Genomic DNA, 144179 nt, shown 5'->3' with positions numbered 1-144179 from the left:
GAAAATACTATCTAAACTCATCAAAAAGCTTTGACGTGTAGAGATGTGCCACTCGAATGAACTTCACGGACCTGGCAATGGGGTTGGGAGTTTAGACTAGAATGGCTGAGAGCTTTAGGATACCTGCAAGAGCTGGTTGCCGTAGTGACAGACCCACAAGAATGACTGGTAAGAGTCTAAAGGCTATTGGCCCAGAAGTGAGACTGGAAAGAGCACATTTGAGTATGGGAGCGGGGTAAGTGAGAGAACCGACTACATAGCCTGAAAGTGGCAGGATGGCCTGGGAAATAATCTGCCGATTCTGGGAGATCTTGAGATAAAACTGAGAAGCGACCCATGGGACTTGAACAGGACACATCAGAATATGGAACAGCTTGGTTGATAGCGGCGAAGCAAGTAGACCAGGAATATCCAGAGTTCAGCTAAGAAAAACCTAAAACTTGAGCTACGAAAAGGATCACCTGCTGGAATAGCGACTGCCAGACCATTTAAATCCTCTGGATTGTTCTGAACTGAGCTACCGGAATGAAATATGAATCATCAACCACTATACATTGCGCATGTGGAAAATACCTATAAATCGAATGCTTTAAAAAAAAAAAACACCACATCTTGCATCGAGACTAAACCAGTTCTATTTAAGGTTGCTTTGATAAGTAGTGAATGGACACGAGCAAAATTTTTTTTTTTTTTTTTTTTTTTTTTTTTTTAGAAAATGATTGGACAATGCCCTCGTCAACAAGAATTTAAGGCTGATTAATAATTAGCAGAAGCGCTGGACAGACTCAACCGAACTGAAGAGGAATTATTAGTTGACTTCATGTTACGTTAGCAAGCCACTCTACTACACGTATTGCATCGCAACAGGGTAAAAGTCCACAATTAGGTGAATGACAATTTATGCCTCATGCCGCAGTATGAGAAGGCCAGCCGAGACGCGAACCCCTGCTCCAGACAAGATTAGCTGATTGAATTGACTGTTTAGGTCATGATAAGGAGTAAATTTAAAATATGCCAATTGTAAAAAACTTGCCATGTCTTTATTGGAAAGCCTAATTATAGTTCTCAGATTAATAACTTATTCTGTCCTGTTAACCTTTATGTTACCTGTAGATAAAGTAGATTGTTTGCAGAGATCTTTTGAACTGCTCTTTGTGTGGGAAATCATCAGGAGAAGTTCCAGCTTTCACACTGATCTGTGAAAAGCCTTGAAACAGCAGGAGTCCAGGCCAGTAGAGGAGAAGCTCTGCTCCCACTTGTTTAGATAAAGGTGACAGTTTGAGCTTGATCTTGAAAACAAATTGCAGGGAGTGTCTAACTCTAAAGAGGATCGGAGACAACTCCTGGTTGGATGAGCAAAGCTATGCCTTATTAGAATAAAAAGTCTAGAATACGCCTTTACTATAAAACTTTGTACACAGCAGTAACTACTCGGATTTGCTCTTGTAATTCTCCAAAGACGTCTAAGCACGTCTTTGCTTCTTTCTTCCTTCTTCCATTTGACTCAGGTAAATTAATGCATGTCTCTGTTCTGCAGTTCTGTTGTAATTTCATGTGCGTCTTCTTTGGATTAAACTCTAATTCTGAGATGTCTACACTCGTTTTCTGTGTGATTTAACTCAGCCGCCAGGAGAACCTGGGATCCGTGAGAAGATGATGGAGCCAGAGTTTTTCCAAAATTACAACCTAAAATCTTCAACAGGCAGAGTTAATCAACGTAGCTGAACATACACAACGACAATGGTCACGGGCGTCTTGTTAACAAGCTTAAGGGGTTGTATTGAAATTAGTCATAACTAAGCTAACATCACCTGCATCCAGCGGCATTACTCTACTCGGTCGGTTAAATTACGCAAAGTATTGACGTTATACTAGCGGCTCCTACGCCGTTGGCGACTGGTGTGAACGTCTCCGGGCTTAAGTTGCGTTTGAAATAGATGATATGTTAACAGCGCATAAAAACTGTTTTAATTGCAGAACAAGGTTGCAGAGAACGCGATAAGGGAGATGGAGGAAACTCCGGTACCAAATCGATGCAGGAATATAAAAGAGTTGGCCATGTAGGTAAAATACGGGGCTTGCAGAACAGCTGGGACACAACTGAAGTGTCCGCCCGTGCTGCCGGGCCTGGGTAGCATAAATTATAATACAGCTCAGACAACAAAGAATACTGCGCTGACTAGCGACGAATAACTAATGTGAAGCAGATAGATAACTGCGGTGACCAAACGACCAGTTAAAGATGGGCTGCACTGCTCGCAGTTGAGTGCACATGCATCTGCTATTCATACGATAGACATCCCTCCAAGGCAGACTGGATTCTGACATACGCCTTGCAGCTCTTACGCAACAGCTGGTCACCTGCTGAACCAATGTTATGTTTAAAGGCGCCTCGGAGAAACAGGTGACGATGGTTTAACTAAGTCAATGTTCGGATAAAAGTCCTTGAACATTAGAACCTGAGTGGCGCATGTATATACGGCCAAAGTGTTCGGGAGGGGATAAACTAATGAAAAGTGTCTGCGTTACGAAGTATTGAGAGACTCGAATGAGACATGAGAATGCTACGTCTTACCCTGGTAGCCTGAAACAGGCGTAGTGAGGGAAAACCAGAGAGGTGTTGCTAAGCGGGCTGACAGCGACCATGCAGGAGAGGGAAATAGTAGGCATGCTGATCCTTAGCGTGGCACTGGTGTGAAGGCGCTGAGGTGAAGACGACGGTGCGGGTTGAAAACAGTGGGATCACGTGTTTGAAATCATCGAGGAATCTCTTGCATCTGAGGAGCATCCCGACAGCCTGAGACGGGCGTAGAGGGGGAAATCCGGAAAGGTGCTGACCATGACGACATGCGGAAGTGAGAGAAGCTTGGCGGGCGAAGGAAGAAGCCTTTTGCTGCTTCCATCAGATCCTCCCTTTTGATTCTGTCGTTTTTCTTTACGTGGCATCTTTAAACAGGCTGTTCCCTCCACGTAGAGCTCCGCAGTTAGCTACCTTGTCTCACGACTGTGCGGGAGGTAATCCGTCGTGCATCACGGGCCAAAGGGGTCAAAGTAAACAAGGTGACCGGAGGGCTTATGTTTTTCCGGAGGTGGATCGTGGAGTAAGTGAAATTCTAGACAGGTGAGAGATAGGCGGGAGAAGCTGCTTGAAATGATCGAGGCTGGGGCCGGGAGAAATCTCTTGCATCCGGGGAGCGTCTGAGGGGAAAAAGAAGGGACCAACGCAGGATGCGAGGTCGAAGGACGGGGAATCACGAAGCTGTGGAGGAGCTGAGACGTGCAGATGAACGGATTGAACGCAGCTGGGAAGCGTCTGACGGTTCTTCTTCTTCTATTTGAATTTTAATGGCGGTTGGCAAGAAACTTTAGGTATGCATTACCGCCACCAACTGGTAAGGAGTGTGGACCACATGACAAAAAAAAAAAAAAAAAAAAAAAAAAAAAAAAAAAAAAAAATAAATAAATATTACTATATCCTATTAAACAACTTACACTGTTTTAAGAAATAAAATAAGGCCTCATATCCTCTACTTCCTGAATCTTTCTGTAATAAATCAACAATATCAAATTTCATTTTCATGCTACTAAGGTTTCTAATTAAGTTATTTCTTTGCATCAAATAATTCCTACAACTGAAAATAACATGTTCCAATGTCTCATCTTCCCCACAGTCACATTTCCCTGTCTGATGTTTCCCTATTAGAAATAATGATCTATTTAGTCCAGTATGTCCGATTCTAAACCGTGAAATAATTATCTCTTCTCTTCTTATTCTTTCTGTTCTTCTCATTTGACCAATATTCTTTTGAATTTTATATAACCACCTTCCTTTCTTTTCTTCATCCCATAACTTTTGCCACCTCTCTCTTGTTTTTTTTTTAATTGTACCCTTTATTTCTGTTATACTAAAACTAACATTAATATCTATCTTCACCCGGTTAGTACTCTCTTTGGCCATTCTGTCTGCCATTTCATTACCCTTAATCCCGTGATGTGCTGGAACCCAAACAAAATTTACTGTTAGCCCCATCATATTGATTCTGTAAAGTGTTTGTTGTATTTCAATTAATATATCTGGTCTACTATCTGATTTATTATTTTGCAAACTAAATAATGAAGAACTAGAATCTGAACAAATAATTGATTTTAATGGTCTTACCTCTTCCACCCACTGAACTGCTAAAAGTAAAGCAAGCATTTCTCCTGTATACACTGAGACTCCATCACTGATCCTTTTTCCTACTTTAATCTGAAACTGTGGTACAATAAATGCTATCCCTACCTTATTAGCTGTATTTTTTGATGCATCTGTGTAGATTTGTACATAGTTACAATATTCATTTAAGTATTCTTGTATTATATTACTATTCATATTGCTAAATTTATCTTTATTGCTCTTTTCTAAGACGGAAAAATCAACCTCAGTATCATGAATTAACCAAGGTGGAACTGCAGATAGTGGAACTGCCTGACATATATCTAACTGATTTAAATTAATTTCATTAACTTTAGAGTTTATTATCCATCCAAAGCTCTTTAATTGTTTCTTTGAATTTTCCCAGCCATGTTTAAGTACCTCTAATGTTGGATGATCCTGACTTTGTCCCTGTAAGTTTGACCAATAATTTAAGGATAATTGATCCCTTCTAAGTTTAAGAGGCATTTCTCCCATTTCAACCTGTAATGCTGCTGTTGAAGATGTTTTAAAAGCACCGGTACATAATCTTAATGCCTGATGTTGAATAATATTTAACTTATGGAGGTTTGAATCTGCTGCTGAATTATAACTTATACATCCATAATCCAAGACTGACCTAATTAACCCAGTATAAATTGCTTTTAATGATTTTCTATCAGCTCCCCACTCAGTTCCAACTAAACATCTCATTATATTTAATACTTTCCTACACTTATCTACTATTTTCTTAATATGCACTCCCCATGTCATTCTTTCATCAAACCACATTCCAAGAAATTTAAATTGTTTAACCCTTTCTAAATCCTGTCCATATAATTTTAATTTAATTTTTCCATCAACTCTTTTCCTTGTAAAAAACATAATTTTAGTTTTCTCTACAGAAAGTTTAAAACCCCATTTATACGACCATTTTTCTACAGCTAAAATTGCTCCCTGAAGTTTTTTAACAATAAATTCTAAATTTCTTCCTCTTTTCCACATTGCTCCATCATCAGCAAAAAGTGAAAATCCCATTCCACCCTCTACTTCTTTAAACATATCATTAACTACCACTGAAAACAATAACGGACTTACTATACTACCCTGTGGTGTCCCATTTTCTATATTCATACTCTCAGAATAGTCCTTCCCTATCCTCACTTGTATTTGTCTTCCTTCTAGAAAATTTTTGATCCATCTAAACATATGACCATTTATACCCATTCTTCTCATTTTAATTAATAACCCTTCCCTCCACATCATATCATATGCTCGCTCAATATCAAAAAATATTGCCACAACACTCTCTTTATTCACTTGAGCCTTTCTAATCTCATGTTCTAAACATAAAATTGGATCCATTGTACTTCTCCCTCTTCTGAAACCACTCTGATAAGATGATATAAGTCCCTTCTTTTCCATATAATATATTAATCTTTCATTTATCAATCTCTCCATTATCTTACATAAGTTGGATGTTAACGCTATTGGCCGATAATTTTCTGGTTTGGATTCATCTTTTCCTGGTTTTCGAATTGGAATAATCACTGCTTCCTTCCAACTTTTTGGTAATTCTCCATCCTCCCATATCCTGTTGTACATTTCTAATAAAATATTTTTAGAAGACTCACTTAAATTACTAACCATAACATAACAAATTTGATCTTTTCCTGGAGCTGATAGCTTACATTTTTTGAGTGCCATATTTAATTCATTTATTGTAAAATACATATTCAATGGATCATTTGTATCTTCCATTTGTTGCAATAAATTCTTGTTCTCCAATATTGTCTTTTGCCTTCCTTTTTTCCCCTCTTCACTAATATTTTCAGAACTATGGATTTTAACAAAAGTATTTACTAACATTTTTGCTTTTTCTATATCAGTAACTGCTGTTATTTCTCCATCATTTAGTATTGGATATCCACTTATTCTCTTAATCCCATTCATCCTTTTAATTATTGCCCAGACCTTAGAAATATCTGTCTCCTTCCCTATTGAATTACAAAAACTCCTCCAATAATCTCTTTTTGCATTTTTAATAATCCTTCTTACATTTGCTTGCAATTTCTTGTATTCATTCAGATTCTGAAAATTATGATTTCTTTTTAATACTTTGAATGCTTTATTTCGTTTTTTTATAACTTTAGTACATTCTGATGTCCACCAGGGCACCAACCTTCTGTCTCTTCTCCTGCCTTCCTTCCTTATAGCCTGATCAGCTGCTTCAAGTATGGCATTACTTATAAAAGAATTTAAATCATCAATACTACTATTCATGTCTACTTTTAACATTTTTATTTCACTACTTTTCCTAAATTTTCCCCAGTCCGCAGACCTAAAAGACCACTTCTTTATCCCTTTTATACAATACCTCTCTATATTTAGCTTTACTTCCATCCTAATAGGATAATGGTCACTTCCTATAGTTGTTTTATTTAAAACTTGCCATAAACAAACCCCTGCTAAACAATTTGAAACTAATGTTAAGTCAACTGCTGACTCTGTGTTATCTCTAAAATTAATTCTAGTCCCACTTCCATCATTTAAACAGACCAAATTTTTAACATCCATTATTTCTTCTATTATATCCCCATTTTGATCATTATGATGACTCCACAAAGAGCTATGCCCATTAAAGTCCCCACACCAAATAACTTTACCCTCTAGAAATACCCCAATTTCCTCCATTAAATCTAATGATAGTCTTTTACATGGATTATAAAAGTTGATTATTTTAAATCGTCCATTTACTGTCCAAATTTCAGTAATGATATATTCTAACTCTCTTCCTTTAGCTAATAATCTAAACTGAATTCCTTGTTTAATAAATGTAATACACCCTCCTCCAGATCCCCCCTCTCTGTCTCTTCTAATGCTTTCATATCCTTTTATAACAAAATCAAGATTTGGTTTAAGCCATGTTTCTTGAATACATATAATATCTAAATCATCTTTATACTCTCTAATAAATCCTTTAAATTCCTGTCCATTTGCAATAAGGCTTCTAGCGTTCCATTGTAGGATGATCAGTTTTTATCTTCCTGTCCTTCGACCTTTCCTTCTGCCCCTAACCTCGTATTTATGTGTTCCCAAGATATGTCCTTAATACCAAAAAACCTCTCTGCCCCTTTCACAATTATTTTGATTTTTTCTGTTTTGTGCTTAACTTGATCTGTACAATTAATTACATATGCAATGAACAATAGAATTTTTTCAACTGTTAACCCAGTTTCAGTTCCACTCGGTCTCTGTTCTGTTGTTGGGTTTGGTTGAACTTTCCTTATAACTTCCTTAGGTTTCACTCTTTTAACAGCTTCAGCATAACTTATATTATTAGTAGCTTTGACTTGTTCGATTTCCATTGCTTTCCTTCTGACTTCACATCCTCCATAAGTCACCCTATGTTGCCCTCCACAATTACAACACTTATCCTTCCCATTTTTACATTCATCATAATTATGCTCTCCTCCACACTTTGGACATCTTTGTTTTCCCCTACATGCAGCTGCAATGTGTCCATATCTCTGACATTTATAACACCTGAGAGGAGGAGGGATATATGGCCTTACAGGGAAGCACATACACCCGACTCTTACCCTTTCAGGAAGAACTTGTGTTTGAAACTCCAACATTACTGAGAGACTTTCCACCCTTTCACCTTCCACTGTTCTCATCAATCTTTTGATTTTACTTACTTCACCTCCATTAATACTGTGTCTAAGTTTTTCTAGATCTTCACCAACTGGGATACCTGTGATCACTCCTCTTACCACTTTACCCTCTCCCAAAATCTTTATCTCAGTAATCAGTTTTTTACAAATACTGTGGGCGTTCATCACCTTGTTTTTCTGTTCTTCATTCCTCACTGTGATCAACAGATTCCCATCTCTAAGAGTCTTAGCAAGTGTCAGATCTCCAAACTTCTTTTTTAATTCTCTTGACAGAGCTAACGGACTAAGTTGTATCCCTTCATCCTCCTTCCTAAACTTTATGATCAACTTAGTTTCCTGCCCAACAATCCTCTTGCAACCTGCATTATTTTCATCTGAACTATTTTCTTCTAGACTCCGTTTGCTACTACTTTGTGTCTCCACCAACCTTTCTTCCTTTCTACTTCGTTCTCTTCCTGATCCTCTACTACCACGTACTGGAGTCCAGTCACCAAAATCCATTTCATCGTCTCCCTCATCCTCAACTTGAGTCGCCATAGCAGTCCAGTCACAAACCAGTTTATGCCAACCGCCAAGATCAGCTGTTTCTGTATCAATTCTGCTCTGTCAACTCCGCGATCCACCTTCGTTAGCCTGCCCCCGAGCTTAGCAGTTAGCACCGCCCGAGCACGCGTCTGACGGTTTGGGTGTGGATCCTCTTATGAAGAGCCTGATTGCTGATTGAACGTGCAGGGTGAGGTCCAGGCTGAGGACGGGGATGAGCATGACGTCAATGGGTGAACGGAGGGGGCGGAGTCTTCCAGCTTGAACCTCTGCTAAAGCTCCATTTGAATAGGAGTTGGATTGAACATTAATTGTTTTATACAAGAGCCAAGTAAATGTGGCGGTCTTCAACGTGGAAGTAGAAGGAGATGTCACTTTTTACTCCAAATAGACCACACCACAGCAGATATAGAGAAAAAGAGGCCTGAGAATAAAACCAAGTGTACTCACATAGAAAATCTTCAATATCAACACTGAAGTTTTCTTCTGCTTGACCACTGATCCCAATCCAATGCGCGAGATGAAGGATATAGGTGATGTGGTCAGCAGAATTAATTGTTGAACTCATATCTACTAGCATGGGGGAAATAAAGCTTCTAGAGCCTAAAAGGATACCGTTCAAAATGATTGTCTCAGTGCTTATGTATAACAGATGTATAAAACTGGGTTGGAAGACCTCGGAAATGCCATTTTTCTTCTGACACCTCCCTGCATCCAAAGGCTGAATTAAGAAAGATCAGGGAATGAGTAATTCTTCCCTGAAATGAAAAGGAAATTTAGGATAAAAACTAAATGAACACAAATGATTCTTGCTGTTGAGATTTTGAAGGCTTTTGATTTGCAAGATGATGATTTCACAGGGAGGTGTGAAAGCTCAAGGACCACAATAAGCCTTTTCATGGCTAGGGTATGCTCTAACTTGAAAATCTCAGATGTGCAGAAATTGTTGGCTCCTTTATATCAGGACAGAAGGTAACAATGTTTACTCCAGCTGTCAGATTAAAGCTTATCAAATAATCTTTATTTTTCTTCTTTTCTTATTTTTAAATCTGAAGATTAAAGTTTTTTTTAGTGCATTTTGTGTTTTATTGTGATGTTCATTTATGAAGTCATATAAAATACTCTATTAAAAGAAGCACTGAATAGAAAAAAAACATCCTTTGGTTTCTAATATGCAGTTAGATCAACACAATCCAACACACTTTGAGCCTGTATGGAGCAGTTGAACATATGTTGGAATGGACGAGTCTTGGATTTTCTTTTTCCCTCAATGTCTTGGTCCCCCATGCCTTATTTACCTCAACAGGTGGAGTTTGTGAGACTCTGGGAGAAACAAAAAAAAAAAAAAACATTTTTTTCCCTCTCAGATGGGGAGACAAGTTTCGCAGCTGTGTGAGAGTGTTTACAAGTTAACACTTGGGGAGAGGGGAATGTCATGATTCTCAGATTCTAAGACTGTTAAATTCAGATTCTTGGAATGAATGATCCAGTTGTTAATTTTACATATTAAGGTTATTCATGCCAGATATTATGGATAAATGCCAAGAGATTTTGTTTTGCTCATTTGAGTTCCGAGACTTTCTTTGCAATGATACTTTTCAGTTCCATCTGCAGTTCTTTTGGATATGTTTTTTTTTTTTTTTTTTTACTAGCTTTGTACATTTAGAGTAGGACGTAATCATAATTTCTCACCATTACAACTTGAAAACAAAAGAAGAAAAGCAAATCAGACAAAAGGCTATTGGAAAAAATCTCCGAGGCTCTGAGGTTCCCCTGAAGTTCAGTTAAATCCGTCATCAAGAAATGGTAGAGATATGGCACTTGTGTGAATCTGCCTAGATCAGACCGTCCTCACAAACTATGTAACCGCAAGAAGAAGACTAGTGAGAGAAGCCACATTACATCTATGACTACACTGAAGGAGCTACAAACATCAGCGAGAGAATCTACATACAACAACTGTTGCCCAAGTTCTTCATCTGGCAAAGCTTGTGGCAATTAGAAAACCACTGTTGAAGAAAACTCCATTGTTAAGTGGAAGGAAGTTGTTTGGTCAGAGGAGACCAAAATGGAGATTTTTAGGCCATAAAACAAGATGCTGTTTGGTGAACATCAACACACAAACACCATACCCACTGTGAAGCACAGTGGTGGCAGGATCATGCAGTGATGATTCTTCTCAGCAGCAAGTCCTGGAAGGGTTGCAAAATAAAAAACAGCAAAACATAATTCAGATTTTTATAATATTGATACCAAATAAAGTCACAAAGACTTGCGCACTGAAATGCATTTAAAGACATGAACAAATATGGAGGGTCAAGCAAGCATGGATTCTAAAAAAAAATCTATTTCTTTTGTTAAGAGCAGGGTGATAAATTGTTCAGGCTGTTTTCCCACTGTTCAGCAGGAGTACAAATGTTTTTTGCAGAAACCCCAAGCTTACAGTGTTTATGCCTGGAAGTCTATTGCGTGTGGTTCAGTTTTGTGTTCAGGGAATTGTAGCTCTTTTTTTTTTGGACACCGCATATTGATCTTATGATTCATCTTTTGTTCCAAACAATGAGCTGTTTGGTCTTGTTATAAGATTACACCGTGGAGGAAATATCTGAAAACCACAGTGAGCTGGCCAGTAGCAACAGGGAGACAAAATACCGGTACTCTCTCTTTAACGGCCTGCGTGGAGTTTCAATTCATAGTCAATCTTGATATCACATTTGATTTCTATGTAGGAATATCTTTTAGGCTGCAGATTAAACTGAGATACAGACAACTAAGACAACATTGACAAAGTGCAGAGTTGAAAGTACTGTGTTGAAATATTCAGATGGTCTTTGGTTCAAAGACCTCCAGTTATTCGCTGTCTAAACAGAAAAATAGCCCAGTTTTAATGTTTTCTTCAACAGAAAAGAAAAGATTTATACTATTAATGATGAATATGAGTCATTCTCATATTAATCAGTGATTTCATTCATTTTTACCTTTCGCTCACAATCTCTTCTCCTTCTTGAGCCTTGAGTTGTCCTGTGTTGTCAGCAATTCTGGTTTTAAGTTTATTTTTTGTCATTCTTCAAAAAATAAACTTCTTCTGCATTGTATTGTTGGAGAACCAAAACACAAGAGCTGCTGGATAAACAAAAGTGAACATTAGTATTGGAAGTCATACCAAAAATGCCTCAAAGTATTGTTGAGTATGCGCAAAGGGGAAACATGAAGATCTGGAGCCAATAGAAAAGAAACGAGATGAGAGACTGAGAACTTCCAACCCAGCAAACAGTGTTTATATCAACTGGCTTAGGATGATGTGGGTGCTGATAGATTTGGATGTATTTCCACTGTGTAAGTACAATAAACAAGCAGTTTTAATTGATTTGTTGCATAATCAATCATTCAGTCAGTAATAGAGTCTGCTTTATGAGCATTTCACTTTTAGAAAGTCTTTTTTTAAATGTAATTGATACTCATTACCATGGCCATTTTTCACCCAGATAGTTTTAAAAGACTTGTGGGCCACTTGAAGTTTGACTTATGAGAAACCTAATACTGACTGAGCTTTAGAAAGACTATAAATAAAGGTTAAATGGGTGAAAACCTGCAATATAAAACAATACAAGTTCAAAGTACATTCTCATGTTGTCCCAGCTGGTTAAACAGTGCTTTTAGAATGGCCCTTTTAGTACACACCTTGAATATTATGTCTTTGTATCTATCTCTTTATACACATATGGAAATTTACTGAAAATAAATAAAAAAAGTACACTACTTCACTAATACAAGCAGCAATTAGGAAACACCTGGTGGAACCACACATCTGCTCACCTTGTCATACAAAATATTTCTCAGTCCAACACCCCTAAGAATGTTTGTAAATGGCTTAATAGAGATGAAATGCATAAGACAAAGGGTTAGAAAGAGCCGGAGCTTCTTAAAGAAACAAATGCCTAATTTCAAGGTGTCAAATCAGGAAGTCACATTTCTTTTAAGTCAAAGGAAGGCACAAAGCCCTCCTAATCATGAGCCAAGATGGAAGCCTGGAGGTGATTTTTTTCATTTTATTAAAATAAAGCAATAGGTAAATGTATTTTCAACCTTAATCCAGGTGCCAACAAATTCTGGAATTACCAGGAGCTGAAGGTCTATTACTTCTCTCCAGCTGATTAGCAAACCACCTTATCCGGTTGTATGGGAACAGTCCAAAGGCATTTGGAGTGTGTGGGAGACTGAGTCATGTTTTAGTAAAGGTTCCAACTACAAGACCACACGGCAGAAAACTGAAGAAAAGACAAAGCCGAACTCTAAACTGCCATGTGCTGGAACAGCACTCCCTTATAATTTTTAAACTTTTTCATCATTCTGGCATTTTGGAAATAATTGAAAATTTTAAGAAACTCACAACAAAAACACGAGTGTGAATAAAAATAAGAATTAATCATAAGCATCAGTTTAGAGCATTTTCATAATGCCCTAATAATCGCTTCAATGGAAGAAATATGTTTCTCCCTTAGGTTGATGAGTCATTTACTATCTGATGTTAAAGGCTGGCAAGAAAAAGAAAGTGAGTCATGTCAGTGAAAACAAAAGGAACAAGCAGTGTTACACAACCACTTTGTTACAGAGATATTAGAAACTGTTTCCATCTATCCATCCATTATCTTACATGCTTATCCCTAGTGAGGTCACCAGGGGCGCTGGTGCCGATCTCTAGTAGTCAATAGGCGAGAGGTGAGGTACACTATGGACAGGTTGCCAGTCCATTGCAGGGCAACACAGACAGGACAAACAATCATGCAATCATGCATAGGTACACCTATGGAGAATTTAGAGAGACCAATCAACTTGACTGACATGTTTTGGGACTGTGAGAAGAAGCCAGAGCACATGGACAGAACCCATTCATGCACAGGGAGAAGATCCAAACTCCATGCAGAAAGACCCTGGGCCAGGATTCGAACCAAGGACCTTCCTGCTGCAAGGCAACAATACTACCAACTGTGCATCCTTGAAGAAAATTTTTATTTGCTAAAACTTTTTGATACATCAAATGTAAACGACAAATTGTACAATGCATACGAAATTTTCACCAAGGGGAATGCTGGACGTCTTCATTGACACAAGTATATTACTGAGAGGCAGTCCAATGAAACACAAAGCAAATGTGTGTTCTATAATTGTAAGTGCACCACTGTCTTTGTACAGTGGTGAATGTGGATACAGTACACCGTACTGTAAAATCTCTTGTAGAGACCTTTAAGGTGCAGAAAAACGTGAAAGTCTGCAGCTGCTGACCTTAGGATCAGCACAGATTTCATGACTTTGTTTTAAGCTTACACATCCTAAAAGCTGGTGTCAACAGGTCTTCAGAGTTTTAAACCAAATCATGAAATCTGACTAACCAGAACCACAGGTTGCAAATTTTTGGAGACGTTTGGAAATATTAGATCTTGAGGGTTTGCAGGGAACCACTTTAATATGTTTCAAATAAATTGATATTAAGCTGCTTTGGATATGGCTCTCATTTTTCCAGCCTTCTATTAAATCTTTGTTCTGACAAATTTTGGATGCATTTCAGTGTTTCACGGGCATTAAGCTGTTAACAGAGCCACGCGCTTAACAATGAGTCTGGTCCATTTGACCAAAAAGACAATGGTTAAAAAAGCTAAGGAGATAGTTCCAGGAATCATTTCTGACAGGAATGGTGTTGTGGGTCTATGTGGGACGACACAGCATGAGGTCTTGGCCAAAGGAAACACATGGCAGGCCAGTAAGTGAACACATGTCCTCTGTTTTCCAAGGCTGTGACTAGTTTTCTCCCTCACTCCTCTTTGCACTTTCCACCGCAATTGTTTAAGCTGGAAATCTGGTCCGCATGCCTGAGAAACTACCTCAAACTGATCAGTGGAAACTGTTCTCTCTTCCAATTCCTTAGAAAATTATTCATACTATTTTAATGTTGTACACTTTGTCATTCTGCAAACACACACTTTGCTGCCAAAAAAAAAACAAAACAAAAGGTTAAATTCTGGTCCAATGTGACTCATATTCTTTCACTTGTTTGCAATATGTCCCTGTATGGCTTGTGACAAATTGAAGCTAAATTCCTGGGGGCATTTAATTTGAATAAAATGCCACTCTCTTGTAAAAGCCAGATTAATTGGAGGTTACAAATGATAGTAATCTTTTCAAGAAATTCTCACATGTGAACTAAAGATGACTTCGGTTTGTCCAGACCAGGGGTGTCAAACTCAATTTCACCGAGGGCCACTTCAGCATATTGACCACCCTCAAACGGCCACATTGACGGTACAAATCAGGAGTGCATCCCTGCTAAAACACCCCAGACAAAACGTTGACTTCCCTCATTCAGTTCTGTAGAGGTTTATCATGAGTCAATGGTCCAGGTGTGTTAGAGAAGGAATGCATCTAAAGCTGCAGATGGTAGCTCTGGGAAACTAGACTTGGGCACCCCTAGCATAAATGTATAAAAATACAATGTTAAAAATAAATTAAACACCTCATATTGTAAAATAACTGATTTTATGTATTGAAGTTTTAAATATTACATTTGAGTTTCCATGGATGTAAAATTACTACTCAGTTTAAAAATTACAATATTTAAATCATTGTTTAAAGGTAATCAAACATATAATAAAAACAAGTCACATGGGCAGACAACATAGACTTTACACAAAGATTTAGTCTCAGAGGCAACTGAAATCAATTAATTAAAAAAATCCTTTCTGAATATTATCTCTTGGTCTCTGAACTAAATGCGTCTTTCTGACCGGGAGCTGACGGCGTGTTGAAGAGTGATGGACCGGACGCTTTGGAGCGTCTGGTTAGGAAAGGCATTCAAAACCTTTTGTTTAAATGGCGCATTTTAAATTCAAGTCTCCATTACAGACCAGAGAAAACTAAAGAGAATGCAATGTTGTGTTAATCCATTTGAGGAGCCAGCAGTTTATCTTGAGGAAATAAATGACGATGAAAAAGTTAATTAGACTGTAACATGCGCAGTCCGCTGCTCAACCACTGCGGACGCGGCTCCGCCGCTGCGAAGAATTAGACACCACTGGGAGTAACTCATCCAGCGGATTTAACAAATGGAGACTTCTGGGTTCACGTTACCCAGCAGAGCGGCGCTCTGGAGGAGCTGCAGACGTAACATCTGTCCGTTTCGGAGAAGAGAAACCACGCAAAAAAATAAAATTTAATTAAATTAAAATATTATGTATGTTGTTTTGAAAAACAGAATATAAGCAATTTGTCAAATCTTCAGTGGTAAGATCATGTAAGTTCTTCTTAAATCCATGGAAACTCAGCAGTTTGTAAGGTAGGATAGCTCATCAGGTTAGAGTGCAGTGCTGGTAATGCTGAGGTCATCGGTTCAATCCCCATACTGGTTGATTCATGTCTAAGGTCCTTCAGACAACCAACACTTGCAAATAAATAAGGGTTCAGAAATAAATTCAACACTTTAACATAAAAAAATGGTGCAAAAATAAAATGAACACTTCAAAATTAAAAATGGTTCAAAAATAAAATTACTGTTTGTCTGTTCAGTCTATAAACTAAGCCTGGGATCAAAACATTTTTTGAAGCCATTTCGCCTTTGGTTGCACGTTAAATTCAAGTCTCCATTACAGACCAGAGAAAACTAAAGAGAATGCAACGTTGTGTTAATCCATTTGAGGAGCCGGCAGTTTATCTGGAGCCTTGGTGCATGTTACCCAGGAGAGCGGCGCTCTGGAACAGCGCTGCAGACGTAACAGAAGCGAAACCACGCAAAAAAAAAAAAAAAAAATAAAAAATCCTGGTTAAAAGTTCACACTGGGCCGCACAGGGTAAAACACTCAACTGACTGATGAATTAGCGCAGATTTTTCTGCAAATGGGGACCAGGAGGAAGTGCGTTCAGACCCCAGGGGGTGAAGTGATGGTAATTTAAGTGAAGTCGATTAATTTTATTAAGTTTTTGGGGTGGTTTTTGTCACTACGAGAAAAAGATACATTTATCTGCTTAATCTGTGATGGGATCTGGATTCACGGTGAATATTAACTAAACCGCATAAAATGCGACTAAATAGCCGATTTTAATATGATTGTAATTTCACGGATAAAAATAGTACATGACCGATTTTTATTTTTATTTTTTTAAATGTTGTCGGTCAAGATAACGGATACCAAAAAAAAAGTCTAGCGCGACCTCCCGCCCTGACACCAACTCACATACATCTTCATTCACAGTCTTACTTGTAAATCATTTTTTCTTTTCTTGAACGTTTTGATGTTAGCTTGTCCATGTCTCAGTTTTATTCGCTGGGAAAATCAATAAGCAGCTTGAGGTGACTCTGCTTCTCTCTAGTGGCGAAAAGTCGTAATTGTTGGCTGGTAACAATCGGAATGCATTATCGGAGATGTAGTTTGTAGTCAATTCGTGCTCAAAACCTATTTTAAGTCAATCATCGCCCGGCCTATAAAATGCTGGGGGGTAGGCACATAAAATGACATGGCGGGCCACATGTGACCCGCGGGCCTTGAGTTTGACACATGTGGTCTAGACTCACCTGGTGCCTACTGACTGTTGGCACCAGTTAGACAGTTTACATTGACAGTCACATCTTGATGGGTTTCCAAATGTGCCTTACTCTTTCTATTTTTGGAAGATAGATTGAGAAAGGGCTCCATGAAATATCAATTCCACGCAGGATTTTATTTAGTGTTATCAGAGTAAGAATCAGAGCTGAAGAGAAATGCAGACATTTTAGATCCTTATTTGTAAAACTGTTGAAAATAATGCACCATTGCCCTTCGCAAATATTCTGTCACATCAAATCAAAGTATAATAGAAGGAATTTTGTAGCTGTGATGTGGCAAAATATGAACACCCTGAAGGAATATGGGTGCTTCTTTGTAAGGCACTAGTGTTAAACGTCACACTGTTGGTTTCTGCCAATATCTTGTATTGAAAACCATAAAGAAGTAGCTGTGGTAGAAGGAGAATAGTTCAGATCTTTTGGATGACTTCTCCCATGTCTTGTTTTAATACACAATTGATACAAAGTATAAAACTTACATGGCAGGATCTCAAACACTGAACCACTGGCCTTTATTTAAGCCCAAGCATATCATGAATCATGTTACTCTAATGCTTTTACTGAAAACAGTTTTTCAATTCAAGGAAGGTTGTTATGAGTCTAGCCAAAACATAAAGTAGATGGTTTCTTTGAGTTAGAACAATTTATATGGGTTATGAGCTAATGTCTAAAGCTGGTTTTAGGATTTAGATGACTAGAAAAAAAGCATATCATCACACACCATTGCTTTTATTTCAATATTAATCACACTCTTTATGATTCCTCCCCTGTCATACCATAACATTGCTGTGTATTAATGTATTTTTGAAAACTGATTCTGTTTCACAATAGTTTTAATACATGTTCTAACAACCACCACCAACCACATAGGTTGTGGTTGGTGGTGGTGAGAATGAACACTGACGACCCATGTAGTGATGAAGAAGATGATGAATTTAATAAAGAAAAGATTAGCACACAGCTAAATGCCGGTAGCAACTGAAAGACAGAGGACTGAAAACAAGAGCTGAACCAACACAGGACTTTACAGTTCGACTGTGGTGGCAAGCAGACAAATGACGTATGACATACGACATTAGACGAGGATCTGACGAGGAACACAGACAACAGGTGGGACTGTCCATTGTAGCTACTGCAGTAGCAGTACGAAGTTTTCAGTCTAATAGCTGACGTGTAGTTTTTGCAAACACTTGTCTGTAGAAGGTAAAAAAAAAAAAAAGTAAATAGGTTTGTGTGTGTTTGCTTACACTGTTGCAACTTCTGGAAAAAAAAAACCACAATGTATTATGTGTAATGAAATATTCACAGAAAAAATGGGACTGTTTCAAACAGGCTGAAATCTTACTTTGAAAAAACTCACATCTTAAAAATACTGGCATTTAAGAAGGTGAAGCAATAACTTTTTTACACTTATAGTTGTTTGAGGGAATATTAAGTGGAGGGTTAGGTTTGAGCATGTCTGTCCTCTGTTTAACAACTGGGTCAGATCTCACTGAGAGCCTGATGTTCTGTTGCCAGAGGCAGCTGGAAATGCAGTCTTTTCCCTTATCCAAACTTCACAACTGTCTGCACAGTGAAATCACTGTTTCGACCTCACTTTCATCAAAATCTGCTCTTCTCATGTCTCGCCCATGTCTACTTGAAGTGATGATTTATGAGACTGCTACGAGATCAAGCATATAAAGGAGTTTTCTTGCACTGTGAACTGATTTACAGTTCCGGTAATTCATGCAGATTTTGTCTGAAGACTAAAGACCCCATGCTTGTTCAAAAGAAAACTGCTCCAAACACTTAAGGCTGAATAAATGTAACGAAGCTGTAGCTACAAGGGACACATTTTTATAAATATTTTCCTTTTATATGCTTTTGACTGTCTCTTTAAAATAATTTTTCTGAATTTCACCTGGAAATGTTTATATCTACAATAAATTTACATTACAGCTTGATAAAATATATAAATTCATACCTACAACTTTGCAGTACAACCTCCAACAGCTTTGGGTGTGCACTTCTTCTCCTTGGGTGATGCTTGTCACAGCCAAACATCTGTATTGGATTTAATTTGATTTAGCACTACTTTAAGGTTACTTTCAAGTTCCTGCACTTACAAAAATTTCTGGCAAAGAAAAATGTATCAGAGTGACTGATTGACTTTTGTGCTTGTTCGAGCTCATCCCAGTGACCTGTTCAAACATGCGTTTTCACTCCTTGCACCCTGAAAACACATCCATCTGAGCATACTGATAAACAATTCAAAAGTCAATGTGCAGTATATCTGCTAAAACTTTACTGTAATCAAAAGACAATTACTGTAATCACTTTTTGAAAATAAACAGTAAGCCATTATTTTGGTCTTAGTAAGTTCTCTGAAGGTAGAAGGTGAAGTAAAAGCACATAAGGATAATGAATTGCTTCACAGTAGCATACAATCGAAGTTGCCTAGTGAATGAACTGAACTTATATTGGAGTCGTTGAAACCCTTAGCCTAGTAACTCCTAAGTATTAATAAGTAACCAACTTTTCAAAGTTTGCCAACTAAAGGAAAGTAGAAGACCCCATTTAAAGGCACATCAGTATTTATGGATTCACCTTCTGGTGGATTTTTCTGTGGGACGTTATTCCAAATTATTTGCAGAAAATGTATCTTATTCATGGATTATTTAGAAGAGCGTGTCTGAAATATTTGGAATGGAAGAGTAGTTGTGGGAGAAGAAAAACATTTAATATTTCTGATTATGCTAACGTTCATATAAATCTAATAAGGAAAGACAAAAAAAATATTTTGGCATTTAATAATGGAGAAACTAAGTATCTCCACATGCTCATGGAACAAAGAACTCAACACAATAAGACTACTCAGTTGTGCAGTTCCATAAAATACATGTCACGACATCCAGTTCAAGAGAGACTTCATTTGATGAGAAAATTAAAACCTGAATTCTAGAAAACTGTAAAATTAGTCATATTAGTCTACCCTGCTGCAGAATGATGGTCACACTGGAACGAAGTGAGACGCAGATAAAGATAAAAACTGTGAGGTACAGTTTTTGGTTTTAGTTGTTCAGTCTCAGGTTCAACAATGTTTGGTGCCAAAGAAATGAAATAAACATTCTGTTTGAATTGACTCCATAACCAGGTTATTCCAGCAAAAGATGTCTTTCTTCTCCAATGCTGTGAGTATATTCCAAGATAACTATGCTGGGATTCATCAGCATCAGCTTGAGAAAGAGTTGTTGAGGGACCCATGAAACATCGTTTTCACGTAAGTAGTGGCCACAACACAGTCCAGATGTTAACCCCAGTGGGTATCCTTGCCATAAGCAGGAGTAAACTTGAGGCAGTGGTTTGACTATATTATAAACACATGGTTGCAGAGTACATTTAATAGGCAAAGAAAAATGATACTGAGAAAGCTGACTAAAATGATATAATCCGTAATACATGCAGATGAGCTCCAATAGGATCGTACAGAGTTTGATTTTGAAGGGTTGGGAATTAAATAGTTCCTTTTTATTTAATAAACAAACAAGTTAAAAAAAATGCTTGACTGAAAGAACATCATGTTGAAATATCAAAGCAACACCTAAAGACAGCCAAGAAGTTGAAGCTTGGACACAAGTGGATATTCCAAAATAGACGACCCCAAGCAACAAGTCAAACTGGTTGCAGAATGTCTTAAGGACCATAAAGTTAACATGTTTGAGTGGCCACCACAAGACCCTGGTATCCCATGAAAATCTTTTGGTCAGAGCTGAATGTGTGTACGAGTAAGGTGACCTAAAAATCTGTCTCAGTTACAACAGTTCTGTCTGGAGGAACAGGTTAAGTTTCCAACAAAGCATTGTGAAAGGTTTATGAAGGACACTCAAGAAGACGTTTGACCTAAGTCAAAAAGTTCAGAAGAAATTCTGCCTATAGGGGTTTATAAAAATATATCGACAAAGATTATCTTGCCCACCATTTAAGCATATAGCAAAAAAAAAAAAAATAAATAAATAAAAAACTTTTGGTAATCCCAACTGAACTAAAGTAAAGTTTGGTCAGATTTAAAATGTGAACATCTGGTTTCAGCTTGAAAAGCATGTGCAATACCTTACCTTTTATTAAGGATAGGAATGATTAATTTGCTTTTGTTCATTATAAATCTGCCTTTGAGAAATGTGAACAGAGAGTTTAACACATTATTCTTAAAAATGAAAAAAAAAGAAGCATGAAGTACAAAAGAGATACTCCACATGAACAAATAGGTGTGTTGACATTCTTTGTTCGCTAGATATCACTGTGATGTTGCTCCAACAATCTCTACAAAAAAGAAATAAAGAAATGGGTTTTGGCACCACTGCTGGGGAGGCTCAGGCCACTGTCTTGTTAAAAGTTGGCAACCTTGAGAGTCACTGTCAAAACAAATGTTCCACAAAGCCACAATGATTCTTTGCTGTAAAAATAATTGGGAGCATAGTTTGAATTTCGACTCGGAGCAAAACCGATGATACAACAAAAATAGTAACATTTTTATACAAGTTTTATCTTCAGAGTTCTGTTGTTTTAAAAGTTCTGATACAGATTCAGGGCCGTAGTTATCATCAGACTATGCATATTCCCAGTTTAACATCTTAGTGTTTCTCCTCTGTTCTTTGCTGTGGTGACAGATTTTGCAGATAAGAATTGGCTCAGTGTAAAATTTAATAAGGATACCTCACATAGCCCTTCTGAAGTGGGAGCATGAATTACTGCAGGTGATTATGACACTGCTGATGGAGCTTGTCAAGTTGCAAAATACAACTCCGAAATGAAAAACACACGTTCTCACAAAGATTTCAACACACCCAGTAACAACAAATGTGGAACAGTAAAACTCAAATGCTCAGCGAAATGTTCACGTTCCCAGCAGTGTCTTTTTCGCCTTCCAATATGTCATATGAACTCAGTGATACTCGATTAGCATTCCAGCTTTCATCTTTTTGTTGCCAGAAAACTCCTCCAAGGTTTCTGTACGAGCAGGAGCTGGCTCGGACTCGGAAATTCAACCTGCAGATGGCTGTGTTTAGGGTAAAGCAAGCAAGCTCATTTTATGGCTGCATGAAACTTTCAAGGTTACAGAATACAAAAGTAAAAAAAGCATGTTTTACGTTTAATAGGAAAAAAGCAACAATTTTACTATACATCTGTTTCATATGTGTTCTTGTGTTTTTTTTGGCACAGTGCTCTGACATTGAGCAGTACAACATGCTGTGGTAATGAGCTTCGTTAGCTTTGTAAACAGGTCTGTCATATAAACATTACCTCTACTGCAACAAAGCTTAGCAGGTCATGAACAGTGTCACACTGTCACACAACCAGTTGTGGTACTTCTATCACACGGGTTGAAGGATTTCTGCCATGTGCAGAAGTTTTAAGAAGGAGTATGTTTTATGTGACTATATCTGTGTGGTTTGCTCTACAGCTGCTAAGTTGTTTTACAAGCTAGATGTAGGAGATTTTATGTCTAAGTAGAAAAAAAAATGCTTCAAGAATTTCTAGAGCAAAACATCCAGAGCTTTTTAAAAGCAAACAAACCCAATAAGTTATTTCACATTTTGTCATCTTATATCCATAAACTAACCTGGATTTAATGATGTTCTCTAACAACCATTTGAAGCCTTCACAAAACAGCTGGGACTATATTACCAAGTGGTGAAGTAAACTTACTCATTAGGCAACTTACAGTGGCAGAGTGACGTATTTGTCAGATTTTAATGGTTAGCGGAGAATAAAAATATGTTGCATCAAAGTGTGTCACAAGGCATGAAGGCATTCTTTAAATGTTCAATAGAAATACAGATCAATAGATCAACTTGATTAAATGATTAAAGTGTTAAAACCAACTGCTACCATGACAAACACGGCTAGGCATTTACTCATGCTTAGAGTGGCACCTTACGGTCAACAGGTGTCCAAAAGAAATTTAGATTTACCAAACACGTCAGCAATTTCTTTATTGCTTCTTAAATATGTTCAGTCAGTATTCTTCTTCATGATAAAATTATGAAAAAGCATAATTTTATTCTGAATATATATTTAAATTAAAATATAGCATTTTTTCCCCTTTGCGCTCTTGGTGTTTAAAGTTGTAAATCATAAATTTAAATCCAGTTTGGGACAGTAAAGTCTGAGTGAGTGCTTGTGACTCTACTGTACCACAAAAGGAATAAAGTGTTTACATGAGAAAATATTATTTTACATTATCAGATCAATTCAATTTTATAAGGTGAAAGCTGTGAGTCATTAAAAAGTCATTGCTACATTAGATATTCCCCAGAGAGCCAGATTTAACTCAGACAGAGGAAGAGGTGTTTGCTAAAAAGCCAGTAAATCTGCAAGGGTGAGAGTGTAACAAATCCAACCATATGGCTTGCTATTGGTTTCTGCAGATGTTGACTTGTGGCTCTTCCATCTGCAACATTACTCATAGTGACGGAGTGTGTACAATGAGGAAGCCAAACAAATGAAGTCTGATTAGGTCCAGTTAGCACAGGCCTTTAGGGTCATGTCTTCCTTCCGCAATAAATTATAATTTCATCCAAAAGAACCAAGCCCTCTGAATGACCACAAAGGAAAGGTGGGAATGTGGGATATTAAAATACGACTTTGGAATTTTTTTCAGTTTGCTCCGGCGGATTCTGAACAAACCGCATATTTTCAGATTTGATTTTGTTGTTTCTTCGCTTCTGTCCTTCCCAGGGAAAATGTTGTACTGTGATTGATGTCTTTGATTATACTAGTGTCGTATTAGCTATCTCCTTTACATCTCACCTTGAGAATTAGTCTTAATATAGATTTTTTAATGTTTTGTGTCAGCAGGATAAGTCACTGAATGTCAAAATGTCCCCTGGGAGATGGGCGTTTTTGTAGTCTGAGTAAGCATGGATAATTTGGATAAGGCATCAGAAATGGGACTCATGACAAGGCTCTAAAGCGTGAGTGTTCATGATGTCCACTGTACATGTAAAAAATCTGAGACAACGGTCACACAAGGACACTAAACTGTTTTTATAGAGTTAAGCTTTACTCAAAACTTAGATAAAGAAATATTCTCACTCAATACAATAAATAAGTTAGAATAGGTGTCACACAAGACTAATATGTCAGCTTAATAGAACCTTAAAGGTTGTCAGATTAATAACTAGCTTAAAGAAGGTGTTTAACATACTTTCGTTAAGACCACATCTTTTCATCAAAATGTTTTTTTTTTATTGAACTGATGTAATGAGCTCATCCTCAATGTCATATTTTATTAGCTGTCAGCAGAAAATTAAAATTAACAGAGAATTGCTTGAAAACATTTGTGAAAAATTAATCAAGACTTTTTAGTAAATTAAGTTATTGAAATATAGAATTTTTAAAATAAAATAATAATTGAATATGAATTTATGCCAGATGACAATGGCGGACGACTGTAATGACTAAAATGAAAACAAACTCATCTCATACGGTTTTAAAGACAATGATATTACATGTGTTTTCAAACAGACTTAAAAATGCAATAGCATGTCCAAACTAAAAATCTGTTATGCATTTTCTTCTTTACAGTATCTCAGAAAAAGGTGATATTAGACAGCCAGTTCTATCATTTTTGGTGAAGTTCTATAATCTGCAGCCTGCATGTTTAAAATTTATATATTCTACTAAATGTTAAAAAAAAGCCATTAAAACAATGAGCTAACTTTACAATATCTAACCTCCATCAACACAAGACCATGCTCTCTAATTCAAGTTATCTCAGTGTTGAGTCTGGTACTGTTATTAGATGCATTGACCTCATCTCTATCTGAGATGTATGAGGACATTTTACAGTCTATTTGTTGCAATCAGACTGTACAGTTGCAACAGCAAAAGTGACTATATTAATACAAGACATCACACAAATTGCAAAAATGAAGACTCAAGTCATTTTTCACTTTCAGGAACAGTGAAAATATCTAAGTAAAAAAAAAAAAAAAAGATTTGTTGGCATCCACCCCCGACTACCCAAGAAAAATAAACATTGACATTATGTCAGAGTTTCACTTATATGACTATACAGCACCTGCAGAGGTAGAATATACATCGTTTTGGCCTGTGGCCAGATGGCAGCTCACTGCAGCACTGACAGGGCGCAGTAATGGAGCAGGTGAGGAAACTGTGTTAAGTAACAAACTGGGTCCATTTGTAATGTTGCTGCACAAAGCAAAAAGACAAGGGAGTCTGTGATTTTGGATGAGACTGCGGAATAAACCGTAGCATGAAAACTGGCTGGAATCAGATCCTTTGTGGTTTAGTTCACCTGGCAGTGAAAAAGTGGCACTGTTGACATCACTAGGGCCGCATGTTATTCTGTAAATGTTTTCAAATGAGTTTCCTGTAAATGAGACTGTATGATATAAGGCTGCTGAAAAAACAGTGGAACATCTGTTCATGTTGTTTTACCTGATGTGATGGTGCTGATGGTGGGGTAAGTTTATTTTGCACTTAATGCACTGTATGTTCAGCCTGGGATGTTTCATAGCAAGCCCAGAGAGAATGCACAAGGGTTGTCAGTCATCCACTTTTAGTGGAAGCCAAAACCACTGATGTGGATTAACTCAAAGTTTCTAAGATGTAGCCCATTCAAGAAAACTGTCATGGGGAAGAGACAGGAAAAACAGCGAAATGGAGAAGACATAGACTTGCTTTATGTGGGGTTTGTGGGATGATGTCTGATTATTTTATCTGCACAGTGGGAAGCAGTGCAGGAACCTGCATAAATGCACCAGGCCTTTGACAGTTAACAATGCAGACTGACAGCTGGATGGTGGCTGGTTCAAGTCTTACCTGAGGCCTTTCTCTGCTGACTTTGTGTGTTCTTCCTACGCTTGCCTGGATTTTCTTCAGGCAGATACGGTTTTCTCCCAATTTCCAAAACACGTGTCAATTGATTTATCTTTCAATATTGTTAGGCTCTGTGATGGACAGGCAACCTGTCATGAATGTGCCTGATTTCTTTCCTTCTTGACAATGCATAGTTGAATATGATTGACCTGCAAACTCACAAAACCCCAGGTTTACTAAAATAGTTTGCTCTCACTACTAAATTGCCACCTCACTTAAAAAACAGAGTTGTATTTCTTTAAAAACATAGCATTCATGCTGCAACCAGTGAAAGTGAAAGCCAGTTTATACTTGTTGTTTTTCTGCTGTTTTGGAGGTCCTAATGAGCAGTGCCAGACAGCCTAACTCAGAGCAGACAGTCAGTTCTCTGAGGATTTTAAAGCTGGTTCCCTCTGGGGCACCCTCTCCATTTTGTTTAGTTTTGGTTTTGCACAAATCAGCACCACAAAAGGCATTAAGACACACATCCATCTTCTGACACACAAATGAACGTATGTGTAAGCATTGTTATACATAAGCAAAATAAACAGAAAAGTGGAGCATAGCTCAGACAGACAGATAAAATAGTAGAGATCTTATGCGGCCCTGTTGGTGTCCCATACAGTGTTGACTATGAAAGGAAAAGTTTGAAATTATAATGGACAGCTTGTTGTGAAACTGCCCAAGCAAGCAGCTGTTAGGACCGTGTAATGTCTGTGTAGTTTGGTCCACTTCCAAAAGTGCAATGTACTTCTCATCAGAAGTTCTAATATTAACCACTGTTGTATGCCAAGCCAAGCTAGAAGTACAGTTTTTTTCCATGGCTATGCATGCTAAATTGTTGTACATTTTCACTGGTCTTCTTGAATCTCATATCTCTAATAAGTGGTTGTGTTTCTGCCTTGTTTTTTGGATATAAAGCTATCGCTCCAGCAACATCTTCCTGTGCATTTCACATTGCAATACACGCTATTTTCTGGTCCTGTTGAAAAATTTCAACACTCGTAGAGTACGGATAGAGGACTGAACTTACATTGTTGAAAAGTATGAAATGTACGCCCTTCAGTGTCCAACATGCAGGCTGTATAACATGCGACACATCAAAAGCAACACATGCACTAAACATAACAAAAACTGATGTCCTACTTTATCCACATCAAGACTCATGCAAACCAGATCTTTGGATACACCAGCATGCAAGATGTTACTATAAGTGTAGTGTCATAGAAGCTCTAAACACATGCATTTACTTCTGAATATCTTCTTTTTGTTGTTTCTTGCAGCTTGCTGTCTTTGCCATCAGGGAACCATCTACTTTATTAGCAATGTTGATGCATTTTTCTTAAATGTGGCTTATCTCAGCATGGACAAGATAACTGGGGCCACTCCTTAGTCTGCTCTGTGTCTATGAAAGAGTCAGATATGTCAATCTCTGCCTTTAAGCAAGTCATTTCCTTTGGAAAACTCTGATTCATCCCTCTCCAAGTATGTGATCACTGAAAGATCAGAAGTTTAACGCTGAGCTGTGTAACTCTCTGTAAAGATTATAAATGTAAAAAGAAAGGTAAAATCACAATGTGGATTGAATTTCATAGCTTCATAGTTTCATAGTTGTGTGAGAACTTCTTGCTACTGCCTGAAAAATGTTTGACAAAGACCACATACATATATTCCCTTCTCATGTAACGTGTAACATATGGAGTCTGATTAGAAACTGGTGTTGTTATATCCAGAGGTGGAATGTGAGATTCAATCTGAGTGCAAAACAAATGTTTAAATGTTATTCACATCTAAAAAGTAATGTTACCAGGTTCTGATAAAGTACAGACTGCAGTGGGGGTGAGGTAACAAAGGTTTCTCTGTGGCCCGGGGATGGAGTTTCAGCTTAAAGGAAGTGGGATTTCACTGTGGGGACATGCAGAGGACGGCCTGTCCTGTTTAAATTTCTCAGTCAGACCTTCTGTTGAAGAACTCAGCATTCTAACTTTCCAGAATTTGAAGATAGTCTGTGGATGCAATCAAGCAAACAAACACATTTTCAAGTATAATAACGTATTATGTCATTTACTAAACTTTACCACAACACTTTAAATTGTACCAATAAAACTGAAGACACATCAGTAACATTGTTCGTCATTTAATTTTGCTTCAGTGGGTGCAGATTGAGGATTTTCTAAACTTTTTTCCCCACTTTTACTTCAATGCACATAAGATACAAAGTTTATTAATTTAATGAATACAGAAGTAATTTATATATGAATTCTGTATTCACTTGTACATGAATACAGAATTCATGTATAAACTCAAAATTAATTAAGATACAATATCAAAGACAAAACTCCAGAGAGCAAAAAAAAATCACTACAGGAAAATATATGTAGTGTCCCCCAATATTATTACAGTGAGCTAAACATTTATTTTTTTCTGATGTGGCTGACCACATATGCCACATTTAATGATGATGTAACTTAAACTCCAAAGTAAGTTAGGGTTCAATAACTTAAATGACTCGATTTAATTTCCTTTGTGATCATTTATGAGACAAGAAATAAATTACGTAGTACTTTTAAAGAAGAAAGATAAATTTTTTCAAATGATGGCTCATGGAATGGTATTATGATATCTCTAAAGGAAAATCTGAAAGTAAAGTTTTACACTAACAGCCATGTGACAAAGATAAAGGAAATGAATGTTGCATGGCCCCTCAGAGATGTGATTTGAACTCTCCAGTTCATTCATTGCTTTCAAAGTTTGTCAAGAGAATAATGTCATTTTTGAGAAGTTCAAGAATCTTTTCAAGCATATTTAAGCACAATGAAAGAACTGCTGATTGCACAACCATCAGTTATAATCACAGTAAGAAGTCAAAATACATTTCACCACTCTTATTTTTTTTGTTAGCAGTAACAACAACAATAAAACAATCACGACTTGTATTTTCTTTCACTCAGCACTAAATTATCTTTATTGAAGGCTGTGTCGATGTCAAAGCAGGCAGACTGTACACTAAGCGGGTTTCTGTAACAAGTTCCATATGTATTTTTTTCACTTTAGGTTATCTGTCACATACATTGATATATATAAAACATCTGTTTATATGTCATTCATGAAATTATGTACATGACCTCAGCCTGATATTTGATCCAAAAATTATGTCAATATTTGGTCCAGAACCTACACTGAATCAGATCTGTTCCTTCTCTTGTAATTGTTGCAAATGAACAATAAAAGTAACTTGGTTTAAAACATTTTCTAAAACTAAATTTAGTTTGCATCATGTTAAAACATGTTTCTTCACTGCCAGAGAAGCTACGAATAAGTCTTGGGGAGGGGTTGTCATCCATCTGAAATCTGGACGACAATTTCAGATGGATGACATCTGAAATTATCATTAGATGTCATCTATCTGATGATGGAACCCAAATATATAAAAATATTTGGGTTATGTTTTCATCTCAACTTACTGGGAAGCAAAGATGGGGGAAAGGATCATAGACAAAAACATATGGAAGTCAAATTTTTACCAGTTTATTTGAAAAGAGTTAATTTTTTTAAAGCTGAAAGACGGAGTTTTGTTTGTTCGATGTGACCCTCAGTTAATCAGTGTTGTCCTGGACAAAAACCCTTAAATCTTAGAGAAATGAGGGGTAAGAAAAGGACATATGGTCAGTGTCTTTACCTTGCCAAGAGAGACTTGGAATGTTTAAAAGTTTACGATCAGTTTATAATGTTGATGGCCCTCATTGCTAAGGAAACACACCAGGAACTGAGTAGATGAAGACCATGGAAGGTCACTGTGGTTGTAAAACAAACTGAAATGCTTTAGTCTCATTATGCTGCTAAGTACATTGGTAAACAACATTCAAATATAGAACATGATCCTTCATTTCTTTGTTGTCTAGCAATTAATGTTATACTACTTAAACTAGAACTATTTTAACCTCACAATAGATCATACCTTACAAAGTTTTTTGTAATAAAAGACTATGTACATGACTGAAAATATAAGACTCAGGATGAATGAGCTGCAGTGGTACTTTCATAAAATACTTGGTCTTGGTTAAGTATATCAGGACAGATTAAATTAGGTCAAGGGGCTAACACAGCCTATGGATAGCAGAACAGTCCTCCAGACATGGCAAAAGCCAAGAAATGAGGCGTTCCTCTGATTCTTCTTCTTTTAAAGTCATTTGCGCTTGGCAGCCATGTCTCACCAGATCAGTGGGTTAATTAAGATTGAATTGTTGCTATGTATTTTGGAGTTGTCTGTTATGTTAAACACATATAAGTTTGGGTGTATGTAACAATAAAAGTCTACATCTTAAGGAAAATTTAAAACAATGGAATTTAATGTCCTTCCCATAAAAGTGGTCCATTTCTTACTGAAACCGGTTAGCACAGAAGATAGGTGCACCATCAGATAAGCTGACATTATGTTTATTTTAGGGCTTCATTCAACAGCTGCATGATCTTGCTAAAAGGCACATGACAACACCAGTGACACAGACAGAGCCTGTGGACACAGACTGCATAGCAGGAGAACCTTTTTGGCAAGTGTGAACCTGTTTCCTCCCGTTGTGAAGATGGAAAAAGATACAAACGATATGGGCTCTGTTCGACACTGGAGTTCCTTTTTTTTTTTTTCTTAAATCAAACATAAATTTCATTTTAAAAATATGCAGTGGTGTCAAAAACATTTTATCCTGAAAACATTTATCTTTTCAATTCTGACACTGAAAATGACAATTTTAGTAGTTTTCGTGTGCAGAAGAAAGAGGGAAATAGTCGATATTTCCTTTTTTTAAACTCAGCTGTTTTTCAGGCACTTATATACATATAAATATATACACATTTATGGTATATATTTGGTATTTCATTAAAAGTTAACAAAAAATCTTTTTGCATAAATATATTATGTTAGACCATTGACAACTGTTGCTTATAAACATAGCGTATATACGCTAAGTTAGTGGGTGTGGCTTTCATTCAGGTGCCCTCAATAGTCCAGAAATTATGGTATATCAATGTTTACAGGTTTTAAAGTAGCAAAAGCAATTTATTGAGAAATCTCTTACCCAACTTTATGTGTCAGGTGCCACGGGCCACGTGTAACTCATTTACTTGGTAAGGGGCTTATCTCTTTTATGGGTATTTGAACTCAAAGCTCTCCTGAAAGACTGTCAGTCTGCTGGGTCTTCTGATAACATGGGTAAGTGACAATCATTAGGATTATTATAATGTTGGTGATGATACTTCATATTTTCTTTACTGTATGAATATTTGCAAATGTAAAAAGATTGAGTGTTTTCTCTTATCCATTTTAGGAGTCACGCCTTTGCACAATGTGGGTGGAATATTTGTATTCCTCAGCTCGTTTCTAATTTTCCTTACTCCAAACTGTAATGCGGGAAATATTTTGGTGTATCCTCTGGATGGCAGCCACTGGATCACTATGGAAATTCTGCTAGAAGAACTTCATGCCAGGGGTCACAACATCAGTGTGATCAGAGGCTCCAACAGCTGGTATATCCCAGAAAAATCTCCCCTCTACACATCCATCACAGTTGAAATGGACAGAGACGTAAAGGATTTCTTTGGGGAGTTCATACAAGACCAAATGAGGGTATGTGAAATAAATGTGTTTTCCTGTGTGTTTTTTCATCTGTACATCAAAGGGCTATTTATTTTTTCTTTTTTTTTAGGTGCACCAAGAAGGGCCTTCACTGCTTACATTTTTAAAGCTCACAAAAAACTTTTTGTCCTTCATTGCTCAGGCTCATACCCTGTGGTGTGATGCTGCATCACAAATCTTTGAAAATCCAAAGTTGATAAAAAGCTTAATAGAATCACAGTATGATCTGGTTCTTACTGATCCAGGAATAGGACCAGGCGTTGTGTTAGCTAAATATCTTAAACTGCCGTTGGTTCTCAACGTTCGCTGGATTACCAGTGGAGAAGGTCACTTTGTGCTGGCTCCCTCACCGCTCTCTTATATCCCAGTGATTCCAGGATCTGGATTAACAGACAAAATGGATTTCATCCAGAGAATTAAGAATATTTTTTTCTATAGCCTGATTTGGTTCCAGGAGACATTCATAGTAGGGGGTCAATATGAAGCTATGTGTGATAAATACATTGAGGGTGGATGCAACATTGTCTCACTGCTTCAAGATGCTGATATTTGGCTGTTCAGGTCAGATTTTGTCTTTGATTTTCCTCGGCCAACAATGCCAAATGTTGTCTACATTGGAGGGTTCCAGTGTAAACCTGCACAGCCTCTACCAGCGGACCTGGAGGAGTTTGTTCAGAGTGCTGGGGAGCATGGAGTCATCATCATGACTCTGGGAACTTTGGTTAACGCCTTTCCAGAAGAGGTCGTGAATGAAATTGCCAGTGTCTTTGCTAAGATGCCCCAAAAGGTAAAACATTCTCTTGAATTCTTCTTTGAAACTTTTCATATTATGACAAAACTTTGGGATATCGGTAAATGTTTTTCAATAGTTTTTCAATAGTCTAAGAATACTGCTAAATATGTAAAGCAAGGAAAAGAATGATCATAGTCTTCAATGTTTTTTTCTGAACTTAGTACCAAATGTCAGTGACAATCCAAGCAATCCACACATGAAAATAAATGACACATAGTAAGCATTTAACACATGATAACAATGCACCAATGAAGCCCCAGAAAGCAAAAAGCTGATGAAATCTGCCACTATTTATTCTGCCATCAGTGCCAAATATTATCATTTGGCTTAGTCTGTTGACCTATGAAAACGGTTTTGTATTAACAAAGAGTTGGAAAGAGTATATCATAAGGGTCAAATGCAAAGTGTCAAATCTTGGTTACAGCTAAGGACACTCAGAGAAAGAAACCAAAAGTTTTCCATATTTGAGTCAATCACTCAAAATTAATATACCAATAGAATGAAGATCACAGGACATAGAAAACGGCTCCACAAATGATAAGATTAGAAGATGCAGAAGGCTGGGTCTAAATCGTAACTTTATTCAACTTGTTCCTCCATACAGGAAACAATTTAATGGAATCATTTATTATTTAATAAATTATTGTGGGTGTCTTCAAATATTATTTCCTGTATAATAATACCTTTTTCCATGTAATGGATGAATTAATCCTGATTTTTGTAAACTTGGATTGCTACCAATGTCTGGTTTGAATTTCATGTCAGTTTTAGAACAAACTGGTAAAAAAAAAAGTCAATTTGAGCATGTAGTCTGATAAAAGTGAAGAAAGGGAGTACTTCTGAATAACCTTTAACAAACTCAGCCAAAGCACAACAACACAATGATTTTAGAAGACAACTACTGTTCAAGTTAAAAAATGCAAATAATAAATATATTTTTTTGATTTGTCAATTTTGATTTAGGTGATTTGGAAGCACAGAGGGAAGCGTCCCTCTACTCTGGGCAACAACACTCTAATGATGGACTGGATGCCACAGAAAGATCTACTTGGCCACCCACAAACAAAAGCCTTCATAGCTCACGGAGGAACAAATGGAGTCCAGGAAGCCATTTACTATGGGGTCCCTGTGCTTGGCATACCCTTGTTCTTTGACCAGTATGACAACCTTCTACGTCTACAGAAAAGAGGAGCAGCAAAGATTATTCAGCTCCATGAAGTTAATGGTCACAGCTTTGAGAAAGGTATTAGAGAAGTGCTGTATAAAGATAGCTACAGGCAGAATATTCAGAGACTGTCACGTTTACACCGAGATCAGCCAATGCCACCCATGGATCAGGCCACGTTCTGGATAGAGTATGTGATACGCCACAGAGGGGCTCCTCACCTGCGCACAGAGGCTCACAGGATGCCGTGGTACTCATACCATTGCTTAGATGTACTACTCTTTTTGATAACTTCTGTAGCTGTGGTCCTCTACTCTGTTTTTGCTGTAATTAGATTTCTGTTCTGCAGAAGAAGACGGAATCGAAAACTGAAACAAAATTGACTTAAAATATTGATTAAATTGAATTATTTGCCTTTGTAAAGTGTAATCATGATTTAAATGTATATTCTGCAGTGATCTATGGAAGAATTCGTATCCCTTAAAGTTACATGTTTTACAAAGCACCAATTTGAATATATTAAATTAGGATTTAGTTAGTGATTCCTTTTTCAAGTAAATATTTGAAAAGTGTGGTATTTCTTTTCATTGCTCCAGAATGAAGTCACTATTTTGTTGTGTGAAATTACAATTGTACATTTTTTGTAGGATGCCTCTACTAGATGTGTACATCCTAAAGATGTGTTATATCTCCACTATTTTTGCCCATTCTTTTAGGTAACATAGTTCAACTGTTGTCATAGACGATAAACAATACCTGTAAAGATAAATATTCAGGTTTTACAATATATTTTTTAAATAATTGTGGTCCGGACTTTGACTAGGTCATTCTAACATGTTGATATGGTCAGATTTGTAGGGAGGTTGCCCTACTGACAACGATTCAAGCTGAGCTGCGAATCCTTCAAGCTCCTCCAGAGTTACCATGGATATTTTAGAGACTTCTCTGATAAATACTCCACTCTACCACCTGTTTGTTTAAGGAGACTTTAATATTACAAATTTACAGTTGTACCATACTCTTTCCATGGATTAAACAATACTATGTAAGGAAAATACATTAATGTGAATAAACTAAAGAAATATGAATACTCCCCAAAAGCCCTGTAGTTTCAGTTACAGTCAGTTGCAACAGTGTAAAAAGACTGGAATAAAAGTTTGTATTTAGAAGTAACACCATTCTAGAATCTGTCATTTACTGACAGCACACCATCATACAGCACAATATTTTGAATTTTGGAAATTCAGTAGGAGTTACATAATGGATGTTTTCGATATTTGGCATGCTGATATCATTTCAGAGATTAATCTAAACAGTTTTCTCTAAAAAAATAAAACTGTTACTTTTAGGAGATTTGTTAGGAAAATGTTTAATGGTTCCAATTTTAACAGTGAATATCCTTTAACTTAAAGTGAAAAAAGCACAAAGTCATAGAAGACAGCTAAATGGAAAATACTAATATTTTTTCTTCAAATTACACAATTATTTTATTTTAGTGAATATAAGAAAAGATTTTTATTTTTATTTCAGTAATTTAATTAAATTCTTGTTTTCCGTGGGCAGCTTTGTCACATTAGACCTTGTACTTCATTTCAATTTGGTGTTTCATCATATTTAGTTTAAATATTGTTTACCTATTATTAATGTTATTTTTGTGCTTGCTATAGATCTCTCTCAAATGTAAGAGCCCAGCTGTTTCACATTCAGTTGATTACTCTAACCTATCAATTTTTCCACAAATTCAAATTCAGAAATACTTTTTTGATCCTAAAGGGAAATTAATACTTTACATTACCATCCTTAATATTTATACTCTTGTTTGTCCCATTGCCATCATGTCTCCTGTGTTTTCTGCAGTGTAACTTTCAGTGTTTTGTTAAGCCTGTTTTCCTTGTTTCTCATTAAATATTCTACTTCAGTGTGATTTTGTCTACCTCCTGCTAAAGATCCTCCACTACTTCATTAAAGGGTTCTTGCCTTTTACATTAAATGCAACAAAGGTTGCAGGTATGCACCAAAGTTATTCTTTATCCTAATGGAAGTGAAGATTGAAGAACTTGACATTTCCTAAATAAACTCTCTATCACATACTGAAAGAAGTTGGCACATGAGAGAGAAGCTTCATCATTTTCACTTTGAGTTGTGCATTTATTTTGTAGGACATCATCTGTGAGCTGCAGGATCATGCTGCAACAGGCAGAGATGATCATTTCCACCTTCAGGGAAATGTCAACAACTCTATGACATATGTGCCCCCACCACCTCTAGTCCCTAATGCACACACACACACACACACACGCACACACCCCCCCCCCCCCCACACACACACACACACACAACAGGGTACTTAGTCTGTAACCACAAAGAGAATTTTGTTTTTGTTTTTTTAGCAAGTGTAGACATGAGAGGTGCTCTTTTTGACACTTACTTCTATTTGTCTGATAAAAATTATAGACTTGTAGTGCACGATGTTTAATAATAAAACCAATTTTAAACATAAATCTAACACTGCATGCTGTAAGTTTACATTTTCAAATTGTCTATCATCCAAAAGTCCTTGTTTCCCCCCTTATATTCTGTTTTCAATTATGAACACAAAAACATATTGTAAAGTTTTAAGTATTAAATTCTAGGGTGTAAAACTAAATTTTGGTTTGGTTTCCAATACCAATAAACAGGCTTTAGTACAGTATGTTAATTTAATTTCGAATAATTTAAAGCAGCTTCTTGCAGTGTGTGTGTACTACTTGTAACTCATTTACCTTGTGACGGTTTTTATCTCTTTTATTGGTGTTTGTACTCAAAGGTCTTCTACAGGAGATGGACAGTCAGTCTGCTTGCAAGTCGGGCTAATATTAACTTACTTCAATATGGGTGAGTAAATGTCACTATGATAATTGTCTTGTGTTAGGGGTTTTATTCACTTTCTTTTTGTGGTGTGAAATTATGCATTTTCAATAAGATGTGATATAACCTATTGCCATACCTATTCAGTTTGTAATAAATACATAAATATTTGAGTTTCTGCTTATACATTTCCTGAAAACTCACAGAGGAATGTTTCTTATGCATTTTAGGAGCGGGTGGATTTTTAGTAGTCTTCAACTTGTTTCAGATTTTCTTCATATTGCACTGCGACGCAGGGAATATTTTGGTGTATCCTCTAGATGGCAGCCACTGGATCAATATGAAGATCCTGTTAGAAGAACTGCATGCCAGGGGTCACAACATCAGTGTGATCAGGGGTTCCAGCAGCTGGTATATCCCAGAAAAATCCCCCCTCTACACATCCATCACAGTTGAAATGGACAGAGATGTAAAGGACTTCTTTGCTGAGTTTATACAATACCAACTGCGGGTATGTGATTATAAATGTATGTGTTGGATCCAATGTGCGGTTTTGTACTAATTATACAGAAAGTTATTAAAGTTTTATTCATTTTTATTTCAGGTACACCGAGAAGGGTCCTCACTGATAACGTTCTTCAAGCTCACAAAGAAGTTTATGTCCTTTGTTTCTGTGGGCCACACCCTGTGGTGTGATGCGGCATCAAAGATCTTGGATAATCCAAAGTTGATAAAAAGCTTAATAGAATCACATTATGATCTGGTTCTTACTGATCCAGGAATAGGACCAGGCGTTGTGTTAGCTAAATATCTTAAACTGCCATTAGTCCTCAATGTTCGCTGGATTACCAGTGGAGAAGGTCACTTTGTGCTGGCTCCCTCACCGCTCTCTTATATCCCAGTGATCCCAGGACCCGGTCTAACAGACAAAATGGATTTCATCCAGAGAATCCAAAACATTTTTTTCTATAGTATCATATTATTCCAGCAGAAATTTGTGGTGGGACCTATTTATGATGCTATGTGTGATAAATACATTGAGGGTGGATGCAACATTGTCTCACTGCTTCAAGATGCTGATATTTGGCTGTTCAGGTCAGATTTTGTTTTTGATTTTCCTCGGCCAACAATGCCAAATGTTGTCTACATTGGAGGGTTCCAGTGTAAACCTGCAGAGCCTCTACCAGCGGACCTGGAGGAGTTTGTTCAAAGTGCTGGGGAGCATGGAGTCATCATCATGACTCTGGGAACTTTGGTTAATGCCTTACCAGAAGATGTTGTGAATGAGATTGCCAGTGTCTTTGCTAAGATGCCCCAAAAGGTACATTCACTTTCTCTATGTAACATTTCTAATTATCACATCTTAATATTATTGTTTCATTCATTAGTCCTAAATATGATGCTTCTCATTTGGCAATTAAAGAGCCATGAAGTGGTATAAGCTGAAAAACGAAGACAGAATTGTATCAATTGTGATCTAAATGATAAATGGAGTGGACTGAATTATTGTGGAGATTTTATTGTTTATTCTTTGTGGTCACTCAGCGTTAACAACACTACTGCCACAGTTACATAGACATCCATGAATCATTGGGGTTTCCCAGGGGCACATCGTACAGAAGACGTGATGAGCAAATGTCACAATGAAACCCACAACAATTCAAAACAATGTCTCTCCCCCTTGATCCATTTTCATTGTAGTGATTCTAAACAAAAACCTTGAAGAGCAACTTCAGAGTTCAAATGGCGTAGCGGTAATTTATGATGGTACAAAGTCTCCTTAACCAATAGATGATTGGTTGCTGATATGTGTTGCTGATCAGCAACATCTATTGTAGATAAAACCCTTTTCATAGTAACAATTCAAAGCTAAGCCAGATGGGTAGGAGTATGATTTACCTTTGTGTCTGCCCAGTTCCTAGTTGGTAGCTCAAAATGCCCTGTGGGAATTATCATGGGCACTCCAATTTTCAGATCTTTCTGAACTGACAGATTGTGAAACAACAGGAGACCCAGCAAGGAATCTGCAATCTGCTCCTGAACATGTACTGACATGAAACCCCTCCTGCTGAATTAATAATCACACTGAATAAAACTAGCATATCTCTTTAGAAAATAGATATTATTTTGTAGTATATGAATATAAATTTGTTTCAACAGTCCAAACAGTATTCTTAAAAAAAAAGCATTTACACTCCAATGAACCTGCCAGATTGAAATGTGGTGAAATAATTTCACCACACTTGATATGAGTATCTGCAGATACTCATATCAAGGATTGTGGTAAAAACAAACAAAAATATGATCTCAAAGGGATTTTAGAATCAATTTTAGAAGATAACTGCTGTTCAAGTTAAAATATAAATAGTAAATATTTACATATGTTTTTGATTTGTCCATTTTGAATCAGGTGATTTGGAAGCACAGAGGGAAGCATCCCTCTACTCTGGGCAACAACACTCTAATGATGGACTGGATGCCACAGAAAGATCTACTTGGCCACCCACAAACAAAAGTCTTCATAGCTCATGGAGGAACAAATGGAGTCCAGGAAGCCATTTACTTTGGAGTCCCTGTGCTTGGCATACCCTTGTTCTTTGACCAGTATGACAACCTTCTACGTCTACAGAAAAGAGGAGCAGCAAAGATTATTCAGCTCCATGAAGTTAATGGTCACAGCTTTGAGAGAGCTGTTGAGGAAGTGCTCCATAAAGACAGCTACAAGGAAAGTATTCAGAGACTGTCACGTTTACACCGAGATCAGCCAATGCCACCCATGGATCAGGCCACGTTCTGGATAGAGTATGTGATACGCCACAGAGGGGCTCCTCACCTGCGCACAGAGGCTCACAGGATGCCGTGGTACTCATACCATTGCTTAGATGTACTACTCTTTTTGATGACTTCTGTAGGTGTGGTCCTCTACTCTGTTTTTGCTGTAATTAGATTTCTATTTTGCAAAAGAAAGAACAGAAAATATAAACAAAGCTGATTTGCATTAAAGTTATTTGTCTGTGGTTTTGGGTTCATAGTTGTCCCTGTGTCATGTTTTGTTTCTCTAGGTTATTTTCCATTTCTGTTTAGATTGTCATCTTTCACTTAAATTAGATTAATTTTGATTCAATTACTCTCTTACCTTGTTCTCACGCCTGGTCTTGTCTTTATTCATTGTTATTCTAGTCTCCTTTGTCTTCTGTTCTAGCCTTGATCATCATTTTCCCTATGCATCAGTCCTGTTATGTTCTAGCAGAGCAGGTTTTGTTATCCTTTAGATGTCAGGTTTTATTTCCTGTCAGCTTTTATTCTTGTAGTCTCTCTAGTCTGCTTCTCCTGTTCAGTTCCCCAGCTCAGTATTATCCCTGTTAATTTAGATCAGTAATCCTCTTCACCTGTCTCGCGTTTTTTTAGGTTCTAGTCTTACCTTTGCGTGGTGCAGGATTCTTGTGCATTTTTATGTCTGTTAGTTGAGTAAACACTCATGTCCATGTCAAGTTTTTAAGTTTAAATAAATTTTCACTGTGCCATGTTGCTGTTTGCATTTTGGCTCTTCCCTATCTGCGCCTTCCCCAATCCTGACAATAACATCACAAAGTGTAAAAGTGCTTATCCAATGAAAACCAGCTCAGCATTAATTTAGCCTTTTTCTTAAGGGACGTTTTATACATTTCAAATCACATATTTCCATCTTCTGCACAATCAAGTAACTATGTTAGCTTCAGTTGGTATGAAAATGATGTACATATAACTTAAAATTAATTTGACTCTGGATATCAACTTGACACCTTGAAATTGGACTCCGTTTCTTTAAGAAGCTCCACTTTCTAACACTCCTTCTTCAAAACGTCATCAAAACAATGCTCCTCCATGATGCCGTTTACAGTCAATCTTAGGAGCGATGGGCTAAGGAGTAGTTTGTATGATAATCTCAGCAGATGCAGAGCTCCACCAGGTGTTTGATAACTGTTGCTGCCCCTAGTTTGGAGGAGCTGTTCGGAGGAGGTGTGCTCTGTGGACAGAAAGCTCGACAGCAAACTGCAGCACCAAGAGTGGAGTTTTGGGTAAATAGACAACACTTTGTATGAGCAAGTGTTTGGCACCCCCAAATGGCAGTCTTTGGAGAACCAAGGATTTCTCAAACACGCATGAACTCTCCAGTGTATTCAATATAATCAATGATTAATCACACTATTTGAAGTCTGGTTTAAAATAACTCCCTGGTTCAGCTATGAAATGATTGTTTCTTTCTTCCGACATGCACTTCTTTCTTTTGTGCACTTCTGCATCTGAAGCTTAATCTTACATAACTCACTCTAATACTCTTATGAAAGAGGTCATTGATTCACTATGATGAAACCACTGTTCTTGCTTAACTGCAATGTACTGTGCGTGCCTTATTTACTAGTGAAAGAGCAGATCGTCTCTGAAGCTGGAGTTTGAACTCAAATACCTACTGGTTTATCTTGAACAAGCTGTCAGTGTGGGTACTCAGGACGGTCATAGTCTTTACCAACATTAGGTAAGTAAATTAAGAAACCATCTGAAACTGGAAACTGAGTGTATTATAACTTTTGTTGTTCTAGTCATTTTAAACTAATTTTAGCTGTAATCTTTTGTCCGGACTTGATTTGTATCTGTACTAATGAAATACATTTATTTCTGTTCGGGACATTGTAGAATCCATGGCTCTGACTCGTTTCTCCGGTATAGTCATATTGTCCTTACACCTAATCCTGTTGACATCACACTGCGATGGGGGAAACATATTGGTGTTCCCTGTGGATGGCAGCCACTGGATTAATATGAAAATACTACTGGAAGAACTTCATACCAGAGGACACAACATCAGTGTGATCAGGTCAACTACCAGCTGGTACATTCCAGAAAAATCCCCCCTCTACACATCCATCACCATTGAAATGGATGAAGGTTTAGAGAACTTTTTTGACATATATCTACAGGAGCATATGAGGGTATGTGTTTATATATATACTGCATGTAAAAGCCTGTCCTACTAAGGCAGTGTTTCCCAACCCTGGTCCTTTATGCACACTGCCCTGCATGATTTAGACGCTCCCCTGCTCCAAACACACATGATTTCAATTGATGACTGATTAATAAGCTTTTGTTGAACTGCAGTCATCTGAATCAGGTGTCTTAAATCAGGGAAACATCTAAGACATGCAGGGCAATGTGCCTCGAGGACCAGGGTTGGGAAATACAATGCTAAGATAATGTGATATAAAGAAATAAAAGCTTGATCAATCATTTCGGAGCTTTCTGGTTTTACCGTGAAATGCATCTTGTGCAGTTTAACTGAATAACAAACATATGATGAAGGAGGAGAAAAATCAAATATTCCACAATTACTGATATGCTGAACTGTCTTTTGGTCCAGTTTCATGTTGGTGAAAGTCTGTCAGCATCTCCTGTCTTGACTTGGTAGTATTTGCCAAGCCAAGTTGCCAATATTTACAAATGTTCTCCAAATCTACCAGATTATCAAAGGTATCCCCTGTTCACAGCCCTTTGTGTGGGCCCTCATGGGTTTTTATCAGGTCAAGGTCTGGATCTGTTGAAGATCATTCTAAGAAAAACTGTTCATGGTTTTATCCACCTTCAGATAAATCTAACGCCGTCTGAAGAGAAATGTGACCACAGACCATGATGTAGACACCATCTTTTCACTGCGGGTTTATGATGTTTTCATTATGCACAGTATGTTTGCGGTGATCTTTCTTTTGGAATAGTGACTGAAAGCCCATGTTAGGTTTCATCTGATTATAACAAAATATTCCACAAGACCGAGATAATTTTTTGCAAACCAAGATGTTTTCTTTTAAAGAGAAATATTATTTTAGTCTTACTCATTCGCTAAGATGCATTAAAAATACTAGAGACTGTCGTCACATTTAACATTCCAACACTAAACAGACATGTCTGCTCACTCTAATCTTGCAATAAGGTTTTTGGACCTTTCTGATAACTTTCCATATATTTTTAAAATTAATTATCAAGTCAAGATTAACTTTATTCCAAGGCAAAATTTGTTTTGCAGCCAACAAAGAACAAATGTAAACGAAAGTACAAATATGACCGACTGATATACAAAAATAACCATGTAATACATATCAATCAGCATACAGAATTTATGAAGAAACATTCAGCATCATTAATCTTGTTTTTCTACCTCTATTTCAACCAATACTTATGCATCCTTTAGGCTTCGCAACCTCCCTGCAAACTAAATTTCTTTAGTTAAGAAATTTAAATAAAAAAGTGTCAAGAAAATCCTACTTGGACACCTGAATTTGTCAATTCAGGTATCAATGCAGACGATCTGAAAGTTAGTTTTTTCAGATTTTCTATAATTAATGCAAGATACGTACAAAAATAGACAGAATGCTCCAATTAAATTAAATGATGGTTACAACACATTAAAAGCACATGGGGATTGCAGATGTTGGCTATTACGTTGTTGCAAGTATATATTTTTAATTTTTCACTCTAGATTAGCTTGTTTTTTATTTAAATTGCAGAGGATATAATGTGCCATGTTAACTGCCCAGGTCCCTCTTGAAAATGAGATCTAGATTTCAATGGGGTTTACCTGGTTAAATAAAGGAAATAAAAAAAATGGTTGAAATGTTTTAATGGTTAGATCCTTTGTTTTATCATCACAATATTTATTTCACATGAATCTTGCATTTGAATTGGCAAATCTAAACGTTTTGTTCTTAAATGTGTTTCATGAAGTCATGCTTTTAACCACGTTTTTCTGTTTCACAATTTTCTTTAGGCACAGCGAGAAGGGGCTTCACTTTTAACTTTCTTGAAGCTTGTTAGCAGAATCACTTTTCGGGCACAGCGTTCAACGTGACACCATGAGACTCACTCGGTTTGGCTTTCGTGTTGTTCCCCCTTTGTTTGAAGGACACACCCTTTATTGTACACGAGTGTCTTCAATTAGACAAGTCACGTGATGTGACACAATAATTCAATAATGATAAAAACAACAACAAATGAGAGCACAAAACATTCATAATGTCAACACCCCCACTTGCTCACATTTGGGTAACTTCCTCTGACTCTTAATATTTCAACCAAAATACATTCATGATACACCAAACATAAACATTCCATACTTCCCTAACTTAATCTTTGTTGTTGGTTTAGTTAGTACATCTGCAACCATTTCATTGGTTGGACAGTACTCTAGAAAAACTTTTCCTTCATTTACGACTGATCTGACAAAATGATATTTAATATCAATATGTTTACATCTTTGTCTATATACAGGATTTTTGGCTAAGGATATGGTACCCTGATTGTCTTCATAAATCTTAGCTAAATAATCCAGACCATCCATGTTGAACAACAGTTGTTTCAAGTATAAGCATTCCTGTACAGTAGCAGCTAATGCCATGTACTCTGCTTCACATGTAGATAGAGCTACTGTAGGCTGTCTTTTGGTCTTCCATGAGACTAACGGACCATCTTTATTTAGACTCATACAGTAACCTGTTGTACTTCTTCGATCTGATACATCACCTGCCCAATCAGCATCACTGTATGCATATATAAGGTTATCACAGGCACCCTTTTTAAAACATAGTTCCTTATCTTGTGTACCTTTTAGATACCTGAAAACATGCTTTACAGTATTCCACTGCTCTGCGGTTGGGTTTGCAAAGTACTGTGCCAGTTTACTTACTACATAGCTTAAATCTGGTCTTGTACATGTTGACAAATAGATTAAGCTTCCTACTGCCTCCCTGTATTTTCTGACATCACTCATTACTTCAGCATTATCAGCGTAGTTGAGTTTCTGCTCACAAGGAATAGTTCGTGGCTTACAGTTCTGCATGTCAAACTTTTCCAATATTTTCCTCACATACTTCGACTGTGACATTTTAATACTGTCAGCATCTTTCTCAAAGTCAATGCCAAGAAAATGTGTCAACTTTCCTAAGTCCTTCATCCTAAATCTGGATGCAAGTTTCTCTTTTACATCTCTAAGGATATTCATATCACTGGCAGCAATAATCAAATCATCGACCCATATAATGATGAACACAGTTTCAGTATCGGTGATCTTTGTGTAAGCACAATGATCAGCAGGGTTTTGAACAAACTTGATTTCACATAGGTAGTCATGCAACATTTTGTTCCAGTTTCTGCCCGACTGTTTAAGTCCATAAAGAGATTTTTGCAGTTTATACACCAGTCTTTCATTTTCTTGAGATTCCTTCTTGTAGCCCTCTGGTTGTTCAATATAAAGTTCACATTCGATTGGAGCATGTAAATATGCTGTCTTTACATCCATCTGGTGAACAAACATGTTCTCCTGTGCCACCTTTTGCATCAACACTCTGATGCTCGTCATGCTAGCAGTTGGTGAAAAGGTTTCATCATAGTTCATACCTTTCTTTTGACTGAATCCTTTAGCAACATATCTAGCCTTATATTTGTCTGATCCATCACTATTCTTTTTGATTGTATACACCCATTTACCCCCCACTACACCTTTACCCTCAGGTAAATTGGTCAGGGAAAAAGTAACATTGTCCCTTAATGACTGCATTTCCTCATCCATTGCTGTAACCCACTCTTTTGCATTCACAGATGTTACAGCTTCTTTGTAGGTTTGAGGTACTCCACTTATCAGTCTGTAACAATAATCAATGTTGGCTATCTGCTCTTCATCATCAATGCTACATACATAGTCATCCAAATAACCTGGTTTCCTTTTTTCTCTGACAGGGTATCGCCTCTCAGGTTCTTCATGTTTTGTTGTGTGACTGGTACTCGCCATTGGTTCCTCTGTGCTCAGTTTATGGTCAGAAACATTTACTGGATCAGCTTCTGAAGTTTTGGTTGCTCTCGGACTAATTCTAATCATATCATCATCGTCCAAAGTTACATCCGTCTCATTTTTCTCTCTGGATACAAATTCCACAAGCCTGTGTTTCTGGATTTTCCTGCTGTTTGGATAGTAGACCATATAGGCTGGACTGTTCTTGTCATACCCTATAAAAATGCCTTTTTCACACCTTGAATCCAGCTTCCCTTTCTCTTGTTTGTAAGTGTAACAAACGCATCCAAACTTGTGCATCCTAGAAATGTTAGGCTGTCTGCCTGTCAACATGAAGTAAGGCGTTTGCTGTGTGCGATTATTATAACATCTGTTTCGCACTACAGCAGCTGTCTGAACTGCATATGGCCATAACATTCTTGGTAACTCACCATCGATTAACATACATCTAGCCATGTCAAATAAAGTTCTCCAGTTTCGTTCTGCCGTACCATTTTGATGTGGAGAATATGGTGCTGAGGTCTCGTGTCTGATACCATTTCTGCTCAGTAATGCCTGATACTCTTTTCCTGTGAATTCAGTACCATTGTCTGACCTCATACATTTAATCTTTCCATGTGGAGCCATGTCGGCAATAAACTTTTCAGTAGCTTGTACTGTGTCACTCTTGTTTTTCAAAAAGTATACAAAGACTGCACTGGAATAATCATCTGTGAAGGATAATGCATATCTGTGACCAACTTTGGATATTGGGTCTATAGGTCCTGCTAAATCTGTGTGGACCATTGCTAGTGGTCCTTTAGCTCTTGCATCTGGCTCCCTGTTCCTAGTTTGAACAAATTTTCCTTTTGTGCAGACTTCGCAATATGGCATTGGTTCACCTCTCCCTTTAATTTCCATGCCATGAACAACATTTTCTAGCTTCAGTACATCTCTGTAATTGCAATGTCCAAGAATCTCATGCCAACTTTGTAAGTCATAACATTTTTTACACTGATCACCACATTCACTGTCCATCATTTGTAAGTAATACAATTTGTTACATACGTGAATGGGGAACTTGGTATCGTCTCTGAGAAGAACGTTCTTTCCTTCTTTGAAGATCACCGTTGCTCCGCTGGATGTTGCAGCTTTCACTGAGAAGATGTCTTGCGGATATGAAGGGATGTATAATGCGTTCCTCAGCACCGTTTTAAGACGTCGACCTCTCCTGTCAATCAAAAACACTTCCGCGTCTCCTCGTTGCTTAGCAACCCCAAAACACCTGGATCCATCAGCCAATTCCACGCAGTGCGTCTCGGCCTGGAAACTTTCATCAAGCTTCCGAAACTTCTTGATGTCGGTGATTATGTGCGACGTCGCACCAGCGTCCACCATCAGACCTCTCCTCTTGATGTCGTCCACTCGCATGTCAGCGTCGCTCACCCGGAAAGCAAACTCTTTGTCGCCGCCCGTCTCTTCGGCTACTTTCCGTGCGTTGTCCCGTTGTTTTCTCCGTCTGCAGGTTGCGTTGCTGTGATTGTTATTCTTACAGTAACTGCACCACTGCTTCCGCTGGCAGGTTCTGCTTATGTGGCCTTTCGTCCCACATTTAAAGCACACGATCTCAGAACTTCCTGCTCCAAGATCATTTGCACTTCTTGGTGCCCACTTCGTACCAGAATGTGTTTTAGCTTTCATCACATTGTCCTCAGATACTGTGGCACGCATATTTTCAATGTCCTCAAAACTTCTGAGTTTAGTCTTAAACTCTGCAAAAGTCAACGTAGCACCATCTTCGCTTTGAGTGATATAAATAGCAAATGGCCTAAATGTCTCTGGAAGTCCTTTCAGGACCATGGCGATCAGAAGTCCGTCGCTCAGCTCCTCACCTGCACTTCTTAAAGCGGTGATCGCTGTCTCAGCTCTGATGATGTACTCGGTAACCGACTCACAGGGTGATTTCTGCAGTGACGTCAGCTCAGTATACAGGTTAATCACTCTGGGCTTTCCTTTACCGGCGTAATGGGCCCGCAGGATTCCAAGCGCCGCACGTCCATCGTCTGCCGCGTCATGCATGATAAGTGATAGACTCTTGTCATCCAAAAACTGAATGAGCTCTGCATAAGCCTCAGCGTTTTTCTTCGCGTCTTCCTCTTCATCGTCATCATCGGAGGGGCTTGTCAAAATTGTCTGTTTCAGCCCTTGCAATCGAAGATGTCCTAAAAACTTTGTTTCCCATAGTTCGTAATTTTTCTCGTCTCCATCAAAGAGAAGTCTTGACCAGCGGCTGTGTGCCATGTCTTTTTCTCTTCTGTTCATTTCCCTTGTTTACTTACACAACAGATGTTCACCGTCTGTTGGGACATTCACTCGTTTCTTCATTGATCCTGGGCCCATAACCTGTTAGCAGAATCACTTTTCGGGCACAGCGTTCAACGTGACACCATGAGACTCACTCGGTTTGGCTTTCGTGTTGTTCCCCCTTTGTTTGAAGGACACACCCTTTATTGTACACGAGTGTCTTCAATTAGACAAGTCACGTGATGTGACACAATAATTCAATAATGATAAAAACAACAACAAATGAGAGCACAAAACATTCATAATGTCAACAAAGCTTACCAAGGATTTCCTTTCTATGATTACTCAAGCCCATTTGATATGGTGTAATGCTACAATTCAGATTTTTCAGAATCCGATTTTGGTCAAAAACCTAAAAGAGTCCCAATATGATTTGGTTCTTGCTGATCCAGCCATGGGTCCAGGGCCCGTGTTAGCTAAATATCTTGAACTGCCGTTAGTCCTTAATGTTCGCTGGATTACAAGTGGAGAAGGTCACTTTATTTTGGCACCTTCACCCCTCTCTTACATCCCAGTGCCTGGATCTGGCTTAACCGACAAAATGGATTTTATCCAGAGGGTGAAAAACTTTTTTTTCTACAGTATCATAAAATTCCAGGAAAAGTTTCTTGTGGGACCTATCTATGATAATATGTGCAATAAATACATTGAGGGTGGGTGTGACATTGTCTCACTGCTTCAAGGTGCTGACATTTGGCTGTTCAGGTCAGATTTCGTTTTTGAGTTTCCTCGGCCAACGATGCCAAATGTTGTCTACATTGGAGGGTTCCAGTGTAAACCTGCGCAGCCTCTACCAGCGGACCTGGAGGAGTTTGTTCAGAGTGCTGGGGAGCATGGAGTCATCATCATGACTCTGGGAACTTTGGTCAATGCTTTACCCAAAGAGGTTGCGGATGAAATTGCCAGTGTTTTTGCCAAGATGCACCAAAAGGTAAAAAAAAATTATCTTTTTCATATTTAGGTTTTGAGTTGTTTTAGGATCAGGTCATGGAAAATGTCCATAAAAACAGACACCAGTTATTAAATAATAAATTCTTCTGATCAAGTTTGAGTGTGAAGTTTCATACAGAGATTTATAACAGTGAGGAGGAGGAAATCAAGAGAAATGCTATATGAGAGCATTGTTTTGGAGATCAGGAAAACTAGCTCCTACCCAATAATTTAAACGCTTTCTGTTGTAATTCAGCACGATGATGAATGACCATTTTGCCAAAAAAAATACAAATTCTATATTCCTTCTGCATTAACTTATACTTTTTCTCCAGTTCTAATAAGAATTGCTGCACTGTTTTGCACAGGCAATTGTTAGCATGTCCTATCCAACAACTGTGTCACCACACCGGTTTAAAAACTAACTTGCATTTTATTTTTAAATTATGTAGTGGTCATCTCTCTATTTTCCAGACTCCCATCAATGTTGTGCTTGTGAAGATCTAATCCTTCAGTTATCCAGCTGCCAGCTCCTTCAGTTTTCTACTGAGAAAACTTCTATTAGACTCTATATCTCCATTTACATGTAGATTTCCCTCTCCAATGTCACAACTAATAACTTTACAAGTCGTTGATAAGGAGAAAGTTAAAATCCTCCATTTGTGGTCTTACACACTAAGACCACAGTGGCATTTGAGCACTCTCAAGTTTGTTTGGCTCTGACAGAGAAAATGTTTTGTCCTAACAGCATTTACGGATTGGAGAGGATCTATAGCCATCAGTAGACATTTTGTCCTGCCAGAAAATACTTACAGTAAAAGCTACTCTTAAAGAAAGTTCTGTCTTACAAGATCAAATTCATGCTCACAAACAATAACTGTGAGGAACTCATTGGTCTGTCCTCCTTACCTATTTATTCCCACAAATCTCCCCACTCTTGTCTGTATAGAAGATATTCATAGGGAATTACTCATGCCATCTTTTTCTACAGTCACATTTGCATTTGTTGTATTTTATTATTATTTTTTTATACCCTGAAATGTCATATGTACAACAATTAGACATTGGAAACCCAGAAAACATTAAGTACCATCATCCATATGGTGCTCCCTTCCTGGGTATTCCAGACATGGAATATGTTGTGTTGTAAAAAGAAAAAGACATTTGAAATTACTTTGCTGTTTTCAAAAGAAATGGAATGGCTGATTTCCAAACAATATTAACAGGTTTTATATTTCTTTATATTTGCCCTGAAGATTACAGCATTACCCATGCTACACTTGTACAGTATTGTGCAAATTTTGGCCTTCACTGAACATTTACATTGTGTGTGCCTTTTATCAGGTGATTTGGAGGCACAAAGGGGATCATCCCTCTACTTTGGGCAACAACACTCTAATAGTGGACTGGATGCCACAAAAGGACCTCCTTGGCCACCCGCAGATCAAAGTCTTCGTAGCTCATGGGGGAACAAATGGAGTCCAGGAGGCCATTTACTATGGAGTCCCTGTGCTTGGCATACCCTTGTTCTTTGACCAATATGACAATCTCCTGCGTTTGCAGGAAAGAGGAGCAGCACAGATTATTCAACTAGCTGATGTAAATGGTCACACGTTTGAGAAGACTATTAAGGAACTGCTCCACAAAGTCAGCTACCGGGAAAACATGCAAAGACTTTCAAGCTTGCACAGAGATCAGCCAATGCCACCCATGGATCAGGCTACTTTCTGGGTGGAGTATGTGATGCGCCACAAAGGAGCCCCTCACTTGCGCACAGAGGCTTATGGGATGCCTTGGTACTCATACTATTGTTTTGATGTTCTAATTTTCTTGGTGACAGCAGTAACTTTGCCCCTCTTTTCTATTTTTGCCATCGCAAAATTTCTTTGCTGTAGAAGAAAGAAGAGGACAAAAACCAAACAGAGTTAACTTCAGTCAACCTTGCTTAGAAAAATAAGAATTGTCCAAAATTGCTTTATTTGGACAAATGCATTATCTCTTTTCCAATGCCCCACAGTGCCAACATAAAGAGCATTTTTTAAATAAAACTACATCTGTCAAGGAATTATGATCTCACTGGTTTAGTAGGAATAAGCTAGTGATAATATTCTGTGTGTCACTGATCCTCATGACTTGTAAAAGTTGGATGTTTGATTCCAGCTATGATACACAGATGGCAGGAAACCTGACGGCGAGTTCTTACTTTGCTGTCTGGAGTACCTATAGTACCTGATAGAAAGTCTTGACCTAATTTTTGCACATGTAAGAAATTATTTAAAATGGGTTTGCCATGTTGTACTTTCATGATTTGTTTGAAAATTCGACTGATGTGAAAATGCCACTAGACAATTCAGGGGAATTAAAGTTTCTCAACTAGTCAACAATACTTTTAACACAAAGTGGTTTGAATTTCTTGGCTAAAAGCTGTCTCTCAATCTCTTTAGGTTTTTTTAAAAATAGAATACAAGTTCCAAATTACAGTCTACTTTAAAGGGTTTAATTATTTTGGTTACTCTTTCTTTTTAACTTGCTGTGTAGTACAGTACTTATAAACATTTCTGTGATTGAAATCAGGAAATGTGACTTGATTTGTGTGCGCTGTTTGTTCACTATTGTTCTCTAGCAAATCTTTGAGGCCTTTATTTAACACCTCGGTGTGTTTACTGAAAATAAATTACTCAGTTGTCGTTTTACTTAGGAACTTTCTGAAAGCAGTTGGTTGCACTGGATTTCAAATAGGAGCATAGGAGCAATGGTGACTAAATAGTATTGCAAGCTACACTTTTCAGATTCTGATTGTGGCTTTGATGTTAGATGCAGGTCAGTTTTTGGTGAATAATTTACATATCATTCTTCTAATATAACATTATGTATTGTAGAGTGAAGAAAAGCTCTCTATATAACCAAAAGACTTTAACATCTGCAGCAGGATTAGCCTAAGTTTACACAGAACAAATCAGAGTGAGCGTAAGAGGAAGCACACAGTCCTTATCTGGTTTGTCCTAATCTGCCTCACTCAGCCTGTTCTCGGCTCTGGCTCTTTTCCTGTCTCTGTCTTGTTTCCGTTGACTTGGAAAATCTTTTCTGTCATTGTAGTCTAATGAGATCATGTTTCTGTGGAAAGCTCTTTTCTTGAGAGGTCTGAATGAAAAAAAAAAAAAAAAACTACACCCACTTACAACTGTGTGAATGTTAAAGGGAAATAATCTCCAAACAAGAAATGATATAAGTTAAATGGGGGGAAAAAAACATATGTGCAACCTCTTTATAGGATTCACGCCTGTTTAACTTTGTTATATTTGATTACATTAAAGCTACAACCTACATACATATTCTGTATACAGGGATCATGGGACGTACTTGAATTTACTCAAACTTTGTAAGTTTGCAGTTAATCTTTTTTCAATAAAACATGAATAGTAGAATCAAAACTGTATTTTTTGATCTATTTCAGATTAGACTTAATAGCTGTTCTATGCATTTATTACCTATGCACTAAAAATATACCTTTGTCAGACAATCTCATCCTGTGAAACTAAAACACCTTCTTGGACCAATTGTGTCAATGAAAGTTTTTATAAGTCTTTTAGAGGTCTTTACTCTGTCTAGAAGACTGTATCCAGTTTATTTTGACATGCATTGAGTCTTCTGTTCAACCTATCGTTTTGCTAATGACTAATTACCAAAGCCGAACTTTATTACTTCACCTCTGTTGTGTATGTTCTGATGAAGACTCATCCCTTTTCTTTAAATGAATAGCTTTAATTATCTCGTGAAATTAAAATACAGAATCTTTTATGAGGAGCTTCACACAAACACCATCAGACTTGATGGTTCCAAAAGGGCTTCTCCAAGGCATGATATCATTCTCTCTACAGACATAGATCACATTCCCTTCTCTCTCTGAACCAATACTTGTCAGAGGCACAAATGGTTTCACTCATCTGCACAATAAAGCCTGCTCTATAGATTTTGTGTAGGCAGATGTTGCTGTCTGTTCAGAGTTGGCAAACATCAACATAGTTGAGTAATGGGAAATTTTCCCAGACAAATTTTCTTCTCAAACACACAAAGGGATCCAATATGTAGTAAATGTAAATGTAACTGCCCTCTCTTGGGGCGACAATACTGACTGCATAGGAACCTGGTTCTATAAACTTTTGGACAATCATCTTAAATTAAATTCAATCCATTAAACTTTGCTTTATTTTGGGGAAAAAAACTATATATGTATAAATTAACAATTTAACTATACATATATATATATATATATATATATATATATATATATTTTATAGGAACAACATCAGACATCTCAGTCCAGAAATGTGCAGTTCTAGGGCACAGCTCCAAGATACTGCGCAGAAACCTCAAGCTCCCAGGCCTCTGGTAGAGGACCCGAGCTCAGAGGATGAAAGAGACCACCCACGGAGGGTGAGAAGGGAATTTTATATATATATATATATATATAAGTACAATACTAGGGATATTGTACTATTCCTAGTATTGTACTACTAGGAATAGTACATTTTCAAAGGCTTGTATATATTAGCATAGTTATTCATAAGTAACTAGGAAATTTAAAAGTAATTAGAAATCCTTAATCAGTGAATTTAAGCAGAATTATAAATAATTGTCATTATGGTCTTTTTATGTATATATCAGAGCAGATAATAGTTTATTTGCATCAAGCATGATGGGGTGTGTTTCTTGATCTCTTTCGACCAAACACACCACATTAAATTAATCCCCCTGTTTTCGATTTACACAAGTCGTGCATTTGAGATTATTTGGAAATCCTTTTCAGTCACAGTTCATCCATCATAAAGTAAATCTGGATGGGACTTTGCTCTTGTCTCAGCAGAGACTCCCCTCAAGCTCCATAAATTTTTGATTTGCTGCTATGGTTGGCTGGTTTTAATTTAGAGTTGAAGAACAAACAGCGTAGTTCTCTGGAATTGTACTTGGAGAAAAAGAATGTATGAAATCTTTGGATCAGATTCTGGGAGACGGATTGCAATGTCTCTGAGAACTGGGGGACCATAATGCATACTGCACACTCATGTACCTTGTGGTCGTAAAAAATAAATAAATAAAAACAATACATTTCTTCGAATGGAAATTGCAGTCAGTATGACTGCTTGTTCATCATCTATATTACATGTGTAGCTATATTGTTACAGAGACACCTGTCATAATGCTCTCATTAAGATGGCACTTGTCACTGCTGTGAATAGTGAAATTCTTATAAAAGTGCAATGGGTTGCTGGTGAGGTTTTTAATAATAAACATGGGATTACACAAGGTCAGCAAAAAAACAACATATCATGGCCAGACTTCCAGGTTCCAGATTTACTTGGTAGTTTTGCTCTCTGTTCCTATAAAACAGAATGACAAAATGGCCCCTCTCTCCACTTACAGAACAATTTTAATACATCCTTTAGATGAAGTCTATGAGACAGATTTTGGCATAAGCATGTTTTGGCTCAGATGTGTGACATCTCTTCATTATGGTTGCGTGTTTATGGTGTGATTGGGACAGTTGCAAAGACAACTGTGGAACTAAAGTGTCTCGACAATTCTGTGTAACGGGAGATATGTCATGTATTTTTCTCCAGGATTTATATGATTATAAATCTTTTAAGCAGTAAAGCTAATGTTGTAATTCTTCAGGCATATTGTTGTCTGGGCTGGAGACAGACACCAGACAATAAAACATTTTCTTAAACGACTTTTAAAAATGTGCAAACAGTGGAGTTATTTGACACGCGCAACACGAACAAGGTGTAGAGGCTGAAGTGGGCGTGGCCTACTCTATTTAATTCTGCATGAGGCAGAAATTCGATGATTTGAAGCTTTTTGTTATCAAGCTATTAAAAATCTATCATGCTTCCTATAAGCAGTTTAGGTTACTAATCGGACTTACTACAGAAGGATCAAGTCACTAAAACATAGATGTCAAATAATTCCAAATATATTCTGAGATGACCAGCTCCATATCTGAAACTATTTCCATTCCACAAATAACTTCTAAAACAACATTGACATAATTTAACAGCAATTATAAAATTGACCCAAAATTTAAATAAATAAATCCACAATAAGTAAATGCTGTAATCACTGGTATCTTTTTAAGCACTGGTAACTGAAACATTCTTGGCAAATGACATAACTTTCTTGGTGACATCTAACTTTTCATTAGAGGACAATATGCTCTATTGCTAAGTATTTCAGGTAATATCTCAGCAATATGAAAAACAAATGAAACAAAGTCTATTTCATATGTATTTACAAATGAATTTTTTTTTCAGCAACATTGTAAATGTTAGATGCAAACATGGTAGAAACTTATATTCGGGACAAAGAGAAAGTTTAATTTTCCAAAACAAAAGGTTTCTTGAAAACTGAGAAAAAAAATATCCAATTTATTTTTCACTACCACTTGAATAACAGCATAGTGATATTAAAACACCATTTGTCGTGATATTAGAAGCATAATTTTATACAAAAACTCATTGCAAACCTCCCAAAAGTCTTCCTAAGAAATGTCTTCACATCATAAAAACTTTAAAGGATCAGTTGTAAAATGTCTCATTTTTCATCCCCCATTTATTCCACTATAAAATTTTGGCTTTAAGATGCAACATTCACATGAAAAGTATTTTAATTCCATTACAAAACTAAAACACATCATTCCTACCACACAGAGATTGGCTTAGATGATGTTAAGACAAATAAATTGCTTGATTCACTCGATTAATTTGAATTAGTCCACAGTTACACCAGAACTCAACCAGGAGCACTGATCATGCATTCCTTCTGTTTCACATCACTCCTTTGGTTTGTAATGACGTTTGACCAGCCTTGCTCTTCTTCTTACTCCAGCTGTGAAAGATAAAACAGGACTAATTATATCGGGTTTGTGATGGAGGATAAATGGGAAACGGTTAAATTAGGCTACAGAACAAATGAATTGCAGGTTAAGGCTTTATATTTCTATCCAGGCTCTTACTTGGTGGCTTCTTAGCTGCAGAAAATCCTCCGCCCTCTGTAAAAGGAAACAGCTTTTTCAGTCATGCTGATGCATTGCTAAATCTTTACAGATTTGCAGGTAAGGGATTTCACCTTGAATGAGTCTGGTGATTTTCCCAGATTCTTCATTTAGCAGAGCTGGGTTATCACCGAAGCTGGTGATCTTAGACAAATCTGGGACTGAATGTGCAAACAAACCTCTTTAAAGATAGTCACTGGACATGCATTGATATTGACTTCGTCGAGTCTTCTTAAACTCAACCGTTTTTATGCATTAATGTGCAGACTTCTTACCCGCAATGATCTGAGGCTCGTTCACCGTGGTGATTGTGGTTTCACCTTTAAGATTAGGATGGGAGAAGAAGGTTGGGTGCCATTTAACAGTTTTGAATCTCTATTGACTGAATTTGCTTCCCATTATTTCTTTGGTTCTTTCAGGCTAAAATCTCCTCACTGCATTTTAGCATTTCAGTCTAGTTGAGGACTGAATTTTGACAGGCTTTGTAGCCATTTTGTTTTAGATATGCAGCTAAGTTTGGAATCTAATACTAATATTAGACCCATTTCACATCAGGCTTCAGCTTTCAAAGAGATGATTGTATATTTATTTTTGTCATACAGACAAAGTCATGAGCAGACTAGTGACTGCTAGGTGTCCAGGGGCCATGGCAACATAGACACGGCCTCATCACCATTCATCATTTGCCACCTTGCTCAACAGATGGTCCGTGTGTTTGTGCTGATATGCTTTTTGCATTTTGCCAAGCATGGTGCTATTTCTTTTTATTATTTTCAGACATGCAGTGCCATGAAACAGTAGACACAGCTCTACATACATCTTCCGTTTTGCCTAGACGCTTGAGAGTTGGTCTTTCTAAACTTTGCAGCAACACCTTCCATTGAGCTCTGCAGTAACTGTCAATGATGCTTTCACATTTTAACAAGATAGAGAGTGTTTTTGCTGAAAGAGACATAGTCTTAAATCGAGGCTTAACGCCCTCTGGAAAGGATTCAACATTTTAGAGCAACCTACTTGTTTCTGTCCTCCTCCTACTAGTTCTGTCTTCTCCACCTGCATTAAAACATATCAGATCACAAGTGATCAGCTTGTTGCTTTTCATACTTCCTTGGTTGTTTTGGACCCACAACACAACGGATTAGTACATTTTCCAAATGCACATATTTTTTAACTTACCTCCGATAATTCTTGTGACCTTGCTCATGGAAGGCTGTCGGCCGATGACCCTGGTTACCGTTTTGGTGGACTGGTCCACCTCAGCAACCACCTTTGAGCCAGCTGGTTTTATCACTCTTGTCACTTGTTTGATGCTTGGCTTCCCTTCAATGACTGTGGTTACTGTTTTAATCGAAGGTTGTTTTTCTTCAATGATCACCGTTTCTGTTTCGGGTACTAAAAAGAAACATGTTAAAAGTTATGTTTATAAATGTTGCAAAGGCATTTCTTACCATAAAATATAGCTTTAAAACTGTTTATATATAATTTTTTTGTTCTGCTTTTTGCAGTGGATTAAGTTGTACCTGTTAAATAAAAGCATTTTGAGTCGACCAAAGATTGTGGATCCACACATCCACCATACAAAGGAAGCTCGTTCCAGCCGCCTAAGTTGGTAATCTAGTTCTTTCTGTCATAATCCAAATCATGGAACCACAGGTGAGAGTTGGTAAGTTGGTGGTGAAATCAGGTGAGAGTTGAAGTTTATGTAAATGTAAAGCTTAACTTTTTGGCCTAGATCTTTCATCAACACAAGAGTAAAGCAATGCCCATGTTAATTCAAATGAGGCCCACATCTGTCTACAGCTCCTTAACTCTAGGTTCCCCAGTCCAACACCTTCCTCTCCAAGACAACACCTTGAGGTCAAAGAGGGGCTGGCCTGGCAGAATCTACACTGGGACCAAGATGACAATAACTGATTTGGCAGTACAAAGATTGGAAAGCCTCCCTTCAGCCCGTACTACTCCAGATCCAATCATGCAGACTTATTAAAAGTCAGCTACTTGCATTTTAGAAACCAATTTGCATTAGTTTTATAACATACATCACACATTTCAGTACTTTCCAAAATGCATGCTTTTAATTTTCTTTTTACGAAGATTTGAAAATAATATGACAAAAAAAGAACATCTGCCAGAAGCCTATTTCAAACCTATGACTATGTTTTATCTGACAATATTTATAAGGGCCATAAAAAGAATTACAACTGCCTTCTAATCTGTGGCCTGGGGCCTTTTGGCCTACATTTAGACTCAAAGCCAGAGTAATATCTGCTCTTTGAAATTAGGTCATAAAGTGAGAAGGTAATTTACTCTTCAAACTTTGGCTGTTTACCTTTGTGCATATAATACTGTTGCAACACTCAACGTGATATTGGCAACAAAGTATTAAAATGGCTGGTGAAAGTGTTTATCACCACTTTTTTTTTTCACTGTTTGTTATGATACAACCACAGACCTCGGTTACTGTGGAGCCTAATGCTGAGGTGGAAAAAAAGGATGTGTGTTTTTCTAAAACTTTTTACGTAGAATAATGGAGAGTTGTCAGGATTTTGGGTTGTTTTTTTTTCTGTGTTTATGGTTTTGATCATTTCACTCTGTTTGCCAGTAGTTATTCTTTGTTTTGATTAAATCAGACTTTTTCTGTATTACTGAAGATCTGTTTGTTTTATTTTAGTTAGATTATACATATTTACTAATGTCTAATTATTTTTGGCTAGGGTTAGCTGTATTTCCTGCTCCTCTGTCAGTTTTAGTCCTCACAGCTCCCCTATGCCCTCACCCTGTCTCTCCATATCTCCCTCAATTCCCCACCTTGTTTTCCAAGTAGCACCATTGCTCCAGCATTCAAATGCCCCTTACTTAAACAGCTCCCCTTCATTTATTTTTCACTGAATCCTCCTGTTATCTTCATGCCATCTGCTTACTGCTTTATTTCCCGTTTTTGCTATTCACTGAGTTTTTGTTAGTTTTATTTAATTATTTCTCCCTTAAAATTCCTCAGTCTACTCGCCTTCTCTTCTGCATTTGGGTCCATCATCACCACTTCACATTATGGCAGACGTTTTGCAACCACATATGCAGCCTGGCTGAAACAATACCGGGGCAGCTGCAGGGCTTTTAAGAAATGTCTCTAAAATATTTCCAGAAGAGACAGAACTTTTTACCCAATTGTCTTTCCAAAATAGTTCAAGATTAGTTGGGGCAGATGTAACGCTTTGAACTACCTTGTTGCTGAAATGTGAGACTCAGATACGTTTTGACTTGTAAAGTGACTGTGAATTTATTTAAGGATTTCAACAAACCTAGAAATTATTTGATTTCGGTTATGTCTGATCAGTTTTTTGAGAAGTAGAATTCTGTTTGTCATATAAACACTGGGATAGTTTTTCAGAAACTGAATCATAATACTTTTAGCATGATAAAGTATGTTGGCAAGAAGAAGTGCAATTCAGTTGAGTACAGCAGGGAGAAGGCGTCAAGGTCTTATCAAGTCAGTTGCATTCTTTTCCCTCTGCGTCATCAACTTTCAAATTCTTCAAATGCAAACCTTGGGAGTTTAAGATATCTGAGTTTGAATTGAAGCCCAATTACTTATGAAAACTTTTTTTTTCTGATTCATAATAATTTTAACGCTCTATGCGATTTGTATTGGCTCAGTTTAAATGAGGAAAGGACTTCCACATGACCTTTATGGTCTATGACTTTAAACCCTTACTACCTGATAATGAGAGTGGAGAAAAAAAAAAAGCAGTACCAGACAATAGTTCTAATGTACTAATGAGCTTCATCTTGCTTCATAATGGATTTCTATAGTTATTATTCATTAAACAACATTTATACCAATAGAGCCTGCAGGGACTCCACAACAAAGCTGGTCTCTATCTTTTAACAGTGTTGTCGTCTTACCTTTAATATAACGAGTAGTTGTGATGATCCGTTCTGTAAAGTAGTAAAATCAGTTTTAGCTTCTATTTTTACTCATCTTACAGCATTAAAGTAAAAAAAAAAGGAACACCTACTAATAAAGGTGAGTGGGATCTCAGCGTAAGTAAATCCAGAAACAAACTAAAGAACAAAAAGCACAAACAGATGATATACTAAACAGACTAGTTTTCTCTTTTAATCATGATTGATTGTTTTTTTTTGTTGTTCTAATACCTTTATTTCAATATACTTAATCAGCTTTTGCAGCACCAACAGGAGGTCCTGACGGCCCACAGGTAGGTCTATACATGACATGCAACATATCTTCTTGATTATGCAATATGTCTATTATGCCACTCGAACACACATGATGGGGTGTTGCATGCCATTTCTTACCTGCTGGGTAGAGAACATTTTTCACCACATGGACCACACCATTTATAGCCATCAGATCACTCTTTGGAATCTCCACTGAGTTGACACGGATAGAATTATTTTCCTTTGGGGGAAAGAGAAAAAAATAAAAATCAAACCTTGAGAATATGCCATTTTTATAATTTTGAAAGAGAAATGTATTAGAAAACCAAAATATTGCAACACTTCATTGTAGCTGACCCCAAAAATAAACAAGCTGAAGCAGGTAGAGGCTCAAAGGGAGGTAGACATGAGGAGTGAAGGTAAAGAATTCGCATTGATGTTTAAGATAAGATATTATGCTTTATTACTCCTGGCTGTTCTCCACAGCATATTGTTTAGCCTTGAAGCAGTTTTCATATAGGCCTCTCTGATGTGAGTTTAAAATGAGAAAGTTGGAAAAAAGTTGAATCCAAAACTCAAATTCCCAGAATGTGTGACCATAAAATTTAATTACACAATGACAAAAGCATGTTTATGAAGAAACAGTAAAGGTAGTTAAAGGTAAAACAAAGGTTGAGTGTTAAAAAACACTCAACCTTTGTTTTATCTTTAACATATTTCATTCAAGAGATGCTTGTGCATGCAATTTACCTGAAGTTGGAAGTACGTTTAGATTTTTTTTTTGGTGACATTTGTATTGCATATGTGCCACTAAATCCATTTGAAAGCAGATTTTGAACTTGTTTTAGGATCTTACATGTACAGTTTTAAAGTTCTGAAAATATGTGGTCAAGTGTAGAAAACAAAATGGCCGCTGAGAATTGGATCGATAGGAAAAAAAAAAGATTTTCCCCTCCAGATCAGAACTCAGTCTCTGATGCCACTGGAGGGGATGAAACATCTTGCTGTGGAACCAGAGAATGGCAGATTGATTAGAATGTTATCTGGAGAAATGTGTCTTCTTCTTTGGTTTGTTGTGATGAAAAAGAAATACTGAGCCCAAAAGCAAGCTGTAAATTTACTTATCTGTCTCAGCTCAGACTCTTGCCTGTAAGTCACTCGTGGTAACCTATAGATCATGAATAAAAGAACAAGATTCCGGCTACAAGAAGCTGAAATTAGCTTTTTACACAAGGCGGCTGTGTTTGGTCAGGAGCTTCATTAGGGTCTGCTATTCAAAAGGGGTCAACCCTCACTGAAGTGGTAGATTTGGGCATCTAATTAGGATGCCTTGTTGTGAAGACTTTCGGGCATGTTCCAAAAAAAAAAAAAAAATGGTTTCAAAATGACCACTTAATTGATGATAGATGGATGTATTCATTCACTTTCTGCTTTTTTGAGTTGAGGATGTAGAAGAAATGGAAAAGCTCTTACAGATTTAAGTTGGAGGGGTTTGCCTTGCAGAGTTTTCAATAGATTAGTCACTTTAGCTTCTAGTCCTCCATTGATGATGATGCCCTCACTGAAGTGGTAGAGAAGAATGTTTCTCAAAGCCTTTACATCACCTGCCAATGACGACACAGACGATTTTGATTTGATTACTCAAATGCATACCTGAGCTACTAAACTCGCGGTGGGGTTTTGATGGATACTAACCTTTAAGCAAATCCAAGTCATCTGCACCAAGGGCTTCAAATGCCTCGTCAGTTGGTGCAAAGATTGTGTAGGAGCCATTCTGCTTCAGCAGATCTTCCAGACCAGCTGTTTCCATTAGTGACAAGAAAATCCTGCCATTGACATTATTTGTCAGTGGGAGAACAGAAAGAAAGAACAAACAAACAAACAAACAAAAAACATTTAAAATGTTAATAAAAAAAAACAGGAATTAAGGATCATGAACATTCAACAGAAATTATGTTACCATTTTCAAATTTACAATCAGTGAAGGCAAATGAAGAACATGTGAGCTGCTGAGTACGGTGGCCGACAGGTGCAAATGCGCAGCAACAGAGAAAACATGCAAGCAAAAAAAAAAAGAGAGAGACGCAAACAAATGAAATCCAGCAAACAAGAAGAGATGATGCAAACAAAAAGCAAATCAAATGCAGCAAACAAAAAAAGAGACGCAAACAAAAGTCCCTCCTGCTTTGCTCGACCAAAACAGCAGAAGATGCCTCATCAGCACTGCGGGATAATAAATAAATAAATAAATAACTTTAGTAAACCAAAAATATTTACAGCTATTACCAGACTTAATGTGTTTCACCTCCACTCATAGGGGAAAAGTATTGGGAGTTTTTAAAATGATTTGCCGGGAGACATGGGTTCTGTCTCGGTGTACCGAACCTGTAGCACCCGGCCAGCTGACAGCTGCCAAGGGGAGCTGGCTGTTAATGCAGCGGGAGCAGACAACTCCGAAAACGTTGGAACAATATTGTAATTAAGTGATTTACTGAGTAGATATTTCAGATCTATACATCTACATTGTCGCCTAAAAACTTAGTAAAAAATCATTTTGTGTAATTTTAAGTGTAACACAGCAAAAATAATTTTGCCGCCATTGCAACATTTCAGACACCCGTCTGAAATGTGAGACTGATGCAGACCCTAAATTTGGACGCAGCTGTTTTTGTTCGACTCCCTCTAGTGGTCTGGAGCACTTCCGTTTTCATCACTTTTTGTTTGCATCTTTTCTTTTGTTTGCTGCTTTTGCTGTTTGTTTGCGTTTATTTTTTTGTTTGCTGCATTTGATTTGTGTCTCTTTTTTGTTTGCTTCATTTGCTTTTTTGCGTCTCTTTTTTTGTTTGCTGCATTTGCTTTTTGTTTGCGTTTCTTTTTTGTTTGCTGCATATGATTTGCTTTTTGTTTGCGTTTCTTTTTTTGTTTGCTGCATATGATTTGCTTTTTGTTCATGTCTCCTTTTTGTTTGCTACATTTCATTTGTTTACGTCTCTTTTTATGTTTGCATGTTTTCTCTGTTGCTGCGCATTTGCACCTGTCGGCCACCGTAGCAAAGAGCCTGCAAGTAGAAGCACCATAAAGGGATCTTTTAATCTGACACACATTAGAAAAAGCAGGAACATTTTGCTTTGGGTTTGGAATGGTTCATTTTAAATGTAAAATAAATATATGAAAAAAAAATGTTCTCACTTAAAATTTCCATCAGCATCCAGGAGTTCAAAGGCCGTTTTGTCGGCTGGTTTGATCAACGACGTCATGACATGAAGGGCCCCATTCATTCCCTCTTTACTGCCTCGGACCATGCATGCGCTTTCTATGCACACGGCCTTTGAAAAGAGAGAAGTCCAGAGAGTTCAATCACACATCTAACAATCACTGTTTGAATCTGGAAACAATTTCTTTCAAGGGGAGTTAGTTCTGTCACACAATCTTCTTTGATCACAATCAATCAAACTAAACAATACAATGTTTCTGTGAAGAAATGAATCCCATATGATTGTAGCTTCCAAAGCGAGCAAGCAGAAACGTATTTAGCTAGTTAGCAGCTTTAGGTTCCAGCCGAAATACATCCACAACATCGACAAACAGCTCACCCATCGACTTCAGATTTCAAAGGTGGGAGCCACTGTTTGTCATTGGCTTTCACTTCAAATATAGTTATATATAATTATATTTTGACATACTTTGTTCACAGTTCTCTCAAACAGACACAGACATAGCTCTCACAGTGCGATAAATGAAGACTCTGAGCAGTTGGCCAGAAAGTGTTTCCAGCAGCTGTCCGTTGAACAGCATACTCAGTGAAATTTTTAACTTCAGCATGTGGTTTTGCAGAATGATTCTCAGGTATTCATCATCTGCCATCACTTCATCTGAAAAGTACACATTAAGGATAGTTTTAAAATAAAGCTAGAAAAAGCAAATATTGCAGAAGATCGCTTCCACTTTCTTCTCTGTATGTAAGATGTTAATGACATGAAATGTGAACTTATCACACAGAATAGCTTGTTTTCTGTTTTTCAAAAGAACCTATTTCAACTGACCTGTGAAGACGGCATTCAGTGGAGCGAGGAGTGTGTACTGTGTGTCCGAACTCAGGGAAGACGTTAAACCCATTTCAGACACCAAGTCGCCGAAAGTGCTCTGGGATTTTCCAACCAGTTCCCTCACTTCCTTGGCTAATCAAGGGCATACAAACATGAAAAACACAAACACATAAAAGTATTCAAACCCCTTGACTTTCTTTACATCAAAATTATTTTAATTTGACAGTAAATGGATAAAAAACAAGAAGAAATCCACTGTTGAAATGTTTTTGAATTCCCAAGTTTGCAACAAACCAGTCGCAGGACTCTTCACATTTAAAACAAAACAACATATGGAGGAAGATGCTCTGGTCAAATGACTACTTATTCCAAGTGCTTTTTATTTATTTTTTTAATCTGGACACTTAAGAGCTCCTTGAATACACTGTTCACTGTTCAGTGTTCAGTCATTATCATCATTATGGTGATTACCATCACCATGATGGTAGCAATCATCATTATGGTGATTGCCACATAATGTTGAGATTCTTCTCTTTGGCAAGGACAGAGAAGCAAAATGGAGGTTAGAATCAGTTGGGACAACGTTGCAGTCAAATATATGATGCAACGGTTCAGAATATTTTCCTTGTACTTCAGAGTTATGCACTACCTTTTGTTAGTCTCTCACACAAAATCCCAGCTTGTGGTTGTAACGTGACAAAATAACAAAAAATTCAAGGGTTCTTTTTGTAAGTCGCTGTCGTGTAAATGACATCAAAGAAGTCACTTACCTGAATCAGGGATGAGCACCTGGTCTATGAGGTGAATTACTCCATTAGAGGCTACGATATCCTTCTTCAGCACCATTTTGATGCCGTTGACAGTCAGACTGTCACCGTCACAGCCGATCTCTATGGTGCTGCCCTCTTCAGTCTCATACACTGATCCTGCCATGATCGCTTCTGCACACTGGACACTGTTCAGCAGGTGGTAGGTCACCAGGGCTGAAATATACAGTAGAAGGTGCTGATCAGGTTGTATTAGGGCAATTAAATAAAGTTATGATCAAAATTCTCCAGATATCAATTCAATCAAACATCTGTGAGCCATACCCACAGCCCACAGTCAGAGGTCAAGTAGAGTCCATGCCTTCACTGATCAAGGCTGACTTGGCAGCAAAAAAGTGGACTGATGAACTGTAAGGCTGATGGACATCATATAATGCCTGTGGTGCATTTGATATTTTGGTTGTTGCTTCTTCTGCCTTTGTGTTGAGTAATGATTAGATCAATCAATATGCTTTTGTGCTCCACAATCCAATCCTGAACCATTTTTGTTTTGTGACGGGTCACATTCCCTTTGCCAACGGAGGTCACAGCCGTTAGAAAACAGTGTTTTAGTGTTTTGTCTCTGATGGATTGCATTCTTGTACTCTAGTAGCATGTGATCCCTATCCATGGGATACATACACACACATACACACACACACCCCCACGCACACACACACGCACACCCACACACACACACCCAACCAACCAACCATTAACATGCTGCAAAATGAAACATGATTTATTAGAGCAGGGTCACTCGTGCTCCATAGGCTACTTCTGATTTTCACCTCAATGTTTTTGGTGCTTTCAGACATCTCTCGGGTGTAATTTTTTTCACCACCAGGATGCAGAATTCAATATCTTCTCACTTGAAAGACGCTTAGATGCTTATCTATTTTAACTAAATAATGAGGTGTAGCTGTTAATGTGACATCTGCGAAGCGCGAACGTTAATTCTCTCAACTAAAAGCGAGAGCTCTTCTCAGAAATGTGTCGTAACGATTGTAGAAAATAACTTTTGTATATTTGGCTTGTTTCCTGAGGTTTGAAGGCAGCTAGTACACACTCCCTCTTATCTTCTGAGCCCAAATCAAAATTATTAGCTAATAGTTACCGTATCAGTTTGACGTTACACACTTCTTTGTGTGTACAAGTGTGTTGTGGACGATGACCTAAGCCTCGTGGTATGGAACAGAAGCTCAGTTTATGGGACGACCAGCTGTGGAACTTGATGGGAGTCATCTGGCCAGTAAGATTAAATTGCATATTTTCTTGCCAGCACTAGCGTGTGGCTGTAAATGCACACGGTGTCTTTGATGATGGATGTCCTAATATTTCATGGTACTATGATTATAGTGGCTAAATTTAATACCACAAAGACCAATATTTTTTGTAGCTTGAGTCTTTGTTTTTCAAACTGTTATGCCTGAAACATGTTTTTCATCAATCTACCAAAACAAAATGTTTTTAAACTCATGTAAAATATCCAATTCTTAGGATTGACTCAATTTAAGGTAAAGTATTACAGTTTTACATAACATGTATTCATAATTATAATTGAAGTAAACTCTGTCTTTAGCATCAAGTTTGAGTTATGAGTATCTTGTGCTTTAACAAAGCAAATGATTTAATTTTAAACTTTTTCTAGGTGTTTTAAGGGAAGCTCCTTTGGAAAATATTAACCTAGTTAAAAAAGATGAATATTAAATAGGGTGAATGCATTGTTTTAAAAAGCATTACAACAGTGTCTTGGACCTGTACATGCAATAGAGTGGTAATTATATGAGTAGCTGGAGCATTGAAAGAGTCAGAAAATGTTCAAGTCAGCTGAAATCATAATAAGACAATAAGCATTTTAATTACATCATGTTTGTACCTTTAATGACCGGCTCGTTTTCAAAGATACTCTCCATGAATCCTGGCGTCAGCTTATCGAAAGCCTCATTCGTTGGGGCAAACAACGTAAACTGACCAGGCTGGCCCAACTTATCCATAACACCAGCAATAAATACTGCATTCTAGAAAACCAAACAAAACAAACAAACAAAAAACAAGAAATATTGTGTTAAATGTAAATCCAGAGAATACAAGACTTAATTCAACTGCTGAAGCCATTGCAAGTTTGATTACATTGAAAGATGAAAGCTCTTCTTCACTCTCCAGGTAGTCCTTGATTGTACCAGTGACAGATCTGATCACCCGATCTATGACATGCACCACGCCATTAGTTGCTATCTGGTTACCATGGATGATCCTGGCACAGTTCACAGTCACAACCTAAAGAGAGAGATACAATTTTCAGTGCGGTCATTATGACTATGTGACTCTGCACCTGTGAGTGTTTCATAGACTGACCCCATTAGGATAGTGGTTGATGAAGATCGCCTGGTCATTGTACATCGAAGTGACAGTCATTCCATTCTTCATGTCTTTGGTCATCAGGCGGTGGTTTACCATGTGATAGTGAAGCGCATTGAAAAGCTCAATATTCACGTTGTCCTCTAACGCAGCTCGTGCAGTCTATGGAAGTCACAATAACAAAGAGAGTACGGGAAATGGCTTTGTTAATGCAAATATGTACAGTAATTTGAAAAAGAATTCATAATCCCTAGACTGTTGCACATAAACACAAAACAATATTGTATTTCATTGGGATTTTAAGAAATAGACCACGACAAAGTATAGTGCACAAGTGTAAAATGGTGGTGGCCAGCTGATCTCGTCAGCTCAGGTTCTTTGGTGATGACAAAATGATGCTGTCACGGTTTCACAAAGCATGTGGTGCATTCAGCATGATCTGAAAAGTTCATTTTCTGCCACATGTAACGATGGGCACCAAGGTCAAAAAGCATAGTTGTGATCTAATATATCCAGAGGACCTCCTGTGGCAAACTGCAAATGATATTTTTCAATAGCTTTCTCCAAGTAATGCTTCATCCCTCAACTACCTAGTGAGGGATGAAGCACTACTACCTTGTTCTTCATGATGTTCTTTGTTCCTTAAAGTTCATGAACAAATCTCTAAAGCCTTTGCAGAACTGTTGTATTTACTGTTTATTAAGGTTTATTTACAAGTTTTGTGGTTTCAAAATGTAGTTGGTTTCCCTTAATATTACTTTTGGTGACATCAGATTAAAGTGAGCTGAATAACAGGTTGTGCCACACTTTTCTGATTGTAATTTTTCAATAATTTTACAAAAACCATTTCATTTTCCACTTACTTAAGAATTTTGGTCTATCCCAGAAAATCTCAATAAATCGAATGCAAAATTTTGTGGTTTAAATGTGAGAAAGTGTGAAACGTTTAAGAAATTAGAATATTTGTTACAAGACTATTTTACACCTCCAGATGACTCACAGGATTCAGTTCATCCCAAGCCTCATTGCTGGGTGCAAACACAGTGAAGGTGCCTGTGCTTTCGATTTCCTGTCTTAGCTTTGACATGTCAGAGTATCGTTGTGTGGTTTCAGCCTTTACAAGCCCCAAAGTATCATATACATTTTCAATTGGAGCCACTGCAGGATAGAGAAAATTAGAGTTAGCAATTTTTGACTAAACAAAGAGCAATAAGTTTAGACCACAGTGGATCCTACCTGCAGGGCATCCTTTCATTCCATCCAGCTTCATGTACCCAGGGCAACACTCATACAAGATCTCCCTGGAGAAAGGGAAAAATAAATACAATCGTGAAAGTTTCTGTTCACTGTTAATCCTTAAACCAGAAGCAGATGTAGAATAATAATAAAAACCCCTCATTATTACTCAAGTACTTGCAGTTGCTGTGTGTAGTACTGTTTCAATTTTTTTGGCAGCAGAATGAAAATAAATAAAACAGAGGGAGATCAAATATGAATGTAATGCAAGTTGAGAGAATTAAAAAAAAGCTGTCTTGAGTGAGCAGATTTGGCAGCTGAGTGAGAGAAAAAAGAAAACAACATCTGGAGCCATGAGACAATGACAACTGTTTGGATCATGACTGGTGAACTAAAAAATAAATTGCATAGCAAGGCTACACAAAGCAGCACTTTTGCTAAGTTTAATGTTTTTCGATGAGGAGGACATGGTGTATGGGGGACATCTTAAAAATAAGTGCGAGGAGAAAACACAAGGAAAGCACAATAAATATATTCAATATTTCCCAAAGACAAATTGTGAAAAATTTGTAGCAGATAACTCAGAAGACATTTGGAAACCCTAATGAATATTTATCTCAGCAGTCAGCTAATGGCATCCAGCGAATGTCATATAACAATAAAACAAATGAACACACATAAAGTCAGTGCAACAGAGCAGTACAGATCAAAAGACATGAAAATCTGAGCAAAACAAAAGACAAAAACTCTACAGCTGCCATGAAGAAAACAAGTCTGTAAGAGTTAACATCGAAGTCAGAGAAACTTTACTGGACTTGAGAGTTTTGCTCTACTGCTCCACAGGAAACAGAAGATTTACATGACAAACATTTATCATGTTAACAAGGACAGCAGACAGGTTTATGTAATGTGAAAATCGTTCTCATGACTTGCTTGTAGCAGAATTGATTGGGCTATACTAGACTATATCACTTCAAACTTTAGCAATCTCATCAAACAATTGATCGGTCTAAAACGTACTGAAAGATTAATAATTATTTCCGACCAAGGAGTTCTAATAACATATGCAGCCTTATCTCTGAATAGGAATGTATAGTCAGAACATTATCTTTTAATTAAAGCTGCAGTATGTAACTTTTATAAGAAAATATATCTTACATATTTATTAAAACTGTCACTATGTCATGACAGAATGTTATGAGGCAGATAATGTGTGAAAAGATCAATATCATTCACCATTTGAAGAAATGTACCGCTCCCAACCAAAAACATGACTGTCACCATTTCAGCTTCAACAAATATGTAAAAATACTTTAGAGTTTAACTAAGGTTTCGGATTTCTCTCTGGGGTTTCATGTAAGCTACATTTTGAGTTGTGATATCTCAAGATAATTTGAGAGGACACGTTAGGAGAAAGAAAAAAGTATTCATTGAAGACCTTTGGAGTTGTTACACTGCCTTAATCCAAACTTCATCTCTGGATTTACATTTTTCAGCTCAGCTGACAGGGAATCACGGCTCACAAGATAAGCTGAAGATAGTGGTGCATTTAGTGGAACTAGTGGGTGACTTTTCTGGCCCAGATCCTTCAAGTATTGGCCACTTTTCATTACTTTGGAATGGATTTGTAGATATAGCAGAAAAGGAACCATGCTGATCATTCATGAGGAGTAAGCAAAAACCTATCATAACCTGCTTCCAACTGGTTGGGAAACAATTCTTGGAATATTCTTACACATACCTTTCCTGTCCGTCTATTTATCTAATTTTTTTTAAGTCGAACAAATGGGAGCCGGACCAGGGAGAGAATAAAATTGTCAGAGATGGAAATGGAAAGTGTCTGGCCCCATCACGATAGACAAAATATTGGACCAAATTATTGTTTTTGGAGGCAGAAATAAGTATCAGATCTTTTGGGTATCATTATCATGTAACTTGTAAATGTGCAAAGCCAACCGGGAATCTTATTGGCTTGTCATCTGAGTCAGAACCTGGGATTTCCAGGCTCCATGCTGGAATGACAACCCAAAACAAAATGTAGGCTTTCAGCCAACAGTCTCTTAACTAGCTTTCATCATTCACTGTAAATTTAAAAGTCTTTGCAGAGAGCATTCATGCTGTCTGCTGTAATTCACAGCACACAGTTTCATTCCTTTTTGATTAGCTTGCAATTTGTGCAAACAGACTGAATGATATGTATTTTTTCTCAACTGTGCTAGATCTGGGAATGATGAGAGGTTCCTGTAAACTGGACAAAAATGTATAAAGTACACAATTAAGAAATGCATAAGTGACTACTCATAAAATCTATAAAAAGACTTTCAGTCTTTCTCTAGGCCCAACATCCAAAGGAATGCTCACACATTTGTGACAGATCTGGAATCCGACACGTGTTAATACATTGCTTATAGATGGCACTCTTAATCAAACTATGCACACACTGGATGACGGTGTTTCTCCACTGCTGTCTTTGCTGCCATTGTTGGATGCAAAAGAAGAAAAAAAAAAAACAGGTAAACAGAATCACTGCAACAAAGGAAATACTGCTAAACGTTCACAGGCATGGTACAGTTCCAGTTAACACACAGTTTTAGTCAAAAGCTCAGCAAGTTAAGACTAAGGGGTTTTGATACCAGCTGAGGTTGATGTGTCTCTGCATTAGTCAGTCTTCAAAGTGTACTGTTCTCTCAGTACAAACTGTTTATAGATACAGAGGTGGAGAAATGACCAAATTTAAATTGAAACTAGCAGAAATAAGACCAGGACACTAGAACCGAAGCTATTACACAGGCTTACTATGTAGAATGTTGTATTTAGATGTCTCTTCAAGAACATGAAATGACACTAAAATGTAACAGAAATATTATGGCTCAAGATGCAGAGTTTGACTGATGCATAAATGGTAAAAAAAAAAAAAAAGCTCAAAAAGAAGTCCATTTTACGTTATACCCTCTCCAACTCCCATCCTTAAGGTTTTCTGTGTTTTTTCACTCTATTGAAGAAAAAATAAGCTCTTATTTCAGAGTTTCTGTTGTGACTAACCATGACTTAGTTATGGACCAGTTAAGACATGTAAAAGATTTCCTTAGTCCAACTTGAAACTAAAAGAAACTGGAAGAAAATGCATTAGTTTTTCCCCAAAGCCTGGAATAGTTTTAGGGAACTCAGGCTGCACATTAATGCAGGGATGTGATGAAAACAAATGGGTGTGTTGACTGCTGGATAAACTGCTGAATATTGAATTTGGGGTCGATAAATTTAAACATCTCCTCTGAGACACAAATAAAGAAAGAAAATGTTAGGCAATGGGAAAGCTGATCCACAACACTGATTCACAGATGAAGTATTATTGAAGTAGGTTAGGTTAAAAATTTGCTCAGATATATTAACAGATGGATGATTAATTCCAAATACTATTTTTCAGTTTTAACACGGAACTGACTAATGCTGTGCTTAATGATGCATTAATCTTCAGCATACACTAGTGAGAAACATCTTTTTTCTCACAATTTCAAATAGTTGAATCAGGGAAACTTTAATCACCTTTAATCTGCTGTCTTTTGTTGTGGAAATTGCCAAAGCGTTCATATTATTTTATATTTGAATTTTGAATACATAAATACTGGCTGCGCAATTGTTGGCAGTCAGAGGTGGTATGAAGTCACTTCTTCTTCTTGGCTTTTACTCCGACAGGATAATAGGTGCAGTAAAGACCAGAGACAGAACAAGGCAGTTCGCTGAAAGCAATCATCAGAATAATGTGGCCTCCAGATGAGCAGCAGTGCACAGATGAACGCACATACCTAAATAATTGTATCTAATGAAAATTGTGGCAGTTCTTCTCTGTTATGCAATCAACCAATCATATGCATGATAAACTGTCTGTCGTATATCTTCATTTATTTCTTATATCTCCAACCTGTCTTATAAATCTTGTTTGTGTTTTTTTTGTTTTTTATTACCGGTATGTATTTTATAATCTGCTTGCTTTTATGTCAAGGTGACCTTGGGTGTCTAGAAAGGCGCCTACAAATAAAATGCGTTATTATTATTATTACCTTAAAATACATAGAGAAGTGATTTCACCTCTTTTTCTTGGAGTTCAGGTCTATGTTGTTTTTTTTCTTTACATAATAATTGGACTTTACAAGTTTCCAGTTGAAAATACAACAGGAATCACTCCTAAATATGGAATTCTGACTAAGAAAGCCAGGAGTGGTGGAGCGGTCCAGAGTTCAGAATCCAATATGATGGATACCCAGAAAAGTTGCAGGAATTAGCGATTTATTAACAGGTTTAAACAATTACATTCCTCTTAAACCAGACTGCAAAGTGTCTGTTAATGAACCAGTTCCATTAGTGTCTGAAAGCATAAAATGTGGAGTGATATGCTCTCATTGGCTTGTATCACCACTTACCGTCACAACAAACAGAAAAGTCCACTGATTTTCTGACATGCATCCAGAACACATTCACGCCAGGTGTGACTTTATTCCAGGATCCAAGCTCCAATATGAAAGCCAAATGACAAGAGGAACACATGCTATGCCCCTTTGGGGAGTAAAAGTTCAAAAGCAGCGGGGTTCTTGTTGCATAAGAAAGAGCTGGAGTCATCAAATCCAGGCCTCGAGGACCGGCTGTCGCAACTTATAAATGCGTCTCTCCTTCAACAGCTGAGTCAAATAATCAAGTCATTAGCAGAACTCTGGAGAACTTGACTGCATACTGAGAGGCAATTCAGCCATGTGATTCACTGGCGCTGAAGACCTGGACTGGAGGACACCTGATAGAGAGCCTGTCATCCTAAACACCCCCAAAACACACCAGACTCTATTTTGTCATTTCCACTCTTCTATCACTTCAAGATGGTCAAAGTTCTCAAATCTGATTGATCTTCACTTGTGTGCAGAATAATTCAGTTGAGGTCTGATCAGTCTGAGCATTTAAGATTTAAAAGTAGAAATGTTTAAATATGTTTAAATATATTTATTTTCCCCCAAATGATTGTGAATCACATTCCAACTTCAGCATAATCAGGCACCAGTTTGATTTGAGTGCCTAAGTGGAGTTAAGGCCAGACACCCATTTCCATTTCCTGGACATACAGGAAATGGAAATGCACCTCACCCCTTCACCTTTACCCCCACCATCGGGGTGGGGTGGTTTGGAGACAGCTGGGAGTGTCTCTGCAAAGGAGTTATGAAATATTAATTGAATGTGTAATTGACAGATAACATGTTTGGAGTGGATTGTACCCCTCGCCCCTGATGTTCTGCTCCAGCTGTTGCTGTCCTGAGCAGAAGGACCTTGTGGCAAAATCAAAAACCACTTCTACTTGAAAAGTTCATCACTACATAAGAATGGCATATATTCAGTCTAAATTATTGATTCCACTGTGTCTTATCAAAATGTCTTTTTTGGAATTTGTCTTCCAGTAAATTCCCTGAACCATGGCTGCAAGACACTAATAATTCTTGGAAAATTGAGTAATATTGCTTTCTGATAACATATTTGAGAATTGTGTAAGTGTATTAAGTCAAAAGTTGCAGCTGTAAACCTACTAATCGCTGCTATTACATTCGCATTACTCAGATAAACATTTCTAAGAGGCTAAGGATGCTATTTTTTATGACTGTGTGGTTTTATTCTAATATTTCACATTTTACCTTACTCTTCAGTCTCTTTTTTTCTTTTTTTATTATTATTGCTATCTTAGAGTATATGAATGTCCTGTATTTCAGGTGCTGATACAGAGGAATTTCCATGACGAAAGACAAGAAAGGATGTTCATTTCTGAAATCTCTTCAGGTGTCTAATATGTTGGTGTCTTTGGATTAATGACTGCATGTTAATGATAGTCTGAAAGACTGCACCACATTTTTCACACTCTCTGCTTGATAAGGTATGAAGCTCCAGCTGGGCCTTACACTCCATTGGCTGTTTCCTAATATTACACTCATTTGGTGAGGCGTTTCCCAAGAAAAAAAAATGTTGTTGCGGTAAATTCATCACGACATTCCTCCAGATTTTGGCTCGAAAATATCTTCCTTAAATCATAATTAGTTAAAGTAAGAGCAGACAACATTTCCATGAACACACAAAAAAGCTCAACACGCTTACAAAGACTAAAATCTCATTAAACCAGATGCATCTCCTGGATTTTATCCACAACCGGGTAATGTTGAAGAAGTTCAACATAGGAAATTACTGCGTTACAAGTCCAAACTAGATATGAAGGGGTATGAAAGACGACAAAGAGTGCAGTTGTTTTACAGTATGTAAAATTCTGCCTCTTTTTCTAGGGAGGAAAGTGGCTGGATTGGTTGACCACAGAGGCAGAAATTTAGAGAACTCAAACTCAGCTGCCCTTATCCACCTGAAAGTGGTGATTTATTTTCATGCAAATAAAAATTCACAGCTAATATTCATTCTGATCTGACAGTTATTCAGTGGATTTGGTAAAGCAGGGAGCAGTTTGCACTTTAGATGACTGTTCAATACTAAGACCCAAAGCATATTTGAACAAATCAGCAATGTAGGGAAGACTTACGCCTTCTTGCCACAGATGGATTTTTTGTACCAGTTTCTACATGTGCTGAAGTACTTTTTCTTGGTTCCCTCCACTTGCTGCAGTGCACACACATTGGGCCTGTCAGAGAAAGGATTTTGTGGGGAGGAAGGACAAAAAAGCAAAGAAAAAAAAAAGTGAAAATCAAGTGGAGGAGTATAGTGTCATATGTAGGCGCGGACAGGGTAGATTAGTTTCACAAGACACACAAATGAGCACAAATTGTAGCAGAAATGGCAGTGATTTGACAAAAATGTATTTTACTTCTAAGAAAAATAAAGTTTTTCTAAGTAATTTTCTGAGCAAGAATTTTGTTCTTGCTAAGAAAAAAATTGTAAAAATGTTAAGGGTCTTAGCAGTAAAAGAACCTTAAATCACTGATGGGATTTCTATACAAATGTTCTACGTCTATTGTCAATTAAATGACAATAGATGTCGCTTTGTATCAATCACTAATTGTGAAAGACGAGCAAAAAACAACAAAAACCCCCAGCAAATATTAATCATACATATTTTAACAAGTTAATATTTGTGTCTGCGCGTGAAGGACATGTCCAGTTGTTCAACGTTGTGATTGCTTAGATTTTTTTTCATCAATTATGTCCTTTGAAAATAATGGGACGTTCATTCTCAAATTTAAATTAAAGTGCTGAAATGCTGAATGAAAATATGAAACTAAATTAAGCACAAAATTAACTTATCTTGGTGTAACTCTTAGCCGTTTGTGAAAGCCGTTTTCTTTCAGAAACACACGTCTACTAATTTTTTACCGATGCAGCTAAAGTTTGAACTCTCTGTTTAGCAGTAAAGACTATCTACATACAAATAATTTTCCTGATCTATCCTTCTATTTGTTTCCTCTCTTCTTACCCTTCTTTCCTCGCCCGTATGCGACTGTGGGTGACTATTTTGTCATAAGCTGAGGAATCCACACTTCCTAGAAAGAAGAGCGCCACCATCACTAAGGTCACCACTGGTAGTTGATCCATCTTGAGGAGTTATCAGTCCTCTGCGCCTCAAGGTCACCAAAACACTCTCCTTTTTGTTCTTTGAATACACACTCTTTTAAACACACCCTTTTTAAAAACCCACCCACAAGATATGGGACCACATAAGTGAGAGGGGGAGCTTTTATACCAACATCCCTGACTCTCCAACACACCCACTCTCTATTTACTCTGCTCCTGTCTTTTCCATACCATGACGTCCTTCTCTCAACCACACACACATCCTTCCTCTCAGTCCAAACCCTTCCTCCAGCCCAGACTTCAGCACAAGTTCATTGTCTCCTCCTTCCTCATGCTGCTTCACACATTTTATATGAACTTGCTCAACCACCATCTCATCCCATAGCACCAAGGACACCAAATCAATTTAAAAAAAATACATGCTGTAAATAATGTTTAAAATTAGCAGTAATTTAAGGAATATGCAATTAGGAGCCTTGGTTAAAGGATTTCACAGGTCAACGGGTGTTTTTTTTTTTGTTTTGGTTTTATAAAAAACTTAAAATAAATAGATGCACTGAATTTAATTTCGTACTCCTAATATCTGTTCTCAAGCCAACTCGCTTATGACATCTTTTCAAATCACTTTAATCAGCCATTTGCGGTTACTCAGAGAAAGTCTGTTTTTTGTTGAGATTTTGCATTAATGACCTCTTTCATTCATATTTTATACCCCACTTTGATCCCGCTTTCCCTTTGTGTTTTCCTTTTTATTATTTGAATCAACTTTTCCTCCCATGATCTTCTTATTTTTCCTAAACCTCTTCTGCCTTCCTTCTTCTTGCTGTCATGCTCATTACCTCAACTCTTAAACACAGTTCCAGTTGTTTTTTTTGTTTTTTTTTTCTGCAGCTGTCTTGCTCTCCTGTGTTGAAGCCAAATCGCATACAACTTTCAAAAGAGGAAAGAAAAAAAAATCCATCATGAATCAGCCTCTGTGGAGAGTGTTCTGTACAGTCTTGATTTCTGAAAGGAGCAGCTTATGCAAAGAGATGCAGACAAATTCGAGCAAACTCTTCTATGATACTTTTTCTATTAAAATGACAACAAAACACACTTTGGTAGAGAGAAAATAAACTTTTGGAATAATTTTCTTTGTTGCTTGAAAGACACACAGTTTAACTATGCAATTTTTAATACCTGTACATCTGAATCCTGACTATATTTAGCAGATGAGCTTCTGGGAACCTAAGACGATGCTATGCTACAGTTCTTTACAGGTCTTCCAAATGTCAGGTTCAAATATAGTGTCTGGAAAAGGAAGTTTTCCATAAAGTTTTGGCAAATACTCCTCCTGTAGTACAAGTGTATAATATCTAAGGCAAGGCAAGTTTATTTGTAAGCATGTTTCAGCGATGAGGCAATTCAAAGTCAAAAAGTTATTGGCATTATGAAATAAAGAAAAGTTAGAATACAGACTAAAATTAATATTTCGGTTGATATTACTTGGACTCAACTCTAACCAAATGGGATTTTAAATTTGATTGGAATGAACTATTTCTAGCTTTTTTGCAGTGCTCTAATTTGTTCTTGGTTACTGGATCATAAAACCTGAATGTTGCATATCCATGACTCCTACTATTATTACTGATAACTTAACTGAAATTTATGTCAAAAAATCTGAAGTCTTCCATTAGCTGAGATGCTATTTTATTTATTTACTTTTCGTTAAAATTTTTAAATAGCCCATTCTACATATTCCTTATTATTATATATAATGTAATTATAATTTACTGTTATTCAAGTACTTAAAATAATTTTAAAATGAAGTTCAAATTAACCAGTTAATTTATTTTCTTCAATTACAACAAAGTTGTATTTAACTTATCCTCATGCTGTCAATTATCAATAAGTTCAGTCTGCTCATGAGGACTCAATGATTTTGTTTCCTTTTTAGAAAATTAATAACTGTTTTTTGTTTTAACTTCAGTCCTAGTTTGATTCAGCTGATTGTGAAACTGACAGCCCGCACATCTTGTATTATATATCTCCCCCTAGTGGTCAGGATTAGTCAATACTCTGAGACAAGTGCCTTTGAAAATGGTACAAACACACTTTATGTTGCAAATAGTTATATATTGTACTGGTAAAGATTGCCTGTTCTTTCTTTCTTTTCTCTCTCTGTCTCTCTCTCTCTGTCTATATATATATATATATATATATATATATATATATATATATATATATATATATATATATATATATATATATATATATATCAGTCCAGAAATGTGCAGTTCTAGGCACAGCCAAGATACTGCGCAGAACCCTCAAGCTCCCAGGCCTCTGGTAGAGGACCCGAGCTCAGAGGATGAAAGAGACCACCCACGGAGGGTGAGAGGGGAATTTTTTTTTTTTATTTTTTTTTTTTATATATATATATATATATGTGATTGCCAAACTCCACTAAAAACATTGATAACTCTCTCATGCACCTTCATTTATACATTCATCCAAACACAAATACACTTTTGTTTGCAATTAAATGTTTGTTGGGTGGTTTCCACGCACTTGTTCTACTTGTGAGTGCACATATACTCGACACATGCATTTTATCATCTTCGGTTTATGATTATGACCAACTTTAGTTTCTTGTACCAGCTACTGCCATACTGCTACTGCCATTAGTTGCTACCTGCCATAAATCCCGGAAGTTACACGACAAAAAAACAAGATGGCGTCTAGGGCTTAGAGCACTTAAATAGATGAAGGAGACAATTGGACTGAACCAACAGTTCCTGCTGGAGAGGGGCGGGGTGGGGAGGGATGTGTAATTTCTTTAGGTAAACCAGCTTTTGTATTTAACAAATATGTGTATCTAAAGTTCTGATTACCTTCTTTATCAACAAACGTATTTTATCTTATGCTTATTTTATCAACAAACTTAACAGTACTGGATTGTTTCTTGTAGTTAGTATATTGTGTTCAGTTACCCATATTTTGTTGTACTGGTCTGATCTGCCATTACATTTTCAATGGTGTGCCACTTCTTTGTTAGGTCAGCTATATTTTGATTGTGTAGCCAGTTGGTTTGGTTTGTTCATGTTTGTTCCTGAGTTCAGTCTTGCTGCTTTGACCATTTTTAAACTCAAGCCATTACATATACTAAATTACCAAGTGCATTAGATATATTGCACTTAATAACCTTCACTGTTCCTAACAGTTCAGTATGTTATTCAGATTTTAATTTTTTTTTTATGTTTTACTTTGTGTTCCCACTTACATCAGCTTGCTGTTCAGACTCCTGAATTTTATTCACTGTGAGGAGAGTTTTTTTTTTTTTTTTTCTGTTTCTAAACCTCAACTTGTATGTGTCAAGTTGAACTTAAAATTATATTGTTTGAGAGGGTTCAAGCACAGGGCTCTTTTTGGTTTACCATAAAATATCAAATTTACATTGCCTTATTTGATATCAGCAATATTCACCTATATTTAGAACAATTATCAATTTTACAGCTGTAATTCAGGAAACTAACTTTTAGATTAAAATTCTAAGTTTGGTTCAAAGGAAAACCCGAGTTTAATCCTATCTGAGAGAATATTACATCAGCGCTCTGAGCTTAGTGATTAGTACAATGAAAAAGGTTTTAATTTACAATGTTTGCAAATATGCATTTATTCATTTTTTGATATTTTGCATTTAAGCATTTGCACATCTGTGAGTAAAACCCAGGTAATCAGGCAGTGCTCACCATTTGCATCAACGTAATACATCAATCATCAATCATCTTTAAAAATACCTCATAAAGTGTCTTAATTTGTTTACAGTAAAGTAAATAAAGTAATTTATTACAGAAAGCAACAGAAAAAAAAAAACACACAAAAAGTTTATGGCAATTATCTGCAGATATCCACACACTTGAAGTAGTTTATTGTCTACACTAAAAGTGACTGAAACCTGGGATTTCTGCTGGCTTTTTCATCATGCTAAAAAAAATGGTAGCAACACAATTGTGCCAATGACTTGCAGTTTGCTAAAATCCAATTTTAGAGACTTTGCTCAAAGTCATTTCTGTCTTCATTGATCCTAAAGCTAAAATGCCAAATTGCCACAAATTGCCATTAAAACACAGCCACATGTAAGGAGTTTTAAAGTGCAAGATGATTTCAATTGCAGGAATTGGACAATAAAGATAATTTAAAGGAAAACAAAAGTTAGATTTCTCAAACAGAAAAACTGCACACATACATAAAAACAACTGAACAGTCACAGAATCAGAATATGTATATGTTCATTTTATTTTGAATTTATTCTGATTTCTTTTAAATGGTTTCCATTCATTTTAACTAACAGCACATCTTAGAAAGATATCCTATCAAAAACAACAAGTTACTTCTCTGTTAAAGAGATGAGACATGGAAAGTGTGTAGTCAGAAATAGCTCATAGGCTGTGTTCACATTTTGTATGTTCTACATGAGAGAATATTCCCCGTCAGAACAACATGAATAACAATCCAAGGTTTTTGCATAGAAAAACACTGACAGAATCTGTGCATGATGAGAGCTTGACACATCTGTGAAAGACTGAATGTCGCTTTAAATTGTGTAAAGTGCACAAAGAGACGGGGTAAGGCAGAAAGTCAGGTTGAAAACAACACATCTATTGCTCTAGTGAGATAAGGATGCAGGGAGGTAAAGTGGTGTAAAGATAAAAGGAAAAGAGGTAGAGAGATTGTTTAAATAGAGGGCTAACAAGATAGTTTGAACAAAATACACATTTCTGATAACGATAAGTAAAATAAAGAAGGAGTAACAGGGAATAGTGTGTTTTGAGGGAATAATTATTTTTCGATCATCTTTGAGGGAGAGATAAGATGAAACGATCATATCGGCATGTTAATCCTCGGTCACCTTTGCTGCATTTCCTCTGCTGATCTAAATCACTTAACCTAAAAGCTGTTCCAAATCTCCAACAATCAAACTAATCATTAGTTTAACAACAACTGGAGAACGTACTCTGTAAAAGTCATGGCAAGCATTCCTGTCCCAAAACCTGTCCTGATTGTCAGTCCTTTTGTCTTCAGAACAATGTGGCCTGTAGTTCTGATAAGTGTCTTGCAAAAATATTCATACTCCCTGATATTTATTTACATTTTGTGTTGCAACCACAAACATCTATTTCTGTTTTGACTGTTTAGATGGTATACCACAACAATGATAAAAAACCATTGATGTATGTTCAGTTTTGATTTAATCTGGCCAAAGAAACTTTCACATGTTTACTGGGTTCCCTGCATGACTTTTTACAAAACCTTAAATAGGAGTTTTTATTACTTTCTCTCCACAATGGTTTTTATTCCTGTTGCTTTTCCTTAACCCTTGTGCGTACGAGGACTGAGGCAAACGTAGAGGACTGTGGCAAATGATGCAAATTTTACGTGTGTGGGGTCGGTTGGACCCCATTTCTAGACACAAGGGTTAAAGGCCAGATTTGTAAAGTGCATGACAAACAGCTATTCTGTCAAATTATTATCCCACCTGGTCTGTGGATCTTCTCATCTCCTCTCAGCTAGTTCTCTGAATATATACCGTGTAGTATGCTGATGTCTGAAGACAGCCATTTCCACTCAAATTTATTTAGGGGTATTAGAGAAAAAGAAACCTACATACAAATGCTCATCACTTCACGATTGGTGGGTGTTGGTTTGTGACTGCAACATGAAATAAGTTAAAGGACAGGAATGTTTTTGCAAGGCACTTCATGCATCTTCATATATCATGGTTCCTTTCTTGTGGAGCTAGATTTTTTTTCTCTTCTTCAGGTTGTTTATCTTCACATTCAAGGCTTCTGTTAATGTTTAGCTCTTCTTTATTCTCTGGAAACTCTGCGTCCGATTTATTCACCAGCAGTTCTCCTTCAGCCTTGGCTGTAACCTCCTTACTCTCCTTTTCTGTGTCTGAACCCCCTGACTCTCCTGCCTCCTCTGACAGAGAGTACATCTCTCTCAGAACCTCGCCTGACCCTGATGGGACTTCTTTACCACTCCAGTGGCGTTTTTGAAACACACTAAAGTCACTAATATCTTTGGAGCAGTTTCTCCACTGGCTTGACGGTTCACTGCAACCCTCATCTGACGCCAAGAGTCCGTTAGGGAGACCGTTGGATGCTTCAGGAGGCCTGGGTGAAGCAAGAGAGCTGGCTTGTTTGAGGATGGATGCAGTGATCTTGAATCGGTTGAGCTTGCCTTTTGCCTGGCTGGCCGGAAGGCCAGGGGAAATTTTGAGCGAGGAATTTGGATAAGCAAGACTGGATTCCAGTGAACTGGAACTGGCCATCGCGCCCTGTAGAGCAGGCTTTCCCGTCTTCATCATGCCCATCACCTCATAACGGAAGCTGGAAATATCTTGTTTCAGCTCCTGAGAGAGCAAAGAAAAAGTCACTCTGAAATAACTAATGCATATCTTTAGTTATTTGTTACAGTGGTTATAGAAAACTGTCTTGGGAAATATTATTTTAAAAAGAGTTTCAAAGAACCCCGACATCGTCCTTAATACTAATGATCTAGATACCTAGATACCAGTGATCTTTCTTTTTTGTTTATAAAAATAAGCCAGACATTTTTTAAAAATACTAATCATATGACATACAGTTTGCTACCTATTTATTAGTTTTAGTTAATCAAACTACCTTCTTAAAAACAAACATCCTCTTGCACATGCAATGCTGTCAGACAAACGTATATATATATATATATATATATATATATATATATATATATATATATATTTTTTTTTTTTTTTTTTTTTTTTTCATAGAAATCTGTCTGCCCTTCATAAAAACTGCAAATTTTGTTCTAACTCAGTCCAGTCTAAGCACTTAGTGCTTCCTGTAAATATTTGTGCATATATGGTAGTACATATGTGACTATCTCTTGCAGATAGATCAGGAGATTAGTTGCTATGTCTTTATTGCTAATTAGGTCATAACAAAAACAAATGATGCGATGGAGCAACAGTAGATTTGTCAGAGAGAACCAAAATAGTACTGCTGTGTGTCAGGTAAACAATTGTCTGCAAAATATGCCATAAATTACCGCTCTCAGTCTGACAAGCAATTTATCTAAGTAGATTTGACTCTACCAGGGATGGAAAACGTTTGATCTGCTATAGATAGAAGTACTGAAAATAACTGCTTATGGTTATTTATAATCAGTGGGACCTGATCATACCTTGAAGTTGTCTTCAGTCAGGCCCTCCTCTGTCTTAGCATCTCTGATCATTGCAGCCACATAACGTTTTACCAGGTTCCTCAATACCTCCTAAAACGAGAGGAAAAGGCTTCATCAAAGTGTGAGAGAGGAAAAGTTATACACAGAAAGTAAAATCTATCCATAGCAACATTTTCTATGCAGATGCTGTCACGACCCCCTGCGGATGTGGGCAAATAGGAAATCCTTGGCAGAGAATGATGATAAATAACCTGCTGGCTGTAATTGCCAGTCCTGCTGAATGTGACAGTGTGTGCTCAGATTGAAATCGGATGTGCAGAAAGGACGCTAAGGGGCAGAACAAGTTTCCTGAATGCACACAAACAACCCTGCAATTCACGGTATTCAGCTTGACTTAAGAGATATTGTTTTTACCTGATATTGATGGTTTATCCTCACGTTTTCCGCAGCCCGTCTCTACATGGACATCAGAAACATTCATGTTCAATAAGAAAAAGCAAAGGAAAATAAAATAAATCTAATCTGGGTAGTCGTCATAACATTACAGTTTTAAATGAGTACTTCTTTAACTTTACAAGATGCCTCTCTATGACTGCGTTAAAATGGTGATGAAACAAAATATTATAACATTAAACCTAATTTTACCTGCAAAGGAGGAAAGGCAATGCAAGAAGTGAAAGGCATCTTACTGCTTTCTCTTCAACATCTTATTTTTTTGTGTGTTTTGTTTCATTATTGATTTGTAAATGTTTGTTGTTCACTTTAATCTGCCGGAAGAAGTATGGAGTGGTGGGGTGTTGGGATTGGATATGTAGCAAAGGTGTGTAGACAAATCCTGGTTTACCATGTCAAAGACTAATAACCTCCATGTACGAGGTAACCAGTGTACTGCAATGTCTCCTGATTCAAATACCTAAACTGTGTTTTCTTCACAAATAATGTTTAACAACAATCATCTTTACATAAACATGTATTGAGAAGTGCAGGTTATTTGATGGTGAAAGGATGCCATCATGTCCGGCATACCAACTTACTCCAAGAGTTCCAAAGGTTTCGGTTCTCTTGGACTGAGTCCTCTTGCACACTTGTCTCTTGATCCAACACACGAGGTACCAGAATGTTTTGGGGCTCGGAATAATGTTGAAAGGGGCGGGAACCGTGGCGCCCTCCTCAAAGTAACTCATCCACAACTTTGTTCTTGCGAACTTCCACTCAATGTCTGCATGGTCCTACAATCAGATTTAAGTATATAAAAAAAAATAAAATAAAATAAAAACAAACATATACTGGGGTGAGTATTGTGATATTTTTCTTTTACATATATCATGTCATGTACTCACAGCAATGTGCTGGTAAGAGTTATTCATCATGGCTATCAGCATGTTGAGGAGCACCACCAGGGAAATGATGTTGTACGTCCCAAACATGGTGGCGCCAACGAATTCTGTAAACTGGTGGTCTGGATCCACGTTGGTTACATAGAGGCTGATTAGTCCAAAGATAGACCAGAAAAGGGATTGCAGGGTCTCAAACAACCTGTAAGACATTTGGAAATGCTCAATTTTCTTTGCAAAATAGCTTGCTGTTCAAGGAGAATAGATGGAAAGAATCTGTGATCATCAATTTCAAAACCCATCAATGTTTTTCATATTGATTTAGGCCTGGACTTTGATCACTAACATGAAGATGCTCAGTCAAAATAATATTGTTGGTATGTGTCTACTTTGAACTTTGGGACCGTAATATGCTGTAACAGGTAGTGCATAATGCAGAGTCATTTTTAAGAAATTATTTAATAACTTAAGCAGCAGTATTTTCTCTTAGCAACAGAAAGCATTTCACATATTTTCATCTCGGTAACAGTTTACACAAGAAAAAGTCATTTTCTGTAACACTTTTTTTCACAGCATCACACATGCAGTAACTCACGTGGAGAAAGCATTGTTCTGCTCTACACAGCGGATGCCCTTGCATTTTCCTTTCTCTTCTGAAGCTTTTGTCTCATAGTAAAAGTACAGCTGGTTGAGCCCGTTAGCGAAGGCCAGAAGAACCTGAAGAAAGAGCAAATGTCAAATGTTCTGTCTACATCTACTGCAGACCTCCTGTTTGTCTGGAAGCATTTGTTGAGTTTACCAGACAGTAAATAAAAAGGAACTTCAGGATATCCAGCAGCATCCGGCCGAGTGAGATCTGCAGAGGCCCCAGATGGGAATTAGCTGTGAAGAGGGAGATGAGGCGCAGGGAACTGAATATGTTTGCAATGGCAAACACTGCCTCAGCTACTAAAGTGGGGTGCCACATTTCCCACTGGTTCCTGGGTTTAGTACCACTGTACTAAATAGGGAAGAAGAAAGGATGGAATATGAAGTGAAGCACAAAAGATAACACACCCTCACAGTTCTACTGCCATTCATAGACAAATCATTACCTTAGTGTAGGCTACAATCTTGAGGGATATAGTGGCCAGGTAAAGAGAGTTCATGACAAAGTCCATCAGGTTCCACCAGTCATGGACATAGTCCTGGAAACCACCATCCCACATTTGCTTGATCTCTGCCCAAATAAATCCTAGGAAAAGACATAAAATTGACAAAATATCTGATTAGATACGTTGCTTCACAAAAGTATTCATATCCCTTTAGTTCTTATCATCTTACCACATTACAACCTAAACCTCGAAGAAAACGTCTTGTAGTTTTACGCGTTGAATCAATATAAAGTTGTTTTAAAGAAAGAACTTGCAAAGGATTATGTCCATTTGTATTCAACCCCATTTACTCTGATTTGTTTAAATCATGAGTGTCCAGCTCCAGTCCTCGAAAGTCAGTTTCATGCCAGTTTTAGACGCATCTCTGCTACAACACAGCCAATTCAAATGGGCCATTTGAATTGGGCCAATTCAAAATAGCTCAGTGGCTGAGCTATTTTGTGAGGAAGAATAGGCCAAAATAAGGACCCAGAAGACCTGGAACCATAATTAGAGTCATAGCTGCTTCCACAATCAAAGTCACTGAAATTTTATTTTGTAGTCATACAAATTAGTTCAAAGGGCACTGAGTCAAAAACAAACATAAGGTTGGTTGTTGGTTGGTTGTTTTAGTGTCACAGTGCTTAAGCACAAAGTGATCATTCTATATTATACTCACCCAGCACCCATGGTAGTATCATCCACTCTACAGTGGTCGGCGGAGGACCCTGTCGGTCCTGCCTGTCTTGTTCTGTAGTGACAATATGCTGGGAGGCAAGCAGCAGCAGGAACAGAAAGGTCAGGTACGATGAAGTGTGGCAGATAAACTTGATGAAGGGCTTGCGGATGAAGTGGCCATAGCGACTCTTGGGTGCGATGAGGTAACAAAGGGCAAAAACAGGGTAGAGGAGGCCAATAAAGACACAGGTGATGAATTTTCCTGCCCAGTGGCGCCGCCTCCACCCGGGAAACTCATCATACCACCTCGAGGCCAGGAGCTGCTGACAGTTTGGCTGAGCCACGAACTAACACAAATGAGAAAGGAGGAGAGGGTTATGAGAATTAAATTTAAGATTTCTTTGTTCTCATTTACAGACATGAAAAATTGTCTAAATAGTAAGTGTGAGTGAAGTGAAAACAGTGAAGTGCTGGTCATCCACATTCAAATTTTAAAATGTTGCACTATTTAGATAAATGAAGCTCTAATCTCTACTTTCTGTAAATATAATCTCTACTCACAGAAGTGGATGTACTCATCCACAGGAACATACAATATTTATTTTTTTTCAAAGGCTAAAAAATATGTCAGTTTCTTTTGTTTACTTGGTTGTTGTGTAGCAATGCCTTAAACACATGACTACAAAGTAAAAGATTTGAAATTAAATGTCTTCTAGATATGGGTTTAAATCAGAAACAAAAGGTACTGCATGTGTCTTACATGGGCTAAAATACATATATGCAAGCATTTATATAGATGCATACAATATTATAAAATAGTATGCTGGGTATTTATATCAAAGTGTTGACAAACCCTGGTGGTTTCCAATTCATTAATTCTGCAGCTTTGTTTCCATGGGAACCACAGACCCCCTTATCTGTGTTGGGGCATGAGGCTTATGTTCCTCTGCTTCAGCAACAATACTGGTGCAAACCATGACACGGAAAGGGAGAAATGGTGTTCGAGAGCACACTAATTTTATGAACAAATGAGACTATATGGAGTCTACAGTAAGACAAATTTTAAGATGAAAAGAAATGTAAAAAAAAAAAAGAAGGAAAGACCAGCTGGTTTCTTTTAATCACACATCTCCTTTTACATAAGTCACATAAAAAGCTTATTAACTTGCACCCAAAGAGGTAGCTGACTCTTGTAATGAAGACCTTTAGGTCAGAGAGTTATTAAATAAAATTGTGTACTGCATCTTTAAAAACAGCTGTATTTCTTCTGAATTAAACACTATGGTAAGTGTCAGTGGCAAAAGTGATATTTGAAAAGTGATATGGTTGATTTTCAGATGCTTAGACATTTTCATAAGTCTCAAGTCTATAATCACGTAGTCTGCCAATAGCACTGCACAGCTGCACTTTGTATATTAAAATAATCTACCATTAACCTGATTTTTTTTTAACTAAAACTGTAACATGAAAACTATGTTTAAGGGAAAAATAGAAGACATACATGAATACTTGTTTTAAGTGCTTTGTTGCTAAATTTCTTGCAAAAAGGGAAAAGATGTTTCCTACAATATATTTTGTTCTTAAACAAAATGAAGGAATTTAATACAGAACTCAGTTTGACAGTTGATGTGTGGCCATGAGGAACATGTTTTTTTAATGAATAATTAACGTCCCTGATTGGCTAATAAATGTTACACAACCCTAAACAGAAAAAAATCTCTACAATTCTAAGTTTGACTGCAAATGCTTGCTCACTGAAAAAAAAAAAAAAAAAAAGGAGACGGTATAAATCAGCTATCAACTCCTTCAATGTTTCTGTCATGAAACATTAAACAGCAGCCATAAATGCCCCACAAAACATTACCATAGCAATCAGTTATCTACATACACTTCAACAATTTAGAGAGGACAACAACCATTTAGTGGAATTAAAAGTACACTTACTTGCACTTTTAGCTCCACTTACATAAGAGCTCAAGTCTGAATTGAGTCTAGAGTCTTCAGAGAACAAGTTTGAGCCAGGAAAACGTAGACGTCAGAATTGACTTGGACTTAAATGCAATTCCACAGTGTAAGCTGCAGGCTGCAGTTAGCATGTCAGACTTAGGTGTATCGATTCTTGCCAATTTCTGACAAGTGTGTTTCAGATTGTAGATAGACAAGGAAATTGCCCAAGGTAGATTTTATGTAGATTGATATAATCAATGATTTGATCCAACTATATCAACCTGAAATGATTCAGCAAACAGTAATCATACCATGAATGGAGGACATTTTGAATAGAGAGAGAACTACTTTCCATTTCAGCTCTAAAAATCTTCTGTCCCCAAAAAGTCTAAACAAGGCAAACATCAATGTGATAGCAACCTTTCTTTTGCCTGTCACAGTCACTTAGAAAGGCTTGCTGCAGTAAAGTGCCATATTTGCCTGAGGTGGCTGTTTCGCACAACTCAAGTCCAGTTGGAAAACCGCCTCTTCACAAAGCACCTCTCGACTGTCGCCTGTCTGTAAGTGCTCACAAAAAAAGTGCTTTTGCTGTGTAAGTGCAGATGCTTTCAACTTAGTGAGGACAGGTTTACCTGCAGCTCTCCAGACATAGTCTGTCTAAACCTTCTTACTTCACTTTAAAAGACAAACAGTGAAAATAACTTTTATTTATTTATTTCCAAAGATCTATTACAGAGATGTAGGTGAAGGCCAGGTGTATTCATTTCGGAAACCAACAGGCATAATTTTGTATAAATAAGTTATTATTATGAAATATATTTTTGTTAAAATTAAAATGTACATGCTTCAGTTTCTTCATGCTTTTTGGAGTTGCATGTCTTAAAGGGGGAGTATTGTGTAAATTCAACTATTCTGAGTATGAAATGGCTCTATGTGCATGGGAAGTACATAATAATCCTACTTTATTAGATCAAGGATATTTTGGTCACTGTGAAAATGAGTAAAAAATGCATCTGGAAACATTTTAGAATTGACCATTTTAGGAACATTTTCTAGTTCAAACACAAAACGACACTTCAGTATGAATTCATTGGTGGGGACTCAGAGTCCACACTCTATAAAGCTGAAATTAGTGTGAATCTTCACATTTCTTTCTCCTTTTCTCTCCATCAAGGCTTTTGTTCACTGCGACTCAACAAGATTTGCTTTGTAAAACTCTTCAGGCTAAATTACTTATACATTTCTAAGATTAAATTTTATAATTACTAAACGCACATTCTGTTTCATAAAGGATTAGTAGGTCAGTTTAATAAGGACTTAATAATAAGATCTTTTCAACACTCAGTGAAAATTGTGATGTGTGTGCATCTGTGTTTTCATAAGTAAATTATGTGAGTTTCTTCATGCTGCATGAATTTCTCAGAAGCCCCAACTTTTGGACACTTGTCTTGACTGCACGGTTTTACAAGGTCAACAGTATGACCTTAAAGATGTAGATTGAAATGCCACAATTTCCTAACATGTTATAGTTGTAAAGTTTTGAAGATCAGAAAATCTACACACATTACTGAAACAAAATCTTAGCCCGACTGTTCTCAAATGTTTTCAAGGACAATCACAAATAGGTATACTGTATATTTGTTTATAATGTAACGGAAGGTTTTAGATTTGTAATACATTCAGTAAAAATGGTCAGTGTACATATCTATATATGCATATTGTTCATTTATCCTTATTTTATTTCCCCATAAAGTTTAATGTTTATAGTTTACATCCATACACTGTAAATACACTTTTGAATTTAAAATGCAAATCCCTTTGTGCACACAATCTTGGTCAAAAAAGGATTCTGATGCTGAAAAAGTCCAATTCATTTATCAGAACCGATGAGGTTAATATTAATCATCGAATAATGGAAATTTAAAAATATGTTCTGAACTTCATTTCACTTGTATTTTAGATCTTTACTGGGATCATTGATTTGTTATGAGGAAATGTTGTGCAACAAAACCCTAAGACTAACCTATCTTTAATGGTTCTATAATTGTTGTTTAAAGGAGCTTTTAAAATGCTGAAACACTTAATTGCAGTTTTTATAAAAAATCACAAGAGGGCAACATTAAACTACAGCATATAAAACTGATGGCATTCTCAGTGCCTCTGGTTATTTTAGGCATTAAATAGAGAACTAATTTTATTCCTACTTGAATTTTAAAATGCTCACCAGCCTTCTTTGCTTGTGTAACAATAACCAGTCCACAGAAAAACCCTTAAGCATGTTGGGGAATGGATGCAATAATATTTATCTGATTTGACCTCCTGCACAGAGTGTTGTGTGAGCTTAGTTACTCCTGTGGAGATTTGTCTTCAGATAATTATGAAATGGCTTTCTAAACCCCAGGATCAAACCAGCAGTAAAATAAACAAAAAAGTAAAGAGAAATGTGATGACAAATACAAAACAACTCCATTCTCTGTCCTCAGTGCACACAGAGCAAGGGTTAATTGGCACCAATGTCCATTTTCAGGAGGGTCGGTCATGATCACTGCCACACTTATAAAGCAGCTGCAATATAAAATAAATATCCCACATTCAGGCTGAGTCATGCCAATTATAAGTGTTTCTATATTTGCCTGGAAAATTGGTGAAAGACAAGACAAAAGATCAAAAAGAGAGGGAAAATGCTCTTTGCAAGAATAAATGAGCCTATTTAACCCTGACTAAGTGTCCGCCCTTGATGTGTCAGAGGGCCAAACCCCCTATTTGCTGGGTATATGAGGTGTTGAAGGAACAAAAAAAATCTGTAGGAGGACCTTTCTTCATTGTGTGTCAAAGAGTGTTGGGGGTTAGAGGAGGTTATACACACAGATTACATTGTTCTCAGGAAACATCTGCACAAAATGTTGCCTTTATTCCATTCTTTAGATCATTCAGTATTTCTGAGATCAAAACCTTTCATGCTCCACAAACTGCCTTCTTCAGCAGGAGAATACAAAGGAAAGATGCCTTTTTAATGCGAAACAGAGGAAAATCTTTTTGTTTGCACACAAAGCTGGAACTGTACTGAAATATGCTGTAAACTCAACTAAAAGTAAGTTGCATCAACATAGACGGTAAAAAATCCTGGTGCAAAAATAGTAATTCCACAACATCCTCTAAGTGTACCTATACTTGCACATATTTAATGTCATTAATACTCGCCTGACACATTTGTGCCAGGTACCAGGGAAAGAGTCTCCTTGCAATTTGTAGAAGAGCTTTATTGCCTTAAACAGATATTTGTCAAGAGATCCATTAGGATGACAGGGCATTGTCTTCCATCAAGACCACCTGCACATGTGCCAATTAATTTCTTTTTGTCAGTAACTGCACTCATCATCAAGTGTGTGTGTGTTTCTGTGAATGTGTGCGGCACATGCTAATTATGCAATATAATGTGGAAGAAACAGTCGTAAATTAAGACTCCTCCAAAAAGTGCATCTGATCTGTCAGCCAGACAGAGGTCCCAGGAAAGAAAAGCAAAGTGAAATTCAAATTGCTGCTGGGAGTAATGTTCTTGCTTCTTCATCATTTTTTTGCTTCACCTTTATATTCAGCTGAACCTTTCTGCACTAGAATATGCATTTAGCACATTTTATTGCCTTCAGTCTTCCCCTAACTTTGTAAGTGCATCAAGAATTCTGCTTCCCACATCCATCCTCCTTTATACTGTGAACAATCAGAACTTGTGCATTAATAGTAAGGTACCATGCAAAAAAAATCTTTCACTTTCAATGTGATTAACATGTAAAGTACAAATTTAGAGAATAAACAACCTTTACCCTCCACTTGATTGTTAAGCACAGTTTTTAAGGCACCACTCTATCATTTACTGTGTAATAAGTTTAAATGTTTAAATGTTTTTCCACTTTCAGAAATGATATAGTTTTAGCCTTTTCTTATTGTTAATAGTGATTTAATTGGATTATTACAAAGTAAAACTTGGTCTATTAATTAAAGAAAAAAACAATAAAAACCATTATCTAGATGAAGAAAAGGTTGGGGAACTACACACCTTAATTACTAGTCTGACCTCTGAAATGAGACACTTCTTATAGTCATCAACCAGACTCTGACATCAGTCTGAGGACACTTTTTACTTCTATTTTAAATGGGAGCTGTATGAGGTGTTTCTTTTATCTACACCCTAGCCATCCCACAGTACAATGACATCAACTCCTGTTTTTTAAATTGACCCAGAAGTTTCCATTTCTTAATTCTCACACTGGATGTAGGATATATTTTGGATCATTGTTATGCTGCAGAGGTCAGTTCAGCATCGGCTTTAATGTTTTACAGAAGGTCTAAGCGCCGTAAGCGCCTTCTGTTGCTTAGCAGAATCTATGATTGAGTCTATGATGATGAAATGGTGAGGCCCACCAAATGAGATACTTTTCCTATAATGCTGTTTGTTTGCTTTTTGTTTGCCAAAGATGGCTTCTACCCTACTGTCCAACCAATCTTGCGGTCTGGTCATTGGCTCAACTTGCTTAGCAGCCATACCCGAGCAGCTGTTTTTAGATGTGTTGAATGTTCTCCCCTTGTTCCCTGCTATGGGGTATCTGATTTGAAATTGATTTTGAACCTCTGCAAACTGAGATTTTCAACTAAGCTCATAAGCTGCAGCAATTATTTTGTTGAAGGTCCCAGAAAGCTCTTTGATCTTATCATGGCGTGCACCTTAGGAGAATCTGTGAGATTTGAAAAGAGGAAACAAAATCCAAAATGATGATTAAATATGTCCCACCTGATCTTTTATGACCACGTGCAATTTTAGCCATTTCAAGTGCAACTAAATGTGTGAATGTCCTAATTTATTCCTATGAATTGTGCATATTACAGTGATGGCAAAATCAGCATCTGTCCTAAACAAGCAATCACTTCTGTTGTCACTTTGTTCCATTCCCTGAAGCTTGTTTTGGTCCGTACTTTAAAATAAATCACCCAGGTCAACCAAAAAGAAAAGTCTCCATTCTTACTATTAACCGTTTTATGTTTCAGCATACCTCTTTTTGATGGTACTTGATTGCTAGTCTGAGTCTTGCAAGGTCGTTATTGCCCTCCTCTTCCAGTAAGTTGGTATCGTCTCTGTAGTTCAGGATCATTTCCAGCTCTCTGGAGCTCCTTGTTTGGTCCAGCAGGTCCTTAGCAAACTGTTTACACTGCTGAGACAGCTCCTCATACTCAGATTTGAACTCATTCTCCACCTAAAAAAGCCAGAATACAAAATACCAATAAGATCCAAAACAAAAGCTAATACAGGTTAACATAAAAACAAATTTAAAAGGAACTTGAAGGACTGATTGCAAATTAAACTTTAATTCTGTGTTCTTTGGAATGGAAAATTGGTTTCCTCCAACCACAATATAATCAGTTATATTTTAGATGTAAATTTCCTCTTCAAGCACTGGTAAGTCTTGTAAAAAGGTCAGTTCTTTAAAATTACAGAGGAGCTTTTGTTCCAGAAAATTATCTCTTCATATTCTTTGTTAATAAATGCACATTTTTAAATGCATTAATTAACCCTGCTTCTGTCACTGCAATTTTTCTAATCCACCTGCTTATCCTCATCACTTTAAAACATTTGACTTGTTCTTATTAAATCCGTCAGCTCTATCAAGATTTTGAACCCTTTTTTCACATTTTCACAAGTCCCAATATAAAGCATCACAGCATTATTTTGGGACTTCATGTGATAAATCAACACAGCATGGCTCTTAAACATTTTTTGCTAAGAAATACAAAATTGAAAAGTGTGGTATGCATTTCTTTTCATATGCTTTTACCTCAGTAACAGCACATTTATCGCAGTGCCTTCCAAAAATAAAATTCACAGGCAATTGTTTGTCAGATAATGTGATTCGGAAAGGACACATGGTTAATTAATGAGCATGCTGCCAATATTTCAGGTCTTTAAAGTCTAATTTTAGTACCGCGTGTCTCAGCTCAGCAAACAGCTGTCTCTCTCCTCCCCTCACCTTGCTGAGCTCCTGCAGCTCCCAGCTGAGCCTGAATGCAGTGAGAAAGGGATCTTCGCTGGAGAGCGCAATTAGAGAGGGACTCGACAGCGCTTTGTAGATGTTGAGGCGAGACCGAGAGTGCCGCAGGCTGTCCACGTCTGAACTAGACACACACTCCACACAGTTGCAACGCACCTGCGAGATCAAACAAATCGTGGACACATTTTAATGAGGCTTCCCTGTGTTTAGTCATGGATCATGTTCCCCATGTAGCAAAGCCAGCACTGAATTCATCAAATCTGCTAAGCACTGTAATGTCTGTAATGTTTAGACGTTGCAGTGTGCTACTGGCTTTTTAATTCATCTGCACATTTTGCAAGAAATTCCACCTTAACGATACAGTTGGTGTGTATAAAAGATCAAATATACAGTTTCCAACATGATTCAAAGATACTTATTTCACTTACCTCGTGTGGCTGTGGCATAGACACACCTTTCTGCACCAGAAGCTTGATAATTTCATAGTTATTGGTGTGTGCAGCAAGAATGATGGGAGTGATGTCAGGGGTGAAGTCAGAAAACTGCTTGTCCAATAAGATAGGGGGAACCTTTCAGGAGAGAGGAGGAAAAAAAATCCCTCAGTCTCACACACATGTCAACAGAAACTTTTCAAGCAGCACACGAGGCCGTAGACTCTGAAGCCAGTTAATCTGATCTGAGTTGTTTTGTGACCCCCGGGACAGGTCATCAGTGCATTCTTTGGGTATTTTTAGTGGGATGGCAACTTGCAGGAAGGTTCACCACTCTTCAATGTTTTCTCCACTTGTGGATAATGGCTTTGTTACTCTTTCTAGGCTGGAAGATGTGTATGACTTTATATATTCTAGAATTTATTTACCTTGGTTTTTGAGATCCTTTAGGGTTCTTCTTTTTGTCTGTCAAGTTCTTTCAACAACAGGCTTAAACATTTAATAAATGTTTGTATTATGCTTTTTAGCATAACACCATTTGACAGGACATTTTTATTTACTTAGGTTGCCTTTGATGATAAATTGTGTGTGGTTTTCCGAATAATTTAAATGTAACGCAAAACCCAAAATAGAACTTCTTATGGGAGAAAATACTTTCTCAGGGCATATCTTTGGCTAACAAGGTGAGAAAAATGAGTAACACTTTATTTGACGGGTGTGCATAAGACTGACATGACACTGTCATAAACATGATATAACACCTGTCATGAACATAAAGAAGTCTTTATGAATGTTTATGACTGTTGTCATGAAGTGTCATTCGGTAAATAATGACACTTTTAATGCAAAGTTGCTGTAAAAGTTGAATTAAAAGTCCATTAAAAGTGCCAACTTTGCATGATTTTGTAAATTATGATAATTTAATGCAAAGTTGGCATTTTTAATTAACTTTCAATGCAACTTTTAGAGCAACTTTGCATTAAAAGTGTCATTATTTACCGAATAACACTTCATGACAACTGTCATAAACATTCATAAAGACTTCTTTATGTTCATGACAGGTTCATGACAGGTGTCATGTCATGTTTATGACAGTGTCTTATGCACACCCCTTCAAATAAGTGTTACTGAAAAATGTCCTCCATATTAAAATGGCTATTAGGAGTGCAGTTCCCAATTAAATAGAAAGTTCTGTATTTCTCATATTTCAGAGGAAAACATGCTCAGAGAAAATCTCCTCCAACATAGACCTATTCATGTCATTCAGGGGAACAAGTGGGTAGCAGTGAGTTGGCCCCTTTTGATACTTTTAATTGAAGGTCTATTATCTGATTCACTGGTGGAAAAGAAAGGGAAGTTATTCAGAGAAATGTGAGACGGGTAAGGATTTTAACTCGAGGCAGACTCATGACTGATGGAAAAGAAGAGGTCAGAGTTCCAGTGAGGAAACATTAACAAGATGAATTTTAAAACAGCTTGGAAGATATCAGGTTTCCTCTGCCGCTTCGAAAAGCTATAGGGAAACTGTGAAAAATGGTTTTGAGGTGTGACAGCAACTGTAAAAATGAAAAGTCCCAGCTTCAAGAAAGCATCATTTGATTTAGAACTAAATCTAAGTAACTTTTTCTTTAGAAAAAGAACAAAAAAAGGTTGTGGCAGGTGAATACTGTGCCTCAACTTCTGTTGTTCTGCATGAATTCAATAGCTAGAAATCCAGCTGTGCTAGTTTAAAATGGGAAAATGTTTTACCCCTTCTTGTTTGGTAAAAAGATTTCAACTGTTCAGCAGATTGGGGGCTCCCTTGAAGTATTTTTGGACTTCAAAGCACCAGATTTTGACTGATCCAGACTGCACCGGTTTATTTTATTATAAAGACCCGTTGCTTTAATATATTCAGAAAATGGTCTGATGTTATCATGCAGGATGGTGGTAAATGTCACTGTTCAGTGGTTCTAACCTGTGAATATTATTCAGCATTAATAGCGTCTTCGCAGATGCACAAATTCCCTATGAAGTCCACTAATGCGCCCACATTTTTATCAAGGGTGCTGGCTTTTTGAACTTTTTCAAGATTTAATTTGTCAGATAACTACAAAGCATTTTTCTTGCTTAAGCTAAAAAAGTTGCAGCATCCATAAAAAAAGTTTATTGCACACCAAATAAACTTCATCCCATTTTATCCTGCATTAAAATGCTGCTTTCCAGGTCCACTGCCAGACAAAGCTAGTAAGTCAGAGACATAAAGATACCTTTGTAATATATTTTCTAATATTTATTGAATAAAAGTTATGAGGGTTAATCAAAGTTAGTCAGTCTAATTGTTGGTTTTCTAGTGAACTATGGAACTAGGTCTGTTGACAACAACAGTCAAGCTGAGACTTTTTTTCTGTTTTGCTCTATTGCATTTGCTGAAAATTTACACAATTCCTAAAACTGCACATGGCCCATTGATGGAGAAGTAATATATATTTAACCTTCCTATTTAACGTTTTAAAATTCCAGAGAACCATTGCAGTGCATGATAAGGCTATGGAGCAGCAGGTAGGAGAGCTATGCTCCAATGTTTACACAGACAAAAGGACCTAATTAAGGAAGCATTTGGCCTCATTTCCTGTTTTTTTCGGCCTCTTCCTGACAGATTTTCTTCACTCAGAAAACTTCTGAAGAGAAAAATCCCATTGAGTTTTTGTTGTGAAGACTTCTGCAAACTGACTTCTGAGTGAACACCCTAAAACTCCTCAAAAAATTTGACCTAATTTAAAAATTATGAATTTTGTTCATGGAAAGCAACTTTAATGCAGGCATTGACAAACTGCTTATCATGGTTTCTCATGGGAGAGAAACGTCCTGAAACCTCACAGGTGATTTAGCTGTGTCAAATACCTGTGGAAGCACCTCACCAACAACCTTTGGTGAAATAACAGCTCATCATCAAAAAGCCTCATTAGTGGCTGTGTTTCCTGAGCGACCTGTAGGGGGAATGGGTGATCACAGGAACCATCATCTCCTTCTGGACGTGTGTTGTGGGAAGCAGTCTGACCTCTAGCATCACTGTGTGGTGCAATAGCTGAACACTGCTACAGCAACGCGAACTGCAGCAGGAGGTGAAATTTGCTTACCCATCACAGACGTTTACAACAGAAGAAACAAGGACAAGGTAGACACCATCCAAGACCCCGCCCACTCTGTACATGAAATTTCTGCTCTCATCTCCTCAGTAGGAGGCGTAATGAGTGAGCACATCCACCCAGAATGACAGTTTCTTTTCCCGACATGGTTTTAATAAAGCTCTCTTCACTGTCACATAAAGAATCTAAAGAAGCACCACATTGCTGCTGCCACTCACTCAGCTCTCCCTGCTACATCTGTATAAAAGATCAAATATATTTGTCTGCAATACTAAAATATAGAAGTTTGTATTTTATGTTCTTCAGTAAAACTCATACATGTCCAGAGAGGGAGAAAAGGGAGTCAAACAGGTACTTGAGCCCTTTGCTCATGATGTAAGCTTTTAAGTTTTTTTTTTTTTTTGCATGTATTCATTTTTTTCATTTATTACCTTAATTATATAGCATTCTCAATGTAGCGTGTATTAAATTCTAGTTCTGCTGTAAATACAATTTAGAAATAAAAAGAAATCAACCTGGCTGCCATTATGCTGCCAAGTGAGCCATTTATTAGTTTGTCTTATACCTTCAGACTTTACTTTTATCTTTTCCTATAATTTGTCTTTACTACGTTAAGTTTAATTCTTTAATATACTTTCTCAAATTTTTACCTGCAGGAACCTTTTTTTTTTCAAGGATATAATTGCCAACCCAGACAACTGTATGCAATCACTCCTGAATCCTTCTCTTGCTCGCCACCTCTTTCTAGGACAGGTTGTTTGCTTCCTTTATTTTTTGTGACATAAAATTAAACTCAAAGAAGCATGCATTGAATGCCTGAATATTGGATCTTCTTCATACAGAGATTATACTGAGAGCCAGACAGGTAAAGTGAAAAGGTAAGACATGGAACACAGACAGGCGCCCCAGACAAAATAGAAAACCCTGAGCAACATCCAAAGAAAATATTTAAAACCATTTAAATAAAAAAAAAATAAAAATAAAGTTTAGAAATCACTTTATCATGGAGAAACTAATTACTGGTATGGTTTACCCCAATAGTCTTCACTTTGTCAGGTGGCACAGGGCCATTTTTGAGAGTCTTCGCATTTCGCAGAGGAGGATGATCTAATAAGCCACAGCATAGACTCTGTTTTCCATGTGGGAGGAGGACGGACTTCAAATCATGAACATCAAACAGCCCTGGCATGTGCCCAAGCACGGACCAGGAGGCGCGCAAACTGCAAGATGTGAAGTTATGATAATTGTGGAGAAAGGAGATGAAACCAGAACACACTCCTCTGTGTTATGCGTGTCTGATGGTCTCATTAAAATGAAGCAGCCACCATCAGCATATTGATAAAACATGCAACAATAGCATCTGCAAGAGCTCAGTATCTGTGCCGCTTTTAGTTTTCACTGAGCTCTATTTCGAGCCTCCCTGCTGGTTTTCACATGTCATCCCACAACATCACAAACATTTAGATAATGCTGAAAGAAAATGGGACTCTGAGCAGTTCAGGTTTTGCACTGCAATGTGGAAAACAAAGCCGAAGGCTGTAAATCAGGAAAGCATGACTATGCTCATTTTACATTTTGCTCCTTCCTGACGTAATGGTGTTTGAATTAAACAGAGCTGTCAAAAAGAAGGGAAAAACAACCACAGGCTGCCTTGTGATTCTGAAACAACAAGTTCAAGTGTGCCACTGACAGATTCTTATCTCTACTCACATGGTAATTATGGAACTCATTAAAGGGTAAATATCAGCATATTTTAACCAAATAAAATGAGTAAATGTTAAAAGTATAAAAAAATAAAAATAAAACATCAAAATATGTTTGTCCACTGGTTTGACAAGCATGGAAGTATTTTTTTAAAATATTATATTACAAAAAACCTCTGTTGTCATATAAATCAGATAGTGAATAAAATATAAGGATTTCACCTTTTTTATTTTTGTTATGGAAATTGATTTAACTCCATATATAACTCACTGAAGAGGAAAGGTTGTAGAAAAGTGAAAAATGCCCATAAAAATTCTTGAAATTCACAGAGTCCTCAATGGACTCTAAGTAAAAGCAAGAATATTTGTGAGATTATCAAAAGCCAATCATCCAGACATCCAGCAGAATTGCAAGATAAATATCCACATCTTCAGTGAAGGATAAAACAAATACTCCCATTAATAAGTCTCAGGGAAGATCCTGGCAACAAACACTATGCATTTTCCAAGACAGCTTTTTAATCTAATCAATGGGCCTCTCTTGGGGGGATTTGGTTGTGCCAGAGTGATCTATTTTCACAGCTCACTCATGTGACGCAAAGAAATACTATCTTAGAAAGGAATTAAGTTATAGAGGTAATGTGTCAGCTGAGTGATGTTAATGGTTTGGGGTTCAGACTCTTCACATCCACTTCTGTAAAGAGAATGAATAATCATGCTTCTACTTTTGTTTTTTGCAAATATATTGTAACTTTTAATTTTTTATTCATTTTAAGTCCACCTTAATCGTATAAAAAATTAGGCGCATTGTTGCATTAAACTCAAGAGCAGCAGTAAAATCTCTCATCAGCTGACTGATGAAATAAGTGTTCTCCCGTCTCATGTGGTGCATCAATTGTAAGAAGCAGAGCAGACAGGACTTGATGCTTGTAATTGTAACAGTGAATGACTTATAGCACTCTTCTGATAATAAGAGCTCCTATCTGCCAGCGCCAATTTGCAACAAGAGGCACTACATTTAAGATGGACAATATTCTCAAAATGTTCACGATAAAAGAGGGAGAAGAGAACATTTGTGCAAATTATCCATCGTATTTTCTTTAAGAAAATGCCATCATATCTCAATGTGTAAGACATTGAGACATTGCAGTAGAAAAACTCTGTTTTTAAGACTTTATGAAGAAGATGGTTTTGTCAGCTTTAGTTGTTGCCGAGGTCGGTTATGTTGAATGAGTAAGAAAGCTGAAGTATTTCAAGGCTGACAAAGCAGTTTTCCCTTAATTGGACATAAAAAAACTCCTTTATTTGAGCATGTTAGACTGTTTCTCAGAAGAAACACAGCATTTTGTTTTGGGAAGCACAGTCTAAAAAGTTGTATTTTATTTTTACACACACATGCACACGCAAACACACACACACAAATATATATATATATATATATATATATATATATATATATATATATATATATATATATATATATATATATAACAAAATTAATTCTCTCCATGATGGAGCTCATAACTCAAATTACTCGTGTGTAAAATCAATTTTCCCCTGTGAAATATATTAAAATGCCACAAATTCTTTCTGTTACACCCGCCAGATAAAAATATGTAAATAAAAACTGCAGTTTATTTTGCTACATGTTTGTGAATAAAAAATCTGCTTATAAGTTATGTATATTGTATACAAACAAAATATAATAGAATGTTCCACAATAAATTGGTTTTATTAGTAATAATTTACAGCATTGACCTTCGAGATCAGACAACTTGAATATGCTGACATATTCAACATATTCAAGGTGGGGAAAAGAGGGTGAACTGAATAACTGAATCTTACTTATAGATCTTTGCCCTTTTTGTCATGCTTTCTAACCCTATAACAACATCTTTTCCAGTGCTGCAATGAGAAGTAGATCATATGACCTCAGGAGACTCGCAGTACCACCAGATGTTTGCTAATCCCTTATGGCTAGTCTGAAGGAGTTGCATGAGGGCGTGGCAGGGAAGGGGTGCTTTATGAGGAGGAAGCTCAGAAGCTTAGAAACTGAAACTGTGTCTCAAAGACGGTGCTAAGTCTACCCAAGAATTTTGCACAGCTAAATGGTTGCCACGGGAGACTAAAGGATTTCTCAAACACGTGTGAAAGAACCAAAGCAACCCTCCAGGTATGTTTTTGATGAGGGAATAACATTACACCATAATAAAAGTCAGCTTTAAATAATACTGCCCCTTTGAAAACCTATCTAAAAAGGTCTACTCCATTTGTCCTTTCATTGTGTTTCTGAAATTAGTTTGGCAAATGTCATTAAATATGGTATTTACCCTATTAGATATATAAATAATAAAAAAATAACAGAAAGAGATTATAATATTATAGGAAATCAGTTTCTAAATCTACATTTGAAATGTCTGTTAACAATTCTTTATTGTTAAGATGTTTAAATGTTTGGTGTAAACTACAATGTAATTGTAAAACTTCTTATTGAACAAAGCTCAAAGAGCTTTTAATTTGATATTTCCAATCAGAAGTAATTCGGGGTTATGTTTTTCGAGTTTTGATGGGAATTGGGATAACCTTTGACGTATGAAAGATAGCAGACAGAAATACTGTAATGCCAGCTACTGAAGAGGCTGCCAGGTGATCAAGCAAGAACACAGTTAATGTTGTTTACTTGAAAAGGTTGAGGTAGGGCTTTTCCCAGTAATGTCTATCATCTAATTACCAAATATTTTAAGCTACAAGTACTGTGCAGCACCTAAACCCATAAGTAAAAGGCTGTGTTTTTGGTTTTGATCAGTTCTGTCGCTTGTTGAATCCAAATAAACGTACTATGTGCTGCTAAATGACAGTCTTCGATTCAGAGTGTCTTCGGTAAAATCTCTTCTTAGGCTAGAGAAGTTTGGAAAGGATGTAAACTATCAAATTTTCCACTTGTTCTTCTCCTTACCTGCATGCCTCCACTTGACTTCTTATGATTCAGCAGCAGCTCCACGGCTCCCACCACTTCCTTGCGGATCGCGTGAAGCAGGGCATCACCGACGTAGACACTGAAGCTCAGCAAAAGCTCAATGATTTCCAGATTCTCATTCTCAATGGCAATGAGCAGAGCCGTGCGGCCAAGGGGGTCAATGCAGTTGATGTTGATCTTAAAGTAGATCTCTGCCTCCTGAATAGAAAAATATGGAGCCATGAGATGAAAAGTTTGTTAGTTTCAAATGGGCTGTTCTCAACCAGTCGATTTTCCCCTCTTTTACCACTCAAGGAAAAAGACTGCCTTGAACTATCTAGAAAAGAACTGGAAATTGAATCATCTTTTTTTTTAGTAGGCAATCGGACAAGAAAAAGTCTTGTTCACTTAGTTAAAGGGGAACAAGGAACACTTTAAAAGAAGACTTAATCAGTGCAACTGTAAAAAATGTCAGTGGCTGCTACAGAGTGCAATCAGCAGTTATGAGAGAATTTATTAAAGCTTAAATTTGTCCATTTTTTTTAAACCTCTAGTTCAAGTCCAGACTTTGAGAGCTTTGATCCTGCCACCTTTCGATGCATCTTTGCTCCTACACACTTAAACCAGACAGCTCAATTCCCTGAACAGGATTCATTCAACTCTGCAGAGACCTGCTAAGGAGAAGTTAATTTGATCCAGGTGTGCTAGAGAAGGGATTCATCTAAAACTTGGAGGAGGGTGGCAATCGAAGAGTGGACGTTGGCACCCCATCACTAGACCGTGTTACTTGGATCACTAATAATCAATTTTACTACAGACTGTACATTTAATCATAAAAATTATGAAAGAAAACAGAAATGTAGTGTCTCTCTTCTGCAACAGGTCTAACAGGTGTTAAAGTGGTTAACCAAATAGGAAAATAGCAGCTTTTATTCTGTAAATGATTCCATGTCAATGTTTTACATTTAGCTCAAATTACAATCCTTTCTATGGCAAACTGTTAATTCAAAATTAAATAAATAAATACCTAAATGCTGTTATTAATAAATACTTCATCAAATAAATAAATATCCCCAAGAAATAAAAAAATATGCATAAAACATATTTTTTTAATGGAATAATTTGTAATTTGGATATATGAACATTAAATTAAAAATAGATAAATAAGTCCCCCATTAAACATTTTTTTAGTATTTATTTTTTGTTTTATTGGTTGCATTTATGTATTTGCTATTAAATAAATGAAATCAATTTAATTTTAAATCAAATGGCTCCAACTGTTCACGACTGCCACGTGTAGATATCCTTTTCTCCACTTGTAATTAAATGTACCAATAATCACTTCTACAAACCTCCAGGGCTTGTTTGACACTGGCGTAGTCTCCCTTCTCCACAGCTCCGAGGTAGGCTTTTTCTAACGGCGACAGCTCCGACTCAGCCCGCACAATTCGTAACGGGATGCGGTCCCGGTATGAAGAGCTGTCAGTCCTCCGGTAATACAGCTGTGACATCTCCCAAGGATTCAGCTTACTGGCACCCTACTAACACTGCTACAGCTGCTGCCAGGCTGAGGGACTTCACACTGCAAGAAACAGAGGAAAAAGTGTTAGGAAGAGAAGGAAGCTGTTAGTGCTCACTTTCACTTGCATGGGAAGAAGGAGGGGAAAAAAAGGTGAATACCTCAAAGGTTATGATGAATAACTGAGCTGGAGCAGAATTTACAAACGAATCATTAAAAAGTAATGCTATTAATGGATCATAGGGACAAAATTATATATCTGATAAATGAATTTCCTCATAACATATTTCTGCATTGAATGATTTAGATTTTTTTTTTAACCAGACTTAGAAATTTTATAATACATGTGTAAAATACCAATCCGGTTTTTAAGCATCAGTTTCAACACAAATTAAAAGAACACAAGAAAACACTATTAATAACTAAAATTGTCATAAACTAAACAGAAGAGCATCTTAAGCATTGTGGGTCATAATGTATTACAAGTACATTAAATTATGTCGCGTCGCTGGTAATTTGAGAATCTCAACTCAAAAAATTGTTTCCTTTTTCTGAAGTCCTGTATCTAAGCAACCCACTTAAAAACAGGCACATGAGTCAGACAAGGTGTATAAAAAGAATTAAAAAAGGATGAATGTTAGTCAAGATGTATTAGTTTCATATTACTTTTAGAGAAGTACAAGTTCATCAATGCCTAATAAGCCACTCTTTCTTATTTCCTCATGGTCTCAGGACGACTCATTATCATTACATTAATGAGCAGCAAATTAGTCCATGAAGGGAGAGAGAATAACAGCTTATAATTAGCATAGCATATGTGTAAATATATGCACATTTTGACTAAAGTTTTAGGTCCTAAAAGTTGTTCTTGAACTGAAACAGTTGAATGTTATGTGATTATTGGGTTTATAGCACAAAGTAATATGACAAGAAAAAATTATACCCGGGGGCTTTTTGTCAGTGTCTATGTTCCTAGGCTCTGAGTCGTAATCTCAAAATGTACCAAGTTACCTATGAGCTAAACATCAGCAAGAAAGCATTTCATTCTATTGACAAAATTAACAGAGATATTTTACTAAAACTGAGGAGGTGAACATTTGGTTTATTAATTCAGTTTTAAAGGTGGGACAATTTTTTTCTCTAAAAAATGAGGGAAAACTGTCAGTGACAAGTTTTGACCTTGAGACTTAATGATATCCATAGTAAAAGAAAGGTGAGGATAATACAAGATCCCTGCAGGGCTCTAGCTAGATTCTCAGCTGACAGAAGATGGCACCTTCACCTTAATTAGCATTTGTTTGTTGGCTAGCTAAGCTGACACACATGCACATGAAGTGCTTCTTTGTAAATAAATAACTAAATAGAAGATTGGAATAAAAATGTAGATAGTGTACATCTACATTGGAGTGACAAGCAGATCAATTGATCTGTGCCCAGGGGCTCGACTGCTACACGGGACAACCAGGGGGCTGAAGGTCTTGGGCCTTAAACAGCTGCTTAGTTTGCTTTGTCTTGGGCCAGCTTTGTTGTCTTGTTGTTATTCCAGACATATTCACTATTGCTTTAGGCATATTTAAAATAAATCTTTACTTCCACAATAGAAAGAGGAGAGAGAGGAAACATTAGATCAAAGGCCTGCAGCAGGGACAGTGTTGCAGGGTTACAGGGAGATTATAGGTTCCTAAGAAACGAGATCTTATGATGTCTTGCTGGACATTTTATGTTTGGTGTTGCTCTTTCTCACTTAGGGGTCTACTGATTTAACCCTGTAGATGTTTCAGGGCAATTGTGTCAACTCAGCCAGTTCTGAGATGATGGTTACACCCCTAGGTTAGAGGGATTATAGTAAAAAGAAAAAAAAAAGTTTAGTGTCTCAACCAATGACACGAGCGAACTTGAGTTTTTGTTAATAAAAGATAATTTCTGATTATCAAGAAACATAAACGGATGAAAATTATGTCATGGGCGTCCAGCTCCAGTCCTCAAGGACTGGTGTCCTGCCAGTTTTAGATAAATCTCTGCACCAACCCAGCTGGTTTAACCCTTGTGCATGTGAGGACTGAGGCAAACGTAGGACTGTGGCAAATGATACAAGTTTTACGTGTGTGGGGTTGGTTGGACCCCATTTGTAGACACAAGGGTTAAATGGTCCAATGACATCCTCAGCATGTCAACATTCTGCAGAGGTCTGCAAATGAGCCATCATTTGAATCAGGTGTGTTGGACAAGCGAGAGGACTAAAACATACAGTGTACCAGCGTTTGTATACTATATACAATAAGAGTAAGTTATGCTGAAAAATATTATATATATTTTTATTTATCTGTACTTCTTTTAGGTAGGTTTCCTGGATGACGGTGTCATAAGGTATCTACTGAAAAATTAATATCAGTTGATGACTGATCTATTTCATTCACTGAACTGTCACTTGTCTTGAAAGTTTCAATACTTGTTTCACAGAAATAAGCACAAAAACAGTCACTTTAAATAACAAAATGCACTTCTATGGACAATGTTTTTAAGCTCTGCTGCTTTCCATGTTTTGAAGTCCAGTAAAATTGAGAAAAATGTTTTTGTTATACATTATGTAATAAACAGACACAGACTAGTTTTTACCTTGTTTTCTCAGCCCTCTAAACCTTACACCATATAATGGGCAGTTCATTACAGTTTGAAATGCAGATTGTCCATCCATTGGCAGATCGTAAAATTCCCACACATACTCACTGAAGCTCTTATAGTTGTAAGTGTATGGCTGTATTCAGTGGCATCATAACATGATGTAAAAGTTACAGAGCTCAGGCAGCAAAAGCTGAGAGGATTTGCAATATATTTAAACGAGCTGCTTTGAAACTTGCATATATATATATATATATATATATATATATATATATATATATATATATATATATATATATATATATATATATATATATATATATATATGTATATATATATATATATATATATATATATATATAGTCTATTTTTAACTGGATGCCACGTTTATTTATTTATTTATTTATTGTTGTTGATATTGCTTTTCTGTTCAGGTCAGGCTGAAAGCTGCCCTTAGTTATTTAGAATTTACAAACTGAAAAACAAACCTTTGGGCTGTTGAACATTGGGACATCGTCCTCGAAGATCAAGGTTCTTCCTTTGGAGAGTAGCATAAAAAAAATGTCTATCTCAACTTCTCAAATTCAGAGCAGATGTGCGACGGATTCATGAGAAGCGCCTCCTTGATGATATGTTAGTGCCCTCTGTAGCCAGTTTGTCTTTATTCTGTTTATCTGCTTCAGTCTGCATCCTCCACTGTCGTTTTTTTGTCACTTCGCCGCACTTCTGAATACATCCTGATCCCGTGCGTTTTAATTTCCATTCGGTCTTCATGCGCGTCAAAACATCGCATTCATCTCACCGCGCAAAACAACAACAAGAAAAAAAAAAATCACGGTTAAAAGGAAAAAAGAAAGAAAAAGAAAGAAAGAATTAAAAAAGCCACGAGTTCACGAATTTCCAGGGTAGAACAGACCTAGTTCTGCAACACCTCCACTTTACCCCCTGGGGTTAATTTCCACCAATGTGCATGTCCGATTCGACTTAATCCACCTGTTGGGGGGTGACTGAGTGGAAAGCGGAGGTTCCAGAAATGAACGCAGAGTTTCCAGATGCCTGGCAGGCGGTCTGCAGAGCGAGCGCTGCTGCAGACGGGTCGTGCGCACTTGGAGACGCATTGAACAGTGTGGCACTGCAAGAGAGAGGGGGGAAAAAAAGCATCAGCCAAATGAGCAAGTCCGATCTACCCTTTATTCCCATAGTGTGATATTTGATATATAATTCAAGCTTTATAATCAGCTGCGTGCTTGAAATTATTTGAAAACGACAGGATAGATTATTGACAAAACTAAACAAAACAAATTGTTCAGGAAGTATGTACCTGTAGCTCGATCACATTTGGAAAGCACGATATTATACAGATGCATATCAATGAATTGTATTATACTCAAAAACTACATCTATTTCAGTACTACAATTAAAAAAAATAAACAGATATCATGTAGAATTATCTTTCTTTATTTCTTAAAATTTTCATGAAAACCCAAAATTCAGTTTATCATAAAATTAAACAAAATATCAACAAAAACACACATGACAAACAGCTAATAAAATATAGACAATAGAGTATAGTAAGCCCCAAAATAGTTTGTTATTCTAGCAAATTTGAAAATAAAATTATGATTTTTCAAGAAACTGACATTGCTGAGAAGGGGGAAAAAAAATCAACATTAAACAATGTTTTGATTTCCAATTTGCTAAACATGGCATGTCAGTCTTAAAGTCTTATGACACAAAGTGCTGTACATAATCACTTATCTATCCTTTCAACAGTGTCATTGTTCCTACGTTTCAACAATTTTTTCCTCTAACTCAACTTTCCAGAAATATGACTTCAAATAGTTTAAGAGTTGGCTTCAGTGGCGCAAAAAGTGGGCATGCAGCGCATGCAACGCATAGGGGCGCTGCACCAGAGGGGGCGTCAAAACCCCGTCTGGAGTGCGCGGGGCGCCGATGATGTGTTCGCATACACTTAAGCGCCCTTACGCTCCTTCACCTCAAGCACATAATGGGGTAAATGTAGCGAGTTTTACCTTTCACGTACCTTCCTTTGGGAGAGGGGCGGATTTTAGCTTTTATAATGCAAAAAGTATAGTGGAGGTTGTCAAAGATGGTTGGTTGGAAAAATTACAAGTACCTATTTTTCAGACTATAAGCCGCTACTTTTTTCCCCACGCTTTGAACCATGCGGCTAATAGCCCGCATGGGCTGTGGATTTTTCTTCAACCACCAGGGGGCTCTTTAGCAGGAAGTGAATTATTTGAAGTTAACATTTTAAATCAAAGAAGAAAGCGCTGAACAATGCAGAAATATGTTCAAACTCATATCCGTTGTCATGGAAACCACATGACAACGAATATGGTTGTCATATCTGTTGCCGCTTTTAAGTTGAAATCCATGGTTGGGCGCTGGAGATGCCGCGCTGTGTCCTTAATAGCAGATTTCTTGTGGAAAACCGAGAGCAGTGGAGATACAAGCGGTACAAGCTGGTGCGGCTTATATATGTAAGTTTCCAGTTTAAAAAAAAAAAAAAAATTGTGGGTGCGGCTTCTAGTGAGGTGCGCTCTATAGTCCGGAAAATATTGCGTAGAGCATAAAAGAACATGTCTTTTTATTTTTTATTTCTCTTATGTAATATATATCTTTTAACAAAACAGAGTTTTGTGTTTTTTAATCAGCAGTCAGATATTTCTGACATCATATGCAGAATTAACACTGTGTGTAATAAATCTATCAGTTTCACTTTTGAATTTAGAAAATATTTAAACTAGAATTAGCTACCTTATACCATGAGTGCTTGAAGGTGTTTTTTATAGTCTCACTACATTTTTTTTCTTTCTTTGTAAAAAGAAAATGGACAAATCCAGGCCATGTCTTTGCTTCTTGCTCACACTTACAGTAAGTGTTATGGATGGGAATGGATGTCAGCCGTATTCACTCTCATGTCATAAGGAGGAGACTGTACAGGGTCAGCTTCCATTCCTACTGACATATTCATCAAAAAATTACTTTACACATTCGAGTTGGAGCAAAGTTACATATGATGGACTGCTTATCAGCTTGTTCTCATACTTCAAACACCCAGTTAAAAGGTCGCTCTCTCGCTCTGCTTTCCAACACAAAGACCTGTTGATCTCGTAAATTCTTCCTAATGGTGTTTGATGCTGCTGAATGTCTCCAGACATGTTTACAGAGTCTATTGGCCAGATCCATTCCTTCTCCCTGTGTATACTGAAGAGGGACTGCATGTTGGCAGTGTTCACTTGTACTCAAGGTCCAATCCCAATGAAATGTCACAGAGGACACATTTTTGGATACAGACAGCCTTTGATTGTTTCTGTTTGTATGGAGATAACAGCACATTGTGTGAACAGACTGGACATAGAATGGATATATGGCATTATTATTCTAGATTTTTTTTTCTTTCCCTTTACACCTCATCTGCTATCTTAAAGCCATATTTAATGTGGAGAAAGTGCACACTGATCTCCATTAAAATTTTCACAGTTGTGGTTTCTGAATTTTCTGTGGTAGTGCTACATATTTTTAACCTAAAGCGTTGTCTCCTTAACAGGTCAATATTTGTTTTTCTTAAAGGGGTTTCCTATTTTGTGAGACTAAATGTCCTCCAGTGTAATACTCATGCCAACAGGTTGTTAATGGCTTTAGTTTCCTATAAACATTGCATTTGATCACCTATATTTCTGGGAACTAGTTTGTGCAAGCCAAAAGAAACTATACTCCACATGCATACAAGGAAATACAAACTGGAGAGATTTTATATATCTTATGCTGAGTATGAATTTTCAAATACAAATTTAATTGTCCATGCAGTTTGGATGTACATATTTGGATAGTTGTTATTGCAGTTGTATCAGAAAACTGAACATCGTTGAGTTTGGTTGGTTAAACTCAGGGAGGGTCTAGGTTTGAATCTTGAATGGAGCCTATATGTGGCATTTAGACTTTGTTCCTCTCTAGGCATTTCTTCCTTTTTACAACTGGAGTTCAAAAGTTCATTGTAGATGCTAGTATGTCATTCAGTGATCTACATGTTTATTACAAACTTGCGATCCACTTATATAAACTTTTAACTACTATAAACTTTACGGATTAATGGGGAATTATAAACAACATGACAGAGTGTTATGAAACAAGGCAAACACTTCAGTGGCAGCAGATGAAATATTATTGTCTACAGCAAGTCTCATCTTAAAATGATATTGATCTCCAGAATTTAATGAGGCTAATATGATGCTGAACACGATACAAAACAACTTAGCTTATATTTAAAGTGCTGGATGCATTTCAATAGTCAGGCTGCATCAGTCCTGTGGGTGTAGTTCCCCATACATGTCATTCACAGTGAACTGTTGAAAGTCTTTATTCTGCCACCTCAGTTTCATGGTTTGAAGAAACACTTCATCTGTGATCAAATTATTTCAATTCAACAAAATTTTATTAAAGGAAAATTAAATGATGCAACCAAAACTATCCAAGTCATTATAGATGGCAAAGGCTGCAGGCAGAGACGACCTCTTCCTGCTGTCCTTATTGTCACCAATCCTTTTCTCTGAATACAAACAATATGAGTAAAGTCCTCTGTGGTTCTCCTCTCCTATTGACCAGCTGATCTGCCATTTAATTTTTAAATTTCACAAACTGTGGCCTGTTTTTCAGGTAGTCACCAGACAAATAGTAAATGAGGCTGCATTGTCCTAAATGCACCAGAGAAATCAAACAACATAATATTTATGTTGTCTGGTTTATGCAAATGACAGTGAGTTTGCTGAAGCGGGATGGTGAGCCTTTTCCTCAGATGAATCTATTAAAGCCAGTTCAGTTCATTGGCTTTGTTCAGAGGATCATCATGGCTAAAGCCTGTGATCATTTTTATTCCTGATCACACATTTGTTCTATTGGTATTTTTTTTTTAAGCTTGCTCTTCAGTTTTTCCAGTGCACCTCCTTGGTACCTCTAAGCTTGACTTTTGGTTGCTTTTGTGTATTTCTAAATAATTCCAAGTTCCCTTCCTAATGGCTATTTTTCGTTGAGCAGTTCCCTTCAGCTCACTGACGATCCAGAGCTTCTTATTGGGAAAGCAAGCTGCTGTTCTGGTGGGAGTGGTGCTATCCACGCTGAATTTTGTGAAGTCAGTCAGACATAGTCATGGCAATAATGTCTTCAACATGGGGGTGGCAGAGTGCATCCCAGCCTATAGCTTCAAAACAATCCCACAGAGCTTTTTTTTCTTGCTGTGACCATCTTCTCAGTTCTTTTTATTATAAGTTTCCTGTCAACAGGGGGCTTTATGCACCGAGCAGAGAAATAAATGATTATGATCTTATTTGACCAGAGGAGGTCTTGCAGTCAAGGTGTATGGATCTATGACATTTGGATGAAACATATATGACTGTTTTTTTTTTTTTTCAATTAAGTGAAATGAACAAACTAACATATTGGAAGTGTAAAAAAAAAAAGCAAGGCATCATTAGAACCTCTACATATTGCCATAAATGATGTTATGCCTGCAGCTTAGCAACAACTGAGCTGATGATGTCGCATGCAGAGTTGGCAACAGCTGATGGTGAAATGTAAGCTTTTCATGACATTACACTAATAAACTCAGTATGTAACACGGACAAAAACCTAAAGCTAACCGTTCCACATATGGGCTGTAGAAATGTTGTTTCGGTGCATCATGTCCTAGATTAAACCATCTGTTCTGAGCTTTCACTATTCATCTTGGTGTGAATATAAAGCCTGGTAGAGAGACACCGAGTCAAGAAAATGATTCTGCAGCTACGTGTTAGTGAAACAACTGATACTGCATTCTCGAGACTGTTTGTGTCCTTTTGAGATGTTGATCATTTATGATATGGTTATGCATCACAACCAACACTCCAAAATGCAAAAAGCAACAGCAAAAATCCTGACCGCGATGCAACATCCAAAACAAGAAGGAAAACTCTTTTAAAAAAAATAAAAATATATTGTTTCAACCAAAAAAGGGAGGGAGAAGAGTTTTATAAATAATAAATCATAAAGAACATAACAGACCTGCTCCAACAAGCTGCCACCTTGTGCAGTGCAATTGCAGATGACTAATGATGAGATCTATCACCCAGAAATACAAAATATCAAAAATTGTCTTGTTTTTAGTGTAATTTATTAAGAAGATTTTCTGTATATTTGAAAAACAACTTAGTAAACGGTTGTTTTATTAGTTACTTCAATCAAACAAACTCAGAAATATAAGTGGCAAATGATTGACATGTGACATGAAGATGAACATGAACATGTTTGCAGTGTTTGCAACGCAAGTAATGAGCTCATGGTTTATCGAAGGCATTTGTTAAAATGGCTAATTAATGAGGTGGTGTTGTGTAACCACTCTGTGCACAGAGTATGATTTTATTTGTTACCTTCAACTGTTATAGGAATGCTGCATATATCAAACATGACTTAAAAGATATTTGACTTTGTAACTTGACGCTTGAAATTTGGTCTTTTTTAAGAAGCTCCTACTCTTTTTGGCATCCCGCCTTCAGCAGGATAATGCTTTTCATTATTCTGTTTCCAACTATTCTTAGGAGCATTGGACTGAGAAGTAGTTCATAAGATGAGCTGAGCAGATGCACAGTTCTGCCAGGTGATTTCTAATTGATCCTGGTCTTATCTGGTTGGGGAGGGGAGTGATATGTGAGGAGAAAGCTCAACTGGAGATTGCAGCTCTGGCCGATCTTTGTGGAAACATGCAGTGGTTTGTGGGAGCAAGCCTTTGGATACCCCTGAAGGATTCCTCACACATGCATGAGGGAATCAAGCAAAACTCCAAGTATATTTTGAAGTATATTTTGATGAAGGAACAACATTCGTAAAAAAGTACATTTTACATAATACCAACCCTTTAATGATGTCAGAAATGACAGCTGATTCATTTTTCTTTGTGTTGAAGGGACTTTTCTTTCTTCCGCATGTAGAAGCTTTGGCTGAAAATGGACCAAGTTTAGATAAGACCTCTAACATTGCAGAACATCTGTGGCTGACAGGTCAGAAAACAGAAAATACTAAGGTCTCTAAAAATAGCTCTGAAGCCAATTTCCCCACCATAAAAGGACAATTGAAAGGGGACTGATTGGTGCAGACATTTACAACATCTAACATGTTGTGTGGATACTGACAGAAAAAAAAGCACGACAGGATTCTGCTTTGCCTCACTTATACTGATTTATTCACATTCTCAAAGATGCCGCATGGCAGCACAGACATTTTGTTCTAATGAAGGTAATGTTTCTTGCCCCGGTTGATTAAATTCCTCCTTGAGGGGAAAACACAGTACGGCTTCAGTCGCAGAAGGATTTAGACACTGTAGATTTGGGTTTTTCTATTTATTTATGAGTTGTCTGTTTAATTGTCAGACTTGCTTTTTGTTTTGCTGTTAATATGACAGAGGGGTTCAGCTTGTATATGCTGGTCCCCCATATGTTTGGTAGTGGTAAGACTGCATTGCTGCAGACTAATTTGCTGCTGCTGTGTCACAGTATGAGTGTTTTAAGTTTTTAAGAAAAATAAATATCTTTAAGCTTTTTCATTATATACAACAGACTTGACGTTTACTTGAGATTCAACAGATGGTGCCATTCACATTAAGACGTGACGAGGCACCAGAGAATGTGGCACCGGTGGGTTTCTGCAGCTACAAAGCAAACAAGCACCCTGTCCTCTGTGAAACCTAACATGCCCGCGATGCTAAACCAGCATCCAGCTGGCAGTGACGTCTTCTTTTGCAGCATTTCCCCAGTCCGTCTGTGTCTCTCTCTCTCTGTCCCCCCCCCCACCACCATTTTTTCCCCGACTTTCTCCTATCTCTCCCGCACACTCTCATACAGCCGCAGGTTAAACCCGCTTTTGTCAAAAGCTTGACAAAGGAATGATCTCTCCAACCAAGGTATACAGCCTTTTCTCTTTCATCTCAGTAGAAATGATTTGCCAAACTCATCTTGTCCCTAGCATCTAAGACGATTCGGCCACCTTTTCATGAAGTTACACCACACTATGTGTAGTTTTTAAAATTTTGTGTCAATGCCATGGTTATGTAACTCGCAGATTTTCAAAACCCCTCCGTTCTCCTGGGCACAACCGTGGGAGTCGTGCTATATTTTGTATCTGAGCATCTGGGGGTTCCCTGTAGTTGTTGTGCGCTCGCATCGCAGTTAAAATTCCCATTACTCTTCCGCTCTTGTAGAGACTACAGGGTAATTAAAATTGATCTGTTATCTCTTTTTGTGGCTCCCCACTGCACACACTGAGTAAAGATTATATAGAAAAGGAAGAAAATTGACTGAGGCGTGCACTGTAGGAGAGAAATATGCATTCGTGCAGCTTTACAATGGCAAGACGCCCTGCCAATGCTAATTATCAACTCTGAATTTAATTTCCAAGACGCATTATTTCACATAAAAGAACAGAAAAGTGGAGTAATAAAATAAAAAAGGCTTCAAAATTGTACATCTATTGTAAGAATTGAAAGAAGAAAGCTCTGAAGTTGTTTTTTTTTTTTGGTATTTTGTCACATTAAAAACACAATCTTCAAGGTACTTTATTTAGAATTTCCTGATTATTTTTTTTAGGTAAATGACAATAGGTGAAGGGATAAGTTCAGCATTGGTGTTTCTCAAACAGTAAGATGTATGGAATAAACAACTTCTTCCCCAAGAGTTTAACAAAAATGATGTAACACTACAATTAAGTACTATAATCAGCAATCTCAGTAACACTGGAGTAAACGGTAACACTTTATTTGAAGGGGGTTGAATAAGACTGACATGACACTGTCATAAACATGACATAACACCTGTCATGAACATGAATAAGCCTTCATGAATATTTATGACTATTGTCATAAAGCGTCATTCGGTAAATTATGACACTTTTAATACAAAGTTGACATTATTCAAAATGTCTTTGTTATGACAACTTGACATTAACCAATAAATCATTACTGACATAAATTTGTTATAAAAGTATTATTGATTGCACTTTAAAAATTAGGTAACTTTATGTTATTAAATGTAAAGTTTAAACAGTAATGATTTCTTGGTTAATGTCAAGTTGTCATAACAAAGACATTTTGAATAATGTCAACTTTGTATTAAAAATGTCATAATTTACCGAATGACGCTTTATGACAAGTCATAAAAATTCATGAAGACTTATTGATGTTCATGACAGATGTTATGTCATGTTTATGAAAGTGTCATGACAGTCTTATTCAACCCCCTTCAAATAAAGTCTTACAGAGTAAACTACTGTCAGAATCTGGGTCATGTGGAGGTGATTGTGCTTATGCTTTGTCCTTGTGTGACTTTTCCCTTGAACAGTGGTTATTGCTGCTGGTGGCAGTGGTGGATCCTATGCAGCCGATACACCTGACTGTAATTATCTAATCACCTTGGTACATAACCTAAAAATATATGTTTAAAGCTGATGGAAGGGCAAAGATTTCAGTCGTCCAGAGCTAGTTGACACTTGCCACAAAAGACTTAAGTTTTCAGAAACTACTCCAGCTTGTAAAAAAATATATATATCCATGTGATTTTTCTGGCTCGAGTGACCTTTATTTGACAGTGGTCAGACAGGAAAGCGATTTGGGAGATGGGGGGAAGACATGTGCCAAAACTGAATGAGCCGGGACTCAAACCTGTGACTTCTGCGTTGCGTTGCTGCAAATGACGGATCTGCTGTGAAACACGTATCCTGATCCTGCAGTGCAAGTTTAAACACTAAGTATTAATGTAGTAGTAGAAACTACCACATCACCCAGTACTACAAATTCTGGTTGCCATGGAGACTGGAAGCAGGTCAATGAAGAAACAAGTAAATGTTAAACTGAATTTATATAGCGATTTTCTAGTCATGCTGACCACTCAAAGTGCTTTACACTGAGACAGATCCATCCAAACAGACTCACTAAACACACATATACAGACACATATACAAGTTGGGGTCAAATGCTTTGTCCAGAGTCATATCGACATGTGACGAGAGTTTGCTGGAACTGTGTCCAACACTTTGAGTGCAAGACGGCTACTCTCACCACCGAGCCACAGTCTTAGTGTGACAAAGAAGGCTTTGGCAGGTCTTCCTGATGTCAAAAGCTTTTACAGGTTCTGCTAGGTTCTGCTGTTTGATCTTCAAAAGCCTCTGTCTGTGTAGCATTAAAACGCTGTACTTTCTTTAAAATTAGCAGCGCCAAGGCTATATAAACAGCTCTAGTTAACAAATCAAAGATAGCAGCCGCTGAAATGGTTCACTCAGCACAGCTATCATCTTCCAGACCTTGAGAAGGATAAGCAGATTGTCTTAGGGTACACACGTCCTGACTGAGTACATCCTGCACTAAAGGATGTTTACGCAGTCCTGACGCAAACGAATCCACCTTTACCTCCACTTCAGTGATTTATCAGGGCCACAGCTAAAAATTGCAGCTTTCTTTTTTGTTTTTTCTTTGGCTTGGGCTCTCCTTTCCAAATTAATGCTTTTTATTTCTAGGTGAATATTAAGGATAGTGAAGCAATACTGAGGCAGTCTGATTGTTGATGTCACAACTTGAAAATGTTTCATTAGAGACTACTGCAAAGTACAAAAGAAAGAATCACATTTGGCTGCCTCTTTGCTTGTTTTTAATGTCACCATAATCAGGCTTCAGATAAAAGGAGTGTGTATGAAAAAAAAAAAAACTATTATATACTCATTTTGTCTAGAATGTTCCCAAGGTTTTTACCAGTTGGCAGTACATTAACGTAAGCATGATGAATAATAAAAGAACAGCCTTTACCCTGAAGAAATGTTTTGGCATACCTTAACACCCTAACGCGCAACAGAGGGCATACTATTAGAACGACAAGATAGTGCCATTAAGAAAGGGCTTTTTTGAAGTGTCTTCCAACAGCTTGAGTGGTCATTCATTTTGCCAGGGCTCTTGCATATTAGAATCTTACGGAAAAGTAAGGTGGGGTGTAGTGACTGTTTAATTAGATTGAATTTAAATGCTTTTATCACATATGTCCCACATAATGATATACTTTTGCTCTTTTACTTACTCAAGCATAGTCAGACTGAATAGAGTAGTGCTGTCAAGCAATTAAAAACTTAATCACACTCTGACTCTGTGATTAATCAGTATGCCTAATTTTGTAAGGTTGCACACAGTTGTACAAGCCCCTCCTGGGGCAATCAAATTAAAGTGCCAGATGTCGACATTCTGAAATAATGTTTTTGCAAAGTTAGCACTTTATGCATTTTCTTATAAACTACTTCAGAGGCTGTAAACTAGAAATTCGACATTGAGTTTGGCTAAAAATTGATGTCTTATCTCTAAAACTGAATTAAATTGAACTTATAGTCCTAAAACTTTATATACCCATTATTTATATCAAAAGCAAATAATTATTAATCCCTTCTTTGTTGAAGAGAGCATAATTTTTCCACATTATTTAGAATGAGCTGGAATACATTTGTAGCATTTGCAAAGACACTATAGCAAGAATAATAAAATACTGCTTTGTGCATTCATGCAAAGTCTATAACTGATTATCCATGCATGGTCACTGGAAAATCTACTTTGTGGTGCATTGAAAATAAGGGTTAAATTTAATTAACAATGTCAAGAGCTTCTATTGTCTACAATTTTCAATTGTGCCTAGTAAGTCTGCTTTTTGCTGCGGTGGTTGTTACTCTCTTTTCATGTCGGCTCCATTTTCAGCTCTGTTTTACTTCAGCCTGAAGCTTTGAGGTATGTTGAGGTCCTCCAGCTGTATCCAATGCAGACAAAGAAAAAAAAAAGAGCAATGATGTCGGTCAAAGAGACGGCTTTAGAGACTGCCCCAAGGGCTCCGTAATCAGAGCTTAGGTAGAACAATTTTAGCAGAGTGGGGTTTTCCCTCACTCCTTAGGAAGAGTTGATGCAGAGAAGAGTAGCAGTCTGATCCCCTGAGGAGCCCAACACCACGAAAGAGAAAGCCAGTATAATAATTGGAGCACAGATTTTTCCATCAGGCATGACTGCTTCCCAAAGAAACCCTTACAATTAATTAGGTGGACATTATATCCAAAGAACTGACTGTATTTCTATGTCTTCTCTCCAGTTCAGCTAAAATTTGCATCACACTATGATATCTATTAAAGGACCAGTTCTAATAAGAAGAAAATTCCAGACCAGAGCAGATATTCGCCTCTTGGTGAGCTCGTCACTGGACCCACTTCAGTCGTGCCGTGCTGGGGAGTCTGAAGGTGCTGAGCAGCTCCTTCAATTGCTGGATGCAGCTTCACAATGCAGTAAGGAGAGATTTTGAAGGTTTTTCCTTCCAACTGCTGTCAGGCTTTGCAACAAAGTCCTTCCAAATGACCACTCACTATCATACATTAACAAATGCAATACACACAGTAGTTTTCTGTTGATGTGCAATGCTTTGCTGACTGAAATGACATATGTATGTGTGTCTGTGTAAGTATTTATGTACAGTATTTAAAGGTAAACATGAGTGAATATTTATTTATGTGCATGTATGTATGCACGCACACACACACACACTGTCAAGTGTCCTATAATTTCATGGCTTTCTACACTTGAAAAGGAGGACTTGAAGACTTCAGGAATTCACTCAATCTTTTTTATTTTCACCAATGAGAGAACCAATGAACAGAACAGGTGAAAAACCTACAAAACACATACAAAATATTTTAACATACATTTTAGACATTTGGTTCAAAGTTAATTTATCTTAATGACTAATTTCATTTTTAACCTTAAACATACATTTCTTTTACAATTTTAACCATAAATTCACAGTATTAAATTATTAAATTTCATGTCTGGTTGAATTTGAATCAACAAATCCACACATTTTAGAATTAGTTTTTTTTTTCTTTTTCTTAGGACATAAGGTTTTTTACATTAGATATCTTAACATACATTTAGTGGAACCAAACTATAAAACTAGCAGTGCAAACTGTTACTTCAATAAATTCTTCATTTCATTTCTCAAATGTGAAACTACAGTCAAATTACATTCAATTGAGCCCAGTTAGTGGCTTACCGGTAGTCCTTATAAGTCCTTTTCCATGAAATGCTGCTTTGGAGGCAGTGTTTGCCTTCCTCAGCTCTGTTGCAAAACCAGTAAAGTGGTTGGTGGATTCCTTATATACCTGAGTTGAGGGTGCTGCTGATTGGGCCAGATTTCTTTCACCTGCTGAGAAGTGCTGCAGAGTGGCATACTAATGTGTGTATGTGTGTGCACACACACATGTCTATTCATGCACCCACATCTGAACTAATGAGCAGATCTGCGCAACACACACACGCACACATATATTTTATATATATACTGTTGTATATACATTTGCATTTTAGTAGTGATATTCCTGGTTAGCTTGTATTGTGGTTTTTTTTTTACACTCTGCTGTTCTTATTTTATTGTGACTACTTAAATTTCCCACTCATGGGGCTAAGTGAGGATTTTCTTAAAAGTAATCATGGAAGAATTTAGACCTACTGAAAGTGAATGGTATGAACTCATTACGATTGTGTTCCCACCACTGTTAGTCAAATCTGCTGTAAACTGAGCTCACTCTCTGAAGCACCATAATATTCTCAAGCAATACTTAAACAAATTCACTTGGCAATGTTGGTTAGATACAACATCACTTTTACAATATGTGGTTATAGTTGCAACTTTCTTCATTTATGTTGTATTAGTAATATGTCTATATCTTCTAGTTTATCAAACTGAGGTAGTTAATTATATTAAGTTGATTTTTAATTTTCATCACAGTTCTATCTCTCATAGCATTGGCAGTTTTAAAGGCTTGAAGGCCTGAGGCTAGTGAAGTAGCAGACAGACTAGGTGCACTTTACATATTCAGGTGTCTAAGGAACAGGCATATTTGGTGTTGAAGGCTCTTTGAAGGGAGCCAGAAGTTTCACATTTGTTCCCTTCAAAGAGCCACTCAAGTCACTGAGTGGTTATTCATCCACATCCATTATGGGCCCCATAATGGCCGTGTAGGCTATTTCTATACACTCCTGAATACAGAGCTGTGAAATGACCTCAAGATGAGCCGCACTCATTTGAAGTTATTCATGCAGAAATCGGCCCTATTCGCTTCAAAGTTCTTAAGAAAGTGACTGTTACTTAAACAGATTAATTCACAACACTGCCTATGCATGAAATGTTGAACAGGATATGTTTCAGTTTAAATATAGATGAAAGGCAATAACGTTACAGCAGGAAAACTTCTGAAATGATTTCAGTTCACCTGAATACATGCCTGATTTGTCACATTGAAGCCCACCAAACCCAAGTAAACCCAAAAACACTATACAGGCAAAGAAAAAAAAAAAGGTTGTGTGAGTTAGTGGCTGTCTTCAAATCACCAATAAATTCAGTTCACAAGCTTGTATAGTGGGAGTTATTCTGTAATATTTATCATCATTTTAAAATTCATAGCTGTTTTATTATTAATAGAATGTTCTAATTTCCTTTTTTAAAACTGTCAGCTATTCTGTTTCTGCTGTTGCATATTTTCAGCCTTCACTGGAAGAAAACAGAATTTCACACCAAATTTGTTTCTCCAGTTTCTCCAATCTCTGCTTATGTACTGATCTTTTGTGGGGGCTCCTTTTATACCAGTGCATCTGTAGCAGCAGCAGTCACTCAAACCAGTATTGCAGGCTGTAGGACCACAGGGGCAAAGAAATCATCCAAACCATTACATAAGCATCAATGAAATTCTATGCTTCTTTGACCATCATTTCCCTATTGAACTTCAAGCTCTGGAACAGGCATTTAAATGCAGCACTCTACATTTTACAGCATTGTAGGATTGGTATACTGTACATTTCATTGCAAAGAGTCAGTAAGTCTTCCCAATTATTGATGAGAGGTCCCCAAGGGCCAGTATCCTGCATGATGTAGTTCTCTCCCTGGTTCACCACACCTGAATCAAATGATGTCTCATTAGCAGGCCTCTGCAGAACTTTGACATGGTGAAGAGATAGTTGCACCATCTGAATCAGCTATGTGGGACCAGAGACTCAACTACAACTGGCACGACACCAGCCCTGTCCAGAGGACTGGAGCTGAACACCCATGATCTGTAAGAAAAAAAATATCTTGGGTCCTAATGTTCAGGGATTTTTTTTTTTTATATGACAGTTTTTGATTTAAATTTTATTAGTTCTCTATCTCTATCTATAGACAATTCATTTTACTGAGAGAACAGTACATTTTGCAGGAGGACACTTTGAACACTGACTTATACAGAGACACATATTAGCCTCAGCTGGAATCAAAACCCTTTAGACCTAATTTATTGGGATTTCTTATGCGGTCTCTGTCATCTTCACAAAAAAGAACCAGTGAACTGCCACACTCAAAGAAATTACTGAAGGAGAGTTCATTAAGCTGATTGTTTAAGAAGTGTGTTTTTTTTTTTTTTTTTTTTTTTTTTTTTTGCCAAGCACTCTTGAATCATGTTAGTAAAATTTTATTTCTTAATAGATTAGAGAAACTAAATGGTTTGAACTATATGATTTATTTTCTGTTATTAGTTAATATGCTGTGCACTGATTAAAATCTGAAACCATAATTCATTGTTGTTAAAAGATATATCATGAAGTCTGTTCACCAATGTCTAACCCAAATATTACAGTGTTTTTTTTTTTTTTTTGGTAGGTTGATCTTGGCTGTCATGTGGTAAAATGTTAAAAAGTTCAAGGGCACATAGACATTTGCAATACATGGGATATATATATGTAACTCTTTTCCACACATTTATCTGAATGCACCTTGTATAAGAAACGGCAAAAGTTGACATTGTGGAGTTTGCAGTCACATGTTCTTAAAAGCAAAATATAAAAATGAAGGGAGAACAAACTATTGCAACTCTGTTGCTAAGACTACCGTTGTCCCTTCAGATGCAGCTTAGCGTGTCTCTGTGCGCTTCTGTGGCTGCAAGGCAGAGCCCATATGTATGCCTGAAGAATCAGTATGTCTGATTTTCTGACAGATCTTCTCACTTCAGAGAATTAATGTGTGGGGATTTGTGTCCTAAGGGAGCTAATGGAGAACCAGGTGTTGCCTAGTATCTCAGCTCTACTGTCCAGCCATGAGGGATTTTGAAAGACCAACTGTTTTGAGAAAAGACCTACAGAATCATGGCCTGGAGCTATTCAGGCACCCAAACAAAGACAACAAAGCACAAAGTGATTGACATAGGGGACAACAACTTGTTCTCACTCGATTTATATTTGTTGTTCCCCACATTTTTATATAAGAAGTGATATCTGATAGACACCAGAAAGCTTTGTCCCACTTATCATCTTCCTCTGTTGATTTTAGGGATTGTCCTCATTCCACTCATTTTTCCATCTTTAGACTACATTCTATTTTAAGCATCCCCAATTTTCTCCTCAGTTGACAGTCTTACCCTAATCTTACACTCTGAAAACTCATTAATGCATCAATTCAATCCACAAAACACACTATTTCAGGGAGTCATGTTGCAATGCTGCCAATCACAAAGTGAGCCTTTTAAAGTTATAAAATGACTGATGTACTGTAAGCTGCAGTGGCTACTTAATAGTAATCAATGAGCAATCTCTGTTGGTTTTATGATATTCTTCTGATGTTTGTTGAAGGGTGTGCAGTTGCTTTAAGTGTGCTGTAACTGCTGGGGCCAAATCTTAACTACAAGCAGTTTAATAATAGTTTCTCACGGAGCGATTTAAATCAGTGTTGGAGTGACAGTACCGTAAATAGAACAATTTCCCAGGAGCAAACGTGGGAGGATATTGTACTCAGTCTCCTTTGCTGTCATTTGAAGCTTTCTCCTTATCTGAATAAGATCACTTCAGCACACTCAGCCTCTGGAAACTGAATCCTTATAACCATATTCTTCCAAACCTTTTGAATGACTCTCAATTCTTTTTTTTTAAACGCTCTGTAATTCTATTTGCACCTCAAAAATTGTATGTGCTCTTACTCAAAAGGGATCCTCCACACATGACTTCCTGGTTTCCCCTCCTTACTCCTTCTTTTACACAGACAATACCACAAATCATTTTAATCAAAAGTTCACTTATTCTTTTAAAATATGAAATCTCCTTTAATCTAATTTTTGATATAATCTATTTTATTGGGCATTTTTCAGGCATCCAAAAGTGATTTCAAGACTTCCTCTTTTTTTATGCTGACCTGACTTGACTGAAACAGATTTACACGAGAACAGAGATTAAACACTGTGGCAGGAGGAGCAATTTTACATTGCTCAGTCTTATCAAGTGTCACACAGATGATGCATGTCTGCATCAAGGACACACTCTGCAGTCTAAAAGGTTATTGGCATTCACAAGGCGTCACATGGGGTTGACTCAATGCATCCTCTCGCTTTAGTCTTAAGTCACAGAAAATTGTACCAATTTAATTAAGCCATGACACATGACCTATTGAATGAGATAATAGTGCAATATTCATGAATGGATGTGAAATGCACAAATCCCTAATGGTTTCAGCAACTTCACATCAAAGCATATTGAACAATCATGAGTGAAACACTGAAGCCATAAGAAATTAATATTTCATGGGGTTTTACTGCAGAATTTAAGCCTGCGTAACAAGGTGAAAACTAATTTCACTTTGCACTTGTATTGAAACACACGGATATTAAAATTACTCCCTGCTGTAGGTTGTCAAGGATATAATTTTGTTAATTTTTAATACACATACATTTCTGAGCTGATCATGATATTTATGAACTGCCAAGAAAACAATTGTATTAATGACATGAGTTGGGTATGTTTACGTGTTCACACAACCATTACTTTAAAAGCACTTATTCTGAGCGACATTCTGATAAATCATCTGATTCCTGTCCTCCAAAGTATTGATTCCCTTATGTGCAAGATTAATAAAAACTGACATAAGTGTTGTTCTGTCTCATTTTTTTGGAAGTGATCTTTAAAGATCACTCCATGTCTTTTATTGACTTTGTCACCATGTTTACCTTGTTGTTTGTGATAACTTGAAGGCAGAACTCTACCCCCATCACATATATGAATAAAATATGATTAATGTTTTGGATTTGCAAAGTGTTGATGCAACTGAGATTTTTTTAAAAAAATTTTTTAACTGAGAATCCTCCATTTGCTGCTTGTGTTTGGAAACGACACAGTCATTTAAATACATGGGATTTGATAATCTGACCTTTCACAACTCAGTATGACAGTAACAGCTAACAATCCTAAGACTAAGTAAACATTGCTAATTTTCTCATCAATATTATAAGAAATTTTAGGAAAATTATCATGAAAACTATGAATGTTGTAAGATTATATTTAACCTGTAGTTTCAAGTTTTCTTTAGCAGAATTCTTGAAATGCACTAAGGTCCTTTGTATATTTTGGTTCCTGGGACACGGAGAGATCCTTCTCTCTTCCTGCAGGAGAGAGGTTGGGGAGGAAGAGTAGACGTGTTGTCTCAGTCCTTTGTTATAAGCTTCCCCTGGCCAGAGTTTCCTTCTCGCAATGCCTCCTCTTTCTGTTGAAGCTTAAAGCGAGTTAATGCAGTGCATTATAGGATTAGTGGTTCTTACACAGCCTCCCTGAAGTCACCCCTCCATGGTCAGATGCTCAACAGGCTTTAACTATAATTTGTCATGCATAGTTGTAATTATGAAACTGTGATTGCATTTCACATTTAAAAACATTGTCATTGTGAGGTTACCCCAAGACCAAGATATGACTCACCAATCATTGGGGCCAAAATAGTGACAGTCAAAATTTCTCCTGTGGCCAAATTAAATAATTTTTAAAATACTAAAATCACATGATTGCATTGTGAATTCTTTCTACTTGCTTAGCAATTAACTAAGCATGCAATATTTGATTTGAACAAATAAAGTAGTCAGATTTTTGGCTTACAGGGATGCAAACTGAAAGGCATCCAATTTACAGATGGTTTTGTGTCATGCTTTTTTGAATGTGATTGCTGTACATTTAATAGTAACTAAAAGCAAATTTGGATGCACCAAAGTTTTACTTTTGATTAAATGTCATTTGACATGATGTAGTACTATTTTGTCTAAAATTGAAAAAGAAAAATGGTTACTAAATTATGGCTACTAAAAGATTAATGTTTTGTGTTGTAGTTAATCATTTTTTATTTTAATAAACCAATTAAGATTTAATTAGTCTGTAATAATTGTACCCTAATTACACATAAAATGTTCTCGTCTGCATCAAATTTGTAACATTCTTGAAATACAAGTGGGGACACACAAACAAATGTGCCTCCTGGGGGCCATTTACGGCCCCCAGGAGGCACATTGGACCTCCCTGCGTTGTACTGCTCTGTTTTGGGGTAGTTTGATCTGTCCATCTTACTGACAAAAACGCCAGTGTGTCTTTTTGTCATCACAAGGTCCTTGCAGTGATTTCCATTCATTTTTTTTATTCATTTCTCTACCCCAAACCTAAACTTAACCCCATAGGGTATGTTTAGAGTAAGGCATGTAAGCCTAAACCTCCAAGATATAGGATTATATGCCTAAATCTAACCTAAACTCATTTCACACCTTACATATGCAGGGGTTGCAGCATATGTTACATACTGAGTCTGAACAAAAACACTTCTTATGATGGGGCTGGGGTTTGGGTTTCAGAACGAGCAGCGGGTCCTCACAATGTTGTGTTTATTGGGAAAAGGAGCCTTACAATGTATCAAACACAAGGCAACACACACAGAGTTAAGCTTGTTCTTTGCCTTAGGTGTCTCATGATAATCATCCTTATCGACCTTCCCTGAGGTATCGCAGGCAGAAAAAAAGCCAATCACAATGCAAATCTGGGTAAGTTGAGCTGATTGATTGGAAGACCTTGTCGCATGTTTTATCTTTCCCCATGTCCCCGAGGTAAAAAAATAGACATCCAATAATTAGCTTAAAGTAAACTGATCATCTCATCGTACTTATTCAGAAAAAAATAAATAAATAAATAAAATGGGAGCAAAGAAAACCATGCTTACATGTAAACAGACTAAATTATGAAGGAAAATGTGAAAAGTGTTTTTCTTTAAAAATGCATTTGCAGAACAAGGGTTTTGACAGCTGTCTTATTATCTAAAAGCTTAACTGTAATCAGCGTTTAAAAAAATATTACTGGATATCATTGCAACCACTCTGGTAGAGTCATTCTGTTGAAGTCTCAAACATATTTTAGAGAACATAAATGTAAATCACCATACAGGTAAAGAAGAAAGTTAAGAACTTTAGGTTTTGAAACAATGTTGAAAGTTTTGAACATCTGCTGGAGCACTGTTCAGGCTGTCATTTGAAAATTGAAAAGGTACAGTACAACTATACAACTGTATGAACACATTTTTTAATAAGTATCTAATTCCTTTATGTTAAAATCAGGGGATGTTGCTGACTGAGATTAAGTCTCCCTTTGCTGATGTTTTAATTTAAAACCTGCATTATCCGTAGAAAGCATCCACTTTGTTGTTTTCATCTCTATGGGTCGTCTGTGATGAATGCATATAGATTCATGTATGCAAACAAAACCATAGCAAAAACTTCAAAATGTATAATCTAGTGCATTGGGAGGAGAAAACCTTCCAAAGCTTCTCAGAGGGGCTTAATCACTAGGGAAATGACTGGTTTCTGAGATAGAAATATTCCCTCTGTAATTTTGTTATCTGTCATGTGTGGTAATTTGTGTGTTTTTGTATCAAAAGGACCATGCTTGTGGGTTGTAAATGTGTCTTGTTAAACACAGTATGAAAACAAAAGAAGCCCGTTGTTCGTCCTTATCAACGAAAACCCCAAAATCTTTCGCTTTGTCATGTGCTTTTTTATCCGTTTAATTATAGTGTACATCTCTGTCTGATGTTGTTCTTCTGTGGAAATCGAGGAGCTTCTAATCTGGATAGATTTCTGAAGTAGCAAGCAAAGAGCTCAAAATAAACATTAAAGTTTGGTTATTGTTTTTTTTTTCTCCTTTGTATTTATAAAGCTGTGCTGTCTAAGTTTTAAAGCTTGCTGCTTTTTAATCAACTTATATCACTATTTTCAACCTGAAACTGTGTATTCATTCAAAATATTAACAATCATATTTTACCTAAGTAAATTAACATAAAAATAACTGTATCACTAAGCCGGACTTTCTTTGACTCTACAACCAGTTTTCAACTTTAATTTGCAAAGTGATTTAAAGGTAAAAAGTGGCTGTGAGGCAAATGTGTAAACCATAAAATTTATTGTTGCCTCGCTGAGAAATCATCTTTAATTCTTTCAGTTGTGATTTAAATGTCTGTGATATGTAGTTCCACTTTCATCATTCCACAAGTAGCATATTTTTCCTTGACCAAAATGTTTCAGATTGTTTTGTTTTATTCATCAGGGGCTTGTGCAAACAAGCAGGCAACAGAGGAGAAACTTCCCTCCGTAGACGTTCACTAACACAAAACCTACAGAAAGCAACACTCTATTGTTGTTGGCTATGAAATGTAAGGACAAGACAGAAATAGGGGGAAAAAGGGATACAAACTAATTGTAAACAGCATCAAAACTAATAGATCTGCCACTGAAAAGAAAAGGAAGAAAGATATGCAGCATTAATCTTGACACCAGAACAAATAAATATGGATATAAGAAATTACTTCACAAAATTTAAAAATATGGTGCTTGAATTATACAAAAAGAACTGAGGTTTTGCCCTTAATATACATTTATCAGTGTAGTTCTTATCACCCCAAGCAGTGGGAATAGGTCAATCTAATTCTGTTTCTCTGTTTTCACCTGCAGGTGTACACTGATCAGCTGAGTGGGGTCACATTGGAAAACAATGCAGTTAGGAAGAAAAATCACCCAATTCGAACTGAAATGTATTTTTGGGAGTAAAAATGACAATAGAAATACTTTTTTTTTTTTTTTTTTCTTTTACAAAAATATTAGTAAGTGGGAAACTGAATAGTCAGGATGGATCAGTGATTTGATTAACCTTACTGCTTTTACAATTCATTCATGATCAACATTTTTTTTTTTACAAATAAATTTCCAAAAAAAACAAAAAAAAAAACAAAAACAAACTTCTTCACTAATTGAAAAATGATTTTGGCAATAATAATGACAATGAATAAAAATATTTTACATAAAATAAGTGATTCCATAAATGTGGAAATATTCCTCCTTATCAAAGTCCATATTTGTTGATGGTCTGTTGTATAAATAGTAGGGTTTAGTTGATTGAAATAAAAAATATTTTTGTCATCAGAGTTGTTAGAATGATTTAATCATACAAATTGTTCCTTGGAATGCAGGATAATTAAAAACTGACATTTTGTTCATATGGACAAACAATAATTAACAAGACCTTGAGCCCAAGTGGAATCTTTAAAATTGCTTTTTTCCCTTCAACCCCAGTGATTACTGTAAGTGCAATAAGACCTTGTGCTGCAAATTGTCAGTGCCCATTATTCAACAGAAGAGTCAAGCTAATAAGGAATTGAATTCCAAATGTCAAAGATTGATTAACAAAATTGATTAACCTGATTAGGACTTCAATACATTTTGGGGTTAAATGGACTGTAGGTAGTTGTTTTTTTCTTCAAAATCCTGTAAAACCCTTTATGTGCTACCAAGTTTAGGTCATGGCTGAATAAAACTCAAAGTTTTAAAATGTGCGATTCTAATGTTTTAATAAAAGAATACTGTTTAAAAGTCAGGGAAAATAAGTTAGACATAATTAAGTCCAGTTTGTTTTAAGAATGATTTTTGTATTACAGCTTCTAATTGCTGGCTCACCAAATAAGAAGGTGATTTCTACATCAAGGTTCAGTTCTGGTTGAAATGCCTCATTGGTGATTTACATGGCTTTGCTGTATCCTGACCTTGTTTCCGTTAAATGACTTAGACTGTTATAAATTCCCACAATCATTTATCTTGAGACCCTGACTATTGTGTCATCCATCATTTATTATTGTGTATTAGCTAACATTTACTGAGCAAATGAACCTTGAACCACTTCATTTATCTTTCTTGAGGGTTTTCCTTTAAAGTGGTTCCATTATGACTAGTTCTGTGGTAATCAAAATGCTAAGAAACGTATTCTTTGTCCACAGGCGGACTGTCTGAACCACTTAATTGAGTCACTATATACTTTTACTACAGTATCCATTTTACATGGTTTATATTGTATGGAGAGACAAAACGGAGACAAAAAATATTTTCTGGACAGATTGCAGTCACATTTTCAGTTGTAATTTAAAGGAGTCAACATAACATATATCAAGTTTATAAAGTTGGTAGCAGAGTTAAAGAAGACAAAAACTAAATCCTGCCTCCTCGCCTTGATTAGTTTAAATTCAAGATTGTTAGATTTTTTTTTTGTTAAGTCTTCTGCTCGCAAATATTCAGGTTGTGACATTCCTACACTGATGCCATCCACCTGGGAATCTATTCCATTATGTGGCTGACAATATGGATAAACCTTTTATCTTCTATAAGCCAAACAGTGATTGAAAGAGTTGGGGAAAATGGAACTCTTTGCAAATCACAGCACCTTGAAAGGAAATAAATATGTTGGGATTTTCAATGTAACAGACTTGGTCCTGTTTTTCCTAATGTGATGTAGTAAGGTCCCAAGGTAGAGAGGCAATTTAAGCACCCCACAGCCAGTCCTTCTGCTTTGCATGACCACTTGACCTCATCAAGAATTTACACCATCAAGAAATACTGCTCAATTTTTTATGGGCCTTTCTCCTGCCAATGTGCCAGCCTCACAGTCTGCTCATGGAAGAAAGGTTTTGACACCCTTATTACCCAAATTGATGGCCAGTACTCACAAAGCTGAAAAGGTCTCTGCTCATGAGCGGAGAGTCACATGCCCCGAATCTCACCTCTCATTTTAGGGGTGATTGTTCTCAGAGTTGAAAACGGATGGAGATCGACACAGAAGCGCACCCATCAAAATATGAATAGGCAATTCCAAAGAATGTAAATGCTGCTGCCATCATGTAAAGCAGCCTTATGACACCAGCATGAGGTGAAATGATAGACATAAAGATGATAAGTGAAAGTGAGCATGCACCTATCTGTGGGTTCTCCTCTTTTATTATTCTGCTTGAACTTCACAGACCTGTAGCTAGGAAAAAGAAATGTGGATATAGCTTTAAAAAGATAGATTTCTATCATTTCTGTCTGTGTAGGTCATAAAATGTTTTTATTGATTTTTATCATTGGTCATGAAGTAGCTTTGTAGACTAAACAGGAGGATGGGGTTCATTTATTTTAAGGTTTGACATGGTGGTAATGCTTTGCACCCGGAACAGAGAGATAAAACGCTTGTCAATCAAGATAACAAGAAACATCACACCAGAGATTAAACTGTCAAGGTTTTGTTTCACATTGGATTGTGGGAACACCACACTTATTCACACTGGCAAAGTATTGACTCACCAGTCACATAACAAGTTACAGTGGGTGAGTGGATGTGTGGTTTTACAGTAGAGAACCTCTGCAGTGCCTCCCCACCTCCAAAGATGCACTTTGCTCTGTAATAATATGGGAGGTGATGGTTATTTTTCATTCTCTTAGGTTAAATAATTCATATTCAAAACTAACAAGATATTTTAGGTGAATGCATGATACTTTTAATACATTTTATATTTGTTTTTTTTTTACAATTTGATTCTTTGTGAAATTGGTTTTAGAAAGCTGGAGACAGCAACAGCACCCCTCACAATCCCACAAGGATAAGTGTGCTGGATAATGGAGAGACGGATGAATAAATTGGTTTTATTTTGCTTTTGGGTGCTGTCTACTATTTTATTAAAGTATTCTTGGATCAAATCAGAAGCTCAATTTTATCTATATATGTCATGTTAAAATCTTAAACTTCAGTAGTCTCAATTTTGGTCTATTTTTAAAGGATTGCATTGTATTTAGCTCCATCCATTTTCTATTACATCCAGCCAGTCAAATTGTCCCTGCTATGTATTCCATGACAGGATGTGTTCAGTATACTCTAATGTGCATGTACTGCATGCAGGACAAAACTTTAACTTTGGACTTTCTTCCTCATGGCTGTGGTGCTGAACTAAAGTCCTGTAACCAGATTCTCCCACCTAAGCTGTGGATTTCTGCAGCTCCACCGAGGCAACCAAGGATCTATTGGCTGCTTATCTGAACAATGTTCTCCTTCAATAACATGTCAGGTTAGGCAGACAGCCATGTCTTGGTTTGCGGTTTGGATGCAAATGTAAACATTTACATCTTTACATTTGCAGATGATTGACTGAAGAGTGAACACTCAAGGTGCTATATTAAAAGAGTCAAATTTCTTTTAAGTCATATTTGAGATGCACAGCATTTTTATAACAACTGAAGGTAACAGATTTGTGCTGTAAAATTGGAATATGTGCCAAGAAAATACACAATACTGCGCCTTTAAATTGTAGTGTGACACATTGAAGTGTGTGGTTGTAATTTTACAAAATGTGAGTTTAGCTCAGTTTAACATCTAAAATAGTTCACTAAATATATGAAGAAACATTTAGAACACATATCAATTTAAAAATGTAACCATGTGTTATTAAATATTTATCGTGTATCCAGATCTGGATTAATTACTTAAAACCTAAAGTTATAATATGTAACAATCTGCCCATTTACACTTAGCACCACTGAACAGACACTCTCTCATGCTCCATTCATTTCACAAGAGCAGATCTCTAGGGTATAAACGTGTACTGATGTCAAACCAGTTTGACTTCCGTTTAATCTTGACTTATAGGAAAGCAGAGCATAATACCAATATTCCATTTTCTTCAAGGCAACTTGTACCCAGATTTCACTGTCATATGTGATTTAAGTAGTTTCCTCTGACAAAAGATATAAATTTTATCCAGAATATGACCTTTTGCTCTAGTACCAAAAAAAAATAAATATTTCAGTTTTAAATGCCTGTCATAGTCAGGTCTATATTTGCATTAACCTATTATTGTCCTATGCATACATATATCTTGTTTTTAACCTTCTCTTTAGGTCTTCAAAATGTCAGTATATTATGGTGTGAGATGAAAACTGAGAGTCGTTTATGTGGATGTTGAGTAACAAAAGGATATTTTCTAGCTTTGTTTAGTTTGACCTTTACATAAAAAGTCAAGGCTACAACTTGTAGCCTTTTGTTCATAGAAAGAAAAAGTCAAATATTTGCTTTATTACTTTGTATGTAACCAAATATCGTTCTGGTAGTATTTGATTGCTCATATTCCACATTCATTCAGAATATTGTGCAACTTTGAAAAAACTGCAGAGGTGCATCTTTAAAATAACATTGGTTCTATTTTAGAATAAGCCTCTTAAACCTACGCCGCAGTTAGAAGTTTGCAAAATTATATCTTCATCTTCTCACTGCCTCTTCTTGTTCTTTTATCACCCAGGAAAGCTTCTAAAAATCAGGACACAATTTATCCCTTGACAATGAACCAAAACCTGTCTCCATGGATATGAGGCAAAATGGATAATGCTGATGGCTGGCTGCTGTTTAATCTCTATGAGGTCCTAATTCTGTTATCCGTCCCTTTGTGTGAGGCTCTTGTTGCAACAACTACACAGAGCACAGTGGTATGGTTGCTTAGTGAAGTAGATTGTGTCTATGTCAAGCCTAGTTTTATAGACCATCTCTGGTTATTCTATACGGGCCAATTTGAGCCTTGAACGTTGGATCTATGATGGCTTATATTTGAAGATAAAAACTCATTGGGTGGTCTGTCTAACTAAAGGATTAAGGGGAATGAATTACTTTGGTTAAAATTTGTTTCTTCTTTCTACATTAGACTGCAATAGACTCTAGTTAAACCCCACTCCAAGTTTTGTGCACACAGAACCACCACATTTCATCAGGCTCTGTTTCCTCTCAAGTAGCTACACATCTTCCCAGCGGGCACAAGACACAAAATGTAAGCAGATTATACCAGAGTGATCATGATGTTTATACCATCTTTGCTTTTTTTGTGCATTGGAAAAAGGAAGAATCATGATCTCAGCCACGGCTACAATACTAACAAAACACTGCTGACAAGACAAGGTATGCCTTAGGGCACCCCTAAAGATATTGTCACAGAAACAGCAAGGAACAATGCTATATACACAGTGCCTTGAATAAATAATCTTTTATATCTATTAAGCATTGTCACATTACAAATCCAAATAATATTCATTTTATTGGGATTTCATGTGATAGACCAACAAAAACAGAACATGATTGTGAAATGAGGGGAAAAATTTTCCACATAGTTTTGCAAATATTAAAAGTTTCAAATCACTGATGTTTCAGGTATTTGATGTCAGCTCATGAAGTGCAGCTCTCCAAAGGCTTATGTCACAACTCAGTCACTCTGGGACTGAGTTATGGTTGTTGACTAGCAGATTAATGCTCAAGACAACCCATACTCTTTTCTTGTGTTGTTCCAAAATGGTGGAAGGACCCATAGAGCCTAACTTCGGGCTGGTTTGAACTAAGCTGTTGACTGATTCACTCGCTGTGGACGAAGTTACAGATAAGGTAATCCTCAAGAATTATCAGTCAGACTGAAATGTGTTTATTTCAGTCATTAAAAAGTGACAAAATGTGAAAAAAGTTCAAGGGATAACAGTTTTCACGAGAAAAATGTGGCCAAAATTAATTTGTTTGACAGTAAAAATGTTGGAATTGATAGAACAACATGAGGAGAATAAAGAAAAATTAACAAGGCAACAGCAAGAACAGCTCGTTGGTGACTGCTTTGAAGCCTAAAAGAATGTAAGACACTTCAGTCTCAACCCACCAATTGACAACCAGATGCTATGGAGGCACACAGGTGGGTTTTCTACCACTTCAAGCGCAGCACTGTGGCCGACTGTTACAGACCTCACATCTAAAATTAGATGGGTACAATTTCTCATCGAGATTAAAACAGCTTCTGTCTGTTCAGCATGATAAGGTAAACAATCCAGTTAAATATTGATTTAACAAGTTCAGCACAGGTTGTTTGCATAAAACCACTAAAGCTAACAGTTTGTCTCCATTAGAGCAAGATCACTGCAGTAATGCATAAGCAGTCAAAACACATGGGGTGGACCAAAGAGCTGAAGTACGGATAGTTCTATAAAGATAAAACACAGCCACGGTTCTATTTTAAATAATGTGATTAATCAAATTAAACATTACTTGGTAGCTGTTATTTAGGTTCAAGACAAGAAACAAAGAAAGAAAAAATAATTGATACAGGGACTTGACCTGCAATAGTTTTCAGATCCCTTGAATTTCTTTACATTTCACCAAACTTGTTGGTAAACTAACAAGTTTGTATATTTAGTTGCTATTCTGATAGGGAAGCAGTTGCTCAAACTAAGAAATCATTAATTTATGCTACTGAAGAAAAAAACAATGCAGTTGTGGACTGCAGTGAAAGCCTGGTTCTAAGAATAACACTGCTGCTGCTCTCTTCCACAGGTGCCAGTCTTCCTTTTTGTCAATTTATGAAATATGTATAATGCACTGCAACTGTTCCAGCTTCATTTTGCACTTATTAATGCAGTATAATTCTACAATAACAACTCTGTTGCTATTCAATTACAATGGGCAAGCAAACACTACTGTCATCAGCAAACTTTATTTACCTATCGTGGAGAATCGGGTTAGACGTGGGTTATATGATACTGCCAGGAAAATGACACGGACCTTGATGCTGTCTAAATCTTGGTGAGCTCGTAGGCATTGCAAGTGAAAATCACTCACTGCAAGGCTGTCAACTGTGAGTGTGCATTTGAAATGCAATTATGTCAACTCAAACAGCTGCCACTCACCATACGCCACGCAAAATGCAGACAAGATTGTCTCTGAACTGTTGCAATTTCCTCCAAGGATTAAATGTATGGCTGCCTCTCTCTGTGTGTGTTTCTTTCTCTCCCTCTGTATGTGTTTAAGTTAAAGAGTGTGGAAGAGGAAGACAAGCACATCCTTAGACGGTTCTCCATCACTTCAAAATACCGACTGCAGTTTCTCAGGCCAGTCATCCATTAAGACTCTTATTACTGAAAGAAGCCAAGGGTACACTGTCTCCTCACACTCTGGTGTAAATAATAGCAGGTTCATCCCCACCATATTTTCAGCATCAACTGCTTTCCATGTTGTTTTCCTCATTAATGCATCTCATTAGATTGTATGATAGTCTGGGAAATTGTGTTTCCCCACAATATTGGAGTTTGAGGTCTAAATGCATTTTTTTAGGGAGAAATACATAGGTGGACTGATTTCTTTTATTGTAAATTTAAAAAAAAAATTCCCCTAGGGGTACTTTTATCAAGTAGCAAAAACAGACTCTCGTGATTTATGAAGAGTTTCACTTCAGTGGCTATTCCACTCAAGGACAACAAATTTTAGAGCAAATTAAGCAAAAGTTAGCAGTTCTTTGACTGTTGTCTGAGTTACGTTTGTGTTGGAAAGAACTCCAGCTCTTTTCTTTGAGTGGTTCTGCTGACCTGTCCACACACACAGCTTCTTGCTCTGTTTTTCTAAATGAGCTTTTAACACTCAGAACTATTGTCACTTATTATGTTCCAGAACTTCACAAATATATTTGTGAAAAGTAAACAGTTACTTTTCAGAAACGTAACATTTTTTCCTCTTAGCAAAGTGAGACTATTACTGATTACAACTTCTTACAACCTCCCTTCAGAAAATCCAAAGTCACTCTTTCATTCTATGGTCGTCTTCTGCGGTCTGATTAATGACTATTGTAACACACACACTTTATAAATTTTCCAGAAAAAAAATAAAAATATTTACAGTTAACTTTCACAGTTAACTAAATCAATGTGAACCCAAACAGAATCCAAAACATCTCCCCTCCCTCTCAGTCAGTGAGGATTTTCCCAGTGAGGCTGACTGGAAACACCAGGTTCTTGTCAGCTCTGGGCGCTGATGGGCGCGCTTCCATGGCAACACATGACCAGGTGACCTCAAAGAAAAGGAGAGAGTGATGAGAACAAAATCTTAAAGTTAAATTAGTAAATCAACAAATTAGATTAGATTTTTATTCCCCAAATGCAAGCCAAAATATATGTTTATTAATTAGGTTAGAGTCCAGGAAGCACAAAAATAAAGCACCTGTTAGTGAGGAAGTACATCCCTCAAGAGAAAGTAATTATCTTATTCTGATATTAAGCAAATAAAGTATTTTTGTTTATGTTAATGTAATCTGATTTAGGGGGCTGTGGGTTACTATGAAAAAATAAGCTCTTTGAGCCTTATATCATGTTATAAGGTTCTATACGTTGATATAGAGCCTTATACCTATATTATGAAAAAATATCACATTCTTTATATCTTATTTTAGCTTCCTTCTATTTTCATTTACAGAGCTTTTATCAACTGCTTCCAGAAGTGCACAGCTACTGATTGGAACGTTTTAATTCTTTGCAATTTGCATCCACATGTTGAGACAATTGTAGACTGATGTGTGAAAAAGGAGTCTTTTTTTTATTTTTAGGAGTGTGGTTAAAAGAGGGGCTGGAAGCAGAGGTAAGCACAGAGAACCGTGACAGAGATTACCGCTCAGCGGCTGATCAGAGCAGGCTGAGCTTCTGCAAAAGGAGAGCCAGGCTGAGAGGATCAGGAAGAGGCTAAGGAGAGCCAGGAGAGACTTGGGATGCAAGGTAGAATCACAGAGTTATATCTGGCCAAATTAAAAAGATTAAAACGAGGTACGGGGGGGGGGAAAAATCTTGTACACTTAAGAAAGTCAGTTAAAAAAAGAGAAAAAATCTCAATCTGAAAAAAGAGAAGTAATTGTGTCCAAATAAATGAAAACATGTGAAGTATTTATTATTTCATAATCAGTCTCACAATTAAAAAAAATACTCAACTAAGTTTTGTTACAAAAATAATACATTTTCTTAGTAATACGATTCAACTATAGTTGGTGCTGAATCAAACCTGTAGCCTCCAGTAAGATAACCCAAGCTGCAATCATGACATCAATTACAAATAATGGCTAAATAAATTCCAAGATGATGAGTAGGAGAAAACCACATGCCTATATGTTTTTTTGTTTGTGTAATGTGTAGGAGATATTCTGAGATAGAGGCAGAATGTTGACCATCTGCAAAAACAGGCTGCTGTTTACATGGCAGGAGGTGTAGGGGAGTTAGTGCCAGATCGCATAGAGAAAAACACAGATGCTTGGCCATTAAACGGAGTTGCCAGTCCATCATCACCCAACTGCAATGAGCTCTGGCTGACAGGGAGAGTGCGCCATAAATTTTCTGCGAGTCCAGAACATTTGTCTGTTGTACAACATGATTAAGGACTCATCTTCAAACACTAAAAAAACGATTTATTATCTTGACATTTACTGATGTACGTTTGGATTTTTCATAATGTCTCAGAGGAGTGACTAAACCATTTAAACCATTTATAACCTCATTGATCATTTTTCCTGCAAAACAACACAGTCACGGTGGTGAAAAAGGTATTTGTGGAGTTAAAGGTTTCTTCAGTTTTTGCTCACATTGTTGGTCATCAAATGAATTGTATCACACAGTACAATCTTGGTAAATACACAAAGAAGTTTTCAAATTATATATTTTTTTTCTATTCAAAGCAACCTGTACCTATGTAAAAATACAGTTTCAAATAATAGGCTGATTAAATCTGTCTCAAAAATGAGTATTTTCATGCCTGGTTTCTTCCACAGCTTTTACACCAGGAAATCAGTAAAACAGAATATGTCTGACAAAATGAAGTCACAAGGGAGAAAATAATGCCTCTTCCAGTCTTTTTTAAATTCCCTCTTAACTGTAAAATTAAAATTAATTTTATAAGTCGAGTGGAAAAGAAGCTGAAGCTGAGGATTCAATGACACTCCATCCATCAACAGAATGCTTCACTTGAAGCTGTGCGCATATAAATCAAATATCCTATAGGAAAAGTCTGAAAATTATGAATGCATTTTCTTATTTTTAAAGGCCAGTGTATACCGCTCTCTTCTTGTTTGGTTTCTAAGAGGTATGTCAGTGGTAAGATTTATCTGTTTCCTTTTTTTAAGTAACAGATGAGAAACCCTTCTTTTTCCAACTGCTGAAAATTTTAATGTATAAAAATTAGACATGATTATAGCAGCAATTCACAGAGTTGTCCTTTGGGGGAAGTCAATGCCCCCGGTGAGCAGCTGACAGTGGCTATCAATATTCTATGTTTAATGCAGTGTAAGATCTTTTCCAATTTTACAAAAGGCCAACATCTCCCCTCCACATAGACTCCATCATTCAACCCGACACACACACACACACACGCATGCGCACACACGCACACACACCCCCACACACACACCCCCCCCACACACACACACACACACGCAAACCCACCAAACTCAAGAGAATGACGGTAATGGTTAAGATTGCAGCGTAATTGAAGATAATGGATTACTGCACAAAGAATATAATTTTGTCTATTTCTAGTTGTCGAGGCTCTTGTGAAGTGCGGGACACCATCAGGTCTTTTTGCCTTCAGTTACTTCAGAGATGGATGCTGTTGGTTTGTTTCAGAAATTGTGGATAATGTAATATTTCCTGTAAGCCAGGTGAGACTAATTTCATCAGTGCATTTCCTTCTGATTCAGTCCCATAACCAGAAACATAGTGCATCTGAAAAAAAAAACTATAAAAAAAAGTATGATGAGCCATAATCAAGTAACTGAAATAGCAAACTAAATTATGTTTTATGAAACAGGAAATAACTTTTAGGCAGACCAATGAATAGGTCTGATGAATAAAAATCAACAAAAGTCAAAGATACTAGTAAGCAATATAAATATGATGAATTAATCTGAACTGATTCACCCTCGTTTTTGGATAAGCTGTGTCACATCCTTTTAGGTCTTGGTATTTTAGCATGTAGCAAAACAAAAACAACATATGCCCATTTTTTTGCAAAGCAGACATTTGAGTCAGTTTTATTTGTCTATGTTTAAGTTCACTATATATGAGGTGCCAGAGTAATATTTTTTTACTTTTAAAAATTCAAACATTATGTTATGAAAGTGACATTACGTTGGCCAGCATTTTCCTTTAGTACTGTAAACAGTTGTAATGCCCCTTCATCCTAATCCTAATTACCTAAGTGGAACACAACTGGCTTTGTTTTCTTGTTTCTTCAAGTGTTTCATCTCTCATGCAAAGAAATTCCTTTAGTTAAAAGCATGGTTGGAAGAGACCTTTTACATTTTAGTTGGAACAATCACACAGATGTGCATAATGGTTAGTAATGGACCAATAGGACACCAGAATCTCTGCCTGTTCTCTATATTTGCCTCAATGTTTGGGTTGTTGTTACATGACAATTGAAACATGTTCCTAGTAATGCACACATGAGTTGATTATGTTATGACATTAATTGCCTATCAACATAATAATTCAATAAGGACTGGGTTTACCACAGACTTGGACATTTCAGTTTCACAAAGAGCCATGCTAAATTATTAATTTAGTAATTGGACAACTGGAAAAACAATGTGCTTCAAGAGTTTCTTCCATTTTTTTTCTTGGTGAGGGAGAGTCACAGATCTGACTGGTTAATCCCTTAGAAAATCACTTGCAGCATAACTAATATACTGTAACTTACAAAGCTGTTAAGATTTTATAAACACCACTACCCAGTAAAATCTGGAGCAATAGTAAAGAAAGGACCGAAACCACTTAATGTGCAAACTTTGCAATTCTAGTGGATTTTATTCTTTTAATACAAACCGAATTAGAAAATGGGACAGTGTGGGCGCACAGCACAGCCCAGGGGCTTATGTGCACCTTCCTACACTATAGAAACATTTTACAGCAACGGCTTCAAAATACGAACAAACACTCTTAGAGGTGCCACTAATGCACAACCCAGGCTAATTGTGATGCTGAGTTTTGGCAGAGACGATGATGCTCCTACTCTAAATATAGAGGTCCTGGCTATGTCTGGATAAGCGAGTGTAATGACAGCAGAAGAGGACTGAGCTGTAATCATAGCCTTTAATTAATCCTTCAGGCTTCATGTTTTGAAGGCAGCTAAGGCACAAATAGACTGATTCGTGCTAGCACACATATACAAAAATACATCCATCTTCCGCTTATATGCTTTTAAGAAAAGAAGCATGAGGGATGGCAGATTCATAACATCTTGACCAGAGGGAGTTTGGAGTCTAGGAGGTTGGAAATATTAATGATCAATTTATGAATTTCAACTGCTTCATATTACAATATAATTTGTATTGATTCTGCAAATTGTTGTTCCCTTTGGTAACCTTTGCAGAAATGTGAAGAGACTGAGAGCGCCAGTTAAGGCCCCCTGATTGCTGCTGATTTTTCTAAGAGGCTGCTCTGACTGTGAGCAGAGCAAAGCAGTCGATGCTGTTCTGCAAAGAAGGACGAGGGAGAAAGAAAGACAGTAGATGACAAACTGGGAGCTAAATTCTGCAGATAAGCTGAGACAACGAAAGAGAGCCTGGTGCTAAATATGGACTTCAGTAGCAGCATGCAGGCAGGGAAAGTTTTTCAATGATGCAAAGCAAGAGCTTCCTCCATAGCCTGACTGGACTCAGCCTTAGAACTAGGGTGAGGAGCTGCATCATCCAAGGTGAGTTCAAAGTAGAGTCACTGATTCTCCCAGTCCATTGAGGTCGTCCAGGCACCTCATCAAGATGCCTCTTGCGATTCATCCGTTGGAAGTATCGTGTGATGTATTACGTCTGGATCCCAGGGAAGATCCAGAACTTAGTGGAGTGATGGACATTTTTCTCAAATCTAATTAAACAGATATGAAAAAAAAATAAACCATAATACAGATTTAGGTTTATAGTTACCTTTTTGTTGTAATTGCTTGCTATAACTTTTTTTTTTCATTAAAAGGATAAATTCTTTATTTTAGCAAAATTTAATCCGGATTTTCTGCCTATTTTACTGCTTGTAAACTTTTCATTCACCTGCCAATAGATTATGAGGTTATATGCTGTTTGTGCATGCTAACCTTCACACCATCCATTATCTCTCTTCTATTCTTTTCGGTATCGATGCACTCTGCAGCTTCTCCTAGCAACATCTGATTATTTTTGAAGGAAGCATGTAATTAAAATGGATGTTTGTCTGCACTTAGCTATTGCCCTTTGCTTTACTTCCACGCTAACATCGCTTTGACACCCCTTTTAGTCAGTTGCTGCTTGAGCACCAGCCTGTCAGTAGGAACGATACGCTGCTGACAGGAAATTACAGTTATGCGCAGCCCATCAACAGTGGAGGTCGTGCTGAGTTTTGAGATGTATATTTATTACAGAGAGGAATTGTCAACCATAGATAGAAATACAGTTCATTACAAATTTAAAACGATGTTTGTCTATCAATAACAAATCAACGAGCAGGTTTTTTTTGAAAGGTCTAAACTCGTAGAGCACGAGCAAAACATAATTATTTTCCTGTGCATCATTAGGTTTTGGTGATGGTGTTTTTTTGTGAAAGAAAGGGAATAAATTACAGTGATTCACATTTCCACTTACATGCACAAGTGATCCATTTTGGGTTGTGTACCTAGGCAGGGTAATATGTTGTCTCCTGAGACTTGTCTGGGAAATTCATTTGCAATGAAGAGGTTATAGAGATCTATCAATAATCTTAACTTCAGAGCATCAGGTGGAGCACTGTGGGCAGTGTCTGAGTCATTCAGTCAGAAGTAACATCCACTATGTCACTGTGTGACGCTCCCTGGAGAAACATCTGAACTTAGTTTAGAAAGCTGCTTTGGCTCTGTGCTTTTTGTGCCCTCTGTGTGTTAACACAGCCCGAGCGACTTATTACTGTGCTCAAACTTAATTAGAACTCAGTATGCGGGGGATTATGCAAAGTAAGTAAACATTAGAAGAGTGACAGAGGGGGGTCAATGCCTGAGGTGCATGTGTGGAGCTTTTCACTTGTGATTATTCATGCTTATGTTTCATAATGAATTAAGGGCTCATGCACCTGTTTTGTTAGGATGAAAACTACTAGTGCCTAATTATCAGTGCAAGCATTTCAACAATACCTTTGAAATATTGTATATTAACAAAAGGAATGTACCATTACACACTTTAAAGAAGCTGTTGATACACGGTGTAAAAAGTGATTAAATCATACATGTTACTGTTTTAGGAAAGTTATGATTACAAAAATTTGATACCTACTGGTTAAAGGTTGCATAAGCCAGAATAATAATGCTTGTAAACAATTTAGGAAATGCGACAATGTGACGACTCTGTCGGGTTTAGGTAAATTCACAGCGTTTCAGTTAATGCGAAACATGCTGTTTAAAATTAAAATAACAGACAAGTTGTCAAAAAAAGAGTTGTGGACTAAAGCTTGGTTAAAATTCTCAGATACCGAAAGACACAAAAGTTGAAACCAGAAGTTTACATGCACTGAATAAAAAATATATATACACATTTTTTCTTACTGTCTGATTTTGATTGATTTTATTTGTATATTGGCAAATTACACCACAATGAAAGATGTCAAATATTTCATTTTAACCACTGAGGTAGCTTGATAATGCCTCAGAATAAATGCAAGATTACATACTTATTTAGACAAGTATGTCACAGATGTCTCCTACAAACTATGTCTGATACGAGTTACCATCTAGAGCTGCAGAATAACCTTGCGCTCCAGTGGCTGTGTTTTTGATAAGAGGAGGCAAGGCTTTAAATCCAATCATAACTCCAGCGTTCTTTCAAAAATAGCAGGGCCTGAGAAGGTCAGAAGCTTGTTATTAAAGTATAAATCTTGAAGCACCTCTCTGTCAAGAGCAGATGGCTGCTTGGGTTCTATATTTCAAAAGTGAAAGATTATAAAGCTATAAATATGTTAAATATGCAAAGAGGCCATCTGGAAAATTTTGTTGCAGTTTCAATTAGAGTCATCTAAGATAAGAACATTCTTGTAACGTACTGTTGTGCTCATTAAGTTTAGCATTAGGATATCTTTACAAGTTGCCACCAATATTTTCAAATTAATTTGAAAGTAAGAACTCTGAGCAGATGACTTAATCGGTTTTGTTATCAGGATGCAGCTCTGAACAGAAACACTTAGCATTTTCCTGTCATGTTTTGTGCTGAGGAACCAAATGCAGCTATCAGGCCATCAACAGCCATTGTAAAATATCAAGGAAATTATTTAGTAAAGTTCAAAGATGAGCAACTCAGAATGCAAATAAATCCAACATACATGAAGAATTTATAGGGCAAGAACAGGAGCAATGACAGTAGAAATAAGAAAAATTTGACAAAGCATAACCGAAGCACAAAAAAAATTATTGAGCTGTTAATTTTATTAAGAAACTGATGATTAAACTGAAATGAGTTAGGATGTATTCATAGATGTAGAATAGTAGAGCAACAGCATGGAGCTAAAGAGACAAATGGGTTGAAAATATTTATTAACTTGACCAGTAGGTACTGAATTGAAACACACTGGGAAAGGAAATCAACAGAGCATGAGAAAAAAGAGGGTGACTGACTTCAAACACAGGACAAAAAGAGCAGAGAAAAGGAAGTTAATGGAACACAATGCACAAGGGAAGCTAGACTACCAGAATAACACAGAAAGTGACATCTGCAAAAACAGATAACTAATACGCAATAGATCATTTTTTCTACTGAATGGGCAAAAGCAATAAGAAGGTTTTCCTACCAAGACATCTTAAACATTCAGTATCAGGTAGTCATTGCGCATCATTGCATGTTGTTGTCTACAAAAGAAGAAAGGTGGTCTAACTATCAAAACAAATTATG

At 36.9% G+C, this 144179-nt stretch overlaps 5 protein-coding genes across 5 annotated transcripts; 3 read left to right on the top strand and 2 right to left on the bottom strand.

Moving 5' to 3' along the window:
• Positions 1 to 31040: 31040 nt before the first annotated feature.
• LOC148155447 (UDP-glucuronosyltransferase 2A2-like) lies at positions 31041 to 35363 on the top strand. Its single transcript, XM_088012706.1, has 3 exons — positions 31041 to 31472; positions 31552 to 32268; positions 33238 to 35363. The coding sequence occupies exons 1-3, from the start codon at positions 31122 to 31124 to the stop codon at positions 33820 to 33822; spliced, it is 1653 nt and encodes a 550-aa protein (XP_087868832.1). The 5' UTR covers positions 31041 to 31121; the 3' UTR covers positions 33823 to 35363.
• Positions 35364 to 36531: 1168 nt separating this feature from the next.
• LOC106915931 (UDP-glucuronosyltransferase 1-2-like) lies at positions 36532 to 39814 on the top strand. Its single transcript, XM_088012705.1, has 3 exons — positions 36532 to 36797; positions 36891 to 37607; positions 38697 to 39814. The coding sequence occupies exons 1-3, from the start codon at positions 36627 to 36629 to the stop codon at positions 39276 to 39278; spliced, it is 1470 nt and encodes a 489-aa protein (XP_087868831.1). The 5' UTR covers positions 36532 to 36626; the 3' UTR covers positions 39279 to 39814.
• An 887-nt stretch (positions 39815 to 40701) lies between these two features.
• LOC106915932 (UDP-glucuronosyltransferase 2C1-like) lies at positions 40702 to 51802 on the top strand. The gene is made up of 5 exons (XM_088012703.1): positions 40702 to 40802; positions 40961 to 41256; positions 43083 to 43124; positions 47698 to 48372; positions 49716 to 51802. The coding sequence occupies exons 2-5, from the start codon at positions 40966 to 40968 to the stop codon at positions 50298 to 50300; spliced, it is 1593 nt and encodes a 530-aa protein (XP_087868829.1). The 5' UTR covers positions 40702 to 40802; positions 40961 to 40965; the 3' UTR covers positions 50301 to 51802.
• A 1832-nt stretch (positions 51803 to 53634) lies between these two features.
• LOC106915933 (periostin) lies at positions 53635 to 75994 on the bottom strand. The gene is made up of 23 exons (XM_014983890.2): positions 75489 to 75994; positions 74601 to 74699; positions 68051 to 68115; positions 67815 to 67972; positions 66812 to 66976; positions 66587 to 66733; positions 66333 to 66474; positions 64418 to 64630; positions 63645 to 63779; positions 63328 to 63473; positions 62791 to 62927; positions 61297 to 61427; positions 61075 to 61205; positions 59740 to 59842; positions 59578 to 59645; positions 59439 to 59484; positions 59326 to 59358; positions 56599 to 56814; positions 56437 to 56475; positions 55698 to 55742; positions 55497 to 55583; positions 55384 to 55419; positions 53635 to 55256 (listed from the first exon to the last, which is right to left on the bottom strand). Exons 1-23 carry the CDS (start codon positions 75605 to 75607, stop codon positions 55201 to 55203), a joined length of 2517 nt encoding a protein of 838 aa, XP_014839376.1. The 5' UTR covers positions 75608 to 75994; the 3' UTR covers positions 53635 to 55200.
• A 3216-nt stretch (positions 75995 to 79210) lies between these two features.
• LOC106915934 (short transient receptor potential channel 4-like) lies at positions 79211 to 107537 on the bottom strand. The gene is made up of 15 exons (XM_014983891.2): positions 106770 to 107537; positions 103496 to 103725; positions 102144 to 102362; positions 94354 to 94494; positions 93905 to 94081; positions 92933 to 93133; positions 85942 to 86287; positions 85224 to 85363; positions 84929 to 85129; positions 84725 to 84846; positions 84136 to 84331; positions 83830 to 84024; positions 83210 to 83251; positions 82796 to 82885; positions 79211 to 81983 (listed from the first exon to the last, which is right to left on the bottom strand). Exons 2-15 carry the CDS (start codon positions 103652 to 103654, stop codon positions 81336 to 81338), a joined length of 2877 nt encoding a protein of 958 aa, XP_014839377.2. The 5' UTR covers positions 103655 to 103725; positions 106770 to 107537; the 3' UTR covers positions 79211 to 81335.
• Between the last annotated feature and the right edge of the window lie 36642 nt (positions 107538 to 144179).

Source organism: Poecilia mexicana, unplaced genomic scaffold (genome assembly GCF_051168715.1).
Source record: "Poecilia mexicana isolate PSO_F unplaced genomic scaffold, ASM5116871v1 scaffold_14, whole genome shotgun sequence".
NCBI classification, from domain to species: Eukaryota; Metazoa; Chordata; class Actinopteri; order Cyprinodontiformes; family Poeciliidae; genus Poecilia; species Poecilia mexicana.
This window is presented reverse-complemented; position numbering and strand designations above follow the sequence as displayed.

Excerpts from the sequence above, each read along its gene's own strand:
- LOC148155447 (XM_088012706.1), top strand. The coding sequence starts at position 31,122 with ATGAATATTTGCAAATGTAAAAAGATTGAGTGTTTTCTCTTATCCATT. Across the intron at positions 31,473-31,551 it reads TCATACAAGACCAAATGAGG|GTGCACCAAGAAGGGCCTTC; the intron begins GTATGTGAAATA and ends CTTTTTTTTTAG. Across the intron at positions 32,269-33,237 it reads TTGCTAAGATGCCCCAAAAG|GTGATTTGGAAGCACAGAGG; the intron begins GTAAAACATTCT and ends ATTTTGATTTAG.
- LOC106915931 (XM_088012705.1), top strand. The coding sequence starts at position 36,627 with ATGAAGATCCTGTTAGAAGAACTGCATGCCAGGGGTCACAACATCAGT. Across the intron at positions 36,798-36,890 it reads TTATACAATACCAACTGCGG|GTACACCGAGAAGGGTCCTC; the intron begins GTATGTGATTAT and ends TTTTTATTTCAG. Across the intron at positions 37,608-38,696 it reads TTGCTAAGATGCCCCAAAAG|GTGATTTGGAAGCACAGAGG; the intron begins GTACATTCACTT and ends ATTTTGAATCAG.
- LOC106915932 (XM_088012703.1), top strand. The coding sequence starts at position 40,966 with ATGGCTCTGACTCGTTTCTCCGGTATAGTCATATTGTCCTTACACCTA. Across the intron at positions 41,257-43,082 it reads ATCTACAGGAGCATATGAGG|GCACAGCGAGAAGGGGCTTC; the intron begins GTATGTGTTTAT and ends AATTTTCTTTAG. Across the intron at positions 43,125-47,697 it reads TTTTAACTTTCTTGAAGCTT|CTTACCAAGGATTTCCTTTC; the intron begins GTTAGCAGAATC and ends ATGTCAACAAAG.
- LOC106915933 (XM_014983890.2), bottom strand. The coding sequence starts at position 75,607 with ATGGATCAACTACCAGTGGTGACCTTAGTGATGGTGGCGCTCTTCTTT. Across the intron at positions 59,359-59,438 it reads GATCCCACTCACCTTTATTA|AACGGATCATCACAACTACT; the intron begins GTAGGTGTTCCT and ends ACTACTTTACAG. Across the intron at positions 55,257-55,383 it reads TGCAGCTAAGAAGCCACCAA|CTGGAGTAAGAAGAAGAGCA; the intron begins GTAAGAGCCTGG and ends TATCTTTCACAG.
- LOC106915934 (XM_014983891.2), bottom strand. The coding sequence starts at position 103,654 with ATGTCACAGCTGTATTACCGGAGGACTGACAGCTCTTCATACCGGGAC. Across the intron at positions 86,288-92,932 it reads TCAAGTACCATCAAAAAGAG|TTCGTGGCTCAGCCAAACTG; the intron begins GTATGCTGAAAC and ends CATTTGTGTTAG. Across the intron at positions 85,130-85,223 it reads AGATTGTAGCCTACACTAAG|TACAGTGGTACTAAACCCAG; the intron begins GTAATGATTTGT and ends TTCCCTATTTAG.